Genomic DNA, 127404 nt, shown 5'->3' on the forward strand with positions numbered 1-127404 from the left:
CCTCAGCACCACATAAGCAAAAAGAAAAAAGCTGGAAGTGCTGCTGTGGCTCAAGTGGTAGAGTGCTAGCCTTGAGCTGAAGAGCTGAGGGACAGTGCCCAGGCCCAGAGTTCAGACCCACTACTGGACCCCCAAAAAATAAAATAAAATAAAATAATAATAAATAAATAAATAAGATAGCCAAATCTGGCACCTGAGCTATAGTTGGATAGCCCCTGTTCTGTAGCTACTTTTGTAAATTAAGTCAACCCTGAGCAACGGAATAACTGAATATGAGGTTATGCCACATGATGGTTACTTCTGAAGGTAAAATTGTTTGCATTGAAGTCATCATTGGGCAAATCAATAATGCAATTGCCATTGCCAAACAATCATTGCCAATTACCAAAGCCATTCACGTATATTTAAACGTGTCCGTTCTCCATGCAGTATTTCTTTTTCTTGAAACTTCATTTCAAGGTTGCTTGGTTGCTTGAAGGCCAAGTATCCTTGACACATGCAAATGTCACCTGACAAAGAGAAATATTATGATGAAACATTACTAGTGGTAGTAAAGGCAGAAGGTTGGAGTTGTAATAAGAACGATGGTTTTCTCACATTGAGTTTCACACAATCCTAAAGCCATCTTCAGAAAGAAGGCTAAGAATAGGCTCACTTGGAACGTGCTATGGAAAATGAGCTACGTGACATTGAACCACTGAACCCATTCAACTTGTGGCCTTTTATCTACTCAACGACCACAGAGGCCTCAGGATGCTGTCCATCCATACTGGGAAAGTGGACACTTCACCTCTGGACACACCATGAGTAATGCCACATGGAGGGCTGAGTGTTTAACTATGTGTGCTTGTGAGTAAGTGAATGAGTGAGAAAGTTGGGAAAAAAATACCCAGCTGAAACACTCCTCTGATTTTATTGTTTGCCCCCTGCTCACACTTCAGTGATATAAAGTGATATGTTTGTTTGATTGTTTGGAGGGAGGTTTTTTGATGCTAGTACTAGGGCTTGAACTCAAGGCCTTGTGTTCCTGGTTGGCTGCAAAGATGATATTTTGCACTTGAGTCAAACCTCCCTTCTGGCTTTTTGCTGGTTAACTAGAGATAAAAATCCCATGGCCTCTTCTACCTGAGCTGGCCTGGAACTAAGTAGCTAGGATAACAGGCATGATTCATGCGCAGCCAGCTAAAGTTTATTCTTCATTGTGCCTTTGCCATTAATATCTAAGTTAACATTTTCATTGAAAATAGTCTGCCTGTTTTAGTTTTATATTACCAAAGCTGATTCTCTTCCACAAAATGCAGGAGTCGCATCCTAAATCAGAATTTAGGATCACATTTCAAATCAGACTCTAAATGGGAATGAAATGTCCTAGAGAGAAAGATCCAGAATAGGTGTGCATGATACAATAACTCATGCTTTCCTATTTTCCCTTCTCTCCTGTGGCTATGGTCTTTTAGAGGGTTTACTCTTAATCCTTTACTGACACCTGAAGGAAAGTCAGTGAGTATAGATGCTTCTAAGCATACATACGATCAGTCAAAAGCTTAAAATAACTTTGGGAAGCCATCACTGTAAAGACTATGGTTATGCTGAAAATAACACAATACAATTTGAAGGGGTTGCATGACTGTGGTTGAGGCCAAGTTCTTGCTTTATTGCAGGCTTACAGGCAGAGGTCAGTACCCAGTCAACCTTTGTGAAGGGTTTCTCACAGGCCTGCTCCAAAGAGCTTATGGGATTTCCCATTCTAAATCTCCTCGGAAGCTCTTCTTCCTGGAGTATTTCATCTGACATCTCCATTGGAGCCAAAAAGATGGACTGTCTCAAACCCAGAAAGCATACATCACGTGAGAGTTTTTCTTAAAACGATGCCTATGTTTCTTTTCCACCTGGCTCAGCGGCTGCCCATAGAAGCTGAGGCTCCCAGCTGGTGGGATTCCAAGGTGAGCAGTTCCCATGAAGGCTGTGGTCACTGAGAAAATTTCACTCCAGCCTGTGGTGGCTGGGACATCAGCTCACAACCAAGCAGTGCTCCATAGCGCTTTAACCTAAAGTGTAACACAAAAGTATTATACCAAAAATTAAACTAAACCCTTGTAGAAGACCACCTTATTATTATTTAGAATTCTGATTGATTAGTAAAAAATCAATTATGATTGGTTACTGAGCCCTTGAGGCTGCTCTTTTATACTGAGAATTTCAAACATGAGTTGAGAAATCATTATTTAGGTAAAAGAAGACCTGATTTGAAATAGTGGTGTTGCACATACAATCCAATTCATAGAGTCAAGATACAAAAAGAAATGTGCTTGAGACGGGGGTAGAGGTAGACAGATGGTGAGAGGAAGGAGGGAGAATGCATCAGGATTCTCAGTGGACTCATGTGAACATGGAGCCTGCTCGCTTGAGGGGAGGGGTGGGTTGGGAGAGGTGGGGGAGAAAGATGGGAGGGGTGACATTGAAGAGGCATTGTACCCGCATGTGTTGAATTGTAACTTCCTTGTGCATCTACTTGACCATAATAAAAAAATGTAAATAAAAAGAAAATGTGAAGTGTATGAGAGATTAAGGGCACAGTCACTGGGTGGCTGATCATCCGGGGGCTGTGTTTTGCTTGCTATAGGAGATGCTCCTATTCAGAGCCCTTCCTCATTAATGGAGAAGTATGCACAGGCTGGTGGCGCATGCCTGTAATCCTAGCTACTCAGGAAGCTGAGATCTGAGTATTTTGGTTCAAAACCAGCCTGGGCAGGAAAGTCCATGAGACTCTTATCTCAAATAAACCACCAGAAAACTGGAAGTGGTGCTGTGGCTCAAGTGGTAGAGCGCTTGGCTTGAGCTGAAGAGCTGAGGGACAATGCCCAGGCCCAGAGTTCAAGCCCCACGACAGGCAAATTTATGGCCATAGTTACACAAAGCCATTATTAAGTCCTTTAATCAGTTTCATTGATCTATATATGTCCTGCCCTCAGCCAATATATAGTACACTGCCGTGGCTACTGTAAGACATAAATCTTAAACTAGGCATTATGATTCTTCTAATTCAAGTCTCTTTTTTTAGATATTTTAGTTTCTTTACATTTTCATATAAATTTTACATGATGCTTATAAATAGCTACAATAGCTTATTGGGTTTACTGATTATTTGAAGTGTTACTTTTTCCATTCTTTTATCTTTATTCTTTTTCAGTTTAAAATTCTCCAAAAAGAAAAGGCCTTTAATAATGTTTAGGCTGATTCCAACATTCCACCATAGAACAAAGGCAACCTCTTTAGAATTGATTCTGTGAGGCTAAATGACTAGATTGGTTATTTGAGATGTTGATTAGCATCCTTGGCCTCTAATTCTTTGTTCTATAGGACTTTTAGTTTGACATTTTGTGACACCTACTGGATTTTCCCTGTTACCAACATTCTCTCACTTATTTGCGGTGATTGTTTATGATTTTGTGGCTATGTGCTAGAGGGAGCATGGTCAAGTACAGAGTCACTTTAGAAATGTTAAATGTTGGGCTGGGAAGGTGGCTCAGTGGTAGAGCGCTTGCCTTACATGCATGAGGCCCTGGGTTCGATTCCTCAGCACCACATAAGCAAAAAGAAAAAAGCCGGAAGTGACGCTGTGACTGAAGTGGTAGAGTGCTATCCTTGAGCTGAAGAGCTGAAGGACAGTGCCCAGGCCCAGAGTTCAGGCCCCACGACCAGACCCCCCCAAAAAAGAAATGTTAAATATTAAATGTGCAGGTTTCTCTGTAGCCCTGGGCCTGCAATGCCAACTTAGTAGTTAATTTGTTTAGTATCTCTGTGCTTACTATGTGTGACTTACTATGAGAGAAAGGAATCTATACCCCCCCCAAAAAAAAACAAAGAAGTATGCATAGGCTAAATACATGCATGCATGTGCACACACACACATAAAGATGTCCATGAGACGTGACAGGGGTTGGCAGATGAAAACAAACTCCTCCCCTCCCACCCTCTCTACTCTTTTTTACTGTTTGCAGCCACTGAGACCGCTTACAGTCACAAGGAACAAACACTGAGCTGACAGAGGCCAGGACACAGGGTAACTGCCCCAGCCCTGGACTGCTCCCTCTGGATTCTTTTCTGAGAAAGTAATGTCCTAGGTAAAGTTTTGACAGTGTCATCTGACATGAGAGATGGGTGGAATCTCTGGCAGGTGGACTCACATCTACGGGTGAGGGGCTGGAGACCCTGCTCAAACTTAACTGAGCAGCATCAGAACTGACACATAGGAGCCACAATGCAAGCCTTCATAAGTTTCCAAGGAGCCAATTGTATTTACACTTTTTTTTGTCTCTGCTCATTACCACTGCTTCCTCAAAGGACACCTAGAGCATAAAATATTTTCCTGTAATTCAGAACTTCGAGAAGTTCTTAAAACGAAATCTCACTGGGCACTGGTAGCTCATGTCTATAACCTTAGCTACTCAGGAGGGAGAGCTCTGAAGAGGGCTGGTTCAAAGCCAGCCTGGGCAGACAAATCCAAGACTCATCTCCAATTAACCAGCAAAAGGCCCTAAGTATAGGTGTGCCTTAAGTGGTAAAGTGTCATATCAGAGTTGAGAAGAAAAGCTAAGGAAGAGCACGAGGCCCTTACTTCAAACCCCAGTATTAGCAACAAAAGAAAAGTGAAGAGAAGAAGAGAAGAGGAAAAGAGGGAAAAGGAAGGGAGAGGAGAAGAAAGAGGAGGGGAGGAGGAAAATGATAGGAGGGGAATGGGAGGAAGGGAAGGGAGAGGAATAGAGGAGAGAGAGGAGAAGAAAAAGACAGGAGACAGGAGGAGGAGGGAGAGAAGAAGGGAAGAGAGGGGAGGAGAGGTGTTTTATGATATTCGAGAAAACAAACATGTATGAAGAATGCAGTCAGCAGCAAAATAAGAACTTTTATCATGGTGCTATGTATGCCACGAGTGCAGAGCTGTAAGTAGGCATTGCGTCCTAGGCTTTAAGAGATCCACGTTGGCCTGCTGCGGGAAGGAGAATGTGGTCAGTTGTGTAATCACTGCCTGTGATGATCTGAGAGGATGAGAAAAGGTGCTGAGCTTGGATCCAGAAGACCAACAGAATGCTGCTGTCTGTACGATCACAGAAAAGTCCTTCAAACGGACTCTCAGCGTCCTCTGGTAGAGCATGAGACTAGCAGCATGTTTACCATTTTCAGGATTGTGATCGCCAGGAGGTAATAGTAAGAACACAAAAACAGTATAGTATTTGTAAGAATAATTACATATATATGTAATATAAATAATATAAATAATAATTTTATTTATATATATACATATATATATATATCTCTGAATGTTAAAACAAAGTACTGGAACCTGTTCCTGAATATGGCAAAGATCCCTAAATACCAGACTCAACATAGCATGACAACAATGATGATTCCTGTGTTTGTTAGCTTTTCCCTCTGTGACCGAATACAGAGGAGAACACACAAGGACGAAGGGTTAGTTTTGCTCACCATTACAGAGCTTGCTCCCTGACTCTGTGGCTGCATGGCCCCATGCCCAGGGCATGGCAGCACCAACATGAGGGAGACCCTGTTGCTCTCATGGTGGACAGGAAGCGGGGGGAGGAAGTGCTTGGAGACCAGGTATGATCTCACAAGGCCCAGTGACCATCTTCTTCCAGTTAGGCCCCAAATCCTAGAGTGCCCAGACCTCACAACATAGCCAGGGGCTGAACACTTAGCCCAAAACCCTGGAGGATGCATCCCAGTCATTCCCAAGCCTGTAACTCCAACCTACCCCTCTTCTCACTTCAGAACCTTGGCTGAAGAGTTCACAAGACCCAACTGGAAATGCCAAACACACAACTCAAAGCAATTCTACTTCTGTTTATTATTTTCCTTATGAATCATTTAACCATCCATTCCAAGAAACAACAAAAAAAACTTTCTATAGAGTTTCACAAACAGGAGACTTGGGAGGTGTTCTAAGGACACCTTCCATTAGCTCCTAAATCATGAACACAAACAGGATTTGTATCACATCATCATTGCCTCAGTTCATTTCCTTCTTCTTCTAGCTGCTCTTCTTCTAACTAATCTCTGTTGATTCTTTCTCTAGTTTTCTGTATGGCCAATCCACATGCTAACTTTCTAAACTTCAACTCCACTTGTGAAACTCTTGGAATTCTTCAGTGGTTTGTCATGGTTCTCCATACAACATCAAAATCCTTTTGCAAAGTTCATAAGCCCTTCAAGACTAGCCCCTTCTTTTCCTCAGGATGCCTCACTTATTTCTCTACCTGTGCCCCCAATTTTAGATACACTGACTCACCATTCCCCAGATGTTTAACCACCTCCCCATTTTTACCGACCCACGTGCTGTTTCTGGAATAGTATTAGTATTTTGGTTACTCTTACATATTTTCAAGGCTCAGGTTGAACACTAAGTATCCCAACAAACCAGCTCAGATCACTCCCAGGACAGACAGACACACACACACACACACACACACACACACACACACACACACACACACACACTTTATGCACACAACCTTCTACTTCCATGGCCATAGTCTTCCCTATCATTCTCCGCTTCTTCGCTATCTGCTTGCTTGGCCCGAGGAGCTCCCTGTGGGCAAGTACAGAGACTTCCCTTGTTTCCTCTCCAACAGCTCCCTCTGCCCCTGAAGAAGAGAAAGGGTTGTTTCTGAGGCTAACTGGGTATGAAGAACTGAGAAGAACCATCCACAGAAAGAATTTTCTTTTGAATTGCTGCCCGGACAGGAAAAGGATCTCTTTAATTAAGCATGACCTTGAGATTGGCCAGCAGATGGCTAAAAACAGGCTGACAGTTTACTAATAGGTCCTCTCGTTGACCAATGACATTTGAAAGGAATGTTCATGCTTCCAGCCTGAAGAGCACCGCGGCGAGCACAGGGCTCCCTCTTCCTTCAAGGCACCGGAAGTCCATCCAAGAGCTTGTTCCCCATGCCCAGAACAGATTTTGCACTTCAGGGAAGAGTGACAAGATCACCAGTCAGAAGAGTCAAAGTAAAAACAACCCCCCTGTGGTGTGTTCTTCACACCCTTCCTCTTTGGTTACAGGGGAAAGGATCAGCTCCCAGCTCTGCAGGCCAACACAACACCTGCACTCCCGGGGGTGGGGGTGGGGAGAGGACATGACACCCTGCCACTTCAGAACCTCACAAAGCAGCAGCAACAGCTGGGGACCAGGCCTTGAAGCCTTCTTTAGAAATCTATGCCTTGCTCAGCAAATAAATCTACTTGATTAGTATTTCCTCAGAAACAACGCCTGTCCTTGTTCACATTGTTGATATGTGATATCTGCAAGCACTTCAGAGAAATACCAGCCACTGTGCCGTCCTACCCCCATCAGACCTTGCTGTTGAGGAGCAAGGTCTCCATTCTGAGAGCCATTCTCTGTCCAGCCTTGACATACCTGCCATTCTCTGTCCATTGACATACTCACCATCCACCTGCTCACGGGTCTGTGCTGCAACTAACCACAGAACCAGAATCTGTCAGGAAGTCTAACCAGCGCTCTTCTTCTAGCTCTGTAGAGTGGACAGATAACCTGCTTCCATTATTCAAAAGATAGGCAGCAAGAAAAATGTTCTCAACTTTGGGGCTGCAGTGTGGGTTTTTTCCGCCTTCTTTCAACTATATTTCAGGCAAAGAATTGAGATTCTCACCTAGGTACACATGTCCTTCAGTAAGCAAGGGTAACCCTTGCCATTCTGCCAGCAACCTGTAACTTCCACCTCTTTATCGACATTTCAGAAAATCCTTCACAGCCTAAAATATATAGCACTGGAAATGTTTCTGGATTTTCTTGTTGTAGATTTGTCTGTAGACATTCTTCTTTTTTTCTTCCTTCCTACTTTCCTTCCTTCCTTTCCCATTTTATTTTGTGCTAATACCAGGGCTTGAACTCAGGACCTCCCATTCTCACTCAGCTTTCCTGCTGACAGGTGGCACTCTACCACTTGAGCCACACCTCCACTCTGACATTTTGCTGGTTTATTAGAGATGGACTTTTCTTCCCAGGCTGGATTCAAAACTCAATCCTCCATGTCTCAGACTCCTAAATAGCTAGGGTTACCGGTGTGAGCCACCTGAGACCAGTTTTTATTCATTCTTCTTCACACAGTGACTCTAGAAGAAGAAGGCAAAACTGAAGGAGGTCAATATTACTTGTCAAAAATATGTGATTTAAAAAAATTTTATTTACAATACTTTGATTGGAAAACACTCATATTTGCTCCAGTTCTATCAGGAGTTTAAGAAATAAATCAACAATGATGAGAATGTGTAACCCTCTAAGGTATTAAATTGTTTTTGCTGTTTGTTCTCACTTTTTGAAATGTTTTTGCAATGGACAACATATCTTAGGGTTGCTCTATATTATTAGGTTAAGCAAATATATTAGCAAATATATTAGGTTGAGCAAATAAAAATAGAATATCTGTAATTCAGTTAAATTGTGATTTCATTTTTTTTTTGATGTCCGAGACCAGAACTTAAACTTAGTACCTACTTCATTCACTGGCTAAGCACTCTATCATCTGAGCCACAACTTGTAATGTCAACTAAATAATGAATACTTTTTCTAATAACAAGCAATCTTTGGGATATACATGAAAGAAATATTCACTATTCATCTAAAATTCACATTTAACTATGCATCTTCCATTTTATTTGCAATACTACACATGGTGACAGTTTAAAAAAAAGAATACCATACAAATGTACAAAATACCAGTTACAGCCGGGCGCCGGTGGCTCACGCCTGTAATCTTAGCTACTAAGGAGGCTGAGATCTGAGGATCGTGGTTCAAAGCCACCCCGGGCAAAAAAGTCTGTGAGACTCTTATCTCCAATAAGCCAGCAGAAAACCGGAAGTAGCACTGTGGCTTAAGCGGTAGAGCACTTGCTGTGAGCTGAAGAGCTGAGGGATAGCGTCCAAGCCCAGAGTTCAAGACCCATGACTGACCAAAAAAATAAAAAATACCAGTTACAGTCCTCTCCACAGGTGAGATTTTATTTTCATAAAAATTTTCTGAAACCTCCAGAGTTCTTTATAGAACTTTTACATTGAAAAAATAAAACTAAAACAGTATTTCATTTTAAAAATGTGCTGCCAGGAACTGGTGCCCCATACCTGTAATCCTTGCTACACAAGAGACTGAGTCCCAGAGGATCATGGTTCAAAGTTAGCCTGGGCAGAAAAATCTACAAGGCTCTATCTCCAGTCAACCAGCAAAATACCAGCCTAGAGGCTTTGGTTCAAATGATAGAGTGGTCAGAATAGTAAAGTTCTGATTTTGTTTGTTTTTATCATCAAAGTATGCTACTTAAAAAAGCATTCATTTCAAATTTCCTAGCACATTATTCCTTTGTTGTTATGTTTGCACTTTCATCTAATAACTTTTCTCTAAATTCCTCTTCTTTATCCTATTCGTGATGAGTTAACAAAACAACTTCACATCCACATCTGCTCCCTTAATTCAGCATTACAGGCCATATAATACATTGGGGCCTTTAAATTCATGAGTATTTGAGTAAACTTTCTTTTTTATTAATGACAAAAAAATCAGTTACTTTTTTCTCCCATGACTGACGAAGTAGCATCAAAGAACTTGCATATTCTACTTAAGTCACAATTAGTCATCAAAGTTGTTAGAGTTCAATTCATTTTAAATTATGTTCACTTCTTGGAATGATTTTTTTTTTAATTTGGTGATCTCGGTGGTTTTATAAATAACCCAAAGAAATGACTCCTCAGAGTGGTTGGGATTTGCAATCAGTGTACGTGATTCATGAGGATGATTAAAGGCTACAAAGAACTTAACATGATTAATATTAAATATATGTTGTGGTAATTCTCTGTTCTTGTGCAAAGCTAATTTTGCAGAGAGCTGCAGTGAATGAAAATGACAGGCGTCATCAGGGGAGGCAGCAATGGGCTGGGGTGTGACTCAGTTGGTTGCCAATGAGCAAAAGCAGCAGATACAGGTCTGAGTTCCCATCTTGGAGAAAGAAGGAAAGGGAAGGGAGAGGAGGGGAAGTGGGGAAGGAGGGGGAAGGAAGGAAGGAAGAAAGGAAGGAAGGAAGGATGGACGGAAGGAAGGAAGGAAGGAAGGAAGGAAGGAAGGAAGGAAGGAAGGAAGGAAGGAAAGGGAGAGGAAGCTATGGGCTCCACCTTCAAACTCCCATCACAATTTCCTGTCTCCTCATCAGAGGTTCTGTGTACAGCAGAGGTCAGCAGATTTGAGGTGAGTAGGTGGATCTGATGGGCACCTGACCCACAAGAAAGAAGCTGTCCTTCAAGTCCTCAAGTAACTTGATGTAAAACAAGTTCTTTTCTCACTGCCGACTATGAGTATAAACACAGTAGAGTGTTCACAAACAAGAACCCACACTTTTCCTCCTCTACATACTTTCATAGCAGTCTTAACTTATGTTATTTTGTTAGCTAAAAACAGTCACTGAGATGCAGTAAGAACCACCTAGGAACATATAACTATCCACTTCAAAATATCATGGAATTTTTCAATCTGGTTGTTATCATGAAACTGTCCAGAAAATGGAATTTGCTATTTTATTTATTATCCAATCTACTAAGAATAAGGAAAGTCAATGGGAGGAGGAGAAGAGGAGAAGGGTGTCTATAAAGAGCACAGTTGGGAGCTAATTTGGCTGTTGAAAGTATGTACACAATCTTGGAAAAAGAATAATGCATATGGCTTACAAATATCTTAGGTGTCAAGGTTTTTTTAACTTCTCTATTATTAAATCTAGTCTTCAGAGAATCTGAATCTAGTTGTCCAATCCTCAAATTGGTGTTTTGTTTTATTTTTTAAGATAGCTGCCTCCAATCACCCCCTGTATCCCATTAAGGCATAGCTCTTTTTGGGAAAAAATAACCCTTTCTAGCATATGTGGACAAGAAATTTACTACACACACACACACACACACACACACATGCATACACACACACATACACACATATGCACACCCATATACACACTGGAAGTCTGTGTACTGAGAGAAAACATGTGACTGACCTCTTCATTTTTCTTTTCTGAACCCAGCTTATTTCCCTTAACACAATGATCTCTAGCTCTAGTCATTTTCCTACCAATGACATTACTTCAGTTCTCTTTATTCCTGGATGGTGCTCCATCATATACATGAGCCACATTTCCTTGATCTGTTTATCAGTTGGAGCATCTAGGCCAATTTCATGGTTTGGTCACTGCATGAGGAGGTGTACATCGACTGGTAAAGAGAGGTGTGGAATGAAGTCCATTGTGGCATGCAAGGATGGTATGAGAGCTCCCGGGCAGGAATGTGAATGTCATGCCAGAGAAATCATCAGCGTCATTAAGGTCAATTCCAATTAATGTTACTTGGCCAGCTAGAACCAGATACACTTCCATTGAGCGATCCAGTCCTCACCTCCATAAGAAGTCAATTTGTATTGTGAAAACCAGTCTTCTGGCTTTCGACGGAGACATTTTATTTTTGTTTTAGAAATTCCTAAAAATATTTATAGTTCAGCCAAGCTAATTTAAAACACACAGTGGAAGCATGTTGTGTCTTAGGTTCTCTGGGCTGCAGCTGCAGGTGGCTGCTGGTCTTCCAGCCAATGGGCAGGCCCGTACTGTACGAAGCCATGTACTCTGTTCACCCAGACTGGTGCACAGATTAGATTGCACCTCCTGCTCATTAGCAAATGTCTAGCTGGGAAATACAATTGTTTCCTGACACATTTTCTTCTGATGAAGCCTAAAGTTCTGAGGCATTTAGGCCTTCAGCAAGATCCTAAGCTTATCCCCAAATGAGGTAGTCTTTTTTATTTTAATCCTGACCTAGAAAAAATATTTTCCTATCTATTTCCTAATCTAGGAAAAGCTGAGTCTTATGCTTAAAAAAAAACAAACAAAAAACACCTAAAATTTGATTAAACAAAGCAATTGGAAAAAGATTTCCTTTGTTCAGCTAAGAAAATTCAAACTTTGTCTGAAAGCCACAGGCCGCCCAGCTATTAGGAGTCACCAGAAAGATATGAAAACAGACCAGATGTTCCTGCATCTTTTTCTGGCCCATCAGTAGAAGAAGTGGTTAATTATCCTCTTTAATTTCTAGGAGCAATGCCAAAAGGTCCTCAAGCTTCCAGACAAGATGAACTTTATTAATTGTAGGCATACTGGATGTGTGTGTGTGTGTGCGCACGCGCACACACACACACATGCGACAATCCTGGAGCTTGAACTCAGGGCCTGAGCACTGTCCCTGAGCCTCTTTGTGTTCAAGGCTAGCACTCTATCATTTGAGCCACAGTGCCACTTCCAGCACTTTTGGTGCTTAATAGGACACAAGAGTCTCACAACTTGTCTGCATAGGTCAGCTTCAGGCTACCATCTTCACATCTCAGTCTCCTGAAAAGCTAGGGTGACATGAGCCACAGATGCCTGGCTAAACATTTTTATTTTACTAATTTAACAATGCTTCTTGTGAAAAATCTATTTAGTCAGAAATTGGAAAGGGCATGTGTGGAGAAATATACTTTTTCCCCCTCCAAAATAACGAAAAAGAAAATGGAAGTGTCGGGGGGGGGGAGGGGACCAGAAGTCATTAGAAAACAGGAACAAATGCCAATCACATTTACTCCGAACACTTCCTTAAGCAGATGATGGGTTTAATGCTGCATTTGATACACACACGTCTCGATAAAAGCAAAGAAACAAAATTATAAAGTCATCGCTGTCATCACCATAAAGCAATATGCAAATATGGCTTAAAATAAAGTTCTTAGGATCCTGGAGTATTTCATCCACACAGAAGCAATTACTTCATTGTCTCCTCCTCTTCCTTTTTCCTCTTCCTCTTCCTTTCTCCTCCTCTTCTTCTTCCTTCTTCTCTTCTTCTTCCTCCTTCCTCCACTACCCTTTTCCACCCTCCTCCTCCTCCTCCTCCTCCTCCCCCTCCTCCTTCTTTGCTGGTGCTAGGACTTGAATTAAGGACCTGAACCCTGTCCCCGAGGTAGTTTTTTGTTGTTGCTGTTTTTTTTTTCTCAAGGCTAGTACTTTACCACTTGAGCCACAACTCCACTTTCAACTTTTTGGTGGTTAATTCAAGATCAGAGTCTCACAAACTTTGCTGCCTGGGCTGGCTTTGAACCTCAATCCTCCTGAGTGGCTAGGATCAGAGCCGCCCCTCATTGTTGGTGAAGTGAATACCTATTAAGTGCAATCTTGCGAACATGACATTTAACCAAGAGGGAAGGGCGCTCTCCAGAAAGGAGCCACTGGGCTGAGACTGGACAGCCACATTCGCCTGCCCTGAGTCACACAAGGCCCAGTGCACTGAGATGATTCATCGTGTCCTTGAGAAAATAACGAGGAGCGAGTGTCTTGGGTTCTCAGGGAAACTCAGTCCCCGGGGGGCAGAGTTCATTAGTCCTCATCGCAGTAAACGCCATCCTGCGTGAAGGGGATGAGGTGCTGGGGTGAGAAGTGCGTCCCAGGCAGAGTGAAGGCCGCAGGGCAGCTGTGTCCTCAGTTGGCAGCAGGAGAAGACATCTGCACTGAAGTCCCTCGGAGGAGGATGTGAAATGATTTCTCCAGGAGGCTGCACACAGCTGGCAGCAGATAAAACATTTGGAATCATTTTAGTTGAATGGTACCTAGAGGCAAGCGTTCCCTCGGTGAGGCTGGCTAAATCTAAACCAGGCTGGCCATCTCAGACGCTCTCATGAAACTTGCTTCTCATAGGATGTCTCCTTCTTGGAAATAGTATGTGATTCCCCTACCAAATGGAAGGGAATTTGAAGCAGGAAAGACACACACACACACACACACACACACATGGTAGGAATGTATTGAGAGGAGGTGGGGTCCAGTGGCTGCTCCCAAGAGCACTGTGAGCGCTGACTCACTCATGGAAAACCCACAGGATCTGATTCCCTCAGCTGCCCCCGGGGAGACCAGGAACAGAACATGAGATATTATAAATATTCCCACAGAATCACAGCTTCAGTGGATTCAAAGGAAACCAGGTTTGTCCTGTCCTTCGTGCCAGTGTAAGTTGATATGCCCTTCATCACCAAAACACAAAGCCAGGCACCTGTAAGCCTAGCTTCTCAGGAGACCTGAGATCTGAGGATCATGGTTTAAAGCCAGCCAGGGCACAAAAGTCCATGAGATTCTTTTCTCCAAATTAACTACCAGAAAACCAGAAGTGGAGCTGTGGTTCAAAGTGGTAGAGCACTAGCCTTGAGCAGAAAAGCTCAGACAGCGCCCAAGCCCTGAGTTCATGCCCCAGGACCAACCAAAAAATAAAAAAAAAAGACACCACACATATGCCCAATACACACATCTCAAGATGTGATCATCTCACTGAGTCCATATTATGCTGTGCTTGAATATTAATGGAAGCCTTAAAACCTCCTACTATGTTATGATGCAATTTAAAAGCTGTCAATATCATGATATTGCCATCCTTAGGACAAGCATGTATTCCAAAGCATTCAAAGACATCTAAAAGCCAAGTTTAAGCAAATGTCAGGACGTTTCAGTTTGAAGCCCAAACATAAAAGCTCTTTGCAGTTGGTAACTTGAGAGACGCACTCACAGGGATTACAGCTCACAGTGGCAAGAACACCCCATCTTTAACTTTTACCACATGCCTTGATTTTGCTGATGACAATGCTACCGCTTCCCATCGTTCTTCTTCACGCCTGGAGTTGGTTAGCCAAAGAATGGGCTGCTATTTCGAGGATACCAGGAAATATGCCCAGGATTCTGCCCAATTTGTAACAGCGCTCATCAGTGTACACATGTGCAAGAAGCACTTAGCAAGCTTTGTGCAGTCTGAGTTGCCTCCCCAGATACTGCAGGGTGGCTCGGGAGAGGCATCTCAGAGTAGGTTCCCAGATGAAGACCAGACATCAGACACTAGGCCATCCCTGAGCCCTTACCAAGAAAGCTGTGGTAAGAACTGAGAAGTCTTTGGCTGCTCCGCGTACCTTCATGGGCTATCCCATCAGATTTGGAACTCAGGGCCTTGAGTTGGCTGAGCTGGCACTCTTACTACTTAAGCCCATCTTCCTGCTCTGTGTTTTGCTGGTTATTTTCTGATCCATCTGCTCCCAGCCTCTCAAGTAGCTAGGGTTTCAGGTTGGGAGCCACAGGCCCCTGGCCCTAACAGATTTAAGTCATGTATGTTAAATTGTACAAAGAGGTTTCATTGTGACTGCACATAAGGTACTCGAATCATATTCACCCCCTCTAGGACTTTTCATTAGCTTCCTTTATTCCATCCCATCAAGTGAAGACTTAGAAATAAAGCTGTGAGCATCTGAATGTTGGAGAAAAGAGCTTCCTCAGGAAACGGTGCTGGGAGAAGGGAATGTCCACATGCAGAGACCTGGAAGTAGAGCCCACCAGTTCCCCTGTATACGTATCAACTCAACGTGTGCCTAATAACCTCATCTAAAGCCTCAACGTTTGCAACAACTACCGGAAAACGTGGAAAAGCCCTTGACAGTACAAGCATAGATATTTTTCGAGTCGGACTTCAACTGTCAGGAAGTAAGTGCAAACATTGACAAACAGGATTGTATCCAAGGTAAAAGCTTCTACCCAGCAAAGGAAGCAACTGCCAGAACAGAGACAATCCACAGAACATCTGTATAAGCACTTCAGAATATATCTACAATACAGAAAGAACTCAAAAGCTTAATCACCAAAAGAATAATCCAATTAATGGGTCAATTGATTTTTACAAGAGGAACATTCTAGTAGAACACTCATAATACAATAAACTAGTAGGTAAAACAGGCTATCTTGCATATTAGTATACAAGATCAGGCACTGATGACACTACCTATAATCCTAGCTACCCAGGAGGCTGAGATCTGAGGACTGTGGTTCAAAGCCAGCCAGAGCAGAAAAGTGAGATTCCTATCTCCAATAAATCACCAAAAAGCCAGAAGTGGAGCCATGGCTCAAGTAGTAGAGTGCCAGTCTTGAGTGAATTCAAAATCTCTTCTTCCTTCTCCAAAGGGGAAAGAAAGGACAGAGACCCTGAAACACACCACCCTTCAGTCAACCCCACCCTTGAAGAGACAGAATGGCTTTGGCCACCCTGTGTGGCTTCATTCCAGCTAACTATAGCCTTACATTTCTTAGTAAATTGGTATTTTAGTTCTATAAAAAGAAATCTAGTACTTTACAGTCATTTCTTAATGGGAAACATGTGCAGGAGATGTAATCGTCAAAGAAAGGAGGTAAGATTTAGGATTCCTTGGGGAAAGGAACGTGCTTATTTTCTCCGTGTGCCTGGACTCTTAACTGGATTTCCATTGTCTGCATTCACTGTCTTCTGTGAGCTCTGGTCTGCCCCAGTTCCAGAGATCTTTCAAGAACCTGTGCATTTTTTCTGCCTTGAACACTATAGGATTTGGTAATAAAGTCCCTCTGCCCAGCAGGTTCCTCTGCTCAGAGCCTCCCTGCTGGAGCCTCTCTTCTTCCTTAAGTCTGCCTGACCTCTGGGTTGCTCGTTCATGTCTTGTCTGTGACCTTGTTTTCAGAACTGGGGCCAAGACTTACCTGTTGTGCCCGGTAGGCTCTCTTTTAAGACCGGAATGAAGGGCCCTGTTGGAGAATGGATCCTGACGAGCAGGAGCATGCAACTTGCCTCCGATAATCCTTAGCACCTTACATTCTCTCTTGGAAAAACACTAGTGCTTTCAAGTAATCATAGCTTCACAAAAAGATGCTAAAATGGTAGAGCTCCCCTTAGCTTCCAATGTTTCCTTATTTTAATTAAAGCTTCTTTAATAGTCAACATTTACATTTTGTGTGAACTTAGGTTTTTTTTTTTTTCTCTAAGATAGATTTCCAAGAGCATGGTAAATGCATACTCAGTTTTACAAGAAACTGTACAATTTCACATTTCCACCAGCAAAGTGGAGACTCAGTTTCTCTGTGTGTGATGGTTAATCTTGTCAATGTTTGAATTACAAAATGCACAGGAGCTGGGTACTTGTGGCTCAAGCTACTCGGGAGGCTGATATCTGAGAGTCATAGTTTGAAGCCAGCCTGGGGAAGAAAGTCTGTGAGACTCTTAACTCTAATTAACACCAAAAAGCCAGTAGCGGAGCTGTGACCCAAGTAATAGAGTTTTTTAAAAAAGCTCAGGAACAATGTGCATCCCCTGAGTTCAAGCCCTAAAACCATCATGAGAAACAGACAGACAGACAGACAGACAAAGGCATAAGAGTAGTATATCACACCACACCTCTGGGTTTTTCTGGGGACAATTTCCAGAGACAATTAGATCATGAGTGCGCTTTTAATTGGCTCCGGGCTGCTGGAGGCAGTGTGTGGTAAGGGATGTGGTCTTGGGTACCAGATGCTGCCTTGGCCTTCTGTTACGGGGTCCTCCTCCTTGCTCCCTGTGCCACGTTGTCCCACCATACTCTGGGCCCAGAAGCAACAGAGCTGGTCTAGATGCACTGCCACCTCCGTAACCATGCGCTAAAATGTCTTTCCACCTTTGCAAAACGTTCTGTCAGGACGAGAAAAGCAACGCATATACCATGTCCTTGCCAACATTTGTGATTTTTTTTTTTTCATTTTAAACAGTTAGTAGATGCGTAATGCTCTGTTTTTCTCAGGCCCTCATACTTTCCCTATAGACAGTCCTTCTACTTCAGCAGCCATGTTCTCTGCCTCATTTTTTCTTTTAATTTTTGGACAGGGTCTTGCATTTTTAATTGTTTTAAAAACCATTGTCCTTTAATATATTTCAGATGCAGTCTGTGGCTTCTTTCAATAAGTCTGTAGCACATTTTCAAATCTACTTTTTAGAGAACATTATGCATGATGCTTTTGATGTACTATCTAGCTTTTCATGAGAGAAACTAAGGATGTGTATTTGTCTGTGCTTGAATCTACATGAAAGAACTGGGAGGGCATCTAGCAGAAGAGTACGGACAGCACCTGCTGGAGCAGGAGGATCTGGGCTGGGGAAAGATGAATTTTCAACTTTTTATGTTTTATTTTTTCATTTTTGAACTACAGGAATGCATTACTTTTAAAAGTAGAGCGTGGGTTTTGGAGGCAGATCAGAGTCTTAATACAAGCTTAGCATATTAGTTTTTGGACCTCAGGAAAGTTCAATTTCTCATCTGTAAAATTAAGTGTAAAAAATAGCTACCAGACTCACCCATTTCTCTATGAAAATTAAATGAAGTTGTGTGTGCAAAAGTACTCAATTTAATAGTGACTTATGAACCAAGGCAAAATGTATAACTTAGTATAAAATGTATAAATTTCGTCTATTATAACACAGCTGTCTTTGGTGACATATCACTCAGCTTTTCCAGGCTTGTTCTGCTGAAGAATTATATTTGCTGCATCTGTAGTCTGTATACCATCACTTAATACTGCGTTGATGTGTATTTTTTACTCTTACAATAAGCTATGGTCTTCATAAGAACTAGCAATATCTAGTACTCAGATTAGGAATTATGATTCCTAAGATACAAGCAAGAACCCCAAAACTTGAAGACATAAAGTGACTTTAATTCCAGAGTTTTTCTAAATCAAATGTCAGTCTGATGCAAAATAATCTCCCAGAGAATTTCATTCCATAGAGCTAGTGCTCAAAGAAAAGGTGTCATTGGTTAAATTCATTAATTATGCATTTATAAATAAAGCAGGCAGCCAAAGTCTTGCAGTGTTCATTAGCACAGTAGAGATTCCAAGGAGTCTTGTAAGGAGAAGTCTTTGTTTAGCAGCAATTAACCAGATTAATTTTACCAGTTATTTAAGCCAGTCAGCGCTCCTCTTGGCCAGTGTTCTCATTTTAGGGAGCCCTGAGCCCAGCACACATGTTGCCCAGTTGAAAACACTGCTGTTTGTTTAAACCACCCATTCCTGACATGAGTAGGACCCGGGGAGCGTTCACGGACTCGTCTGGTGCCTTTGCATGGCTTTAAGCGCATTACTAGTGAAGCTCAGAGCTCCTTAGGCAAACTTGGTGAAGCTATAACCTGCATATTCATAAACTATAAGTACAATCTTTTTTCATCTTTCCCCCTTTTTAAAACAGAGCCTCGCGCAGGCACCTATCTAACCACAATCCATTTACAACAGGTTTCCCATCCTCCGTGGGATCACAGGCCTGCCCTGCATCCATCGTGGAGATGGACTCTCAAAGGCCTGGAACCAGAGTCCTCCCAACCTCAGCCTCCCAAGTGGCTAGAAGTACAAGCATGAGTGTCTGCCTCAAACTACTTGTTATATTCCTGAGTTTCATTTTGATTCTGCTATCCTGCAAAGTTTTAAGATAACAAAATCCAAAATAAATGTGCCATATACTCCAAAGAAGACATTCTTTCCTTAAATCTCAGTCACAGGCTTTAATTCTAGCAATACTTTATCTCTAAATGGCTTTCAGAGAATTCTACACTATTCTTATACTATTTCCTACCCTTTGCAATTCAGTCCCTGAATCCTGCAGCCATTTAAACAAACTCTTGATAATGAGCGTGGTGATGGTCAACTAAACAACACAAGGTAATGCACATTTCTCTAACATGCAATCAACCTACAGGCTTTTCTTCTGCAAGTTTTCCATTGCTGATATGAGTCAAGATTTTACAGTAGCAGCATCAAGAGTAATGAGAAAACCTCAGCTGGTCACTGCTGTTATTCATAGAAGGAAAAGGAAAATTCGCCTTTTCATTCCAGCTTACTGGCATTTCCATTTCCTGGGGTTGAAAATAGAGGAGTAATACAGATATAAAACCAGAATGTTTTTCTATTGATAAATGCAATTAATAACTTGTTTTTAGACATATGTTTAAAACTCATAAATGATTTCAGTGACATATGAACTAAACAACATGTGAAAGACACAATAGCTATAAACTTCACTTTATCTAAAATGTAAACGAATTCCCATTTGAGCTAATAATGAAGACAACACTTTGGTATTTTAATAGAATCACCAGCAATAATGGCCTATGGAATACATTAAAAGGTTTCAACTAAGGCATTTAAGAGTATCAGGCATATGTTGTTAAGACTTGAACTTAAGATGCTTTAATTTCCTAATTACTTTTGCATGTTTTGTTCAAAGTTATCCATCATGCCTTTTTCTTCTATGGTTAGGGTATCAGGACCGTTTTTTTTTTTTTTAGCTTTCTAGCCATTAAAAAACAAATTGGTTATCACAAATATTCTAGTGTCTTACTGTTCTGTTTATAGATGCAGTGTCTCCATACCCGTTTAAAGACATGAATCATATATTATTTGAAGCTTTCTTCTGTTCCTTAAAATACCTTTCTAGTGAGTTTATCATTTTTTGTGTTTTAATGTTGTACTATTGGTGATTGAACTCAAAGTCCTGGTCACTCATATGGCTTTTTCACTCAAGGCAAAAAGTGGTAGACACTTCTGGCTCTTTGCTGGTTTAGTGGAAAAGGGTCTCAGACTTTCCTGCCTAGACTGGCTTTGAACCTCCTCCATCCTCAGATCTCAGCCTTCTGAGTAGCTAGGATTACAGGAGTGATCCACCAGCCCAGCTCACACTGCAGGTTTTAATGGTCCTCGGCTGTCCACTCATTCACAAGGCTCACAAGCTGAAGCACTATGGAGGAAGAGGTCAGGCTTGGAGGCTTCTTTCAGCTGGCAAACCTCCCCCTGCAGTGGATTTTTGTCAGGGACCTGAAAATGTCGGCTGTTTTCCACGGTAGGGCAGTCCCATCTCCTGTCAGAAGTCAGCTTTCTGAATGCAGGCAGGCAGAGAGGTGTGGTCCCACAGGCGGGCTCCTGGGCCTGGTGATATGAAGGCTGAAAACTCCATTTCTTCAACCTCCCTGTCTTCTGCCCGTGGGACAGAGCTCTGTGTGCCTACATGACTGAAATCCCCTTGTGTCGTATCCTACGCAATCCGATTTCAGCCCTGACTCTGGGGGGACACGGCAGCTGAATTCTGAGTCTGGGCTCCCTGAGGCCAAGTCTGCTCACTTCCTTAGATTCCTCTGGGCTCCACTGGGGTGTTTGTGGATTGTCCTCACTCTATGAAGTGATCTTCTTCCCCCACATATGATGTCTTCCACTTTAGTCCAGCCCTGGAAATACCCACCTTGATCAAAGATGAAGTGAGATTTCTTTCTTCTTGTCTTGAGGTGATTGAATCCTACTCCATTGCAAACACTGCCTCTACCATGGTGTTTTTTTCTAAGCTTATCACCTTCAAGTCTTGCTTTCATCATTTCAAAGTACAAATAAAGGCAGTGGAATTTCCTTAAATTTTTCCAGCCTAGTTTGTAAAAGGTGTTATGAATACTTGCCATCTATTTCAACTGCCATCTATTTTTAAGGGAGCGTATTTATCAAATTTTATCATTCAGTCGTTCCAAATAGTCTAAAATGAAATTCCAGTTAAAGGACATTAGAAGCATTTTGAAAAATATCTGTGTCATAAAGTCATATCCAAAACAACAATTTAAAAAATGTATCCAGTTCCTTGTTCTCTGTGCAAATGAAACTCAAAGAAAATCATACCAGGCATGAGACCTAAAACATACACACACATGTACACACGCATGCACACAATACATGCCTATGCAGTCAGTTGTATAAGATGGGCAAAGAGACTGTAAAATAAAGTACCTCATTAGGGATGTCCTAGCATTAATGGAGAGGTGAGTTTGGTCCCACAACGTCATCCCTGCCTTTAGTCTGAGCAATCTGATTTTTATTGCTTTAACCTAATTCATTGATAATTAAGACTTACTAAATTAAAGGTGCTCAAGGAAATCTCAAGTCTTTTTAAACATTACCAAGTATTTGAGATTTAAAATTAAAAGGGAAGGTGGCTCAGTGGTAGAGCGCTTGCCTTGCATGCATGAGGCCCTGGGTTCAATTCCTCAGCACCACATATGCAGAAAAAAAAAAAGCTGGAAGTGGCGCTGTGGCTCAAGTGGTAGAGCACTAGCCTTGAGCTGAAGAGCTGAGGGACAGCGCCCAGGCCCAGAGTTCAAGCCCTACAACTGGACCCCCAAAAATAAATAAAAGTATGCAATTTACAAACACCCTTTCATGATCAATTAATGAAAAATTCTCCCCATTTGGCAACAAAATCTGAGGCTGTAAAATTTGTGTAGCTAATGTTTTCCACTTTATCCCAGATCCCAACCCAATGACTACAATGCTCCTGAAAAAGATCATCTCCCCTTTCTGTGCATCTGAACTACCTGGGGGCTCACACACCACCTGGCTGCACCCCCAAGTTTCTGATGCAGAATTACTGCAAGCCCAGGAACATATTTCTCACATGGTCTCTGGGAGGCTGATGTTGCTCGTCTGGGGACTTACGTTTGGGAACCACCAGTGTATGAGACTCTTCGCAACCTCTCCTATATACTTTAAGAAAAGTAATTAGTACTTCTTTGCTTTCCAAGTTTACTCTGTACTCTGTGCCCTCTTCATGCCCATGCTGCCACCATTTCGTCTCTAGTATCTCTAGACTCTTGCTGAGCTCTTGGTCCCTCGCTTTCCCCATACGGATGCGAAGACTGCTCTCCACTCCCAAAGCCAGGAACAAAGTGCTCATCTCCCTGTGGCTCTCGCCTCAGGGTTCTTAGGCAGCCATTCCCCCACCAAATTTCAGTCTCTTCTACAAGTCAGATGTTTAAAAACAGGACCTTTTCATTTGGTCCAGGCTGGCCTCGAACTTGTGATCCTTCTGCCAAGTAAACTATCAGGCAAAGTCATCTGTGAATCAGCTAACAGTCCCAGCAGAAAACAAATAGGATTCTTGAATTGGTGTAAAAGAGTGGCCTGGATATAAGAAAACCAGATCAGAGAGCATAGGGAGCTGGAGAGGTAGAACGAGGGAGAAATCTTTGTCATTCTTCAGAGGAATAGTGAAGGGGATACAACATTCCCAGAAGCAGAGGGGCATTGAGTGAGGCCAGTCACCTGAGTTATGAGTCACAGCAGCACCATGAATGTGGGGAACAGGAACCACCACCACCAACACTAAGCAAGTAAAACCTCAGTCTCCTTCCCCACCAACATACCAGTTATATTGCTAGAGCTCCAAAATGGCTGAGACAACCAGACCCCAGAGATAAAGGAGTTGACTGGTAGTCTGAGAGTCTACACCTCTTCACGCCATTCCACAGAATGGTGGGATTTCCCGACTTGAGTGTTAGAATTGCTGAGGTCAATCTTTAAGACCTTTCCAGCCCACAGACATTGGAATGGCCTTCTATTACATTTGCTTCAATTCTATTTGTTTTTTGTTGGAAGGTCACCGGATTAGAGATGAGGAATGATACTGCTAGGAAGATACTGTGCTTTGGTGATAATGTATCAGTTGGTATCTTCGTGGACTCATTCATGAAGTAATAAAGCTTATAGCTGGGTTTATCATTCATTTCCTATTGAAAGCATTACTTTTCTCCAGATGAAATTTTAGATAATAGCCCACTATATCAAACAGACTACAAAGCAGAACTGCCTTGGCCAGGGTTTGTAAAAGACTAAAGCCTCACAGACACACTCTGTCCTTCTTCTTCCTCCCCCATATGCAACAAAGACCCCAAGGGTGCCTGGGCATCCTGGAGGACAGCAAAGAGACCGCCACTTACAGCATCCAGATGTACTAAAGGCGCCACATGCACACACCAACGAAACCAACCACATCACTGCAATACCAATCAAACAGCACACAATTCTGTCTCTAAAATCTACTCGACGAACACAGACAACTTTTTTTTGGAAAACTGTCAGTTTTTAGTATCAACTTACCTATATATTGGCTATTAATATAGCATACCAGAAGGAAATATTAGCGATACAGTACAAGATAGCAAACACACATTAGTGAGAAGTGGATCAAGATGACTTTTTATTGCACTTTTGCTTACATGCCTGCTGAAATGTTGAGCTCGTTTCAGGCATTGTTCTGGCGACTGGATTTTAGCAATGAACTGCCTCTATGTTCCCCTAGATCCATGTTCCAGAAGTACATCAACCTTCCCACTTTTTCTACATACTAGAGGACAGTTTTAACATTCATTTTTTAAAACTTTAAACACTCAGAAAAAAAACCAGACAGCACATTGTAAACAAAATAATGTTTATATGTACGGTACTCACATAATCAAGGCTCATAACCTTCTGATTATACAGAATTATAAAGCTAGCTGTAAATCAATCTTCTTTCTAACTACTGGAATCTTCTATGTATAATTAAATATTTGCTTTAGAACATTTTAACACTTTGACAAATTGATTCTTTCACAATTAGGCTTTTGTAATGCCCTCCCTACCCTAAGAAGCAATCCACGATGGCTCCAAATTTTAAAAGCAATTATTTTCTTTGATAAAACTATCCGAAATTGAGTTCTTATTTTTTTTTCTACTGTAATCGATCACCTACTACAACACAGACAATGTCTTGTCCAAAGTGAAATATGGCACTTAAGCAAGCTGAGCTTTCAACAGACCTAAGACATTAACAGCCTCACTGGAAAAAAGCAACAAGAACGGACACAGCTAGCATGGCAAACTCTGGCCATTACTGGTCAGAGGTGAGGACTGATGCTTCTACTTTAGGCTCATCAACATCAAATTGAAAAAGCAGAGTGACAAGTGTATTACTAAACCTCCTAAATTATTTAGCTCAAATAAAAGTTATTTTTAATGTATGACTCTTCAATCTTACACTTCACTTATCTTTTCCTTTTTAAGATTAGTCAGAAGAAACAATCCAATGTATCTATAATCTAGCTCTTCTTTAACACATTTCACATAAGTTACTAAAATCACAATTCTGATAAATTTATTTTTAGTCATGGAAAAACAAGCAAGCAAACAAAGAAAAACCTAGAGTACAGCAATCAGAGCCTTTCTCGTCCTGCCCTTCTATGTGGACTGCAAGCACTCCCTCCACTGTGGAGGTGCAGCAGTCACCGTGTGGGATACACACCTCCAGTCTGCAGGGAGCTAGCACCCATGTTTGTTCCACATGGGCACTGCCAGCGGCCCCTGCGGCGCCCTCTCAACGACCACAAACTCGTCAGGATTGCCAGAGGCCTCATAAAAGACCATCAGTTCTTGTATCGCACGTTCTTCCACCTGAAAAGAGGACAGGAAGAAGACATGCTTCAGTGGATGCTGAGCAGGTTATCTTAGCTCTGCAGTTTCTTTGGAGGACTCAAGAATTTGCATGGATACAAGGCAGCAGAATTGAATCCCCGTGGCAAGGGCAAACCTAACCTGAGCTAGAATAACCAGACGTCCACCTCCCCAGTTTGAATCTAAGCAGAAAGAAAAATAAAACAAAAGTAACTGAGTCCATCCACTCCAGCACTGCATGCTGTGGCGTGCTTTCCGGGTCTCGCCTGGGATCTTTACACAGGCACTCCATATTGGCTACATCCAGCTCTCTAAGACTGTGGAAATGTAACATTCCCAGGAAAAACTCTTTTCCTTAACTTATCAAAGTTGGTACTACTGGGTACATTTAAGAAAGTATTCTTCCTCATATAGAAATCAAGTATAAAGCACTGGGTACTGCCAAATTCTGTTTACAGCTAACATTAGAATAATCCAGAGCCTCAGAAAGCCAAAATATATACTTCATCACAATGTATTAGTTCAAAGTTAATTATTCTGAATACTGTCAATTAATACTTAAATTCTTGGATATGTCAGTCCAGTCTTAAGAGTTTAAATTTAATTTGGCAGATAAATGCACCTGTCAAAAGAAAACAAATATTTTTTTAAGACCGAAGAGTGACCTGCACTTAGGTATGTTGCTTACCTGGATCAGAGCTAAGGGTTTTTCTCGGCTTCTGATGAGCGCGGCTTCCTGCTGCAGCTCCTCCTCTACAATGGATGCGAAGGTGACGGGGGCCACGGTGGAGGGCGGGGTCAGCGAGGACAGCCACGGACTGCAACAACAACCACAGCCAGCTCTTTCACTTCTCTTTGTTGCCTTTTTTTTCTGTTGCTGTTCATGAGGGTTGAACTCAGGGCCTGGGTGCTGTCCCTGAGCTTTTCTGCTCAAGGCTAGCGCTCTACCACTTTGAGCCACAGTTCCACTTTTGGCTTTCTGGTGGTTAATTGGAGGTAAGAATCTCATGGACTTTCCTGCCTGGGCTCGCTTCAAATTACGAACCCCAGATCTCAGGCCTCCTGAGTAGCTAGGATGACAGGCATGAAACCCCAGTGCCCATTTTTGCAATGCGAAATTCCCCCAGAAATACTCTATAGCAATGCTGCTCTGACTGGAGTTAAGTTAGGGCTACAAAAAGCAGTGAGACAATGGAGGCATAGAATTTCATTTTTGTGTGTGTGTGTGTGTGTGTGTGTTTGTGTGTGTGTCACATTTTCTTGATCCATTCATCTACTGAGTGGCATCTGGGTTGCTTCCATATGTTAGCTATGGTGAATAATGCTGCAATAAACAGTTGTGCTGGTAGCTTTAGTATGACCTGTTTGTGATCATTTGGGTAAATGCCTGAAAGTGGGATTGCTGGGTCACAGGGGAGCTCTATGTGGAGTCTTTTGAGGAACCTCCATACTGCTTTCCAGAGTGGTTGAACAAGTTTACACTCTCACCAACAATGCAGTAGGGTTCCCTTTTAGCCACATCCCCTCCAGCATCTGTTGTTATTAGATTTCCTGATTGTAGCCATTCTAACTGGAGTGAGGTAGAATCTCAATGTTGTTTTGATTTGCCTTTCTTTTATGGCTAGAGAAGTTGAGACAAGTAGCATAGCAGTGGTGGCTACTACTTGCTACAAGAGATCTAGAGGTCCTGTGGAGATTAAAGAATGATAAGGTGGGAAATAAAAGAACTATTACTTTATTTACATGTCTTACAGAGTACATTCTAGAAAATAACAAACTGGGATGGAGCAGAAGTATTATAACTTGGAATAAAAGTAAAGCCAAACTTTGGAGATCAATACTCAAATAATACATTCTACTTAAATCATAGTATTTCTAATCTACTTAAGTCATCATCGTATTTCTGATTTCTTAATATTCTCTAAATTGGTGCTAAGCTTAAGAGGGACAATGCTATGAAATGAATCTTACTTGGGACTTTCTAGAGGTGGTAAATCTGAAATATGGCTGCCTTCTGGTCCTGGGGCAACATGAATAGAATTTCTGCAAAACAAATACCAAATTTGAAGATTAAAGCTCTAGTATTATTACTACCACCGCTAATTAACAGCTACAGGGGAGGAAATGTAAGGTCCTGGCTCAGGAGACAAGTTAATGTATGATATCAGTCCTATCTTAAATTATAACTAAACAAAATAGTCTGTGGCTAGTTATAAACAATAGTCTTTTTTTTTCAAATATTCAAAAAGGGATTTAATACGTTATCACATACATATCAAAAAGTACAGGAAACTTTCCAAAGAATGTTTTACATTAATACTTCAGGAATAAAAGAAATTTAAATGAGCACTTAAGTCTCAACATACATTGAAACCAGATACTTATTAGTCAAATTTTGTAGGTGACTAATATACTTTGAGTGACTAACATACTAGAGTTCAAATGTAACAGGAATTCAAAACATGATCTGTTAAAGTTCTTAAGCTAGATGAGGAAAAATCTTAAGTTCTACTGCTATTTAAAAAAAAAATCAAAACATGTCATTTGAGAGGGACTCAGGAAGAAGATAGAACTGGAATAATAAAGGTATATATAATGGGGGGGGGACAGGAAGAGCTATAGTAAATGGAAAACATGATTTTTGTTTTTTAAGAAAAGGAACTGGGGCTGGGAAGGTGGCTCAGTGGTAGAGCACTTGCCTTGCATGCATGAGGCCCTGGGTTTGATTCCTCAGCACCACATAAGCAAAAATAAAAAAGCCAGAAGTGGCGCTGTGGCTCAAGTGGTAAACCGCTAGCCTTGAGCTGAAGAGCTGAGGGACAGCACCCAGGCCCAGAGGCCCAGAGTTCAGGCTCCACGACTGGACCAAAAAAAAAAAAAGGAACTATAATTATTTGGACAAAGGACAAAAATTTAGAGCGACAGATTTTCTAATCAAATAATGAGCAAAGACTTAAAATATTGACTTCCTAATTTGTTTATGCATATTTCCTGGGCATGTGTCAGTACTGTGGTAGATGGTAAAAATCAAGCTAATTAAAACTCAACTCCTACCCTTCAAAAAATTCAGATAGGGAAGATTTTAAATATTCTATGCTTAAGCAAAAAATAACATTTGAGACTACTTATGTAGAAAGTGCCAGGGGTCACAAGAGACAGTAAAGAGACAGGTAAGAGGCTGCACAATCAAGAGCCTTCCCAGAGGACACTACAGTGAAGAGGAGCTCTGAAGCAGAGCTCTGATTACACAAGAACATGGGGAACTGTCAAAGATTCTGATGGCTTGTGTAAAGGCAAGCTGTTTTCAATCCAAAAGAGAGTGAGGAAGAGATTTAAAAGTGAAATGAAGATACCAACAATAAGGGCCAGACTATAAAACCGCTGAAAACAAATGTCAGATCTTGATATATGGACAAGCAAGTCTAGTGAGGGCCAAGTATATTCATGTACATTATCTCTTTCAATCCTTTGTGATACTCTGTGAAGAAAATATACTATTTTCATTATTCAAATTAGAAAACTAAGGTTAAAAGAATCTAATATAAATGTGCTTGGCTTACAAATTGAGTTAATAAGTAACAGAGAAATAATTCAAATTCAGCTTTTTCAGAGTAGAGAATGTTTTCTATAATGACACAGATGTCTTATTTCTACTATTACAAATATACAATGTATTCCCTTAACCTAGAATGTTCAACTTCAACTGTCTTCTTATTAAAAATTTTCAAAAGCTTTCAAATGAAAATAGAAATCCAGTGGCCAGTGGCTCACATTGTAATCTTTTTTACTCAGGAGGCTGAGATCTGAGAATCAAAGTTCAAAGCTAGTCTGGGCAGACAAAACAGACTCTTATCTCCAGTTAACCAGCAAAAATAAAAAAATCTGGAAGTAGAGGTGTGGCTCAAGTAGTAGAACATCAGCCTTGAGAGAAAAAATAAAGAGTGCAAGGCCCTCAATTTAAGTCTCAGTAATGGGAAGAAAGTACTTAAAACTAAACCAATTAACCAACCAAATAAGGATCGTGTGTGTGTGTGTGTGTGTGTGTGTGTGTGTGTGTGTGTGTGTGTGTCTGTGTGTGTGTGTGTGTTGAGCCCAAGGCCTTGCCCTTACTTGGCTTTTCCCCTCTGGCACTCTGTCACTTAAGCTGTCTCCAGTGTTTTTTTGCACTGGTTACTTTTGAGGAATGTCTTGCATTCAGGGCTCCAATTCTTCTCCCTGTGCTTCCTGTGATGCTGGATGTCTTAGTCCCATGCCATCATGTCCAGCAGCTGGCTGAGAAGTGGTCTCAACTACCTACCATGCCCTGGCTGGCCTTGGACCACAAGCCCCAATCAGTTGATCTCTACCTCCCAAGCAGCTACCATTACCAGCCTGCGCTACCATTTTTTTTTTTTTAAAGACTGGCTCCAAATCACCTTCTTTCCCCTCTTTAAAGAACCTAATCACTCGTAGAAAGTTGATTCACAATGTCTCATTATGGCTCATACATGGCCTTGAGATCTTTTTCATATTGTTATACTGTACTGCAACTTCCTTCTTATTCTGTCACTTAATTTACATATGTGTGCACTGGGATTTATCAGATAATTTCAAATCCAGTAGAAGTTGGGCTTTTGTGTTATATTTTTATACATACCCAACAGAGGCAAGTAAAATGTGTTATTAGGTATACCATAACTTGGTGAATAAACAGCTTACTTTGCCTACAAAGTTTTATATTTCCTTTGTTATAAAAGCTACCTTATAATTTATATACTTTCTATGATGAAATAAAAACTGGCAGGCAGGCTGTTTTTCCTTTAGTGTGAATGGCCACAACAGACATAGCTAAAACAAGGAGGGAATAGCAATGTTCGGCAAGAAATGTACTCATTACCTCATTTGTCTAACTGTAACTCCTCTGTACATAACCCTTACAATAAAATAAAATTAAAAAGAGAAAGTTTAGCAAAATAAGACATCAGGAAGTGGGCACACGAGAGGGGTGGGTCAAGGGGAAAGGGGACAGATGAATGAAGAAGAGAAGGGGGAAATGCAGACAAGAATCCAATATAATTCCTACAAAAATTAAAAAGAGTGAGAGAAGGGGTGAGTAGAAGAGAGAGGGGTGAGAACGTTGAAAGGGGAGACATTGATCAAGATATATACTGCATTCATAAAAGGCCTTGTTAAATGGTAATTTCCTTTATACAACTACTTAAAGATAATAATACATTTTAGTGCAAAATATAGACACTGGAAACAGTTATTACAAACAGTAACTCCCATAGCCATGAGCTACTGATACACAATCCATGGACTCTTTCAATTTAATCTCCAAAGCAGTACACTGGGAGTTTCCACAGACTATTGATGTTGTAGCACACTCTAGTGATCAACTATGAAACCACAGATCCTTCATATTTTGTTTCATAATACTAACTAATCCAAGGAAAAAAATAATAACTAAAAATATTAACTTAATATTTTAAACAAAAAAAATGAAAAAATGAACTTAATTTTCAGAGTTTTTAATTTATAAACCAAGGTAAGCAGTCTAACTATATTAGAAGCAAATGTTACTTGAAACTAAGCTACAGTTTTCATGCATTTATTTCATTTGGTCATTTACCAAACGTTCACTGAGTGCTCACTCCCTGGTAGGAACCAAACACTGGTGATAGACATTTTCCTTGCTCTCAGGGAATGTATGGTTAAGTGCCAGAGAATATTAGCAACGGGCAAACCTTAAACTATAAAAGAGAGCCAGGTACTAGTGGCTCAAAATGCTGCGAACTAGGATCAGTTTGAAGCCAGCCCTCGCATGTAAATTCAGGAGATTTTTATCTCCAATGAACCAGCAAAAACAAATCAAACTGGGGGTGAGCTCAAATGGTAGAGCATCAGCCCTAAGAGAAAAGGCCAAGTAAGAGTACATGGTCCTGAGTTCAAGCTCCAGTATTTCTGGTGCAGACATAAACGCTCTAAGAGGAATGAGGGTTTTCTGAGCCACTGAAGGAAGCCAGACTTCTCTAAACCATGAAGGAGTCAGAGTTAGTCAAAGGGTAAGAGAAAGAAATAAAGTATATTTGGGAACAACGAGGAGGCCAGCAGACTAGAACAGAGAGATCATATTGCAGGATAAAGCTTAGTGGTGGCAGGATTCAACAAGTTCTCAAAGGTTGAACTTAGAATTCTATGAAGGCTTCTCAAAAACTAAAAACAATTACCATGTGACCATAATAGACACCCCCCCCCCCCCGGGCAGATATCTGAAGAAATTTCAGTCAGTACACAATAGAGACACTGGCAATCTGATGTGAGTAGCGGCACTATTCACAACAGTCTATAACCATGGAAACAGTCTAGATGTCCATCAACTGATGGGGAAGTAAAGTGCACTGTACGTACAAATGGATTATTTTGTCTTAGTAAGAAGAATTCAATTGTTTGCAGGAAAATGTACGAAACTAGGGATTATTGTGCTAAGTGAAATATAGCTAGATCAAGACACTGAGAAACACAAACATTGCGTGCTGTCTCTCATATGCAGAATCTAGACTTTAAAAAAAATAGTATAAGTGTAAAACAGAGATTGTTTGGGGAGGGGAGCCACAAAGTGAGGAAGATGATCGGGGAGGGCAAAGGGGAGTGAATATGATCAAAATACTTCATATTCAGGGATGAAAATAGATTCAAGCCTGTTAAAAAAATTGCTCACAAAGCCGGGCGCTGGTGGCTCACGCCTGTAATCCTAGCTACTCAGGAGGCTGAGATCTGAGGATCGCGGTTCAAAGCCAGCCCGGGCAGGAGAGACCGTGAGACTCCTATCTCCAATAACCACCAGAAAACCGGAAGTGGCGCTATAGCTCAAGTGGTAGAGCGCTCGCCTTGAGCTGAAGAGCTGAGGGACAGCGCCCAGGCCCAGAGTTCAAGCCCCACGACCGACAAAAAAAAAAAAAAATTGCTCACAAAAGTAGAGAGGAAATAAGGAAGAGGGAGTAGTACGGGAGGTGGATTTGATCCAAGTATGTTATATGTATATGTGGAAATATCACAATAAAACTCCCTTTATAAAATATACATAAAAATGAGAAAATAGTAAAAAGAGCAGTTATCTTCCCCTGAGATGACCTGCTTTCAGTCTATCTGTTTCCTAATAAACTTCCCTACCATTTTCACTACAAAAAAAAAAGAAAGAGAAAGGAAGGGAAAGGAGGAAGGAAGTTATGATGCATAACAAAAGCCTTAAAATAGGAAAGGTTGAAGTCAGGAAGCAGAGCTGTGGCTCAAATAGTAGAGTGCTAGCCTTGAGCAAAAAAGCTCAGGACAGTGTCCAGCCCTTGAGTTCAAGCCCCAGCACAGAAAAAAAAGCTAAAACAGCCAATAAACTCACACTGGTCAGGAACACAGAGGTGACAATGACTTGCGACTGCTATCTACCAGGGGAGAAATATCAGGAAGAATGGATTGTTTTACATTTTGTCTTTGACTTTGGTTTAATGAGAGTTATGAGGAATATTATGTTTGGTTTTGGACATCTGAGTTCCTGAATATCCAAAGATGAACAGCATGGTATTAACATGACACTGGGTAGAAGAGGTAAACTCTCAAAGGCAAAGCAAGGACATACAAATAGAGGCAGGTTGGTCACCTCACAGGAGCAAAGTAAGGAAGATAGCATGTCCTTTCAACAACACAGATGTCCCTCATACACCTTATACTACTAGTAGAATATTCTTCTTATACCAGAAAGTTGTGAAGTATGTTTTAAAATCCTACCGTAATATGGAAAGTGAGGACTGGAGTCAGAGCAGAGGATTTATTGGTACTCCCTGCCATTTCATGTTCTTCTGAAATGCATTTTTAAAGCTAATAAAAATATTCAATCAATATTTTCATACAGTGCAGATTACCAGCATGTTAGCTTCTACTGGCAAATTAATCCACTTAAATGTAAATTTAGGAATAAAGCTTCTTCTACCATCTCTGTCTAAATGAAGAACGTTCTTAAAGACTTAAGAGGAGTTGGTTTTAAAACATCATTTTTAACTATTTAAAACGGATGTGAAAATAAACCAATTATCACTCTAATATACTTCTTTTCTGTAATGTTTTATAAACTATAAATTTAATGATCTGTTTAGGTTTTTCTGTTTAGGTCAGTACGAGCAATATTAATTTTGTTTACTTAACTGTTTGATATAATTTCTGATACAAAGATGACAATAAACATTTGTTTGCCAACTTTAGGATTACAAAGTTTTACAGTATTAATGCCCAGTGTACAATTTTGAGACAATCAGGAACATTAACATTTTAACTTGGAATTAATGTCTAAAAATGCTTATATCTGTTTTAGAGTTCCATTTAGGACTTTTATTTTAAAATAGCAGTCTACTACTAAAAATATTTTAAAGTATATACATAGAGCAAGACACATCCTCAGATTCTAACTTCTGATTTTCCTTTATATAAAAACAGTCCAGGGCTGGGAAGGTGGCTCAGTGGTAGAGAGCTTCCCTTGCATACATGAGACCCTGGGTTCAATTCCTCAGCCCACATAAGCAAAGAAGCTGGAAGTAGTGCTGTGGCTCAAGTGGTAGAGTGCTAGCCTTGAGCTGAAGAGCTGAGGGACAGCGCCCAGGCCCAGAGTTCAGGCCTCATGCACGGCCAAAAAAAAGTAAATAAACAACAACAAAAAGGCCCAACAAATTTGCTTCTAAGTGTACCTATTGGTAATAACAAAGCAATATAAAAAGCAAAAGTATGTATATACATCTGCCCTCAGCCAGGAGCTCCCAACAAAGTTGTAAGAAGTCCTTAGTTTTTGCTCAGCTGTGTTGGGGCAGGTCAGGTTCAGCTAAACTGTGTGGGTCCCAACCCCCTCTTCAAGCTTTAATCTGAGTCTGTCGAGGGGGGAGGATGCATTAGATAAAACAAAACATTAATCTGGTCATAACTATCATGGTTAGTTGCATTTTTGTTTTGTCTAAAATAATATTTTGGGGAGATGTCCAATCAGTAGAAATAATAAATCTTCATTTAGCCAACCAGCTTGAAGAAGTTTCTTTTCTTCTAGTATTAGTATTCAAAATGATTCAACATGTTTGATTTTGAATTATGTTTACAATGGGGAAGCTATTTTTTAATAATGCTTTAAAAATATTACACTTAATATTTACAAAATACTTTTTCATGATTCCTATAGGCACTTAAAATATCAAATATCTTTAAAAAACTACATCAGATCTTTAAAACCAAATCAAACTAGCTAAAGTTAAAAACTGAAAACACTCAAACTTTCAGATTTATGACTATGTATATTGTGGCATATCCATATAAATGCAGCAATAAAACTGAATCAACAGCATGGATGATCCTGAAAACAATTATACTGAATAGAGGAAGACAGTTTTTATGAAAGGTACATATGGTAGGGTTCCACTGAAATAAAAGGTTAAAATATAAAAGCTATGCACTGACAAAAGCAAACTGGTGATTTAAGGAGGGACATGGAGCTGAGTGTTGGTGGCTCACACCTGTAATCCTAGCGACTGAGGAGGCTGAGATCTGAGGATCAAGGTTCAAAGCTAGCCTTGGCAGTAAAGTCCTGAGATTTTTATCTTCAATTAACCACCAGAAAACCAGAAGTTGTGCTGTGGCTCAAAGTGGTAAAGCACTAGCCTTGAGCAAAAGGAGCCCAGAGATAGGACCCAGGCCCAGAATTCAAAGTCCTAGGACTGACCCCCCCCAAAAAAAAATGGGGGGGAAGGGGGAACAAAATTCTGCAAATGATGATTTGAATATGATAAAGATTTTGAGAGTATAGACAATATGACAAAGCTTTGAATTATATTTCATATGCATGCAGAGCGCTAGCTCAGTAACTGTTTTTAAAAAGAGGGAGGAAAGATGCTCATTTTAATTCTAAATGTATAAGAATGCATAATCTGCTTCATAAAAATTTTTAACTGATTTCAGATAAGATTATATGGAAGCTTTAAGTTTACTTTGTTACCTTACAACTTTTGAAGACTGAGAATTTTCAATTCCTTTAAAACAAACTTTTTTTACATGGTCTCCTGAACTATGGCCAGTAACAGACTTTTTTTCTTCTAGCACGAAATCTCGGAATGACTTGGATGAAACTGAATGTACAGAAGATGCCCTGTAAAACAAAGGAAAGATCATGTTTAAAAATCCATTTTGAGGGTGGAAGGCTTGGCTCAGTTGGTACAGTGCTAACCAATAAGACAAAATGGCAGGTCCATGGAGTTTGAGTCCTGATCTTGGACACTACAATACAAAAATACTATCATGTAGTTTTCAATGAGGTAGGTGGCCAGAGGCTAATGAATGTAATTTTAGCTGTTCAGGAGGCTGAAATCAAGAAGATCATTGTTCAAAGCCAGTTGGGGCAGAAAAGTAGCAGAAAGCCAGCCAGAGGTGTGGCTCAAGTAGTAGACCACTAGTCAAGCAAGCAGGTCCAGACAGCACAAAGCTATGATACCCCAAGTTCAAACTCCAGTACGAGAAATACAAAAGAAGGAAGAAGAAAAGAAGGAAGGAACAAAGGAAGGACAGGAAAGAGGAAGGGAGGAAAAATAAAAAGGAAATAATGAACACCAACACTGGATTATAAACCCAGATGTCAAAATTACTAATGATATTCAAGTAGCTATTTTAACTATGCCTTGAATAACAATAAAACCTATACCAAGAATGACTTAAGAACAGGCAAACTCTGCAAAAGGAACTAAAAAAAAAAAATCCAAAATGTTATTTCAAGACTTGTAATACGTTTAAAATGCAAATTTACTTGCATAAATTTAGGAGATTCAACAGTCCATAAACAAAATAAAGCAATAGAAATTTTTTTTTAAGAAATTTTTGAATCTTAAGAAATGAGTAAGAAAAACTTAGGTCAGCCTGGTGAGCTGAGCTGTGGGACCTGAAGAGGCTACTTGTGTAATTGAAAACACAGAAGAGCAGCAACGGCAGACAAAAGTATTTTAGAATTGCCCATGTAATTGTAACCCCTCTGTGTACAGTATTTTCACAATAAAAAAACATTAAAAAAAAAAAGAAAATAGGACACAGACTTAAAAAAAAAAAAGTATTTTAGAAGACAATAGCCAAAACTTTCTCACGTTTGGTGGGAGACATAAGGATTTTGGGAGAGTGGAACTTTAGTTCACACCATTTAAGAAAACTTAAAAGTCTTCTCTTTAGAAAACCTGGCATCCACTGGAAGTCTAGCAGACACACCACCAGGCCCCAAAGGACAAAAGATACTGCCAAGAGCTACAGTCACATGTGGTCCACACAGCACAGGGCACGCCAACACAAGGGTCAGAGAATAATGAATATACATTGGTGTCAATCAACAGGTACTTTAAACTTTCCATTAATGGAATAATGTAATACGATTTTTATTTTTCTGGTTGGTTTCTTTGTTCAATATTATATTGCTGAGATTCAAATACACTGTTTTATTATAATCATAATGTATTCTTTTACATCACTGTATAAAGTTCTAGTATTTTAGAAAACAGTCATATTTATTTCCTGGCAATAGACATGTAGGTTGTTTCTAGTTTTTAGCTATTACAAACGATAAGAACATTCTTATTCATTTTGCCTACATGCATGTACCTTTTTTTCCATTGAGGAGTGGTACCAGGGTGTGAAGTAAGGTACCCAGACACTCACTTGGCTTTCCTGTTAGGCTGTCTCCCAAGAAACCATGCCTCCTATCCCAACTTCTGATGGATACACATTTGAGTGAATGCTATATCATACACGATCTATGACATTACAATACTGAATAGGATACTGCCAAAAAGGCACCACTAGCCAGCATTAGTGGCTCATGCCTAGAATCTTAGCAACTCAAGAGGTTGGGATCTGAGAATCATGGTTTGAAACAGCCTGGGCAGGAAAGTCTATGAGACTCTTATCATCAATAAACTACCACAAAAAAAAAAAAAAAAAAAAGCTGGAAGTGATGTTATGGCTCAAGCAGTAGAGCACTTGCTCTGAGCAAAAACAAAAAACAACAAAAAAACACATAATCCTCAACCCGCACACACACACCAAGAATAAACAAGAAAACAAAAACATTTCCATGGATATAAAATCTCCAAAAATGTATTCTTTATCAGAAAACAACTGGTGTCATAGTACTTGGAAACAAGGAACAAACCAGAGAGAAAGTAGAATACAGGAGACGACTAAGCACTAGAGGAAAGGAAAAAAAGTTCCCAAAATGGCAGCCAGGAAATCACTTGAACAAAGGAAGCGGTAGGACAGGTACCAAGAGAAAATGACATGTACACATGAAAAGTAAATAAACATTTGAAAACTACTAAGTTCATATCAACACATCCAAATTTAGAAGAAAAACAAAAACAAAAAAGCCATTGTTTCTCAAGTTCTAATGTTTAACTAAAATCAAGTGGGGAATGAAATATTTTAAAAGACTTGAGAAACAGGAGTCACTTTATAAACCTAGAAATCAAGAACCATCTTAAAAGCTACCAGAGCTATGCCAATTTTAATAAAAGTACAATCATACCATGCAGGTTTTGGGGATTTTGAAGGCGCAGTTAAAACTGTTTCCACGCCACTGGCTCCTGAACTGTTTTCTTTGGTGGTCAATGCAATCATTTTCCGCTGCTTCTGGGAAAGCCTGACTCCATGGGAAATTACTTTTCTAAAAATTCAATTACAATAAGCAAATTAGTTCACTGGTTTCACTAATTCTGAGAAAGTATTTTATAAGAAATCATTTTGCTAAAATTAAACCAATTTGCATCCCTTTCTGCTCAATAAACATTTTTAGATAATGGTATTTCCGATTCATCTGGTGTGATTTTACTATTTGGGAATCAAACTGTTCACAATTCCAACAGTGAAAATATCAGTCTATGTTGTAAGTGATCAAGTAATAGCTAATAGATACATTGCCTATGTATCATACTTTTCAAGAGCAATCGAATCACAAGGCTTAAATTTTTAGCTTTTGTTTAGAAATAGATTACAATGACCATTTAGAGTCAAGCTTCTAGTATGTAATCTGTATTTAGCAAGAGCTGGTCTACCAATTCAATTCAATCTTTAGCACATGTTTAACAAAGGTTATAAAGGTTAAATTAAGTATAACAGGGCTTATAACTATTACAATAAATACGTTCTTTAAGGGAAAAGAAAACAGTAGCAGTATGGTCTCTTTATTTATTTTTTCTTGCCAGTCCTGAGGCTTAAACTCAGGGCCTTAGCACTGTCTCTGAGCTCCTTTTGCTCAAGGCTAGCACTCTACCACTTGAGCTACAGCATCACCTCTGGCTTTTTCTATTCATGTGGTACTGAGGAACTGAACCCAGGACTGCATACATGCTAGGCGAGAACTCTGCCACTAAGCCACATTCCCAGCCCTGGTCTCCTCTTTTTTTTTTTTGCTTTTTTTTTTTTTAATTGTGAAAATACCGTATGGAGGGGTTACAATTACATGGGCAAGATAATGAGTACTCCTTTTTTTTTCATGATGTTTAACCAACCCTAAATTTGACTTTGGTGTAGTTCCACATTTTTGTCTACTTTCTTCGATTTCCATGATGGTTCTGAGGTCCACAACAGGAGGACTGACAGGACTAAAAAATAAATAAATAAATAAATAAATACTTTACAAAGCATTTGATTACCTACTAATGTTAACTACAGTCCAACTGAAACTCAATTGATGAAGCTTAAAACTGCATTCTTTCCAATCTACTTTAACAAGTAAAATTCTTACTACTGTATTAAGCAAAAACAGATATTCATTAGAAAATTGGGGGGAAACTGAACAATACTGGAGGCTCTATCGAAGAGCTGTACCATAAAAAAAAAAAATTCTATGACCATTAGAAGCAGTTTTTCTTTTTGTTGTTTTTGTTGCTAATCCTGGGGCTTGAACTCAGGGCCTGGGCGCTGTCCCTCAGCTCTTCAGCTCAAGGCTATCGCTCTACCACTTGAGCCACAGTGCCACTTCCAGCTTTTTTCTTATGTGGTGCTGAGGAATCTAACCAGGGCCTCCCTCATGCATGCAAGGCATGCGCTCTATCTACCACTGAGCCACCTTCCCAGCCCTAGAATAAATATTTTAATATGCATCATTGAACACTGGATGGGAACTCGATGTTTTAAGAACGAAAGTACAAAACACAGTGGAAAGCCTACCTGAAAGAGCCAGAAACCCAACTAGAAGAACTTGTTGTGTCAGCCCTGTTGCTGGGAATGGACTGCGGAGCAGTTATTTGAAGTACTGACGATTTTTCCCATGGTTTTAAATCTTCCCTAGTATATGCAGGAGGTGTACCATTACTATAAGGTTTAACTTTCGCCTGTGGGAAAGAAAAACAAATAAAAAAGTAACAGCAGGCATCTATTTCAGCAAGCTTCATACTAAAATTTTATGACAATAAATTACCTAGCATTTTCAATTTATGTTCTATAGTTAATTAACCAATTCTGAAGACATATCACTGACTATAATTCTTACCTTGAAGAGCTTACTGTAGGGCAGTAAGCTTAAATTCCTATTTATAAAAATAAATAAAATGTTCATACACAAATATGGCCTATGTAAGTCATAATATGAGTAAGTTTACAATTAATGTCCATGACATTAAATAGAAAACAGAGTGAAACTTCCAGTAATTGTGAAAATAGTTAAAATATTCTGAAGAAAATTAAAGTCAAATACTATTGATTGCTCAAAAGGGTCCCTGAACCTGGTGCCGCTGGGTCAAGAGGTGCCTGCGGCTCTGTAATCCTAGCTGCCCAGGAATCTGGAGGACCGCAGCCTGAGTCAGACCAGGCAGAACTGTTTTCTAAAAGACTCCAGCTCCAAAATAACCAGATACTAAGTGGGCTGAAGGCATGGTCCAACTGGTAGAGCAAGCAAGCAAGGCGGTTAAGGGTGAGGTCCAGAAATCAAGACTCAGTACTGGCCAAGGAGAAAAAAAAGTCAAGTAAGTGACTAAATAGCCTTTGCACTGCCAGGCTTGTCCTCTAGTATTGCAGGACTAAACTTAAGAGAGCAAGCATTGCCTTCTATAATCTCTGTGTTACATTATAAAACTTAAAAGAAAATTCAAGCCTTGAGGAGGCCTCAATCAGAATTAACTGATTCTATCTCTTAGTAAGGTAGACATTTCCACCACTAGTGATTAAGGACTGTGGAACAAAGTGTTAACTGATACCTTCCCAAGAAGGTAGGAAGACCAGAATTACTGCAGCTAATGTCAATTACATTGGATTCAAAGAACTCAGTCTTCCCAAACTGTCTGTCTAGTCAACATCATGAAAGAAAAAGACTACATATTGACATTTGGCTTATTTTCAAAATCTACTTGGACTGACATTTCCCTAAACGTATTTCAATTATTTAACCATACATACATTCTTCAGTATGTCAATATTTCACATAAACATTATATTTCATTTACTGAAAGATTAGAGATAATATTAAATGAAGGACTCAAAACCATACTGGTCACATGAATGTGAGAAAATGAACCTACGTAATTTCATGCTTTCATAAATCGACCTAGAAAAGTATTGTAACTCACAGCAAACATGATGAAAAACTAAAGGTAACTTATCTACAGAAGTAAAAACTAAAGGTAAAATGGCTTTACTTACAAAGCAAACCTCCATCTTTTCTGAATGAGAGCTGGTGGTGAGATCAGGGGACTGAGACTCTCTAGGACTACCCACTCCGGCACAGCTTCCTTCAGAGTCTGAGGTCAACAGCTCGGGAAGAGATTCCACAGAATTGGTCTTACCAGTCTTCAGTAATCCTAAAACATGAATTTAAAAGAACAAAGAAATAAGCATTAATCATATACATATTTATAGTCAAGAGGCCACCAGAATTAAAGTACATTCACTGCACAAAGTCTTTATTAAGTTCAGTGAAAAAGGAAACCATTTTAAATGAAAAATGTATGATTATGTGAAAATGATTCTACTACATATGAGGAACATACAGTTTTGGGGATTGCTCTGAAGAAATGATTTCTGTTATTCCCCATAAAACACAAAAAGGAAGAAGAAATCAGTAAGCTCCACGCTCTCCCCTTCTTTTTCTCATCTGCCTTCTGGTGGAAGTCTACTCTCGAGGAAGGAGACTGCCCTGCTCTGTGGGAGGAAGCACTCTAGGGCCTGTCTGCCCCATTTTTTACCCAGCACATCAGCCAGGAACAGAGGCTGCAAGAGCCAGTTGTAGCCTGTTTCAGAACTCAGCTTTTGTTTGTTTTTTCCTGTAAAAAGAAAGTCTCTGCCAAGGGAGAGCTATTTTAATTAGCTTACTACTTGAAATACCTGAATTTTTATTATATATATATATATATATATATATATACTATTTCTTCTGTTAGTTAAGCAGCCTAAATGCCTGCCTGTCATACCTGTTATCCTGTCATATACAGATTACCAAGTAAATTGAAATTGCTTAAATTCAGGTGATTACTACTCACATTTCAATTTATTACAACCTACATGAAGTGCTAAAATAATCCTTAAAATAAAGATATTATCTAAGTTACAAAAGTTGTATAACTGATTTAAAAATAAGTAAAACATACGATTTCTTGTAACTTTAGTATTATTCTTTTAAAATAAATCACTGGTCAATCTTTATGCTTCTTTTGCTATTGTTATTATTACTAAGGTACAATTTAGTAATAACAACTTTCCCCCTACTCTTATTTAAATTCAATGTTCACAGAAGAAATTTTATTTAACTGAAACGTTTTTAAAAAAACAATCAGAATTCAGAGAAATAAGTGGATAATTACAGGGTCCAACAATTATCTTTGGTCAAAACCACAGAATCAATGGTCCAACTTCTATGTCCAAGTTATATGTTAAGCCTTCACCTGACTGATGGAATTAAGCTTAACTAAGAATTTTTGACCCCCAATTAAGTTTAATACGTTAGTCATTATTGCTTATTGTAGAAAGAAGGACACATCAAGACAAATATGAAACTAGAATAAAAATAAATTCTATTTCTTACTGTTACTACCTCATATCACTTAAGTTTCTGGATTGTGTTTCCTTATGTATAAAAATAAAGGACATAACATTATTTCTTTACTAAAATCACTCCATGCTATCATTTGGGTAAGAGGAAAATCACTCATTTCAAAAATGACTTATTCATTCTTCTACTACTCTACCTATGCCTTGTCCTACAGTCTAGGTAATTCATACAACACACAAACAATCCCAAATCACAGAATTTTACATTTGGAAATGTCCTAAGACATGTTTTTTTCCCATTTACTAGGTCTCCTGGTTCCTGTCTTCAGTACATCATGAATCAACTTAATAATATTACCTATCCTTTTTACATCTTTTAGCTTTCTAAAACAATATTTGAGGTTTACTCTTTAATTGAAGAGACAAAATAATCCTCCTTTGCCCTACATAATATCCATCTTTCTCAGAGACACAAAACAACAGTCTTCTGTTTTTCTCCAAGTCATTCTAATAGAACTATGTAAGTACTTATAATAATTAATAATTGTCCCAGGTTATACCTTACTGCATAGATGAACATACCTCTCATTCTAAGTGAATCAGTTTTAAAAAAATCTCAGCCAGGTACCAGTGGCTCACACCTGCAATCATAGCTACACAGGAGGCTGAGATCTAGGGATTACAGTTCAAAGCCTACTGGGGCAGAATAGTTCATGAGACTCCTATCTCCAATAAACTACTCAGAAAAAGCCATAAATGATGCTGTGGCTCAAGTGGTAGAGCCTTGAGCACAAAGAGGCTCAATCAAAGACAGTGCCAAGGCCAAGTTCAAGCCCTAAGAACAGCAAAAAAAGGTGTCTCTCTCTCCCTCTCTCTCTCTCTCTCACACACACACACACAAAATGTGGGCAAGAAAAAACAAATGCAGTACAAAACTAAAACTAAACTAAATCTGAATAAAGAGTACATTTTCATGGTATTTATTTTTCTTCTTTTCACTAAGTTAGATAAAATATTAGGAAGATCTGAGAACAATTATATAACCTCTACTTCCAAACTTTACTATGCTCACATAATGCCTTGATACAAAATGTGCTGTCTTCTACTACTAGAGTCTTTTTATACATATAAATGGCCTCTCTTCAGAAAACGGACATATTTTAATTGATTCAATATAATGCTATCCCTGCCATACTTTGCCCACTTCTGATCCTCTATGCCACTGGGCAGGGTGGTCATTCAAAACATAAATATTACCTAGTCATACCTTATTTTAAAAATGTACCAATTAGCTGCCTGTAGTCATTAGAATAAAATCCAAATTCCATAAAGACTCTCCAAAATCTGACCCTATCAAATCTGACCCTGTCTGCACATACACTATGTAGCTGAGCCATGCTGCACTACACATGCAAATGATGCTTGCTCATTCTAAGGTCACTCCTTTTCTTAGTATATCCATCTTCATCTTTGTCTTGGCTAACATTTCTTCATTCTTCAAGATCTACCTTGGGTATCACTTAGCTTTAAGAGGTCTTCTTTGATCTCAGATTACTGGGAATACCTCTTCTGAGCTGCCAAAGAAAATGTCATAGTACTTATCACAATATGTTAGCATTTTCTGTAGTCTTGTAAGAACTATCTTCTACTTCAGTAGCCCCAGATAATAGCATGTAGTATTTAAAAATGTTAGAGGAATTTGATAATAAATAGAAACATCAAAGATCAGAAGTGACAATACATGCTAAAACACTAACCACTGACCTGTAGGTGGCAGGCTCTGAATAATATCTGATAGGTTGTAACCTCCAGAACTATCCGAGCGTTTACGTGGCTTCTTTTTAGCTTTAGCTTTTGCTTTCTTAAACATAGTTTCCCTAGGAAAAAGCAAATGTGAAAGTGATTCTTTTCATGAATGAAGTTAAAAATGAAACAGCAGAACAACAATGCATGTTAGTCAACAGCATATAGTCTTGTGGTCAAACAAAGCTCTAATGACATCAGCAAATGGTCTGTGTGAGCTATCACTTGTTTTAACCCTAGAATTTCAAAGACAGTTTGAAAACAAGATGATATAGAGGAAAATACTTAGGAAAACAGAACACTGACTTGTGCCATAGTAGTCACTGACGAGGCACAGCCAGGATCTGCCCACCCCATGACTGTGGGAATCAATGTGGTCACAACGCAGGCAGGAGTAGAGGCAGGCCAGGCACACCAGGTTCACGGAGATGTGATCCAGGGAGTGTATGGCTTTGTCCCTCATCAAGCACTCCCTGGAGTGACATAGTGTATGTCCCTTTGCAGCAAAGAGACCTTCACGCTTACTAAGAAACAGTAGGGATGTAAAAGGAATTAAGAAGCACTGAACAACATCCTGGCTGCTAAGAGGAAAACTGTTACCACGAAGCAGCAAGCACTCTCTTCCTTCTATGAACAGTGAAACAGTTACAAACAAAAATAAAAAAATGGAACATTATTTATACAAACACTATTCTTTTTATTCTTTTTGGTAGGCTGGCACTGTACCAATTGAGCCATGAGTCCAGCACTGCTTTCTGTTGGTTATTTAGGAGATTCAAGACCAATGAACTTTCTGCCTGTGACTGCAATCCTCCAGATCTCAGCCTCTTGAGTAACTAGGATTAGAGGTGTGAGTCACATAGTATTATTATGACCTTCAACTAAATGTATTTGGTGACTGTTTTGTAAAGCATTTCAGAGAATGTTTAACTCCTTCAAGAATCAGGAAATAAAAAATTAGTATCTGTGAAAGAAAGAAAAATAAATAACTGTGCTGTTCCACCGAAATAGTGTAGATCCTATTACTGATTTATACAGTTCATCTGTAAATACTATTATTTTGTAGAGAATTGGAGTCATTTATATGCTATCAATAATTTTATTATAATTTTAATACATGTCATTAATCTAAAACAGCTATGTCTAAGTTCTGGTATCTCAAATGCTATCAAGCACTAGAAAAAGTTAAAATTATATTTAAAATAATATTTCTGGAACTCGGCGTTTTTCAGTGAGATACACAGTTAATTACAAATAAATGATCTCAGAACCCAAAGATTTTACTTTATTAGGTTACTCATCAAGCAAAATGAAAGCAAGTCTGTAATCAGTTGATAAATGAACCTAAAAGGCTGAGTCGAAATTCTCACTAGAGCCCTCTGAGCACCAATGGCTCACACCTATATATAATCCTATAATTCTAACTACTCAGGGAGCTGAGATCTGAGAATGGGCAGTTCCAGGCAAGCCCAAGCAGGAAAGTCCATGAGACTCTTATTATCTCCAATTAATTACCAAAAAGTCTGATGTAGTCTGATGTAGAGCTGTGGCTCAAGTGGTAGATTGCTTGCTTCAAGCAAAATCTCAGGAACAGTGCCCAGGCCCTGAATTCAAGCCCCAGTACAAGGACAAAAAAAGAACCCATTGTAACAATGAGATGTACAAGACACTATGTTGAAAACGAACTTTATAACTTGTTGGGGGTAGGGAGGGAGGAGTTGGGGAGGTGGGAAGGAAAGGGATGGTAGGGAAAAACAAAGGAGGAGGTAACAATGCTTAATAGGAAATGTACTCATTACCTTACTTAAGTAACTATAACCCCTCTATACACTATTTTTATAATAAAAAACGTATTTAAAAGAATTTTGAATCAGGGTTGAAATTGTAAATAATACTGCACCTGCCTAGCCAAAATGAGGCTCTGATTTCAAACCCCAGCACCACCAAAAAGAATTTTTAAAAGAAAGACATTCTAATAGGAGTCCAGGGCCAGGCCCATGTGTGGTAGAGTGCTTGCCAAGAAATCCTACGATGGGCTTTCCAAATGGTAGGTCCACCTTTGCTGTTTCTTTTGGGGGGTGCAGGGGGTGCAGTGTTCAAAGATGGGTGGTGGAGATGACTGGATCATGACAACCCTGACCTCATCCATGGCACAGTCCACCGATAATCTTATAACTCAGTGTAAGAGGTGGTGTCCTAACTGGATGGCAGCAGTATCTGGGGTACTTGAAGGTTGTATTGTGTATCTTGTCTCCTCCCTTGCTTCCCGGCCACCCTGAGGTGAGCAGCTCTGCTCAGCCACTTTCCCACCATGATGTTCTGCCCTGACACAGTAATGGAGCCAGTCAGCCACCAACTGAAATCTCTGGAACTGTGAGCCAAAATAAACCCTCCTCTTTCTATCCATTTTTCTCAGATATTTTGTTACAGTGCCAAAAAACCCTGCTATTACCCAGTCACCATTTACTGAAACAGTCATGGTCTCTAGAGAGGAATTTTTTGAAAAATAGTACCTCATCTATGACTCATCTGCATAGGGCTCAGGAACTGACCACAGATCCAATGGCCCTGAAATCCAAGGACTCACCCTGTCTTCATGAACCCCTCGGCTACAGATTTGCTTATTCTTCAACACTCATACTCCACAACTACCTTCCCACTTTCAAACCATTAACACCTTTGCACTGTCTGCTCCTTTCATAGTCTCTCTATGCTAGGACAATATGCCCTTTTAGTATCTTTTCCATAATCTCAGCAGGTTTGGGAAATGTGAGTAAGATAAATGTACTTACATAACCTGTCTAACCCGATCACTATGTGACATTCTTTTCATGTTTATAGCTTAAATTTGTCAGAGCTAAAAGTAGCAATTATACACAGTATATATTAATTACTTTGTCTTATACCACGAATAAGAAGAAACATAAATATTAATGGCATTAGAATTCTTCAGTCTATTATTTAAATGCAAATATAAGTTTCATGTGTCCCAAACAGCAATAAAAGGAGGAGAATAAGGAAGGAAAGCACTTACGAATAATTTTGTTCCATATTTATTTCTTCTTTCAAGAAGACATCTCCATCTTCTACTTCCAAATAACTAATATCTGGTCCTTCTTGATATGGTGTAATGACTCTCCTATCCATGGCTGGAATCTGCGTAATTAAAAGGGTCACATTTCAAATCATAATTTTTACAGACTTCACAAAGTTAACAGAATGTGGTCGTTCATTTCAAAATAGTGACATTAACTAGAAAGCCTCTAGAATGCATGACTTCCTAAATTCACACAGGGAAAACATTTTCTATATTCACTAAAAAGTTCATTCCATTAATATTGTCAAAAACAAAACACCCACTAGGCACTGGTGGCTCAAACCTGAAATCCTAGCTACTTAGGAGGCTGAGATCTGAGGATCAAGAGCTGAGGGTTCAAAGCCAACCCACTCAAGATAAGAAAGTTTGTGAGACTCTTATCTCCAATTAACCACCAAAAAAAGAGAAGTGAAGGTATGGCTCAAAGTGGTAGAACATTAGCTTTGAGCAAAATCAGCTCAGGGACATCATCCAGGCTGTGAATTCAAGCCCAACCAGAAAAAAAAAAAAATAGAAAAATTGTTTAAAAAGATTGATACTAACTGTATCATTAAGTAACTTCAATTTCAATTATCATGGTAGTTATGTACAAATTTAACATAATTCTATATTCTTGTTTCTTTTTTTTTAAGTTTTAGCAAGGATTATAACAGAGTAGAGTGGGCAGAAAAAACATGTCCTAATACTCACACTGCACATGGACTTACATTTCATAAATTTTTACTAAAGAATTCTCATTTCTAAAAGACTCCATGTATTTAAAAGCCACAGGAAATTCTTTTCATTATGAAACTGAATCTAATATGGTATTTTACATAGCACTATTATGGTCACTGAATTCTTCACTGGAAACACAAAAATCTTACCATTTTCCAGTAAAATACAGAAAGATCCTTCAAAACATCTTCACTTAAAACATCAAGAGATCTAAATAGGATAAGAAACAAAATTCTATTTCAAATGACTTAACTGCTGTTAAGATTTTTAAAACAGGTAAAGATAATAGAAGCAGCCTAATAAGAAACACAGTTACTTTTCAAGATTAAGTTTACTAACTGTTACAATGTACTTTTGGAAACAGGAAGATTTCAAGTAAATAGCAAGCATTACAGGAATACTTTAAATAAAACCCAACTCTTATAATAGAATCCCTTTTTTCACAGTTAAGTAGCAAGTTTGCATTTTCTAATCTTCATTGTTAACAACCACAGAAGGAGTACAATACTGAAACTCAGTACAATACTGAAAGAACCCAGATTCTATCAAGAACCATCACTGCTACCAACAACCCTATGACCTTTGTTTTTCTGGGCCCTCACGTAGAAAATGAGGTTTGAACTACAACTGTATTTCTCTCAGGTTCCAAAGAAGTACAATTCATATACATGAATACATTAATGTATGCTTTTTTAAATTGTTTCTAGCACTAGTCCAAAACAACTTGCACATTGCATCTGTGTCTCATCAATCTTCAATAGGAGGATAACTGATACATTCACTTATGAGGCTGAGTCAAATTTGGTGCTCTGTACTGATACTTGATTAGGAACAATTAAGTCTTATATAAACCTTTGCTTTAACTTGTGCATGTCTACTCATGGAAACTGTATTTGACATTGCTGAAGGTGATGCCCGTAAGTGGCTAGGCTGACATAGCTGTCTCAACATAATACTTGAGACACATCATCATACTCAAGTGCAACATTTTAAATAGACTCAGTGTTTTATTTTTTGATTGCATATTTCATCTGACAAGGACAATGATATTAATGTGGCAATACAGAGTAATGAAACTGTTACCAGTAGTATTGGTAAAACAGTATCATCATGAAATTAAATTAGTTTAAAAACCTAACTAAAATAACATTGTCTCACCCATTTCATAACATTAGTTTGTACTTAAAAGCATTTGCAAAATTACTAATAAAAACTAAAAAGCAAAAGAATTTTCTCTAAATTGAGCTCTACCTGACAATTTCGGAATTGTCATTCAGCTCCAAGAAATAGTAAAATACCTTATTTCAATCATGTCTTCAAATTAATTTAATTCAAGATGATTTTGACTTTAAAATGTGACTTACTGGCCTGGGAATGTGGCTTAATGGTAGAGTGGTTGGCTACCATTCATGAAGCTCTAGGTTCAATTCTCCAGCAGCACATACAGGAAAAAGCCAGAAGCGGCACTGTTGCTCAAGTGGTAGAGTGCTAGCCTTGAGTAAAAGCAGCTCAGGGACAGTGCGTAGGCCCTGAGTTCAGGCCCCAGGACTGGCAAGAAAAAAAAATGACTTATCTGAATACTACTGGCTCACACCTATAATCCTCACTACTCAGGAGGCTGAGAGCTGAGGATATTTCAAAGCCAGCGGGCTTTGAAAATCCCTGAGACTTATCTACAATTAACCACCAGAAAACCAGAAGTGGTGCTGTGACACAAAGAGGCTCAGAAACAGCACCCAGGCCCTGAGTTCAAGCCCCAGGACCTGCCAAAAATAAAAAATTAAAGAGTGAATTATTAAAAAGCTGTTCACTTTATAACAATAAGACAGATGAAGATTTTTCCAATTTTTGCCCAAAAGAAAGGAGTTTCTGGGTTTTTTTTCCTTATCTGCATGATAAATGTTAACAGACTCTCTTTTGCAAAGTTTCCATGAAAATTATGGGAATTAATTTACATTTGGCTTTTAGAAAAATGCCCAGTAATCATTATATTCTAATTATCATAACCACTGAAACCAAATACAAAAATAACTACATAGTAGCACTGTTTTAGTTGTTGCCATTATTATTATTGCAACAAAATACAGAAATAAACTACACAATAAAGCTTTCATATATAAACTGCGACTAAAGATTCTGATCTCAATCATCCATGTTCACTAATATTGACTCATTTTTCTTCCCACTGATGTTATAGTGAGTAAAAGCAACACTCTGATCAACATTTTAAAATGTCTTAAACCAGGCACTGGTGGCTTACACCTGTAATCCTAGCTCCTCAGGCGGGTGAGATCTAAAGATCCTGGTTTGAAGCCAGCCTGGGCAGGAAAATCCTTGAGACTTTATCACCAATTAATCACACACACACACACACACAACAGAAACAGAGCTGTGGCTTAAAGTGGTAAAACACTAGCCTTGAACAAAAGAACGCAGAGACAGCACCCAGGCCCTGAGTTCAAGCCCCATGACTGACCAAAAAACATAATTTTTAAAAAATTCTTACCCGTGGCTCATGCCTGTAATCTAGCTACTCAGGAGACTGAGATCTGAGGTTCACAGTTCAAAGCCAGCTTGGGCAGGAAAGTCCGTGAGACTCTTATCTCCAATTAACCACTAGAAAATCAGAAGTGGCACTGTGGCTCAAGTGGAAGAGCACTAGCCTTGAGCTGAAGAGCTGAGGGACAGTGCCCAGGCCCAGAGTTCAAGCCCCACGACTAACAACAACAACAACAAAATCCTTATTAACCAAGTGTAGTGACATATACCTCTGTAATGCCAGTCCTCAGGAAGCTGAGGCAGGATCATCAGTTTTAAGCTAGCAAGTCTATAAAACTCACCTTGTCTCAAAAACATAAAATAAAATAACTGATTAAAAAAAGATTTTACAAATCCCCTATTATTCACTTTCAAACAGTTAGCATATTTTCTATTAGAAATATTTATGCATCTGCTCTTCTAAAACATATAATGTATATACTCAACCAACCTTGCTTCAAGTACAGCTGCCATATTCAGTCCAATAAACTGTAAACAAGACAGTTTCAGCTGTTCAGCATTATACATTGCTGCAAATTCCAGCAGCATAGCAGCATTCTTAAGGGTAACTAAAAAGAAAGAGTTGCAAAACTTGAAGAAAGGCAAGTTACTACAACAAATAAGACAGTTATTTTGAAACTCATAAGACTAGAAAACTTAAAACAAGGAATACTTAAAAGCATTTTCTTATCAAAACCAACTTATACTGGAACAAATATAGAACTCATGTCCTATCACAATAGCTGCAGTAGTTTAAAAAGACATGCTCAGTACTGGTGTCTCACACCTGTAATCCTAGATACTCAGGAGGCTGAGATCTGAGGATTGTATTTCAAAGCCAGCCCAGGCAGGAAAATCCGAGACATCTCCAAATAACCACCAGAAAACAGGAAGTGGAGCTGTAGCCCCACGTGGTAGAGTACTAGCCTTGAGCAGGCCCTCAGTTCAAGCCCCACAACTAACCAAAAAAACCCCAAGAGACACACATAAAAATCTTGAGAAAAACAAACTGTAAAAGGAGTATTAAGTATCATCTAAAAGCAAACACTATAAGAAAAATATTCTTCCTAACGAAAGTATTCCTTTTGAATACTTTTTTTATTGTCAACTTTTCATTTATGCAGCACCAAGTAGTTATTCTCTCTTGTATGAAACTAACAGATTAAAACTATGAGAAACTGATCAAATAATTGTATAAAGTATTGTCTACTAATCTATCAGAATATATATGTATATATTTGAAAAACACATCTTAGTCTTAACATGATCTGTGCTAGTACAGCAACTAATACACACTGAAAGAATCTGAATTTAGCAACAATCTTATTAACTTATATATGAAGTGTGTATTTTGCTAAAAACCCTCCAATTACATTCTATCTATACGCCACTAACTACAGCTTCCTGAAACTATTCTTTTTCTCACTGAGTCCTCATCCACAGAGGAACACAACTACTTTCTATATATAGCTGCTTCTTTTTCCTCTGAATGTTGTCCAAAGTTGAAATTACAGACAATAATGGGTCTCGGTTTCAATCATAACTAACCTCGTTTCAAATGATGATGAAAATATCTTACATCCCACAGGGTAATAAAAGTGTATCATAGAAAGTTATTGAGTAGACCTAAGACCTGAACTTGCCCAACAGTCCATCAAACTATTTTTTTCTAGTTTTTAGGAAGACCATGGAATTCATTCATAGAGACAACTGTGCAGAAGGTGTAAAGAAAAAATATCCACAGAGGTCTGGAAAGTCAAATGGGTGAAAAACATCACCTGTATGCTTATCTTAAATCTATTATATGCTTATATTTTAATATTTCTTTTCTTGGTCATAAAAGATCAAGAGTATTGTCTTTCTGGTAACTAGGAAATTAGTCCAGTTTATAGAATTATTTCATCAATTTCTATCAGTGCTCACAGAAAAATAAGGAAGACAACAGAGCTATGCAACTCTTAGCAAGAGCACATTATAAAAACGTAGTAATAACTTCTTCATGCATCCTAAAGTAACAAAAAGCAAAACAAATATAAATTTTAAGTATCTAAACACAGAGAAGATATAATTACTCCCTGTAGAAATATTAAAGAAAGTAGAAGGATGAAAAGTATTTAAACACTACTTTGACACTACATAAAAGAACAGCGTCATCCAGGCACCAGTGGCTCATGCCTGTAATACAGGTAATTCAGGAAACTGAGATCTGAGGCTCAAAGTTCAAAGCCAACCCAGGCAGGAAAGTCCGTGAGACTCCTATCTCCAATTAACTACTCAGAAAGCCAGAAGTGGTGCTGTGGCTCAAGTAGTAGAGTGCTCGCCTTGAGGTGAAGAACTGAGGGATAATGCCCAGGCCCAGAGTTCAAGCCCCAGGACCACACAAAAAAAGACAGAAAGAAAGAGAGAGAGAAAGAGAGAGAGACAGAGAGAGACAAAGAAAGAGAGAGACAGAGAAAGAGAGAGACAGAGAAAGAGAGAGACAGAAAGAGAAAGAGAAAGCGAAAGAGAGAAAATAGCAAACCCTGCCTTCCACAGAGAGACAGTGGGAACCAGAAGGTGGGAAAATGTGAACAACACAGTTGAGACAATTTTGACAGTTAAAGAATCTTGGCACAAAAGAAAAATAACAAAAACACAAAATAATTGTGGATTTCTAAGTTGAGTGTTCAGGAGAATAGCCACAAAATTAAGCAAAATAACAGGAAAAAAAGAGAAATACATATGAATGGAACAAAGCTGTGGCTCACACCTGTCATCCTAGCTGCTCTGTAACTGAAATCTGAGAATTGAGATTTGAAGCCAGCCCTAGTAGAGAAATCTGAGAGACTTTATCTCCAATTAACCCTTAACCAGAAAAGAGCCTTAGAAGTGAAGGCGCAGCTCTGCTGGTGTAGTACCAGCTGTGAGTGGAAAAGTCCATGAAAGCAGGAATGCCGCGTCCTGATGGTAAGCCTGACTACCAAAAAAGAAAAAGGGGGAAGGAGGGAGGGAGAGGAAAGGAATGGAATTGGGGGAGGAGAGACAGAGAGAAGTGGGGGAGGGGGCACAAGAGGGAGGGAGTAAGGAAGGGAGAGAGGGGAAAGAGTGGGGGGGGGAGGAGACACTGCAAGAAAGAGAAAGGGAGAGAAAGAAAAGGAAGAAAAAAGGAAAAAGGAAAGGAAAGGAAGGAAGGAAGGAAGGAAGGAAGGAAGGGAAAAAGAGAAAGAAAGGATTACAGCAAATAATAAAAACTAAGCAGCTAAATGCAGAGGTAACAACCAAGATAAAAATAAAGATAAAAATAATCTTGCTTTCTAACATTTGAAATTCTCAGTTTGGTAACACATGGGTATTTGGGGGGAGGGGTTGTTTTTGTTTTTTTTTTTGTTGGTAGGGGGGCTTGAACTCTGGACCTGGGCGTTATCCCTCAGGCTCTTCAGTTCCTGGCTCTACCACTTGAGCCACAGTGCCACTTCCTGTTTTCTAGTTGTTTATTGGAGATAAGAGTCTCACAGACTTTTCCTGCCTGGGCTGGCTTTGAACCGTGATCCTCAGATCTCAGCCTCCTGAGTAGCTAGGATGACAGGCATGAGCCACCGGCGCCCGGCTTCAGTTTGGTAACGTTTGTAGTCATGACTTTATGACACCTTAATAAATGCTATGAGCAAGAATATGAGACCAAGTTTAAGTCCTGGGACAGGCACATAGTAATAACAACTATTATTATTATTATTGCTGCTTTACTATAATGAAAAACTAAAGTCAATAAAGTAAGCTTGGTTCAATCAGAAAATATACTGATTCTAATTTAAAATTACTCACGTTTCTCAGTTAGTGCTACTTCACAAACCTCCTTCAATCGAATTATGAGAAGCTGGTCAGCTACCACAAGAACACTACAAATAAAATCCACATTTTGAGATTCTAACAAAAAAAAAGAAAACAAGTATTACTCTCTTTACTTTCTAGACATTATATTTAGTAAAGAAAAATAAACTAAAAGAAAATTAAGACATTAGTAAAGAAAGAATTCTGATTACTTCTTTCCATATATTGAAATGACTCCAATAGAGTATGGCTAGATAATATAGATGACAGATAGATATACAGATAAATATGATATATAGATATACATAGGTATATATGGATACAAAGGAGTTCTCCAGACTTTCTTATTTAAAACATAATTTATCATCTAACACTTCAAACAACACTAAGAAATCTTTAAAGTACTACCAATTGACTTAAACCACTGCAAATCTATTATAAACAAAAAGGAAACTATAAATGTGGGGGATAGGAAAGGAGAAGGGAAGAGGAATTGCTGGCATCACACAGGTGAACCCTGAAAACATGCTCCATAAAAGAAGTGCTAGACACAAAAGGCTATGCAGTTTGATTCTATTTAGAAAAAATATCCATCACAGGCAAATCCAAAGACAAAAAAAGAACAGTGATTGCTAGAGAATTTCTAGTGATGGTTAGAAGACAAGATTATTTTGAGAGGTAATGAAAATGCTCTGAAATTACTAAGTAGTGATGGCTGCACATTTGAAATTGGTTAGCTAAATGCTCAAGTATATGAAACTTCATAAATCTTGTCCTTAGTTAAGCTCTTTTTAGTACCTTTTATCACCACAGCTTCATCAGTATAGAGGTAGTCCAAGATAACTTTCAGTATTTCAGAATGCATTGGCATTTCCAGAGATGCACAGCTGGAAGCCTAGGCAGAGTAAGATTACAAAAAAAGAAAATAACTCATAATTAATATGGAAAGTTTGGACAGGAAACTATAATCAAAAGCTCGAAACAAAAACCTTATAAAACTGAGACATATATAATTCTAAAGTATTTTATAAAATAGAAATATATACCAAAAAAATAAAATAGAAATAAAGAGCAATTCAGAAAAAAGATTGGTATTCCCAGTATAAATCATAAAAAGGAAATTCTGATTTAAATAGCTTCTAAGCAATGATTTTAACTTTCAAAGATTGCTATTTTCTAGAAGGCGTTAGCATAAATACAAGTTTAATACAAATGAAAAACCAAGTTAAAATATTAATTTCTAATTCTGAATTTCTTTGTCATATAATTTCCCAAAAGTATAAAGTACAGTTATTAGACACTTTCCATTGAAATCTTACCTCAATCCATGAGCTACTCAGCATACTATGGAAATACTCTGAAAGGAATAAAGTTCAAAACAATAAGAATGAAGCAATACTAACAAGTAAATCAGGTGCTAACACAAAGTGACCTACCCAGTCTAGCGCATAGCACACATTTGTGACAGGGAAACTCCTTCCCATCCACTGATTTCATGGTCACATCACACAGAAATGAACTGCAAACAGATGTTTAATTTAAAATCAGAGAAATTTCTTTATATATGTACATCAAATTTATTAAAGGACTTGGTTCAACTTAGCTAAAAGAAGGCAGAATTAAAACCTTGTAGATATACATACAAATACAGTACTTCATCTCCCTACACCTCAGGTAAGTTAGTAAGTTTAAAGGGGACAGAGTTAGATATACACTTAAAAATATCTTTCAGCCGGGCTCACACCTGTAATCCTAGCTAGTCAGGGGGCTGAGATCTGAGGAGTATGGTTCAAAGCCAGCCCGGGCAGGAAACTCTGTGAAACCCTTATGTCCAATAAACCACTAGAAAAACTGGAAGTGGTGCTGTGGCTCAAGCAGTAGAGCGCTCGCCTTGAGCTGAAGAGCTGAGGGACAGCACCCAAGCCCAGAGTTCAAGCCCCACAACTGACAAAAAAAAAAAAAAATTATCTTTCGGCTGGTTTTCCTTTCCTCTTCCAGACAGGGTTATTAGTGACAGTTAAGAGACATCATACTTAACTCTTATTTGTACCAGGCACTGATTAGAAGGCCCCATCTCCTAAGCTTTTCACCTCAATGTACAAATACTTTAACAAAAAACTTTTAAAAATATATGTTTAGAATACTGTTATCTATTCCTGGAAAAAATTGCACTGAAGGAAATAATCAAAATGAAAATAAATCGTTTCATTCAGTGGTCTATATCAAATCCTACTTAAAACAGAAAAATTCAAACAAAGAAAACAAAAATTAAAATTTCTTCTCTTCATTAGAAAGTAATCACAAAGAATAAGCTTCTTCCATGTCTTATTGAATAGTCAATGTTATCCATTAATGTTTTCCATTAATATTATTTCAACATTTAATAAATAAATATTAGAAAAGGTAAGAGAGGGTATCTATCTACATATTTGGCTTGTGGGTAAAAGCTCTATTCCCATGCTTATGCATTAAGATATGAAAACTGTATCCTCACTTCCCAACTTACCACTTTTTCTGATTGAGCTTCAGTTTATTACCAGTTTTCTTTGCAATAACATTAATTTTTTCATTTTCAAATCTGACACCATCTAACCTATCAAGAAAAAGGATAAGTTAACAATGGGTGGATTTATTCCCCAACCAAGACAAAGTCTCAAAAACCATGCTAACAAGGTTAGATCTAAACTCAATTATATTGCTTCCTGAAAATTCCTCAATGCAATCTCATTCCCAGATAAAATAAAACTTCAATTTTGAATAGAATTCAAAATGTTAAATAATTATTACTGACAAAACACAAAGCCAGAACACTATGTGCTTCACTGTTTGCACTAATATATATCCTTCCTGCTCACCACACAGGTTTATACTGCCACAAGCAACAGGTGCCTTGGAAATTAAAAATCAAAAACTCTGCTTTCTATGACAATACTGTTAAGACATTAACACATTTAAGGAGACTTGTATATCTATTATTGTATATACTGTGAAACTGAAGAGGCAAAGGGATTTGCCCCAGCCAGTAATAGCAGTGACAGAAAGAATATACTGTACAGGTTTAACACCAAAGATCCTCCCAGTACACTGTAACACACCTCCTATCCATCAATATTTGATCTAGAAGTTCCAGAGATGACTCCCCCAAACAAAGCAAATACACATCCATGTATCTCACCCAAAAAGAGGTAATTAGAAAGATGGGGGTTAAAAAAAAAAGAAAAAAAATGATTTAAAAGGAGAACTTAGTGAGGAAAGTATAGAATAGATATTAAGGAAAAGTCTTACCTACTACTCAAATTACTGAGGCCAAATTTCTTTGCAACATTTTGCAACAATCTTACAGGATCATCCTCCCCATGGCTTTTTCCTTTTTTAGAAGATTTCAGTTTGCTTTTCTGCCTTTCACTAATTGTATGGGCTTGATTACTTTTGTAAACTGCATACGCTGACTTCTGATTATCATCTTCATAGCACTTTATTTTGTTCACATCAGTATTCAGAGAGCCCTGATACTCTTCTGACTTTTTGGTTAAGAGAATTCTTGGTTTGAAGCCATGAGTTAAAAAGTCACAAGTATCCGTATATATAAATTGCAAAAGGTATTCAAACAAATCAGGATGAACTTTATCTACCACAAAGAGATGACACCCTGAAGAATCTTCATCTTTCCGGTAAACATCGGTCAATTCTGAAGAAGTAGTGCTATCTGAAAGAAATAATTTCTGAAAAAAGTCAGAGCGCACTGCCAGGACGTATTTATGTGCAGGGAAGATTCTATTGCCAACTTGGAAGGTCACATCATGGATGTTGTCCATTTCATCTGTTTCCCTTAACAGTTTGCCAAACTCTTCAAAAAAGGATGATGAAGACACCACTGGAACTTCATAAAGGCTAGAAATAAAAATACAGTGTTACTTTAAAGGCTATGAAGAGGAAGCATCTCTAGCTGATTCTCTTGAACATTAATTTTTTATTAAACAGAGACTTTAATTTGGCATTTCGTAAAGACAAGAATATCACATCAAGTCTTACATATCTTATCAACTTCTAACTTTTCTTATTCCTTTTCATATTCATGTATTTTCTCTCATATTAAAATGGTAAGAATTAAATTTTCCTTTGAAATCAATGTCCTCTTTTTCTAAAAGTAAATGTTAGAACAAATTCAGAAGACTTTCATTAAAAAAAATTAACCATTAAGCATATAATTAAAACTATTTGAAGACAATGAAAAGTACAGTTCCCTAACTTTTCTTCTTTTACCTATCTTTTATTTCACAAGAAGACCAAGCAAATACTTCAAGTCTCAGATCAGAGAACAGGATCACACTAATCAGTTTATAGCCCTCATTCTTTCAGTACTGTAAGAAAGCACCACAACTGCCCACCTACCTACATGTCCCCCACAAGCAGGGGGACAAGCCTGCCTGACTCACTGCAGAATGTGGGTTTTTTTATTAGATGCTTAAACCGTCTGACCTTCCCTCTTCAACAGTACCCCTGATGTTTCCATTAGTCTACCTCTCTACTTAACATGACTCAATAACATTTAAGAAAGAAAGTTATACCTTGCTTTAGGATCCGACTGCAGAATTGCAAAGTTGCATCCGCTTGGATCTGTGCTGACACTAACAGCTCTGTGGGCAAAAGTAAGTTTCTCAAGTCGAATCCTTTCATACATACTATTTGTATCAGAGACACAAGACACTTCTGATGAGGAATGATGTACATTTGATAAAATGTCTGGTAAAAGAAATAGACTATCATTAATTAAGCTTTACAGACAGTATTAAAATAATCTGAAAGTAGAATCAAAAACAATTTTTAAAATATGGAAATAATCTTTCATATATATTAAGTCTGCAGAACCTCTATCTTCAATGCATTAGGCACTACCTACAGGGGATTGTGGTGAGCAAATATTAAGCCATGACTTCATTTCGGTGAACAAACACATCTCTATTCTACAATCAAAGTTAGCCTTTTGAAAGGTAAATCTATTCACATCTCTTAAACTTGGCAATGTGCATTAAAAATATATAAATGTACTATCTTTATAATCTGCCTGTTTTTTCCTTTCTTCTCTCCCTTTCTTGCATTTATCCAGCAAATACCTGATAAACATACCATAGTTCTGTGATACAGTGATTGTCCATCTACCTACAGAGAAATAGCAGTGACAGAACACATCCCTACCTCCATCAAACCCACAACCTAGCAGGGAAAATAGCATTAAACAAATGATTGCATTACAAGTCAAACCCAGGCTATAAAGCAGAACATACAGGGTTCCACATAGACATGAAATTTGTAAAGAATGGATTCTGGCTGTAATGAACACAAGGAATCTACATTATTTTAGGTCCAGAAAAGAATAACTATGATACTATTGAGGTAGCAACAATCATTAACTGGAGGAAAATGTAAAGATTTTAAACATTCGCAATACAAACAAAAACCCTGATGACTGATAAGATCAACAGAGGAGGAATAGGGATGATCAGCAGCAGCCCTTTACAGACAGGAAACTCTAAAAAAGCAGATGTGGGATCATGACATCATGACCTCAGTTTCAGAGCATTTAAATATGACTAAAACAAAATCCTAAGGGCTACCAAAATCTGTAAAACTATTCTGATACGCTCTCATATTTACTATCATTTCAGCATTACGGGGCTTTACTACCCTTGCTAGAGCACCCAGTTACTCAAGTTTCTATGATTCTAAGAAACTTATTATGTGCATATTAGTCTTTGTCTCAGTGAACTGTAAGGTTTATATACATGTAGATTATCACTATATAGATTATCTCTATAAACTTAGGAGTAGGTAAGAAAAGGGGTTCATCATATATTTCTGTATTATTAAAACTTTGTCCTTATCTAAACATAGCAAATATACTTTAAATATTTTCAAACTTGAGTATCTTTAAAGAAATACTGGTATATGCAAAAATTGGAATTTTATGCAGCCACTAGGAAGAACAAAATCATGTCATCTTCAGGGAAATGGACAGATCTGGAAAATTCCACACAAAGCAAAGTAAGCCAAGACCAGAAACAGTAAGGATGCATGTTTCTCTCACATGTATATGCAGGAGTGACTCTTCACTCAAAATTTAATGAAATTGTAATGGAGAAGGGGGACGGACAGACATAGTGAGAGGGTAAATGAATGGAAAAAGGAAGGGGGACAAATATAGCAAAGACTACTCAATGTACATATGTGATAAGAGAAGTTGTAAATGTGAAATGAGTCTGGAGAAATGGAGGAAAATGATGAAAGGGGTAAATGATTAAGAACCAATGAACACTTAGATGGGTGCATTAAATTGTAATCCCCTTGTACAATCTTTTGAAATTCAGAAAATAATAAAAATGAAATTTAAAGAATTTTAAAAATGAATAAACTATACAAAACTAATTCTTTTTTATTTATGATTTAAAAATATAATTTTTTATTAATCATAAATGGTTTTTTTTGTGTTTTTTTTTTAGGTCCGGTTGTGGGGCCTGAACTCTAGATCTGGGCACTGTCCCTCAGCAGCTCAAGGCTAGTGCTCTACCACTTGAGCTACAGTGCCACTTCCAGCTTTTTTCTTTTTTGCTTATGTGGTGCTGAGGAATGGAACCCAGGGCCTCATTCATGCAAGGCAAGCGCTCTACCACTGAGCCACCTTTCCAGCCCTCATAAATGTTTTTAATATGTACTTTCAGCATATAACTATTTTATTCTTTCAAGAGATGATTCAGTGAGGAAATACAATGTGCTAGAAAATATACCAAATGCTAGAGACCAGTAAGATATTCATGGTCCTTGCCATTGATCAGTGTACAAACAGTCTAACAGGAGACAGGAAATAAACTCATCAAAAAAAGTACATAAATGCACAAAAGTAAACCTAATAATACTTGTAAAATTAAAGGTAAACTGAAGGGTACTTTTGTGTACTGTCCATCTACATAAACTGACCTTTCTTTTCAGAATTCTTTCTTTTTTCTTCAAACCATTTCCCTTTAAATCCTTCCCCATCTTGTGTGACAAACAGAAGTTCATTTCTATTTAAGGCAATATCAGAAATTAAGACTTGGCGCGGATATGCCCATCGACATTGCTTAAGAGAACTGGTAGCTGATCTCCAGCAGAACACCTAAAAAAAAAAAATCATACCACAATAAAATATATATATATAGCTTCCAAACCAAGAAATAACAGTCAAAAAACTCTATTAGTGTAATTTCAATGATCATTCTTTCACAGAAAAGATAATACACAGGTCAAAATTCTTTTAAAGAGTACTTTCAGGAAAGTACACTTAGCAAACATGAAACATTAAAATGTATGTCAATACATTCTTCTTAAAGGGATGAAATTTTCTGCTGAGTGCCAATGGCTCACACCTATAATCCTAGCTACTCAAGAGGCTGATCTGAGGATTGCGGTTCAAAGCCAGCCTGGGCTGGAAAGGCCATAAGACTCTTATCTCCAATAAACTACTTGGAAAAAGCCAGAAGTACACTGTGGCTCAAAGTGGTAGAGTGCTAGCTGTAAGCAAAAGAAGCTCAGGGACAGCACCCAGATGCTAAGTTCAAGCCCCAGGACTGGCAAAAGAGAGAGAAATATATAATTACTTCTTTGGAGCAAACAATTTTGTTACAATGCTATAGAAAACCAAAATTTCAAACTAAAACAGATGGCCGTCAAGGCCATGAAATGTCACAAAATGCACTTACACACTACTATCCATACCTAAGTGTTAACCAAAGGTTTCATTTCCGCTTTAGGTGAGTCAAGGAATAGATAAGTTTAACTTACCCACCCAGGTCACTAACCCATGATAAGACAATGTAATAATCCATCAAATCTCCCCACTCTTGGGACAGGGTCAGTGTCCCTGGTTCTGGGGACTGGCTTCTGGGGAGGGGCTTAATGATAAAATAAAAACGTACAATAAAACTCTTACTGGGGGGCTGGGACGGTGGCTCAGTGGTAGAGCATTTGCCTTGCATGGCTGAGGCCCTAGGTTCGATTCCTCAGCACCACATAATTAAAAAGGAAAAAAAGCTGGAAGTGGCGCTGTGGCTCAAGTGGTAGAGCACTAGCCTTGAGCTTAAGAGCTGAGGGACAGCGCCCAGTCCCAGAGCTCAGGCCCCACAACCGGACCAAAAAAAAAAAACTCTTACTGGAGGGGCTGGGAAGTTGGCTCAGTGGTAGAGTGCTTGCCTTGCATGCATGAGGCCCTGGGTTCCATTCCTCAGCACCACATGAGCAGGAAAACCCAGAAGTAGCACTGTGGCTCAAGTGGTAGGGCGCTAGCCTTGAGCTGAAGAGCTGAGGGACAGCGCCCAGGCCCAGAGTTCAGCCCCCAAAACCAAAAAAAAAACAAAAAAAAACCTCTTACTGGAGTAAAATAATTCATTCTTACCCTGGAGATTATTCACTTTCAGTCTGCTGAAAGTGTGTACTTTTCCTAATAAACTTTCATATCATAAGAAAGAAACAAACATATGCATAACTCAGTCACATAAGTACAACAAAATCTTAACAGGTAGAAAAATTGTCCTGAGAGTTCAACGGCTGTAAACTTTCATATCATAAGAAAGAAACAAACATATGCATAACTCAGTCACATAAGTACAACAAAATCTTAACAGGTAGAAAAATTGTCCTGAGAGTTCAACAGCTGCACATGGTTGCAGAGACCTTAGTACTCAGAGACAACTGCTGAGATGCAGAGTGGTGTGAGAGGGCTGCCAGGCCTCCCATCCAGTCTCATGCACCTCATCCAGAGCAAGCTTGCAATCACCCATTCATTAGCATTGCATGCCTGACTTTTTTACAAACTGAAAGTGCTCTATCTGTTCTTTGTTTTGATAGGGTCTTCCCAGGCAGCCCAGGCTGGCCACACACAAGCAATCCTCCCGCCTTCTGTATCCTAAGAGCTAAGCCACCTGTCTACAGCTACCAGAAAAAATGAGGGATTTTTAAAACTAAAATGCCCCCATAAACCAATCTATAAGAATGAAAGCACAAAATGGTATCTGCCAAGGTTAAACTAAAGTTATACATACATACATACATACACAAAAAAAAATTTAAATGGTAATAAAATTTGCCTATAATAAACAAGTATTATGGAGCTTTAAGATTTATTCTTTTTTTTTTTTTTTTTTGCTTGTCCTGGGGCTTGTACTCAGGGTCTGGGCAATGTCCCTGAGTTTCTTTATGTGCAAGACTAGCACTCTACCACTTGAGCCACAACTTCACTTTCAGCTTTTTCTGTAGTTAAATGGATATAAGAATCTCACAGACTTTCCTGCCTGGGCTGGCTTCAAATCACAATTCTCAGATCTCAGCCTCCTGAGAAGCTAGAATGATAGGCATGAACCACCAGTTCCCAGCTTTAATTCTTCAATTTCTTTTTTTTTTTTTTTTTTTGGTCAGTCATGGGGCCTGAACTCTGGGTCTGGGCGCTGTCCCTCTGCTCTTCAGCGCAAGGCTACTGCTCTACCACTTAAGCCACAGTGCCACTTCTGGCTTTTTCTGCTTATGTGGTGCTGAGGAATCGAACTGAAGGCCTCATGTATGCAAGGCAAGCACTCTACCACTGAGCAACCTTCCCAGCCTAATTCTTCAATTTCTAAGATGACAAATTTCATAGTACTTTTAAGAATCTCATAAAAGGTTCTTTGTTTATAAGCAAAAGACAAAAAAGGTGTTTTTTAGCCTGTGTCTAAATAGTTCAATTATTAATATAAACCAATTTTAAAATATAACTTCAAATGTAAATATTTAAACTTTACTAAACTGTTTAAAAACACATTTATAGTTTAGCAACGTATCAATTTAAGCATGCATTTAAATATAAAAATTTTTAATTTTCAACTTTAATAGAGAAATGTAATGATGTTATTTTCACAGGGAACTAAAATTGGAACTCTAATGAAAGAGCTAAGAGATTAGCATTTATACATAGAATGTCAGTATTTATAAACATTGAACATATATATCCTAAGTCTGAAAGAAAATTTTTCCAAGTATGCATCAAATTTGTAATATTGATGTTTCCTAATTTGTTTTTTGGTTCTGTTTTGGTTTGGGTATTGCAGCCTGGGGTTGAGCTCAGGGCCTTCACACTACTAGAGAAATACCTTCAGCTCCTTTCTGTGCTTAGGGTTACTTTCTAGACAGGGTATCACTGTCTGCCCAAGCCAGTCAGAACATCAGTCCTTCAGCTCTTGACTCACTGTGCATCAGGGTTGATGGGAATGAACCACACACCCAGCTGGGTAGGAAGACACCTTGTCTCTTGCTTGGACTGCCTCAAATGAGATCTCTGCCACCCTGAGTAGCCAGTATCACACGTGTGAGCCACTATACCCAGCTCGCCTGTTTACTTTACAAGTAGTTACAAACCTCTTATCGATATAATTTAACATCATTTATCAATATTGAATGTACATACCAAATAATTTATTCAAGTTCTTCATGTAGTTGCATAATTCTAAATTTTACTTTAATAGAGAAACCCTATGCAACATTAAACCATTGTCATATTTTCCCTGAAATACGAACTCCATAATAATTAGTATTGGATAGCAAAAATAAGCAGCAAAACAAAGTCAACAGAAAACATCACTGACATGATAATACTCTTTTCTATGATTGGTTTCCTACAGCTGTCACCTGAGATGGGATCATAACACTTGCACATAAATATACACACCCTTCCAGCTCCATCCATCGCGAGAATGCAGATCTTCTGACCCCCATTTTCTTTCAAATGTTCAGGATCAACTTTGTACTCCATACGACCCCCAGACACAAGAATCTTTTTCAAGTTCAACTGTCTGGATTAAAACAGAAACAAAATCCCTAAATTACTGTTTTCTAATGCACACACCTACACTTAATTTTTAAGAAATGGCTATTCAAATAACCATCAATAGGTAATTAGGACAATTAAAGGAAAGTGGTACTGTTTCTGGGACCCCAACCCCTCCTTTCCTCTTCAAGCAGCTGTTTCGTCCACATAGGCCAAGTCCTATTCTCTCAGCCTTTTATTTGCATACACAGACCATTCAATAACTAAATCCCTTTACTACCATACATTTGGAGGCCAGATGGTGGGTAAGGTTATAAACCCCAAGTGTGCCTATTTTAACAACAACAATTTAAACTTCAAAATGAAACTGAAATGCTATCTTCAAACATGGCCAACCCTAAGTACAAGTAGCCACACCTACCATGAAAGTCATCACTATTGCTAATTAATAACTCATCCATTAGGCCACATTTCAGCATATCTATGTATCTGACGTGCACAAAAGTGAGCCCTGCCTGCTGCTAGTCCCGTGATTGTCCTCCCTTTCAGATAGTTTACCTGCATTAAAGAAAAACATTCCTTTCAAATTCTTATACCATAATCTACCCATAAGAAAAGAATTTTTAAAGCAAACTTGAATATAATTTGTATCTATGTAATTTAATGCTAGAAGGGAAAGTTTTATAAATAACAAAAATACAATTAATATCCCACAAAGCAATTCAGACCCAGAAAAAAAAATCTATTGAATTCAATTCTAAAGTCAATTCTAAGAAATGTTCACATTTCCATACATTCAGTTGTTTTTATAACTAAAATGGGTTCTACAATTAATACAAGTAACTTTGTTAAGCAAAAGATAATTATGAGCAAATGAAGTTTGATACTTTCTGCTTAAAAGTTAACTTCATGAGTAACCTGTTTATGAAGTTACTACCCCTTTTGCACACACAAAACATAATTGCATTTAATTTTTGTGTGTGTGTGTGTCAATTGTGGGGCTTGAACTCTGGGCCTGGGTACTGTCCCTGAGCTCTTTTGCTCAAGGCTAGACTAGCACTCTACCACTTTAAGCCACAGTGCCACTTCCAGTTTTCAGGTGGTTAATTGGCGATAAAATTCTCATGGACTTTCCTGCCTGGGCTGGCTTTGAACTGCATTCCTCAGATCTCAGTTTCCTGAGTAGCTAGGATTGCAGGAATAAGCCACTGGCGCTCACCTCAAATTTACATCACTAATTGCTTTAAAAGTTAGATGCTGCTCCCTAGAATTCTTTCCGACAACCATTCTCTTTCAATAATGAGTTCTATTTGTACGAAGGTTTATTTCTGTTCTTTTATTATGGTAACTGAGTAATATAATCAAATATTGGTCTGAAAAAGGAAACTTTTTTCTATAAAAATCAAACTTTAGAATGATATATTTACAATACAATAGCAAAACACTGCAGTAAATGAAATGTGGATCAATCCACTACAGAAGACTGAAATCCATTAAAAATACAGGATTCATCACAAATTACCTTTAAGTACTTGTTCCTTACATTATTTGTCTGTCAAGCACAGGTGAAACATTTTGAGTATGGCTTATAAGCTAAAGACAGTGAACTAAAAATTGGCAGACCTATACATACCTACAATTTCATGATTTCTTTTTCAAACTTTTTGACTACCCAATCAACTATGAGTTTACTGCATACCACAGTAAGATGCTTTCAGGTAACAACAGCCTACACAAGTATATAGATAAAACATGCACCAGTTAGATATAAACACTGGATCTGAGCAGGGTCTTATGATACACAACTGTGACCATATACAATTACTTCTTTAAAATAGTGGATAGTACGTAAAAGGCTACAGATGAACCAATGAGAACTGTCACAAACCAAGAATTATGATTATTCTAGTACAGTGTGCCAGATACTTAAAAAAAAAAAGGTCTGGTGAGCCAGATACTTAAAAAAAAAAGACATTTAACTATGTTTTAGGTACTATTTAACCAAAAGTTAACTATATCTCAGGAATACTGTTTTATAACTTACAAAGAAATCTTATATTCACTGGATCCTTGCCAAAAGACAAAAATCATCTGAGACAAAGATTCCTGACTTTCTTCCTTTTCAATTTTTTTCACTTATCATTTACAAAGCACAGCCTAGCTGGCACTCAGATGCCTGCTGGAAGAGTAGACACATACTTGGACGCCATCTTCTTGCACTGGTAGTCCGCAAGTAAGTAAATGTCTCCCCTGGTGGTGACACATACTGTTGCCCCGTCACCTGCTGCCACCAAAGACAGGCTGATGTCCTTATGGTGAAGGGCAGAGACTTGGCGGGGGGCGGTCACACACTTTTCTCCATTAGGATCTAGAAGATAACCTAAAACATTACACAAAGAAGTAAGTCAGAAAATAACTGTTTTCAGGCCAATTTATTTTGTAGACACTGGCCTGAAAGATTCTTACCCAGCTGTCCACCATTGAGTCCCATGGTATAAACTGCCTCTCTGGTCCACAGTACCGTATGAAACCGGCCGGCTGCGACACCAACAATTGTCCTTCCTTTCAGATATTTTGCCTGCATCTATTTAAATAGACAAATAAGACTGCAATTGATTATATGTGTGTCACCAAGTACCATTTTTTCAAAGATACAATATCAAGGGTAACAAGAATTTGGTAAAGATGCTACCTCCACCTTCCCGAGTACTAATGCAGTCACTGCTACCAGTTGCCCACACTCACCCTGACACCCGAACCCCTTTCACAACACAACATATCCTGGGGCAGCCACTTTCAGTCAGCAGTTTTAACACAGACCATTAAACTGGCCTGCTATAAAAACCAAAGCCTTGTACCCTGGGTTATTTTGTTTCTTTTGCAACACATGAAACAGATGTTTTCAGGAAATACAGTACATTTTAATTTGACATATTCTGGATTTAACAAGTCACATCAGTGACATTTCAAGACAGCTTCTTTAGTATGATGGAATACCTTCAGTGCTATAGGATGCTAAGCAGCATACCTGGACTCTACCTGGCCACTGGCCACAGCCCTATCATTCCACTCTGTTTTCACAACTAAAACGATCTCCAGACACTGTCTAGTGGCCCCGGGAATCTAAACTGCCTCAAGTAAACAACACTAGACAGGACTCCAAGGTAGCTATATAATGAGAATAAAAATGCGACTAACACCTATTTGCCATTCCTAAAGAAGTCTACAAAATGATTAAATATCCTCAAATTACAGATTCTTGGAGAATGTGTATCTTCTAAAGGAATTATCAGAACCACAAGTAGAGCATGGCTCAAGTGGGTCCATCCTTGAGCAAAAAAGCCAAGCAAGAGTGCCAGGCCCTGAGTTCAAGCCCCATTACTGGTACAAAATTAGTTAATCAAGGGCTGAGAAGGTGGTTCAGTGGTAGAGCGCTTGCCTTGCATGCTCAAGGCCCTGGGTTCGATTCCTCAGCACCATATAAGCAAAAAAAAGAAAGAAAAGCCGGAAGTGGCGCTGTGGCTCAAGTGGTAGAGCGCTAGCCTTGAGCTGAAGAGCTGAGGGACAGCGCCCAGGCCCAGAGTTCAGGCCCCACAACCGGACCCAAAAAAAAAAAAATTAGTTAATCAATTAATTAATTTTAAGAAAGTACGAGATTGGAGAGATTCCAAAATAATCCCACTGACTCCAAAGTAAGTGGGTTAAACATCTAATATAAATGTTTATCTAATAATAGGAGGACTATCTAAGTTGAAGAGCTTTGTGAACTAAAAACACTTTTCTCATGTGTGGTAATTTTTAAAATTAAGCTCTAATATACTATTAATTCTATGTATAAGACCTCTGGAAGCTGAGACACCTTGTGTGGCCAGCAGAGGGAAAGCAGAACCAAGAATGGTGAAACCAAGTCTCTTCATATCAACTTACCTGGTATGACATTTATACAGAGGCAAATTTAATGAAGCAAATAAAATTGGTTTCCCTGTGCCTCACCTGCACAGGCACAGGTAATACTGGTTAAGTTTCTTCTTTCTAAGTTTTAAATAGTTGCACACAGGTCCTTTGTTTTCTCAGCTGTGGGCCTTCAACTCAGGGCCTGGGAGCTGGCCCTGGGATCTTCTTGCATAAGGCTAGTCCTCTACCAGTTTGAGCCACCAATCCACTTCCTTATTTCTTTTTTAAGGAAGATCAAAAAATTGTTGGTAGTATTTCCTCGCATTTGGGAAGCACTGGGTTTACTCTCCAATACCAGTAATAAAGAAAAAAGGTGAAATCAGGTTTTCCCTCGGTTTATGAATGCTTTAAAGTTGAATCCTGGGTAGGCTGGTACCTAATTTCCCACCTGCTCTCCTTCTTACTCCAAACAAATGCCAGTTTATACTATATTTTATTTCTCCTACCAAAAAATATGAAAAGTATATATCACTGAAATTTAGCTAAGTAAAACAGTTCCTCAGTCAGTCACTTGTTTTGTCCACATAAGGTTTAGAGTAAATAATCCCCTGATGATAAAAGAGGGTTTACCTGTCTGGGCACATTACAACTGGAAGGTGGAGGAATAATTCCTAGTTGATGAAAAATATTTAGGCCAAATGTATAAACACAGCCGTCTTCAGTTAATACAACAGTATGATCCTTGGCAGCCGCCACCTGGGCACAATTATGCCCACTCAGTCCTTCCACAAGCCTGGGAACCTGAAAAATAAAATTGACTTTACTACCATGTGTTTGCATTACACACTTTCATAAAATGTAGATAGGATATGTTACATGCAAAAAGGTATGGAGATATATGGCTGTATTATAAATAAACTACAGTTCAGCAAAGGGCAGATAACTTTAAAGTGATATGGACATTTGATTTATGAACAAAACAGATATAAGGCCTGTAGGAAATGCAATGGATTAATTAAAATGCTATCCAAGCCCTTACCATATAGTAACTATATGCTGTGACTACTGAGAGTGTCATGCTGACAGAGGGAGAAGGGGGAAAAGTGATGAGAATACACGCATGTCCTTCAGTGAGTAACTGAAAAATGTAATATCACATTTCTTTAATCATCTGCCTCAGGTTCAATATTTATTTCAGCTACTTAGGTAAGCTATTTGATCCCAGTCAAATTTTTAACTTCTCTGTACATTTTCCTTATCTGAAAACAGTCAGCATCCTCACCATGTGTAAAATGAAGATAATGCTTACACACTTATACTTCACCAGACTACTGACAGACAGAAGGCAATAATACATAATAAGCATAAACAATGTGTGTAACTAATCTATTATTGTAACTTTGTCCCCTTTTAAAACAGCCTTTGATAGATGATAAATATACTAGGTGTCCACCCCCCAAAATAACCTAGTGTTTGGATTTTCTGATACATAATTAATTAGGCTTCTTCTAATTACCATTAACAAAGTTTCAGTATAATAAAAATTAGTTTTATAAGTATGTAATAAAAATACTGTGTCAAGGGCTGGGAAGGTGGCTCAGTGGTAGAGTGCTTGCCTTGCATGCATGAGGCCCTGGGTTCAATTCCTCAGCACCACATAAGCAGAAAAAGCTCGAAGTGGCACTGTGGCTCAAGTAGTACAGCACTAGCCTTGAGCTGAAGAGCTGAGGGACAGCACCCAGGCCCAGAGTTCAGGCCCCACGACCAACAAAAAACAAACAAAAAGAAAAACTAAAAATACTGTCACAATTTTTAGACCATAGATACTTTAGTGAAAAATTAACCTGAATTGGATGCAGGTGACTCATGCTTGTAAATGCTCTTAGCTACTCAGGATGAGCTCTGAGGACTGCAGTTTGAAGCCAGCCCAGGCAGGAAAGGCCATGAGACTTCTACCTCTAATAAACTACTTGGAAAAAGCCAGAAATGGCACACTGTGGCTCAGAGTAGCAGAGCACTAACCGTAAGCAAAAGAAGCTCAGAGAAAGCACCCAGGCCCTAAGCTCAAGCCCTAGGACCTGCAAAAAGAAAAAAACAAAAAGCAAAAAACTGCAAAGCTCGTTTATATACTTTTCTGACTCAGTATTCACTACACATGAAATGTATTCCTTTGACACTAGCTTTATAGCTAAATCCTTAAACATTACATACCAGGAAATTGATGTGTTTAATATACTACCAATTGGTGCATTATTCTCCTGTTAGTTGGGGAAAACTTTCTAATTAACTGAAGCTCTCAGATTGTGAAAGCTTTGCTGAAGCTACCTGACCCATGAATGGCATTTCAATTACCAGGCATGTTTGCTCATCTCCATGGCCCAACCGTCCTCCAGGACCATGGCCGCAGGTGTACACTTGGCCTTTCTGAGACAGAAACACCGAATGAAATTTACAGAGCACCACCTATGGGTAAACGAGAATGCGATTAAGCTTCTAGGAACAAAACTTCTTTGTTTTATAAAAATGAATATCACTAATTGTCTAAGCGAAACAATGGGTATAAGACAATTCACTGTACTATTATTACAACTTTCCTGTAGTAAGAATTACATATACACACATATGTATCTTTTAAGTTATGCCTACAAACACTGATATTGACACAGAATGAAGTACTTTACCTTCGGAACACATTAAGTTTAAATCTTTAAAGTGTCCCTCATTTTCCAATTTAATGAAATACCAAGGAGCAAAAACAGAGCAGAGTGCAAAAAGAATAAGATTACCAAATAGTAATATGTTATTAACAAAGTAGAAAGACCTACAGTATCTTTTTTAAATAATAATTCTGCTGGGCACCAGTGGCTGACACCTATAATCCTAGCTACTTAGGAGGCTGAGATCTGAGGACTGAGGTTCAAAGCCCTAGGACCAGCAAATCATCATCATCATCATGTCACTGATAACACAGTGAAAGGATAGTATGTGCTTTTTTGCTTTTTTTGGTTGGCCATGGAGGTTGAATTTAGGGCCTGCGTGCTGTCCCTAACCTCTTTCACTTAAACCTAGGGCTTTGCTACTTTGAGCCACAGCGCCACTTCCAGTTTTTCTCATGGTTAATTGGAAATAAGAGTCTCAAGGGGACTTTCCTACCTGGGCTGGCTTTGAACCACAATCCTCAGATCTTAGCCTCCTGAGTAGTTAGGATTACAGGCGTGAGCCACCTGTGTCTGGCAGTATATGCTTTCTATATATCTAGTTTTAGCGACTATATCTCCAATACCATATTTTGACTTTAAGCAATTTTCAATTTATTTTCAAGCTTTTCTCTTTCTCACTTCCTTTTCTCTTATCTGCCTCATTTCCCGGGCTCTGCCTGCCTTCTCATATAACCACAGGACAAAGACACAAAAAATGGTAGAAGCCAGTGACAAGAAACCATACCACTTATGATTGTGCTTCTACTTACAAACCTAACCCCAGCCACAGATTCCTATTAATGCTTCTGGTAATTCATTGTCTCACACTACTTTGATACAGTTTAAAATCCTTCTCATTTTAAAAATTATTTCCACTATACTTCGGATATTAGAATATGAGTAAGACTGGGCACTGGTGGCTCATGACTGTAATCCTAGCTACTCAGGAGCTGAGGTCTGAGGATTAGGGTTCAAAGCCAGCTGGGACACAGAAGTCCATGACACTCCTATCTCCAATCAACCACTAAAAAAAACTGAGAAATAGAACTATGGTTCCAAGTGGTAGAGCGATAGCCTTAAGCACAAAAGCTCAGGGACAGCACCTAGGTGCGAAGTTCAAGCTCTAAGATTGACCAAAAGAAAGAAAAAAGAAAAAGAAAAAATATATATACATATTAAAATACTTTCCATAGTCAAGATTCTTTGGAAAAGAAAATTATAAGAATTATAAGCTCTAAATATTTAAACATATCCTTAGACCTTTTAGAGAGTTCGATAAATGTTTATCAAAAAATAAAAATAGGGGCTGGGAAGGTGGCCCAGTGGTAGAGCACTTGCCTTGCATGCATGAGGCCCTGGGTTGGATTCTTCAGCACCACATAAGCAAAAAGAAAAAAGCCAGAGTGGCGCTGTGGCTCAAGTGGTAGGGCGCTAGGCTTGAGCTGAAAAGCTGAAGGACAGCGCGTAGGCCCAGAGTTCAGGCCCCGCGACTGGACCCAAAAATAAATAAATAAATAAATAAAAGCAAAGGCCATTAGCTCATTTAGCAAGTATCTTGAAAGAAAATATAAAACACCTCCATTTACAACTACAACATAAATTTCCTAGGTAGTCACTTTATGAATCGAAAAGAATATATTTTGCTCAATTTTGTTCATTATTAGAATGAATTGTATTTAAAACAAGCAGTGAGTGCTTCCAGAGTTTAAGTCTTCCAAACTTAAAACCTCTGACTTTCTGAAGACCATCTCTGTACCAAGGCAACTGGTTACTGTACCAAGCCCAGCTTCTGCTAAGGCTCTCTATCTACCTGGTGCTCAGCAAATATTCTCACCTTGCTTCTAGTCTTCTGGCTACAATGTATGGTTTTCCTTCTCTCAAACCTATCAAACCTGCTTCACTCTCATTCTGAGGTAAATAAAGCCCCTCTGGTTTGTCACTTCATAAAATAATACAACTTGGCAGTACTGGCCAGGGCATGCACTACTCCACCCCTCACACCATCACGTTGCCACGTGGGCTATGAAGTTCTTAACACACACCTTAGATCATCAGACTCGGCTTTCCTAACCGTGCCATTATTCCTTCACCCTTGGACAAAAATCCTTGCTCCTTACAAGTTCAGGAAATCTGGTTCTAACCTTCTCATGACCTAACTCTTGTCACTCCTTAATGGTTGCTAATAATCATTTAAGAAGAATCCTGAGAGGAGCTCAGACTCATGTCTGTACACATAAGTGAAATGCAACACTGGTACATATAGTAATACACATGTAACTATACATTCCATGAGCAACACCTGCCCGCTGCACTGTAGCACAGGGCATTTGCCTCCCGGCTCTCATCACTCCTGCCCTCACATCCACTTCAGACTGACTCCTGTCCATCACAAGTCTTCCCTCACCCTGAGTGTCATGTAGGTCTGCTGAGATGGCTTACAGATCACAGATCCCTAGTTTTTATGCCAATACTGTAATTCTCCAGTCCATTTTTGTTCCTAACCTCCTGCTCCTAACCTCTCAAATGTAATATTCTCTAGAATTTAATTGTTCTTTTTCATGTTTTTAAAATTACTGATTATCATTGTATCATGGATTTTTAAAAACTAAAATTGTGTAGTATTCTACAGCAATATAGTCATATAATTTATCAATATTTCCTATAATTATTGAATTATACAAGGAAATCTAGATAAACCAGAACTGTCCTAGGTAAATCAGACATGGAGAGTTAAAAGTAGTTGTAAGACCTGACCATTTAATCTCAAAACCTGAGCTAACTGTTATTTGGACATAATATGTGAAACATTAGGTGAGAGCTGGTACATTTCAGTCCTACACTGATTCAAAAAGCGAAGAGAGAAAAAGCTCTAAGATCCCATTCTGGTTCAAGAGCAGCTAAGGGGCAGCTATGTCAACAGCAGAAGAATCAGGAGTAAAATACATCACCCAGCAGCAGACTGCAAAGACCAACATACCAGTTAAAACTATCCACTTACTTACATTGAAGAACCTGGTTTACTTATCACAAGTAACATTAGCTTCCACAAGCATGCTTAAGAAAATAGGAGAAATACTATTTTTTTAATGTAAAGGAATTTTAATTACACAAATGCACAAAAATCTACAGAATATCTGAGAAAAGAAAACCAAGAAACGGGTTACAGATAATCAGAAATACTAGTTTTTCTCAAACAGAAATAAAATTATTTGCCCACTTAAAATATGTACATTTTTTTTCATTTCTATTATTCCTTGCACAAATTCTTCATTGTATAGAGTATTGTGAACAGTCTAATATAAGGCTAACAACATTTTTTAAAAACTACAATTACTAAGTTTCTGAGAGATTTCTACATTGAAATATGTTATTGGACTTTCAGAACAGTTCAGTTCACAAAGCCCAAATACACCGCTGCAGTGTCAACAGGCAGCACTTCCTGTGGTCTGGCACATAGGGCGGCGGCGGTACCTGCTTGATGGGGACCCCGGTCCTGGAGAAGAAATCCACCAGCTCTGGGTGATGCTTGCTATTCTGACTTCCATGACCCAGCGTGAAATTCGTGTTATCACCCCAAGTGTACACATCTGTAGGATCTAACATGAAAATGTATTTTTAGATTTCTCTATTTTCAAAACATACCAGTTTAATTCTAGACATACACTGCCTATCAGTTTATCTAAAACTTGCCTCCTGACAAGAATATAACTACAGTACTCAGAAACATGCCAACAGCTTTTAAAGTATTCATTTATCAATATATTACAGAATTCTAGGAAATTCTAGAAATCAGAAAGCCCAAATAATTTTTTCAAAAAAAGCCTGTCTACAATGTAAACAATCAAGGATTTTTACTTGTTTAGCCATTGAACCTTAACTGCTAAGTGAATACACGACCACCAGCTATATTAACTTCATTTCCATATAAATATGCATAATATATTTTCAATAACTTGTTCTTGATGAGCAAAAATCACAGCAATGATTTGGGTAAGATCTTATTATACTGAGATCAAACTTAAGCTATATAAATTTTCATTTTCATCTTGAATGCTGATAAAGACCTAAAATGGAATATGGCTGTTACCTGCAATATAGCATTCCACACACAAATAAAAATGACTGCATCCTTACTTAACTTAGATGCAAACAATGCAGTACCCCACGTAAATCTCTTCTTTTCTGCCGACTCCCATTTCTAAAACCCAAGGGAAGAAACAATTTGGAGATAAGTGGAATTAAAATATGTGGGTAGATCCAGGTGGCTGGCCAGGCCTATAATCCTAGCTAGCTGGAAGGCTGAGATGGAGAAGATTATGTCTTCTAAGACAAAAAGTTAATGAGACCCCTGCTCTCGACTGAAAAAAGCTGGGTGTACTACACCAAACCTGTAATCACCTAGGCTAGGAAACATGAACAGGCAGATTGCTGGCTATGTGAAACCCAAGGGATTAAGTGCAACCCTATCTCAAAAAATAACCAGCCCAAAGGGCTAAAGGCATGGCCCAAGTGGTAAAGTACCTACCTAAACTCTAGTACTACAAAAGAAAAATCAGGGGGAGGAAGGAAGGTCTGGGTAATACCACACATCTGGAAGAGTGAGGTAAAGGAATATAGGGGAGTGTATGAACTTGTTCAAAATATGCTATATGCATCTACAGAATTTTCACCATGCCACTCCCTGTGCTATCAATATATACTAAACAAATAAGTACTTTTTTTAATATGTGGGCATAATTATTTCTCTTTTTCTCCATCTACCTCAAATGCTGATACTATTTTCTGGGTGTTCATTAATTATAATAGCTACAATTCTAACTACCTGTTTTTTACTGTTGTAGACAAACAAATAGAAATTGAAAAACAAAAAATAAACTTTTCTGAATATAATACCAAAATAAACATATATCAAAATAGAAGTTCTTTCAACATAAAGATAAGTCTCTCCTACTATTTCAAATAGAATAAAATTTCATTAAAATTCTTTAAGCTGAACATAATATATTGGTGGACTTTTCTTACCAGTATTCTTGAATACTACATGAGCTGGTCTATCCTTCATTAGAAGATCCAAAGGTGACAGGCCTTCTTTATCTTGCATATACAAACTAACACCATGCTTTAAAAAAAAAAAAGAGGGTAGGGGAGAAAAGTGTATTTTATCAATTTAACTATAATTAATATCTTATTCTTAAATATCAAAGTCATGTGGCCAATAAAACCACTGAAATAAGAAAAAGACTCGCATAGGCTTTTCTGGCCAGGCCGGCTTTGAACCATGATGCTCACTCAGATATCATCCTCCTGAATAGCCAGGATTATAGACTATGGGCTCCCAGCAGGAATTTATCACTATAATTCAAATAAGAAACAAAAATATTTTGTCTTGAGCTGGGAAGGTGGCTCAGTGGTAGAGCACTTGCCTTGCATGCATGAGGCCCTGGGTTCGATTCCTCAGCACCACATAAGCAAAAAGGAAAAAAAGCCGGAAGTGGTGCTATGGCTCAAGTGGTAGAGCGCTAGCCTTGAGCTGAAGAGCTGAGGTACAGCGCCCAGGCCCAGAGTTTAGGCCCCACGACTGGTCCCCCCCCCAAAAAAGAAAATATTTTGCCTTGCTTGTTCCTGTATTCCATTCATCCCATCATGGAATAAAGGAGCCAGAGAAAATTACATAAAATATGCATCATTAGTACAGCTTTTCATAAGCAACAAATTTCTTCTAAGATTTCATGTCAGGAGCGTCTAACCTTCTAAGGTTTAGTAATCAGTACCTGACAGTATATATTTATTGTACTGTACTTTGGCACTTAAAGATTTTATAGCTTTGAAATTTTATCAAATCTAAGTTCACTTAAATTTTCTACGAGTATATGGGCTGATTCACAATACCTGAAACACCGTATAGATAACAGGTGTCATCTATAACATGAAAGCCCTCAATGAAGAACTAGCACTGTGCTCCTTCCCATGACAGGTGAGTTGGAAGACCAAAGAAAGATGTACTGAACAAATCAGACAGCCTCCTTCCAACATGAGAATACTAAGCGGGTAGAAGAGGCTTTTGTGGGAATACTTCAACAATAGAAGTCACCCACTGCTGGGGTATCTATCTAGCTAAGATGCTGAGAATGACTTAAGAATCTATTAAAAGGACATGAAATTCCAAAGGAAGGGAAGGACTAAAATTCAGGCCAGATCACAATCATTTCAAACTGAAGCTCTGACACATGAAAGGCAACCCCTTCAGCAGAAATATTCAGAGATAAACGAGGTAGGGGGTAATAATATATGACAAGAAATGTACTCACTACCTTACATATAACCACTCTGTACATCACCTTGACAATAAGATTAAATTTAAAAAGGAATCATTCACTAGATACTATACACTTGGACATTACATTTCTAGAAGCTTAAATAAAAAGGATGTACAGAATTTCAGTTCCAAAGATGAGTTACAATACTAGGATAGATGAAGCATGGTAAAAGCAAATACAACTCGTGCTTAGAAAGTGGGATATACGAAAAAGACTGAGAAAAAGATACACTGCACTAAACATGCTTCCAGTTTTAAAAATGACATTACCTTCAACAGAGACCAAGCACAATCAATATGTCCATAAAAAATGCTTCGGTGCAGTGCGGTCCAGCCGGACTCCTTGTCCCTCACCAGTGGGTCTGCTCCTTTCTCCATAAGCCAATCCAACACACCCTTCTTGCCACAGGAGGAAGCAAGGTGGAGGGCATTTCTGCCAAAGGCATCCTTGGTAGTCGCAGCATTGTAACAGTGACTGGAGAGAAAGGCCTTGATCTGGTTTTCACTCCCTTTTGTTATAGCAGAAAGGATGTCCAAAGCATGCTCCAAGGACCGGCATCGAGCAGTGCAGTCAGGGACGGGAGAATTCATCCTAACTGTCTGTACACTGACTACTTCTTCAGAACAGTCACGGAAGACTGATTTTTTTTTAATGCAAAAGAGGGCACAAAGGTGCTATTTAGGAAGAATTCTAGAGAATAAATGACTTCTCTCTTTGGATTATAATTTAAGTTCTTACAATAGTATAAAACTATATATCTCTGTATGATCCTTTTGGCACATAAATCAAAACCTATAAATAGTTGTATAAAGTTTATATCAAATACAAGTTCTTTATTAAAAAAAAACCAATTCCACAGTTTGTAAGTTATTCCTGCAGTGGAGCACCAAGGGGGAGTGAGGAGGGGAACTCCCCCTCCACACCCTCTGAGCCTTTTAAATCTCCATAATTGCAAGGGTGACCTAGAAGAGGAAGAAAGACAAAGTGAAAATACAAATCTCTCGTTCTCCTCAAGTACTGTAGACTCTAGGTATCTATGGGTGCGTGGCTCCACACAGCCCAGAACTGAAACATCATGAATGCTCAGGAGGCAGCACTGGTCTGTGGTGGCTGTATATGCATCTTCCCCATACCACCTCCCAACTAACTTCCACTACAAACAGGCTGCCTTTCAACAAATCCTAAGATGTTCACTCCATCTCTTAGAGTACATGATGTGCTTTAGGGGTCTTGTGGTGGGAGGGGGGAGCAGTACTAGGATTTCAACTCGGGGCCTTGTGCTTACCAGCACTGAACTCCACTCCCAGCGCTGTGTTTCCTTTAAGAGGACCTGAAAAATCTTTATTTCTGAAATTTCTTTATTATCTTTTGATCACTTCATCAAAACTTTCCATAATAAATCTACAGAGAAGGTAGGCTTACTTGACAATAAAAGTACCTCTAGATTTAAATGCCCTGAATTCTTACCTTGAAAAAAGCTATCAACTTTTCACCTTTGTGTACAGTATCTGCAGTAACATCAGTCACCCTCACCCTGCCTTATACCCTTTGTGGTTAAGGTTAACCTCCACATCTGTATCTCTCTTGCTTCTAGAACCTTCGTTCTCTGTATTTTTATGCTCTACAAGCTATCCCCCTAGAAGCTATTAACACGTAAGTCTACCCCTCAAGCTCATAATTCCCATATCTGCGTCCTGCCCTAGATGTATCCTCACTCCTGGCTCCACATTTATAGTGCCTATTGTAAGTCTTCTTTGAGGGTCAGGTGCTGTGGCTCACATCCGTAACCCTATCTACTAAAGAGGCAGAGATGATGTTCAAGGCCAGCCTGTGCAAAACAGCTCACAGGACTCCAGTCTCAACCAAACCATGTTAGGAGCAGAGGCGTGAGTGCCTGTCATCTGGGATCCTCAGGAAGGATAATTAGGGAGGTTGAATTCCAGACCCACTAGACACAAACCCAAGTTCTATCTGAAAAGCAAAAAGGGCTAGGAAGTGGCCCAAATGGTAGAGCACCTGCCTAGCAAGTACAAGCCCCCAGTACCTTTAAAGTGGAAGAAAACAACGAAAATAAGCATTAATCTATAATATGCCTAGGTATTATACATCACAGCTATTAAATAAGCCATCTAAGAAAGACACTAGAAAAGAGGTCAGAACCAAGCAGCCTATCCAAAAATCACACAGGTGGAGTTCTGTAGGCCCTGCCTACTCTGCATTATCTCACTGCTCTCTCAAAATGCAGTTAGGAAATTTCCAGTAAGTAATATACTGTAGCAGAGAAAAATTTTGGTTATAAGAACTGGAATGCAGCCTGGCCACGGGTGGCTTGTGCCTGTAATCCTACCTACTCAGCAGGCTGAGATCTGAGGATCAGTCAGAAGCCAGCCTGGGCATGGAAGTCCATGAGACTCTTATCTCTAATTAACCACCAAAAAGTCAGACATGGAGCTGTAGCTCAAATGGGAGAGCCACCAGCCCTGAACAAAAAAAGCTCAGGGACTGCACTTGGGTCCTGAGTTCAAGCCCTAGGGCCAGCATACACAAAAAAAGAACTGGGATGCAAAAGCTATAAACCATGACAATCTAAAACTAATCCCCTTAAATCCTTGATTTGTGAAATGACAGTAATGCCTTAGAAGTGTGTATCTTGCCTACCTCCTTGAGGGGAGGTACAAATTACCCCAGACTTCTCACAAAATATAGTAGGTAGTTAATTGTTCTTTAAAAATGGATTTTAAAATGCAAACACAATTTTAGGCAATTAGTAATTTAGGTTTATTGATGTATTTTCTTCAAATGCTTTCTCAAATAGTCTGTATATGAGAGTCACAAGCTTCAGTGCAATGCTTTACCAGTTCTGTACCTAGTTTTACAAGAGAAAACTGCTCCAAATCATAGGGACTAAGCATACCTAAATATGGTTTTAAAAAAAAAGATCGCACTAAGAAAGAAAACTGGTTTTATACCCTTTGTAATAACAAGTAGTACTGTGCTTTTTTATTATCTACTGAATTTTATAGCCCTAGATTTGGGGAATATGCAGTAAGTCAACACAGAATTTCACGTTAGATCTTCATAATTTCTTCATACAACTTAAAATTTTTAAAATTTGTCTTCAACGGTGCAACTCAATTTTTGTAAATATCTGCAATATAATCCTATAGTTTCTATCTTCACCTACCTACCACACTTCAGTTTGTAAGACAAAAATTCAAGGAAATCAAAATAGAAAAAGGGAAATGATCGAGAAAGCCTGTAAATTATGGGCAGATACACTAATCACTTGTACACTCTTTCAGTGTACTTTGTTTCTTGAAAAAGTAATCTTACTAAATAACCTAGTCTGGCCTTGAACTCTTGACCCTCCTTTCTGAAACTGAAATTACAGATGTGGGCCACCCCATGTACCACCTAGTAAATTTCTAATTCGAAGCATAAGATATATTGCTCAGTCTCTGCTTCCTGAAAAATATCCTAATATCTGGCTAACACATACTTGTGTGTGTGTGTGTGTGTGCGCGCGCGCGCGTGCAAGCGAGTACAATCCAGGTGGTTGAACTCGGGGCCTGTGCCCTGTGTACTGTCCCTTAGTTTTTTGTTTTCCTCTCAAGGATGGTGTTCTACCACTTGAGCCACACTTCAGTTCCGGATTTGCTAGTAGCTGACTGAAGCTAAGAGCCTCGGGAGACTTTCCTTCCCGGGCTGGCTTCCAACTGCGATCCTCAGATCTCAGCCTGCCTCTTGAGTAGGTAGGATGACAGACGGGCAGGACGCTGGGCACCCGGCTCCACCGCTCAAGTTTTACGGACTTTGGAAAGCAGGAATTGCTGGGGTTATCTAGTGTCGCTCCCATCTGGATGAAAACCATTTCGACCTGCCGGCTGACCACCACCGAACGGCCCCTCTCCGGTCTCCCGACCTCCTCCCCGCAGAACCCCGAGTGCGCTCAAAGTTTGAAAAACTAAGGGCTAGGTTAAGGGTGGGGGGACAGGGGTACCGAGCCCCAGGCCCGTGGGAGGGAGGGCGGACGGCCTCCGAGGAGGGCGTGTCGGGCCGCCGCCACGTCACCCGGCCCCGGGCCCCGCCATTCATCAGCGCAGGGGAGGCCGGGACACCCGGAGGGGACGCGGGAGGCCGGGCAGGGAGGTCCGGAGGAGAGGCCAGCGGGCGGCCCGCGTGGAGGGGCGCGATGCCCTGGGCCCCGCCGGACGCTGCCCCCTCCGGGCCCGCGCCCTCGGGGAGCCCGCAGCCCGCCCGCACCAGGGGCTGGCGGGAGGCCGCCGCCTGCGCGCGCTGGCCGCGGTAGCCCCCTCACCAGTCGCTAGATGAGGCGGCGTCGCTGGTCCCCGCGGAGTGGGCACGCGGCCGTCCGGGAGCTCATCGTCAGTGGTAGCCGACCGCGAAGCCGAAGGGCGCCAGGCCGTCCGAAGCCGTCAACGTGGAGCCGCCGACTCCGCGAGCGCCGGGACAGGGGAGCCGGGAGAGAGAGGGGGAGGCCGGGGGCGGTACTCCGGAATAACACACGCGTTGATTGGCAGACGCTCTTGTATACGTCTCGGTGATTGGCTGAGGTTCGTGTGTGCCTCTCGGTGATTGGTTGGCGCCTGCCCACAATGCCTAGCGTGGCAGCACCAGCCATTCTCCGGCGCTCCAGAGGAACTTGACCCGCCGGGCCTGAGCGGGGGTGGGGGACGGACGGGGTCGAGGGTAGGGCAGGGGTCAGGATGTCGGGGGGTCGGAGGGTTCAGAGATGACTGGGGCCTTAGGGCGGGCGAAGGGCGCGTGGGGTCGTGGGCCCGGGGTCGGGCGCGGTGTCCGGGGTCCGGGCCGCGTTCCTGCCCGGCTCCCCCGCGCGCGTCTTTCCCCCCCACCCCCGGCTCGGCTGTGGGGTCCCCGGAGAAGCACGGGTCGGGTGTTTCTCAGCGCGTGCGGACCCCACGCCCCGGGCTCGCGCGTGCGCCCGGCCTCCCCCTCGGTGGCCTCGGTGCCCGCCACCAGCCGCTGCCCGGGTCACGGCGCGCGGTGCCAGGCGCCAGGCTGGCACACTGGGTTCGCTCCGTCTCCCCGGGAATCAAAGGGCCATTTTTAAGCTGCTGGGGGCAGAGGGGGAAGGGAACCGAGCGGGGACGCCGCCCCGGGTGGCACTCGGTAAACACCGGCCCGGGGCAGGGCGGTGCCGCGCTCGGGAGCCACCCCCGGGAGACTGGAGTGGGCTGCGGCGCCTCCGCCGATCCCGCGTCCTCCCGGCGCTCCGAGGGCCGGTCCCGCGGCGTCCCTCGTTTTGTAGCCTTCGCGGCTGACCCCGAGCTGCTGCACGGCTGCCTGGCCTGGGAGGAAAGGAGATGATGGGAGGTGACCAGGCCGGCGCCCCTCTTCTGTCCAGCACGGGGGCGGGGGGTCTCTGCTTTCCTACTCCTTCCTGGACACAAGGAAACCCCATCCATGCCAGGCACCTGTAATCCTAGCCACTCAGGAAGCTGAGCATCTGAGGAACTCGATTCAGAGCCAGCCTGGGCAGGAAAGTCTGTGAGAGACTTTTATCTCCAGTTAACCAGCAAAAAGCTGGAAGTGTAGTTGGGGTTCAAGTGGTAGAGCACCAGCCTTGAGCTAAAAAGCTCAGGGATAGTTCCCCTGGCCATGAATTCAAATCCCATAACCAACACGCACACACATACACTAGTATAAAACTGAACAAACAAGTTGAAAAGAGGCATGCATGAAGCCAGTAATGACAATAAGAATATAAATGAATTGTGTCCAGATGTTTTTTTACTGGTCTCTTGAATCAGGGCAAGTTAATTCGCTTTTCTGGGGCCTCAATTTCCTCATTTGGGAAGTGGGAACAATAATATATGGGGGGGGGCGTTTAAAATGTACTGTAATAAGAAAGATATAGCACTTAGCGAAGTGCCTAGCACACAGTAACACTGACCAAACATTTGTTTGAAGTTATTAACAGCCCAGTTATTCTGAGTTGTCATTTATTCATCTAAAACTTGCCAGTTGTCAGGCCCTGAAAAGAATGTATAGCCATAATGCAAAAGAAATAAATTGCAAGCTTCACAAGTATGCCAGAGCCAGGCACAGGTGGCTCACCTGTAACCCTAGCTACTCTGGCTGAAATATGAGGATTGCGGTTCAAAGCCAGTCCAGGCAATCACATCCAAGAGACTCTTATTTCCAGTTCACCAGCAAAAAAAAAAAAAACCAACACTGGAAGTGTGGCTCAGCAATAGAGTATCAACCTTGAGTGGGAAATAAATGGGGGCAGGAGGAGAGAGGAGGGAAGCCCTGAGTTAAAACCCCAGGGCTCAAATGGTAGAGTGCCAGCCATGTGCAAAAAAAAAAAAAAAAGGCTGAGAGCTGAGGCCGAATTGAAGCCCCAGCCCAGACATGCACATGAACTAGTACAGCTTGGAATACACCTATAACAAGGTTTATTCTGTGCTGTGAGATTATGAGCAAATCTTTTATTTTCTGTCATTTTGGAACATTACAATAAATATTATTTGCTTAAAGTTTGGAAAAATACCTGGGATTTATAAAGTATACTTGAAGAAATAAAACTAGGGATGGCTTAGAAAGTTGGGATGATTTTTGTAAGAGTTGGTGGGAGTGGGGTCTGGGAAGGTGGCTCAGTGGTAGAGCGCTTGCCTTGCATGCATGAGGCCTTCCATTCAATTCCTCAGCACCACATAAGCAGAAAAAGCCGGAAGTGGCGCTGTGGCTCAAGTGATAGAACGCTAGCCTTGAGCTGAAGAGCTGAGGGACAGTGCTCAGGCCCAGAGTTCAGGCCCCATGACCGACCAAAAAAAAAAAAAAGTTGGTGGAAGGAAATCAGTCATTAAATAGGGAGCACAGCAGAAATGATAAGCCACACCACATCTGTAATAAACTCCCAAGATGCCATTTTCCCAGGTAAATGAAGTACTTCCATTTTGAAAATGCAAACTCATATACAGTATTGTACCTCAGGTTCTGTAGGGGAGCAGAGTAATGGTGCCCTACCTACTTCAGCTAAGCTGCAGAAGAGAGAACATAAGAACATGCAGAGAAATCCAGACCTCATTAGGAAAGTCAGTAACTGGCCTAGAAATGACGAGAACTTTCTTATTAGTTTTAAGCCTTATTTTCTTCTCCATCTCCCATGGGAGAGCACTGGGCAAGCTATGGCTTTTCTGGTGCACACTTGAGCTTTGCCATTAGCAAAGGTAATGCTCACTACCACATGCACAAAATCTGATTGTGATTGGCTGGGATTTGAAGAGGAGTTCAGGCAGTCCTCATTGAGAGTCTCTATTAGAGTTATACAAATGAATCAGTGAGTACTCAATTCCCCTTAAGAAGGCAAAATAGTAGGTGAATCATAGATGGTACTTATCTATATAATAAGCACCCTTCAAATTCTGTCTTTTAAGGAACCACCTCCTATCAAGTCTAAATGAAGCCATCTCCAACGGCACTCCATACTATTGTAACTGTGGTGACACCGTTTTGATTTTAGATGTGAAACAAATGTTTTACACGTAAATGTGGTTAAAAACAAACAAACAAACTAAGGACCCCAGAGACAAGCTATCAGATTATTAAGTGCTAGTCCTATTCTTGTAGCTATAAGACCTCAAAACAAGTTACATAAGCCTCCTCACCTTTAAAACAGGCTTAAGAAGTACGTCTTTCATAAAATTAGTGTGAAGCTTAAATGACACGGTAAACACTTGTCATATAGCTTTTAGTGTTCTATTGACATAAATTCTTCTGACTGGATTAAACATTTGGATTCAGTGCAACGTTGTTTGAAAGGATGGGGAGACACAACAGCCACAAGATGGCAGTGTTGTAATACAACATTCAAACTACTCAGAAAGCGTGAATACGTCTTAGGAAACGAAGGCAACAAATACTGGGGAAAACAAGCAAAATTGAACAAAATCAATTCAATCAACTAGGGAGGCAAAATATTCAATTGTAATCAGAACACTCTGAACTCCCAAAACTCTTGTTGACTAGTTGAGTTGTGTTCTTTTCTCAGCTCATCAAATACAAAATTGCTTCTATTTCTTCTCTACTTAATTAAATGTTGGAATGTGAAAACATGGGAATGAAAAGGAGAAGGGAAGGAAGAAGAGAGGGAGGGAGGAAAGGGAAGAGAGAAAAGAGAAGACAGGAGGAAAGAAAAGGATCTGAAATACACAGATAAGCACAAAACCAAGAATCACCAGGTAAACCTTGGGATAAATGCAAAGTTGACTGTGTCTGGAAAAATCAAAATCAGATTGCTGGAATGCAATCAAAGGGAAATGGAAACCATTCAGATAAAAGTATTACAGAGAAAAGGAAGAGTGATTTGAATCACCAAATTTCATGAAGACAAATGACATTTTCAGAGAAGCAAAAACTAAGAGAATGTGTCACTCCCAGAACTGCCCCACCAGGAGTGCTCAGGGAAGGCCTTTCATCTGAAGGTGTCCTTTCGCTTCTAGATGGAAACTGGAAATTTCAGGCTGGAAGGAAGAGAATAGTAATGGAAATGTTTGGTTCTCTTTATTCACAGATACCTGCTTTCCAGTTCTCCCAGTTGCCACATTTTTATTTGTAACCCCCAAATGAATATGCAACTGGAACTTTTAGATGCCCCAAACCCAAACTCCAGGAGTTCTACATGTCATGTTTGACCATTCTCCCCCACATGACAGAGAGGCATGGGAAAGGGCAAAGAAAGATTTTATTACGTGGCACCACAGTTCAGCCCATCTTCTTCAGCCATCTTCAGGGTACAGACACGAGCTATACAAAATTAGACAAGGAAGGGGGCAGGCAACAAAGAGAAGCAGAGTTAAACAGTCCAAGTTGGGCCTGGGTGATGATCATTATCTCAGTCTTTGTCTCTGGTCAGGTTGTGGAAAATTTGTCAGCACTTCATTACTCCAGGGGAATCGAATCCGTCAGTCACCCTTGCCTGGTGAATGGTCTGCCCTGAGCTTTCTAACTCTCCTCTTCATTAGGCACAGTTTTGCCTTTTTTCACCAGCTTACCCTAGGAACACATTGCCTTTCTAAGAGTCAGTCAGCTACCTCAGGAGAGAATGGCTCGAGTCACAATGGACATCCCAAAGCAGGGGCTGAGTGTCCCACTAAAAGCAACACAGGCTTTCTGTGAATTCCTAGGCCCAGCCAAGCAGTTTTTGAGCACCTCTTACAAATTCAGCCTTGCACAACAGCAAAATAATTGTCCAAGTGCACCTTGCCAAGGAGAGGGAACAAGGTGAGGCTCTCTGCGTCTCCTTTGTCTCACACACTGTATACTCACACATCTTCTCGTGGGCTGTGAAGTGCCACCACATTTGCTTTCCTGTGTGTGCCTTTTCTTGGTGATTTCACTTTTTAAAGTAGTCCTCAGCCTGCTCTTCCACTTCTGAGAATGAGGAGCGATGCTTACAAAATGGACCCGAGCAGGTGTCTGGAGACACGTGACAGCTAAAAAGCAATACATGGAAGGCAAATAAAGGGAAAAGGATATGCATAGCATACTAAAAGTTCAGGAAGTCATTACAGAAGAAATGTAAGCTTTGAGACCAAAACTAACACAGGAAAAAAAAGATATGATCTATCAGAACAAAAGTGTTCATCCTTCAGGAATAGTTGGTATATGCCTGGTAACCAAATGTCAAAACACATGGAGCAAAATAAAATCAACTGTACCATAAATGCATAAATAGACAATCTAGCGTGAGGAGCCTTTAGTCTCACTGTCTCACACTTCCAGTTATAATACTTCTGTCTAACCCCAGATAGACAGCAATAAAGCCAACCAACTACCAATCGAAGCCTCGGAACCCCTGAGCCAAATAAATCCTTCCTCCTGAAAGTTGTCTTTTGTTTTTTCACACTGACTTAAAGTAATGAACACAGTACCCTATTTGCAAACCTACCAGGTTCCCCAGCACGGGCTCTTGTGGATGCTGAGCTGACCCTAGACAGATTAGTTAATGGGAACAGAAGCGTTTGCAATAGAATGCAGGCAAGCCTGCTCGACAACCCCCCCCCCCCCCTCTTCTCCCCCCTCCAATTCCCCCCCCCCCGCCCCCCCCCCCGCCCCAACCCAATCTTATCTTCATAAAGCCAGAAAAGCAATGAGCCTGCCCTCTGCTCCACAGAGAGCCCCTGTCTCCACATCCCAGTGCCCTGGGGTATGGTCTGGATTTGGAGCCACGCCCCCTCCCCTCCCGCCCCCAGTACTGTAGGGTAGGATCTCCCAGAATGGCTCATATATTGGAGAGAACATCTGACTGGAAGCAGCAGAGAGGGCCAAGAGTATGTGGTTGGAGGCATACCTCATCCCAAGCCCTTCTCTGTCTCTCTTTCTGCCTCCTGCCCACCTACAAACCGTGAGGTGAGCCATTCCTCTTTAACACATGCCTAGCTCACCATTGCCCACCAACAACAGAGCCAGCCCTGAAAATGAGCAAAGGAACAGTCTCCTCCTAAAGTTGTCAGGTTTTTTTTTTTATTACAGTAATGAAAAAAAGTCTAACACTATTTGATATACAAACCCATCTTCAAAAGAAAAATCCTCTAAAAATGTCCATTAATGTCTCTGATCAAAAGATATGCATTGGGGTGCCAGTGGCTCATGCCTATAATACTAGCTACTCAGGAAGCAGAGATATGAACTGGTGGTTCAAAGCTCGTCCAAGCAGGAAAGAGTGTGAGACTCTCATCTCCAATTAGCCATTGAAAAGTAGATTAGTGGCTCAAGTGTAGATCAAAAAAGTAGATCAGTGGGTTTAAGCAAAAAAGTAAAACGCTAGTGTCTAGGCCACAAATTCAAGCCCTAGTACCAGTACACACACATTCATGTACACAAATATACACACAGACACACACAGGTACACACCTACACACACAAAAAAGATACAGAAATTTGGAGGCCCATAGATAGTTGTCTCCCAATAAAGCACCAGCTAGCAATATCATAATTAAAAGTAATTATTACTGTAGATCTTATGGACATTAAGATTAAAAAGAAAAAAGCCAGGCATCTGTGGCTCACACCTATTATCCTAGCTAAATTGGAAACTGTGATTTGAGGATCTCGGTTCAAAGCCATCCCAGGAAGACAAATTGATGAGCCTCTTTTCTCCAACGAACCAGCAAAACAATCATAAGTGGAGCTGTGGATCAAGTGGTAGAATGTCGGACGTGAATGAAAAACCCAAGAAAGAGTTTGAGCCCTGAGTTCAAGTTCCAGTATTGGCACAAAAAGAACAAAAAAAGGGAGTGGATCCTTTGGAGTCATGGGAGACAGAGCCTGACAGGAAAGAGGTTTGAGCAGTTTCTGAGGCGTGGAAGATGTACAGTATAGGTATAGAATATGTAGATAAGTGAATTTGCCAAGACAATAAATCTACAATTAAAATTTGTGTATTATATGATATGTAAGTTTTATTTCAAAAGGAAGAAAATGTAAACAATAAGAACCTTAGTGTTATTTTTATGTCAAACTGTTTAAGACAAGTTGAAATTCACAACATTACGAAATGCACTTAGAAATATAAGATGAATAAAGGGTAATATATACTCAGGTAGATATTTGGGGGAAATATATTTACAATAATGGTGGTTGGTATATTGTTGGCAGATTATGGAGCTGTGTATAATAAAATTCTTCCAGAATTTTTTTTTTTTTTTGGTTGTGGGACTTGAACTCTGGGCTTGGGTACTGTTCCTCAGCTCTGCTTGAGCCACAGCGCCACTTCTGGTTTTCTAGTGGTTTAATGGAGATAAGAGTCTCTCGGACTTTCCTGCCTGGGCTGACTTTGAACCACGATCCTCAGATCTCAGCCTCCTGAATAGCTAAGATTACAGGCGTGAGCCACAGGTGCCCGGCCCAGAATTCTTATACACTTAAAAATCTCAAACTAAAAGATTGGAAAATAACCACTTTAAAATAGGTAAATCAATGCCGGGCGCTGGTGGCTCACGCCTGTAATCCTAGCTACTCAGGAGGCTGAGATCTGAGGATCGCGGTTCAAAGCCAGCCCGGGCAGGAGAGACCGTGAAACTCCTATCTCCAATAAACCACCAGAAAACCGGAAGTGGTGCTGTAGCTCAAGTGGTAGAGCGCTCGCCTTGAGCTGAAGAGCTGAGGGACAGCGCCCAGGCCCAGAGTTCAAGCCCCACGACCAACAAAATAAATAAATAAAATAAAATAGGTAAATCAGTTACAATGTATGGCCCTTTGGATTGTGATTTAGTCATATCAAATGTAAAAAAAATAATTATGGAATACTAGGGAAAATCTGAACACTGTCTATTTACTAGCTTATCACTTTTACGCTTATGTGGATGCTTTTGGCCCAGCTGTCCCATAATCCTTCACTTTATACTTCAGTAAATACTATCCAGAATTCAGCCACACCAAGACTTGTATTTATTGATTAACTGTGCCCACCCTGGGGCTTAAACTCAGGGCCTGGGCATTGTCTCTGAGCTTTTGTGCTCAAGGCTAGTACTTTACAACCTGACCCACTTCTGGGTTTTCTGGTGGTTCATTGGAGATAAGAGCCTCATGGACTTTCCTACCCAGGCTGGCTTCATACAACAGTCCTCAGATCTCAGCCCCCTGAGTCGCTAGATTACAGGCATGAGCTGCCGGCACCAGGCTCTTTTTTCTTTTCTCTCTCTTTTTTTTTTTCTTTTTTAGGAATTGTTAATGTTTGGCAAGAAATCCTGAACTATTTACAGATAAAATTACACAATCTGGGACTTGTTTCAAAATACAAGTGATGTTGGGAGACTGACTGGAGTTTCACTGAAAACAATAGCACATGATGAGAATCACTGGAGCTCGTGACAGACGTGGGGTTCGTGTGCTGCTGTGTTCCCTCTGGGTCGAAAATGACCTGTAGGAACTCATATGATAAAGGAAGATCGGATAATAACCTCTATGACAGTGCAAACAGTGTAATTCTTTAGAAAGACTATGTCAAAGCCCAGCAAAATAAGTACCAGGAAATAGGTACTTGCAAGAGGACGGTGAGGCCAAGGAGAGAGAGGTAGACGCATGAAGCGGGGGGGGGAAGGAATAGAATGCAGGCAAGAATACAATGTATATACCACAGAATTTAGAAAATAAAGGAAGGGGTGGGGTGGTTGGGATGGGTGAAAATGTTGAAAGGGGAAACATTGATGAAGATGCCCTGTATACTCATAAACTGCTCTGTTGAATGGCAACTCCTTTACAACTCCATAAAGATAACAACAAATATTCCAAAATAAGTGATCATAAAAAGAAAAGAAGATCTGTTAGGAGATGAGCACTAATTGTTGCCTGGAATCAACCAAGCTCACTCATTTAAGTAAGACAATGATTTAAAAGGTGAACAAAAACAAAGCTAGGTGTGGTGGCACATGCCTGTAATCCCAGTTCTTGGGAGGCTGAGGCAGAGAGAATCTAAGTTCGAGGCCAGCTTGGGCTCTATTGAAAAATCCTGTCTCAAAATTCAAATGCTACATCTCCTCTCTCGTAAGTGCAACTCCAAAAGGTCAATTTCACAGAAGCAAAGAATAGACTAGCCATCTCTAGAGGAATGGAAGGGAAGGAGGAGATCAGATGAGGATGGGTAACAGATGCCAAGATACAGATAGTCAGTGGAATAGTTCAAGGGGTCTGTAGCATAGCAGGCTGGCTGTAGTTCGCAGTTCATTGTATTTCTTAAAGAATTAGATTACAAAAAATATATAAAGTACTCTAAAACTGGGAAATAAGATTGGATGCTGGTGGCTCATGCCTTAATCCTAGCCATTCAGGAGGCTGAGATCTGAGGATTGAGATTCGAAGCCAATCCAGGCAGGAAAGTCTGTGAGACCCTATTTCCAATTAACCAGCAAAAAAACAAAGGTAGAGCTGAGTGACAGAGCACCAACCTGAGTGCAAAAGCTGAAGGACAGTATCCAGGTCCTAAGTTCAAGTCTCAGTACTGACACAAGTGTGGGAAATATTCATTTGCTTGGTTTGATCATTGTACATTGTACACATGCATTCAATATATCACACTCTGTCCCCTAAATGTGCAATTACGATGTGCCAATGTTGTCAGTTAAACTACTTTAAATGTAAAACATGAAGCTCGGAGGGGGCTCAAGGTCATGGAGGTGGTAAAACGATTTCTCACCTCCCATATCAGACACAGCATAAGGCAACTTTCCTCTTTAATACTAACACAGTAGCACAGAAAAAAGAGCCCTGAGACTTTTCTCTAAGCGTCTTGTATTAGCTGACTAGCACAAATTGCCTTTTACTTCTCAAATCCCTCCGTACTTGCCATCCACAAAGTGTACTTGACATTTTCTTCCTATTTTGCTCTAAGTGTTCAATAAGTGAATGGGTGAATGGGGTGTGTGTGTGTGTGTGTGTGTGTGTGTGTGTGTGTGTGTGTGTAATTTTCCAATTAAATGGCATGAGTGTTAGTTATATAGCAAGTATCATGCTTATAAAATTGTTTTGGAATTTAATTAGATTAGATGATAGTATGATAGCAAGGGAAGTATAGAGTTTGGCTCTAAGCAGATTAAAAAAAAGGAAAAACTTAGTAGAAGTAGGCCCCATACTTTCTTGTCTATCAACTCTACTGCCCTGGTTTTAACCATTCTTTTGCCAACACAGTTACTCCCCTCATCTCTCTGCTGTACATAACACATGTAACCAGAGTTCTACACCAGCCAGAATTCACGCGGATGAAGAAGAGTCAAACATACAAACACCGAAAGAGTTAATCTAGAGTTGTCCAATAATAATGTGTCCTTGAATGGAAAAGTTTACAGGTAAAACAGACTCTGAATGAGGCTTGATCTTGTAGCTCAAATGATCTGAGCAAAGTCTAAGTTTTTTGTTTTGTTTTATCTCTCTATTCTGCCTTCTTTCCCAGGCTTGCCTCATTCTCAGACTAGTCTGTTAACAAATCTTTCTGCATTTACAGTCAGCAAGCAAAAGCAAAAGTGTGTGCCTGTATTCAAGGGAAAGGTGTGGTTCATCTGCTCACCACTGAAACCATCGCTCTAGCCAGGAAGATGGGATAACAAGCTAACATTCCATCATATGTTCCCCACCGGAGCTGGGAAAGGAATCAGTTCTCCTAAGATCATATAGATTCCCCCAATGGAAATTAACAGCTACTGGAGAGAGAGGAAAGATGCTGTAGAAATAACTTGCACACATCCTCTGCTTTCCTGTAGCGTAGCTGGTAGCTGTTAATAGAGGAAATCTAATTGGAGTTCTCCAATTAAAATTCATGATCTCCACTGTCTACTGGATTCCTTCTGACATTGGTTGTTCTCTCTCCACTTCCTCTAGTGGACACTTCTCCTCAGGTTACTAGCTTGGCCAAGTATGTCTCTTCATAAAAATGAAAAGAACAATAAAGCCTCCAGAAACCTGTACCCTTCCACTATAGCCTCGCTCCTCCACCCTCAATAGCTACAACTTGAAGTCCATGTACAATGCAAGCCATGATAAGTGAGTTCAAAGGGGAGGTCATTACACACTTCACCAAGCAGTGAGGGTTGTTTAGGACTTGACTACAATCCAGAAAAATATACGAGTGACTGCTGTTTCATCACTAATCTTTAAATCTGTTCTTCCTGTAGATGAGCTGTAAGGAGATGTGAGTCAGAGCCCTGCCCTTGCTTGTTGATAGTAAGCCCCCAAACAACTCAGCAAGCTCACATCTAATAAGTAGATTCTTTGTAACATGTTCTTTTTTTAAAAAAATTGTAAAGATGCTGTGCAGAGGGGTTACAGTTAACATGAGTAAGGTAATGAGTACATTTCCTATGGAGCATTGTTACCTCCTCCTTTGTTTTCCCCTACCATCCCTTCCCTCCCCATCTCTCCAACTCTTCCCTCACCCCCTCCCAATCCCACCCTACCAAAGTTGTAAAGTTCGTTTTCAACATAGTGTCTTGTACATCTCATTGTTACAATGGGTCAACCTGTATCCCTATTTCAGTATTTTGTTATTCCCTTCCCCACCTCAAATTAGAAAAATGTATATACAAGATGCAGGGCACTGGAATCAAATACAGTGAAAACAGGGGTTATACCATGTAATAGGTTCTTGATAAATCACCCCTCGCTTCTTCACAATGAATATTCTCTCTTCCTGCAATGAACAATGAACCCACCTGGTTCAACTAAAAAATGGATTCCTACTGGTCTCTGACTGGAGAATGTGAGCAGTCCTTACCAAATCCACTGAAGGATGCATGGGAATCTACTGGAATAGTCTTCAGTTCTTTTGTGGATGATTCAATTATCCTCTAAATGGTTTTCTCTATACACAGCCTTACTCCTTTCAGCTAATGTCCCATAGTCGTTTCCACCTCATTTTTCTAAAGCTGAGATGTGATTGCATCACCTCATGCCCTTATCTTCTTAAGATGAAAGGCCAACTGTGTCAGCCCTGGCTATGATGCCTTAAGATTGGGGGTCTCCCCACCTCCAAATTAAGGTTATGACTCCCCTAATCACCTCCACCCACAAGCTTTGACTCACAACTCTTCCAAATCAATTTCAGAACAATGGCTTTGGACCTCGTGGAAGACTGGAACTCCTCATCTGGCCGAATCCTACTTGATCTTGAAGACTTGACTCCTGCATTTCACACTCCTGTGCTTCCTCCTCTGAGAAGCCATCTTGATGATCTCTGGGAAACACTAGTTTGTGTTTGTCTGGCAGCAACTGCATCACACTTCACTGTATTTACTTCTGTCCACTCCTTATGAACTCCTGAGGTTCAAAAGCTTTTCTTCATCTTCCAGGTGTCCTTTGGCAGTGGCTTTCGGGCAGACGTCCTCTGCAGTGCTTAAACGGAAAGGTGAAGTCAGTTCTTCTGCCACCACTGGAAAGTGGAGCACGTGAGGACCAGTGGAATAAAACTGAAGAGCCGAACATAATCCCACAGACCTACGGCCACCTAATCTTTGATATGGGAGCCCAAATATCAGATGGAAGAAAGACAGCCTCTTCAGTAAATGGTGCTGGCAGAATTGAATGTAGAAAAGTGTAGAAAAGTGAAATTAGATCCTTATATATCACCCTGCACCAGAATCAACTCCAAATGGATCAATGGCCTCAAGATAAGAGCAGATACCCTCAAAATATTACAGGAAGGGATAGGGGATACACTAGGGCTCCTTGGCACGGGTTGAAACTTCCTAAATAAAGAGCCAGAAACACAATAAATCAAAGAAAGGCTGGATACGTGGGACTGCATTAAACTGCAGAGCTTCTTTTTGGCAAAGAACATAGCTAATAGGATAAATAGAAAGCCCACACATTTACAGAAGATCTTCACTAGCTATACAACAGACAAGGGCCTCATATCAAAAATATACTTAGAGCTCCAAACATTAAACCCTCCAACAACAAATCCTCAAAGAAACAACCACCTCATTAATAAGTAGACTAGAGACTTAAAAATAGACTTCCCTGGAGAGGAAATAAGAATGGCTAATAGACACATCGAGAAATACTCAACATCGCTGGCCATAAAAGAAAGGCAAATCAAAACAACATTGAGATTCCACCTTACTCCTGTTAGAATTAGATTCCACCTTACTCCTGTTAGAATTATCAAGAAAACAAATAATAACAAATGCTGGTAGGGATGTAGCCAAAGAGAGTGCTACTACACCATTGGTGGGAATGTAAGCTGGTTCAACCACTCTGGAAAGCAGTATGGAAGTTCCCCAAAGGACTAAACATAGAGTTCCCCTATGACCCAGCAATCTCACTCCTGGGCATTTACCCAAACAAACAGGAAATTAAAGCTACCAGCACAACTATGTTCATTGCAGTATTATTTACCATAGCTAAGATATGGAGCCATCCCAGATGCTCCTCAGTAGATGAATGGATCAAGAAAATGTACTATACATACACAATGGAATTCTATGCTTCCATCAGAAAGAATGACATTGACCCATTTATGAGGAAATAGAAAGACCTGAAAAAATTATATTAAGTAAAGTAAGCCATGAACAGGCTCATGAGCCTGCTAGGATAATCCTAGCAGAGGATCACAATAATTCAATAACTATGTATATATGACAATATAAAATGAACTCCAAGATATGGAAGCAAGAGGTTTTGTTGTTGTTGCTGTTGTTGTTGTACTGTGTGAAGTTATTTCTTTTTTCTTTTCTTTTTCTCCCCCTTTGGGTTATCCCCTGTTGTTACTGTTTTCGATGTTGGCACCCTGTGTTTTGCATGTACGTTTATCTGATTTGGGGAAGGGAAAGGGAATAGCCAAATGTTGAAACAAAGGACAAAGGGACAACGGCGATACTCACAAGACACTGTCAGAAATGAACTTTACAACTTGGGGCAGGGGACTCAGGGGGAAGGAAAGTGGGAGAAAAATGAGAGAGGGGGGTGACAATATTCGATAAGAAATATACTCATTAGCTTACTTACGTAACTGTACAACACCTTTACAATAAAATTAAATTAAAACAAAAGCAAAAACAAAAAACGAAGTTGGGTAGGGAGGTTAGACTGCTCAGGGATGGAGACACATCTTTGTAGGTGGGACCCAACACAATATATGTCTTAAAATACAACAGACAGCCCTATACAAAGCACTAACTCACCCAAAATACCAATCGCATGTCCATTAGGAGTCACCATAGGTTGTTTCTGCTTTGTTTTGTGTGTGTGTGTGTGTGTGTGTGTGTGTGTGTGTTTCAGTGCCAGTCCTCTGGCTTGAATTCAGGGCCTGAACTCTGTACATTAGCTTTTTCACTCAAGGCTGAAACTCTATCCATTGAGTCACGGCTATACATTGGGATTGGGAGGGAGGGTTAATTGTACCTAAGAGGCTCATGGACTCTCTAACCTAGGTTAGCTTCAAACCTTGATACTCAGATTTGAAGCCCCCGAGTAGGTGGGAATCCAGACATGAACCACCAATGCCTGGCTCACCATAGGTTCCTACAGGTGATCACTTAAGAATAAATGAAGGAATGTAAATGGTATGTCAAATAAGGGAAAAAATGAAAAGACTCAATTAATGAATTAATAAATGGCAGAAAACATCATGAACTGAATTTGGAGATAAAAATATACCTAAAAGGAAGGTGCCAATTGGAAATTCAGGATGCTTTCTTTTGTTTGTTTGTTTGTTTCTTTTGGGCAATGTTATGTTGAACTCAGGCCCTTGAGCTAGGTAGACAAAGTAGACATATGCAGTTTTGGACAATGGGAAATTTTTGTCCTGTTTGTTTCTATTCTTTTCCCTTTCCCCCTGTAGCTGGAAGTGCAAAGCCAAAGTTGAAAGAACTGATTAAAATGTTAAGACGCCGATGAACACCTCTAGGATGTAGGGTAGCAGCCCGATTGTGGACATGGGGAGGGGAGACATCTCCGTAAGGCTTCTCAGACCATTTAACCCATGACTTTTGCTTCACCTCTTTTCAAGGCACCTTGGCTCCTAATTCTGCCTTGAACTTGATGTTCATCCATTTAACCTAAGGCCCATTACTTGCAGTTTATTGTTGCTGCAAATTAAAATCCGCAGGGAGCAGACATGCCCTGTGGTTTTATTTGCCAGTGTAAGTACAGTGTGACTCACTTTCTCCCTTTAGGGGAATCTTTAAGAGGTAAAACTTTTCCAGGGCTCAACTTCTCTTGGAGTCATTTTATCATTAGAGATATAATCATTGGATCAAAAGGTAATTGCATCAACACTGCTGGTAATTGAATCTGGAATTCAACACCCATTTATGGCAAAAACAATTGATACTGTTTTTTGTTTGTTTGTGTGTTTTTTCCCTGCAAGGACTCAACTGTTTCCAATTCTAGATACAATCATTTCTAGTTTTGAAGGCAATATTTTAAATTTCTCCAATCTGTTCACATACCCAAATAATGCTAAGATTTCAATGTAATACCAGCCTGTAAGTAATAGGTGGACGTAATCTTGTGTTTTGAAAACTAAAAGCCATTATTAAAATCAGGTTTAATATTTTCTAGCCTTCTAATTTCACCGGAGAAAATATCACTAAAGCCATCTCATTCTAAGAATGACTGTCACCGAGGGCAATAGCTCAAGCCTGTAATCTCAGCCATTTGGAGGCAGAGTTTGGGGAATTGTGGTTCAAGGCCAGCCCAGGCCAAAAAAAAACAAAAAACTATTTGGGAGACTTCATGTTAACCAATGACTGAGCACAGTGGTGTGTACCTTATTCTCAGCCACTTAGAGAAGTGCAACCCAGGCCAGGGTGGGCTTGATCCCAAGACCTTCCCTTTAAAATATCCAATATATTGGAGCTGGGAAGGTGGCTCAGTGGTAGAGTGCTTGCCTTGCATGCCTAAAGCCCTGGGTTCGATTCCTCAGCACCACATAAGCAAAAAGAAAAAAGCCAGAAGTGGCACTGTGACTCAAGTGGTAGAGCGCTAGCCTTGAGCTGAAGAGCTGAGGGACAGCGCCCAGGCCCAGAGTTCAGGCCCATGACCAGACCCCCCCCCCTCAAAAAAAATATCCAATATAAAGAGTCTGAAGGAATGTCTTAAGTGGAATTGCACCTGCCTAAGCCAAGGGCCTGAGTTGAATTCCCATTAATGCCCAAAGAAAAAAGGGTGACTACAAAGGACTTCAGTATATCTTTACTGACTACCAGCTCAGCACAGTCCCAACTCTATTTTGGTTTAAAAGAAGAAAAAAGACCAGACAGTGGTAGATCACACCTGTAATCCCAGCTACTCAGGAGGCTGAGATCTGAAAATCATGGTTCAAAGTCAGCTCCAGCAGACAGATCTCAGGGCTTTGCTCTTATCTTCAATGTAAAAAACCAAAAGTGGAGGTGAGGTGGTAGAGCAAAGGCTTCAAGTGGTGATCCTCAGATCTTAGACTTCTCTGTAGGTAAACTCATAGGGATGAGCCATCAGCATCCTGTTTCATTATTCTACTTTTATGAGCAGCACAAAATTGTGCCTTACAGGCTACTAGAAAGCTCAAGAACTAAAGAGAAACCAGAATAACATAGAAGAAATGCTTTAAAAAACCATGAACTTAATCTCCAGGAAATCTGTGAGTAAATGCCCATTCATGAAGAAAGGAGAAAGAGATGCATGCCAGCACACATTCCTCACTACTTTAATTAAATCTCTGTATAGGACTTGATTAAGTTTGATTTGGGTCTTTTTTCTTGCCATACTTCTGTTTCTAAGATGGTATACTCATCATGACCTTGAATCATATCAGGTTCTGGTTATGGAACTACAAAATAATTAAATTACCTTTGTACAATTATAGAAAAAAAAAGATCAAATGATTATATTTTAGAAACAGGATGCTTACTCCAATGATTTCTGGCCTATGATAAATCTGGCACCAACTAGAGAAGGTTGGAAGTGAGATGTAAAATGAACATTGCTTAGCATTCTTCCACAGAAATCCCTGCTGAGAAAGATTGCCCTTTCAATACCATCGAGTACTGAACTGGTATTTAATTTAAAAATCTTTAGTCAACAAGGATCCCAATAACCATTTAGCCCTTAGTGCATGTCGATTCTAACTACCAATTATGAAATCAGGGCTAATGCCACCAACAAAATGGGAACCTTGGAACTGGGAGTTGGGCGAGGGCACAGCAACCCTGTTGATCAAGGAATCACCACAAGTGGTTGTTCTGTTGAGATTAAGAATGCACAGCTTACATCCTTTCTCACTGACATTGCTCTAGGGAGATGTGCCCCATTCGCTAACTAATACAGTGGAGAGATAATTGGTTCTAAACTCTGCCCTTCTGAAAAACTATGTTCATTTTGCATCTCAACAATGAAAAGATGAAGACAAAACAAAAGCTTTTTTCTTAAGTGTAAGCACCCCCCCACACACACACACAAAAGAAGATGAAATTTTCTGAAGGAGATATTTCCTTCACAGCTTATACTGACAACTTAGGAGTTTGACTCTATGAGTCTGTGTGTGTGTGTGTGTGTGTGTGTGTATAATGCTACAATATATAATATTACAACATATAATATATTAATTACATTTTATAACATCACAGACGATATCATCTGAGGCCTGGGATAATAAAACATGAAGCATGTATTATTTTCCAGTTGACTTTCATACCTGTTAGTTTAGCCACAAGATCACAGCAGAATGAAAGAACGCACACCAAGAAGAAAGGGGCTATGAGAAGCTTGAGGTCTCCAGGCCAGCAAGGTCAGAACAGCATTTGGAGGCCCCTGTGGGACGGATGGTGAGGGACACATGCTCACAGGATGCAGATGGGGCAGGAGGAGGGTGTGATGGGAAAGGGGTGAGAGTTCTGAAACAGAGCAGCTGTGGTAAGTCGAGTCAGGTCAGGAGAGAGACTTGATCTTGGGAAATAGCTCACAGCCAAAGCAAAACCAGCTTCAAAGACAAGTTAGAAATCAACTTTTTCAGGGCATTTAAATAATACAAGTCATTTAAATAAAGTTTCTGGTTTGTCTATTACTTTTTTTTCTTATTGTACTTATATAGGGAAAGTTGAGTACTAATTTTGAACTTTGCTACTTGTGAACCAACTTTAGTGGTTGTTGTTGGTTGTGGGGGCTTGAACTCAGGGCCTGGGCACTGTCGAAAGCTCTTTTTGCTCAAGGCTAGGACTCTATCACTTTGAGCCACCACTCCACTTTTGGTTTTCTGGTGGTTAATTGGAGATAAATCTCACAGACATTCCTGCCTGGGCTGGCTTTGAACTGTAATCCTCAGATCTCAGCTTCCTGAGTAGGTAGGATTACAGGCATGAGCCACCAGTACCCTGCCAAACCAACTTTTACAAACTCTGGTCAATGCTGATTAAGGAACAACTAATTAAGGAAAAACATAAATAAATAAAGCTTTTGTTGTGGTCCTTATAGATGTGTATCTCTTTAGTAAGTATAATTGAAGAAAACCTTGGTTTTTTTTTCACATTCATATATGGAAATTTTCAGAATGATAGCTTTAAGGCAGAAGAATTTAAAGAGTGAGCAGTGATACAGCTTAAGCGAGTGTGATCATTTTTATTTTCCAAGATTATTGGCTCTGTCCTAATCTAAGCAGAGCAGGGTTCACTTTATTGGAGACATACAAGCAATCCAGTGCTCCAATACCCAGGCAGAAATTCCTCAAGACATAGAGTTTTCACTTCTCTTTTGTCTCTCTGCCAGGAAAATTCAACTCCCATCTTCTCACCAATAATCTCAGAGTTGGATTAGCCCAATAGAGAGGGGGAGAAAAATCAACCCAAATTCCACTTGAAGATCCCCAAGCCAAACCTCACAGAACCATTGTTGTCTGCTATTTTTGAGCAATCCTAGCTGACAGTTTTACAATGTATTGGTCACTAGGTGGCACTATAGAGGTGCCTTTATTCCCCTCTTTTTACATCTTCCCAAAGAAAGACCCAGTAAGAAGGCAAAATATTAAGTAAGGAAATCCATTTAGTCTTTTTTTAATGGATAGTTTATTAATGTAACTAAACCTTTAATTATAAGCCTAAACATTTTATCACCAATTTGTCAATATGCATGCAATTCCTCTACCAAAAAGTACAGAATGACTTTGAGAACAGCTCAAAAACAGCTTTAAGTTTCTTATCAGCCCAACAGAATAGGAAGGCAAGAAAATTGATAATATAAGAGAGAGAAGACAAGAAAAAAAAGAATACATTTACAAGAAAATGTATAGTCTTGAATTTTCTTTGGTTTCTATTAAAACTGCAGCCGGTGTTCAGAAGATTGTCAGTTTAATGTTCTATCAGCAGTACCACGATTTATTCTTTTGTTATATCGTGAGGCTTAGAGATGAAAAGACCCATACTAGCAGAAGGCACAGGAAGAGATTACATATGCAAATAGTTCTGTAACTCTTGTAATATTTCTTTTAAGTTGTACATAGAAATCTTTGGTGGGTCATCAAAAAAGAAATCAAAATTGCAAAGGTTGAAAAGAACAAGGAGAAAGGAAGAGAATATTTAAAAGGAACACGTAAAGTTATGATTTTTAAAAGAAGCCCAAAGATGGATGATAACTTTAGCGTGTCTGTCTATAATTCTTTTTTAAAGAGTCAGGAGTAGAGGGGAGGAAGGGGTAGGCAAGAAATGCAAATCAGTTTGGAGGATTGGAAGATAAAGAGCAGTCAAGCCTAGGGAACTGGCTAGACACCAGTGGCTCACACGTATAATCCTAGCTGCTCGGAAGGCTGAGAGCTGACGAGACCAGTTCAAAGACAGCTCGGGTAGGAAAGTCTGTGACACTCATATCTCCAATGAAACCACTGGAAAAACGGAAGTGGAGCTGTGGCTCAAAGTGGTAGAGAGCTAGCCTTGAGCATAAAGACTCAGGGACAGTGCCCAGTCCCTGAATTCAAGCCCACAACCAACAAAAAGAAGAGGAAAAAAGCCTAGGGAGCTGAAGACATCTGGTTATACCCAGATGAAGTATGGTCTGTGCTTGGGAGTGGTTAGCCCAGGTCATCTACCTTCCTGAGGAAGGTATGCTGCTTCTAGTCTCCCTGACCCAGGAGCAATGGGCTGTGTTCCACTTGCTGACACCCAGGAAGAATTGTAAAGAATTCTAAGAGCTTGGCTACATAGCATTTCTGTAGCTCCCTGTCCCACCCATCCATTGCTAAGGTCAGGGATGAGGATCAACTTGGAGGAGGGGGTAGAAGAGGGTTGCTTTAATGAGAGCATTCTTCTTCCAGTATACACGTAGTCAATAAACTTCCTTTTCCTCCCTTTGTGTTTTAGCTCACAAACATTGGCTGCTCTCTGAAAAGGTCACCCTGCTATTCAGACAGAATTTGTGACACTCAGCATTTGGGAATACCTTGGAACCAAAAAGAACCTATTAGGACAAGAGGATTAAAAAAGAGAAAAGAACAAAGAAGGAAAGAAAGGAATCATTGCTAAGCCAAAAACATTAGGAAAAGATGAGAACCTCTAAATGTTTTTTGAAGGACAAAAAAAAATAACATTTTTCCTTGACTTATCACCTTAACAAACTCAACTTATCATTTGCCATAACTCCAAGATATTCCAAAAACACATTACATTAGAAAAGAGTCTCATTCGTTAGAATTACTTTAGCAAAGCAATGGCCTCCTCTACTCATAAAAGTTAGAGAAAAATCCATAGCGGAGTCTTTTATTTCCTCCTTCTCCCTAATGAAGAAAGAACGTCATGAGGATTGTTGAATTTGGGGAGATTAGTGAATTGTGTTTATACCCTCCAATAAAACCTTAGGCTAGTACTTCACAACTACTTTGGTTCATTTCTTTTGACATAAGTAGTTGAAATAATTTAGTTCCCTGGGTAAATGGTGTGTCGACTCTTCAAAGAGTTGTTAGTTAAAATATTATTAATGTGAATTCACTCAACACGTCTCGTAATTTTGCAGGGAAATGAGATGTGAACACTGAATTTTATGACATGGAGAGCTGGCAGAGGCCTGCTGAGAGGCAAAAGGGTGCAGCGTATGGATGAATTTATGAGGGTTCTAAGATAGACTAGGAGGCACCAGCCGCTGGAAAAATAAATTGAGTTTTTACTATCAATTATCACTCAGTTTGCCCTTGGAAAATAAACGCTGTAGTGACTAAACATACTGAAGAGAGTTACTAAAGTGTCTACAATCTGTTCAACTAACCGCTAACATCGGGATGACTTTGGGTGATGAAACATTGATATATTAGACTAATTAGAAACAAAAGTAATCATAGTTGAACTTCTAAATGAGCATGTTTTTCTCTTTTATTGTACTGGTACTGGGACTTGAACTTAGGGCCTGGGCGATATCCCTGAGCTTTTACCACTCAAGGCTGGGGCTCTACCACTTGAGCCACACCTCCACTTTCAGTTTGTCACTGGTTAATTGTAGATTGGGTTTTCTGTCTGGGCTGGCTTCAAAGCTTGATCCTCAGATCTTAGCCTCCTGAGTAGCTAAGATGACAAGCACGAGCTACCCAGTACCTGTCATGTCTTTCCTTTTAAAAAATTGGTTTGTTATTGTGAAGGTGCTGTACACAGCAGGGTTACAGTTACATAAGTCAGGTAATGAGTACATTTCTTTTTGGACAATGTCACCTCTTCCTTTGCTCTCTCCTTCCCAGGCTTTCCCTCTCATCCACACCCACATATATAGTTTATTTTCAACATAGTATCTAGTGAGCATCACTGCTTCATTTGTTCATTTTTGTCTCTCCATTTCTGTGCCCCTCCCAGAGACATATAGACAAACAAGACAAAAAGAACACAAAAACAATAATAAAGAAAAATCCTCTTGTTTCTCTTTCCTGAAGCTCATTTTGGTATTATTTTATATGAAAAGATGCACATGGTCTTTCCTTTTCTAGTTTGTTTCTCTGCATCCTGAGCATCAAGCACAGTGCTTGGCCTTTAATTAATTCTCTATAAATGTAGGTTGCTACATAAGGGATAGAGAGAAATATGCGTGCTGAAGTAGGGAGAAGCAGCAATCCTCCATTGTTTTCCCACAAGGAGAATGTTATCCTTGCTAAGACTAAGTCATTCCATCCTACTGGGTTTTCAGAGAAAGGAGGGGTCGTCTGAGGAAAATGGGGGTATTAGCTAGAGCTTGGAATTTCATGGAAGACTTTAGTGCTCTTTTTTTTTTAATAAGGAGATTTGTAGGGACAAGAGGCTAGTGTCTCATTTTCTTATTGCATTCATCAATGAGATGTGAGTAGATACGGATAAGCCACCTTTGGAGACTCCTAAGAAATCCTTCCAGCCTCATGTCACATCTACAAGCTAAAACCACTTTGTGGGAAGAACAACTCTTAAAGGAAAGGAAAGTTGGGAAAGAATCCTAGGGCAAAAGCCTTAGAAATAAATCACTTTCAATCGGTCCTCGCCACTTGCCAGATGATTAGACATAATCTGTCCTGGAAAATCCCCACATTCTTCTCCGGTTGTCTCCTTCCAGAGCTGTAGTCCAAGAGTCGTGTGTCCAACTACTATCTTCCTCCTGAACAAGAGAGACTGTCCACAGCTTCTAATCAGAAAGTACGTCCTTGATGTCATATTCCTCTTCCCTGCCACATTGAGCATGACGGGTCTACTCGAAAGAGATGCACTCACCAGGAATTGTATTCAGAAAATAAAGGGAGCCCCCAAAGGGAATCATGACTCTGTGAACACACTCCTGTGAGCACATGCATGGGTTGCCTCCCCCAACTTGATTTCAATTAGCATGTGATTCCCCAATGGGAACTTACAACTAAGCTCATAGGCTTTAATTTGGTAACATAGACTACACATTCATTATCTTCACAAGGAAAGCTTTGGAAAAGATGAAGGAAATATTTTGCCTCCCTCATCTCCAAAATTAATTTTCATTTTGCTTGCTGCAAAAGCAATATTGAGAGCTGGGTGCCGGTGGCTCATGCCTATCATCCTAGCTACTCAGGAGGCTGAGATCTGAGGATCTTGGTTCAAAGCCAGCCTGGGCAGGAAAAGTCCCCATGAGACTCTCTTATATCCAATTAATTATTCAAAAACCATAAGCTGAGCTGTGGCTTAAAGTGGTAGAACACTTGAGCAAAAGAGCTAAGGGATAGTACCCAGACCCTGAGTTCAAGCTCCATGACTAAAAAAGCAATGGATGAATACACAAATATATGACAAAAAAGAGAGCAATATTCAAATACACTTAGATTTTTTTGCCTTTAAAATTTTCCATGATAGTTTGACAACAAAATTATTACTCCAAGATTGGAATTTGGGAAGTATATGCTGCAATAACAATATTAATGATATTAATACTAACTTAAATATTTTAAGAATAAAAAATTTCTTAACATTTAATATGCAGTTTTGATCATTTTTTCTTGTCTGAAATGAAATATTGTGAACTAAAGATTCTTATCAATCTAATTAAAATTATAAGATGGCTGAGTGTTTGTACTGAGAGTCATTGGACATTCATTTCTCAGGCAAACCTTTTTAATTTTCTTGAAAGTCAGGAAAAGAAACATTTCCATCAACAACATTTCGATTTCTAGCTTTACGAAAGCCTAATTGGGAGGAGATTCCAAGTTCTCATAGACATAATGTGTCGGAAAAGTCCAGCAAATCCACAGATGGGCAGGCTCCAGCGATACCACAGCACATGCGATGTGGGAATCTACGCCTCAGCCTCTGCTTGTTCATACAGCCTTCTTAGTTGCTCTGATTTTATAGGTTCATGTGTACTGAACATAACTTTGTTCTGTCTTCCTTCAAGCAACAGTATCGGTCTGCTGAGAAACTGGGCAGATTACCTTTCTCAGAACCAGGCAGGTTTTTGTAGTAGCTGCCTGTCAATTGCACGCTAACTTGGAACCAAAAGCTTTAATTTTCCTGGATCCCTTCATTCTTTGTTCTTCATCGTAGCCCCCTCAAAAATGGGCCGAAGAAAGGAGGAGTCAAGTCTGTCATCTGTTCCATACATATTGAAGACTTGCACATCAACACAGGCTGACCAGCTATGTTGAAATATGTTTCCAAATATTGATCTTCCTGCATTTCCTACACTGAAGGAAAGTGGACAAGAGTGAAAAGCAGCAAAGAAGAGGTTTAATGGGATTAAAATAAAATGAAAACTAAACTTCCAGTGTTGGGCCATGAATACAAAGCATACAGAGGGCCTGAATATAATCAGCATGGAGAACGGAAAAAATAGCCTTTGAAGCCAATCATTCTCCTGGATGTATCTTAGTAACTGCATGAAAGAAGAAAATTGAGGCAATGATTGGAAATAGCTGAAGTTTATTTAGTATTTTCTGTATATTAGAATGGATTTTCTAACAAGTCTCCTTTAGTCTTCACAATCCCCTCTGGAGGGAGGTACCGCCATTATTCCTCCATTACAGGTAAGGATGAATTGTTAAAAATCACACAGCTAGTAAGTGGAATACTTACACTCGCTGAAGTGATAGCCAGTTCTTCACTTCATATATGTATGCGAAGCATACTTACACGTCCATATTCATAGGCACGTAGATCTGAAGGAAACATTTTAAACTAAGATGAAGGTAATGTCTTCTTGAAGGAGATGTCTTGTTGGGAGGTAGACAGGAAGGGAGGGATCTTTCACTCTACCCTGCAATTGCTGAGCAGCAACTCAGTTAATGAAAAATACCAGGCAAGTGAAACAATATGAAAGGAAAGAAAATACTACTTGGGGGTTCAAAGAAACTATCAAAGATAATAACCTTTCCAGAAAAGCTAGAACAGAGTTCAGTGTTAATTGTTTTATTTATGTTTCATTGATATTCAACACTAAACAAGTTTTCCTTCCTTCCTTCCTTCCTTCCATCCTTCCTTCCTTCTTACCTTTCCTTCCCTTCCCATCTTTCCTTCCTTCCTTACTTATTTTCTGCCTGCCTGCCTGCCTGTCTGCTTTCCTTCCTTCCTTCCCCCCTCCCTTCCTTTTTTCCTTCCCTTTCTTTTCCCTTCCTTCCTTGTTTTTTGGTGTCAGTACTGGGGCAGAACTCAGGGCCTCACATTCTTACCTAGCTTTATCTTTCAAGGCTGGTACTCTACCACTCTAGCCACATCTCCACTGCTGGCTTTTTGCTGGTTAATTGGAGATGAGAGATGACTGATTTGCCTGCCTAAACTGGCTGCGAAATGTGATCCTCAGACCTCAGCTTCCTGACTAGCTAGGATTATAGGCATGAGCCACTAGCCCTGGGCCTATACCATTCTCTAACCTGATATCAGGTTATTATTGGAGTTGAAGTTTTATTCCCCATTTGTGCATGCCTCGGTGTATTTCCCAAAATGAGACTGCTATGCAGGAGTGTACTTTAAAGCAGTATTGGAAGGAGAACTGAAGGAAGGTCATTGGAAGACCCATCCAGGAGGGGACACAGCTCTGCTTAAGATATGAATATTTTAAGACCATCATCATTAGCAAAAATGTATACATTTTCTTCCCCTGAATAGTAGCAGAGAGAGTTCTCATGACTCCTAGAGTTCATTTTTTTTCCTTTTTTTTTTGGGTCCAGTCGTGGGGCCTGAACTCTGGGCCTGGGCGCTGTCCCTCAGCTCTTCAGCTCAAGGCTAGCGCTCTACCACTTGAGCCACAGTGTCACTTCCGGCTTTTTTCTTTTTGCTTATATGGTGCTGAGGAATCGAACCCAGGGCCTCATGCATGCAAGGCAAGTGCTCTACCACTGAGCCACCTTCCCAGCCCGACTCCTAGAGTTCTATGAGCAACTATTACTCTTGGTCAAGAACTTGGGAAGGTGCTAAGTGGGTAGATAATGGAGCCAGGGCATCACAGGATGAAAAATATTACTCCATCCAGCAAGGGCTAAGAGGAGGTTCTTGGTCACATACATTAAGGCAAGTTTCAGAAAGCCTTGGGAAGTTGAAGATAAAAGCAATTACAAAGCAAGGTTTACCACTGCATTTAGGAAGACAGTGTGTCAGCATCTATACTGGAAGGAAGAGCACTATAGATAGAGGTTGCTCAAGGATCCCAGGGGAACCGTGCAGAATAATCTCTGTACCAGACAGTTATGCTCCATTGAGTGTATCCATTCATTAAACCTTTTTATTTCATTCCATGCCCAGAGTTTTAGTGCTGAATTCCAATACCTCTTGGCTCTGGGAAAAGAGATCAGAGATGAAATGACAATGCTAGATAGGATTACACTAAATTACTTATCTACAGGAATTTGTAAAATAAATATAAGGATGAGTGCTCCCATCAGTGTTAGTTTTCCACTCTTTTATATTTGTGTTTCTAGCTAGTGAAGTGGTGTGATATTTTAGCTCTTGTTCTGGTAATCTTTTACTTAAAGTTCTTGTTTTCATGTTAAATGAAGATCTTTTCATCAGTCTCTCTTCTAGCATGTATTTTTGGAGAAATAGAAAGTCTCATTATTCAATAACAGCTGCTTTTTTTCTCGCGAACTTTTTTTCTTTTATTCTTTGGACCAACAGTGATGTTGTATATAATTATAGTTAGTAATAGTTATACATACCCATCTATGGAGACTAGCTTTCTGTTAAAATCCCTTGAATTTGGTCTTATATGTTCACATTTGGGGCAGTTGATGGGAATTGGGCATGATTATACCTAAAATATTGTTAGATTCCAATTTTTTAGTTTCTTTTCAGGGAGGGGCTTATTTGGCAATGCTGGGATTGAATTCAGGGCCTTGCACTTGCTGGTGAAGTGCTCTACCACTAGGGCCATATCTCCAGACCTAGAATCAAATGTTTTCAATAATCAACTATCATGGAGGAATGGTGTACCACAAGAAATTCTTATAGAAAAGTGAAAGAGAGCAATGCTTTTTTTTTATTCTAGATTGTATAGTTTATACATGCCGTTTTCTTGGTTCTAAGCATTTCTATCATGTATTTTCTCTCAACAATAGAAAAGAATCTAAAACATTATTGCAGGCTAAACACATCTATTATTTCATCTAATCCTTCGATGATCACATTTTCTAGATAGAAAAATTCAAATGAATAACTTCCCCTGGCTACTCACACAGTAGGTAGCAGAACTGGGTGTCGAGCTGAAATCATTTTTCTTACCTTTGACACTCCCCTGGCCTTGGTGATTCACTTGTAACTCCAGGAAGCTAAGGGATGTGATGGTATGACACTTTCCCATTCATTTTCCTGAGAGTGTCCATTTTTATTAGTATACATTAGTAACATAAGAGCAGTGTTCATTGAGCCATTTACACCCACATGTATATAACACATTCCAACTGGTTGATCAATTTCCCTCACCCCCTTCCTCAAACAATCCCCATAGATTTCATTGTTTTGTTGTCATACATGCAAACAGTCTGCTTTCACCAAATTCATCTTTATTCACTCTCCTAGTAAATAAATAGCCTAACCTCCTCCCCACCCCCAAACACACAGTTTCTCTTTCTTTGCCCACACTATGTGACTACTGAAGTTCCATTAGAAACAATCATGGCATTTCCACCAGCTCACTTGTATTTTTTTCTACTAGAAACCAATGAGTAGAAAGCTGATCCTCTGGAGACCATGCAAAGCAGGATACACGTAGGTAGTGGGGTCAACTGCCCAGCACCTGTCAGTCATGAGGTGAGCCAATGAAATACCCAGCAGGATAGAGCCTGCAGAGCCAAGTTGCATGAGAGATTCAAGTACGTGTCCTTCGAATTCCGTTTTACATCTCCAAGTGTGGAGCCATCCCTTAGGTACTAGTGATAACCAGAACAGTTAGTCATAGAATCTGGGTTGTTGGACTCTGAAATGAATTTAAAGTTATGAATTTTATTGCCTTCCTAAACCTTTGAGAATACTGCTGCTTTTCCACAATAAAATCTAATGTGAGGCCTTAGGGTGTATTTAGCTGCTTAATTTCAAAATCCATAGTTCACTGTTTTGCAGACATGTTTCTGAGTTCTAGTCTCTTGTCTCTTAAAAAAGAGAATCACAGTTCTACAAAGGATGCTCAAGTTCTCTTTCATTCATTCCAAATTTATCATGTATCTATTATATGTTAGACAAGCAAAAGCTCCCATGAAACACAGACATGAATGAATCAAGCATCATTATCTTTTTTTTTCTTTTTTGCTGGCCAAAGGGCCTGAACACTGGGCCTGAGTGCTGTCCTTCAACTCTTCAGCTCAAGGCTACAGAGCTCTACCACTTGAGCCACAGCACCACTTCCAGCTTTTTCTGCTTATGTGGTGTTGAACCCAGGGCCTCATACATGCAAGGCAAACACTCTACCAATGAGCCACCTTCCCAGCTCAAGCATCATTATCTTGTCAATTAGGGAGGACAGAAAAAATGGGGAAAGATAACACATAGCAAAAAATAGAACAAGATAGGAAAAGTTCTTCCGCTGAGGGTACACAGAAGGATGCTGGATGAGCACTGTAGAGTGTGGTTGCCCAGGTAGTTGAGGGAAGAAGGGGAGGAGAATAAAGACGGATGGAAGGCCCTGGTTTATCCAAAGCTCTTATGTCTTCATACAAACCTCCTGGGCATAAGTAGTCAGGAGGAGGTGTGGAGAAGGATCCACGGGATAAAAATGGAGACACCCTCCACCAGTTGTGAAATCTGCCATGAGAGGTTCCAAGGTAAAGAAAGCCTGGTTTTAGTCTAGCTGACTTTGACGTGAGAGAAAGTTTCTCTCTTTTCCTTGTATGAAAATGATCACAGTTGTTCTTAAAGCATTTTTTTTGTTTGCAAAGTAGTGAAGGAGGAAATGTCGGTACAGATTAATAATTTTCTTGTGGAAAAGGAGAAAACGCTTTAGAGAAAGAAGTTATCATAACTCCAGCACCATTGTTCTACAGATTAAAAATAATAATTTAGCCATACACCCTTGAAACCTTTCCTATTTAGTTAGTGAATTAGTAAGGTGGACTTTTGGTTTGTTTGTTTTATGCATGTATGTAAGGATGCATGTATGTCTTATTTCCTTTGGTGGTATTGGAGCTGTCGATCACATGGCCTCATCATTTGTGCTAGAGGTGATTCTCGGGCTAGCCAACAAGGAGATTACACATCCCCTAAAATAGTCATTAGTTCAAGGATGAGCGTATTATCCACACGGAGCCAGGGTGACATCCAAGGACTTGTATGGATGGTTTGGGAGAGATGGTTATTTACTCGTCTGAGATCCTGAACTCTAAAGGCTATGTAAGCCCAGTGCTGTCAGAAATCATCTTCAGGCAATCTGCAAAATAAAAACCCCAAGAATAGTAGTAACCCAGCAGTGATAAATGGAGATAGGAGGAGAACGTTTCCTTGGAACCTCACTTAACTTCCTGGTTCTATGTTGAAAGCCATCTCACTTTGCACTCTAGATGAAATAGACCATTAAGTTCTTCCTTTTATTTTCTTGCTGGCTTGCTTACAACTATTTTTTTTTTATTGTAAAGATACTATACAGAGGGTTACAGTTACATGAGTGAGGTAATGAGTACACTTCCTCTTGAACATTGTTACCCCCTCCATTGTTTTCCCCCTACCATCCCTTCCCTCCCTACTTTCCCCCAGGTTCTTTTTTTTTTTTTTATGCTTACAACTACTTTGAATGGGGTTTTTGTCACTTCCAAGCGAAATTCCCATCTAGTTAAATTAATTCTTGTATCTGGATAATTCTGGAAACAACTTTTACAATCTTTCTTCCAGCCCTACCCTCTACCCCTTCCTATTTTAGGATTAAAGAAGATTCAGATGTTAGAGAGGGCTGACTTGCAACATGGGCTCTGCCCAGTACAAGATGTGTGATTTTTGAGCTCATCTGTGACTTCATCTGTGTTTTCTCTGAAAAAAAATATTTTAGCATTTATTTATTTATTTATTTATTTTTGTTGTTGTTGTTGGTCATGGAGCTTGAACTCGGCCTGGGCACTATCCCTCAGCTCTTCAGCTCAAGGCAAGCACTCTACCATTTGAGCCACAGCGCCACTTCAGGTTTTTTGAGTGGTTAATTGGAGATAAGAGTCTCATGGACTTTTCTGCCTGGGCTGGCGTTGAACTATGATCCTCAGATCTGAGCCTCCTCAGTAGCTAGGATTACAGATATGAGCCATCGGCTCCCATCTTATTTGGGTTTATTTTGTGGGAATTCATGCAAGGTGTTCAGCTCCATCTTTAATCGATTTTAGCATGTAGATCAATGATTATTCAGACGATCATTTTACCACTGCTTTTCTAGGCTGTCCTAGACAATAAAAATGTGAAGGAAAGATGGGCAACAATTACATCAAAGGGTTTTAATTATTTTATTTTCATTTAATTAAAATGTTTGAATTTTATGCCTCAAATCATATCATAAGGACATGATAAAAAGCACAAAAAGTCTCTTAAGTAGTTGAATACCAGCCTTGAGTGAAAAGGCTAAGGACACCACACCCAGGCTTTGAGCAAAAGCCCTGGTAAGGCACAAAAAATATTTAGGGCTTTAGAGTAATGACAAGAATCAAGCGGTTAAAGTTGGTTAAAGCAATTGCTCCACACAAAGACGGGAACCTGCTATTGCTTTTGTTTTAAAGCAATGTATGATTTTTATGAAGCCCTCCATCCACAGTCTATGGCCTCCTGACTGTACAAGGTTATTTATCTGTCTCTCCTGTATTTGTGTTTTACATTTTTAGTAATGTCTTGCTATCTTCTTCCTTCTATTTACCCACCACCACAGTATGGTGTTTTCTATGAATGATTCTACCTGACTAGCACATGTTCATTCATCGCTGTTGTAAGCCAAATTTCTCATCAATGAGAATTCTTTGTTTCCTGAAGGAGGCCTGAAGGTTTTTCTACCTTGCTGTAGTACCATTTCTATGAACCAATTCCTTCTGCTTTCTTCTTTGCTCAGGGAAGACCCATGTTGGGGATATATATATATATATATATTTGTCAGTTAGTCTTTTCAAATCCATTGAATATATATATATATATAGAGAGAGAGAGAGAGAGAGAGCGTGTGTGTGTGTGTGTGTATATATATATATATATATATATATGGATTTGAAAAGACTAGCTGACAATTATTATCCATGATAAAGGGTATCTAAAGGAAGGAGGTAATTTTATCTTGCTTTTTAAGTTTGTGAAGACTTTTCTTTCAAAGGCAGAGTTTAGGATTGGGACTGTAGTCACGTGGTTATTATTCTTGGTATTCTCAGCCTCCTAGCCTGCCAAGAATTGTCAGAGCTGAGGGTAGGCTGTTGTTTATATGATATAATTGGTGAAGTGTTAGGAAGAGTTCTAAGTCTTCACACATCTCTCTCACAGCATTCCAAGGTACTTAAAATTCCTAGCTTCAGAGGCAAAGCTTTTGTGAATTTTCAACCTCAAATGTAAATAGCCTGAAGGCATAGCATAATAAACCATTATCAGTCATCTGCAACTCCCAGTGAATTGCCCTATTACGTGCTCTTCTGGCTGACCATGGATGGCCAAGGGGACAACTCCACAGAGAAGCTTTCACTGAAGTAACTGGGCTGTGCCTCAAGGCAAGGAACTTTCTTCCAGCCTCTTCCTCCCTCTCCCACCTGAAGCCTCTGAGCTCCCTTTAGAAGAAGCAAGTTCTAGGACTGCAGAGACGTGGGGAATGCAGCTAAAGGTCTTTCTTCCCTTTGCCTGCAGGGTCAACTCTGGCTGAAGTGGAGAAGTGTGAAGTTTTTCTAAACGATCAATTTGACCAGTAGGGAGGCTGATTTGGCAAAGGCCATAGGTGGCAGTCAAAATGTCGCATCACACTTAATTAAAACACAGGGTTGGGAGGCAGGGAGCATGGCTCAGTGGTAGAGTGCTTGCCTTGCATGCATGAGGCCCTGGGTTCGATTCTTCAGCACCACATAAGCAGAAAAAGCTGGAAATGAAGCTGTGGCTCAAGTGGTAGAGCGCTAGCCTTGAACTGAAAAGCTGAGGGACAGCGCCCAGGCCCAGAGTTCAGGCCCCATGACCAACAACAAAAACCCAAAACAAACAAACAAAAACAAAGCTCGGGGTTGGGTATGAGTAGGTTTTGATCCAAGCCTAGATGAGAATATTCTGTGCTCTCTCTCTCTTCCCATCTCCATGACCATATGGGACCTATTCTCTTGGCCCATTTTGTTTTGTTGTTGTTGTTTTTGCCAGTCTTTGAGCTTGAACTCATTGCCTGAGCACCATCCCTGAGCTTCTTTTTGCTCAAGTCATAACATCACTTCCAGCTTTTTCTGTTTATGTGGTGCTAAGGAATCGAACCCAGGGCTTTGTGCATGCTAGGCAAGCACCTTTGCACTAAACCACATTCCCAGCCTTCTTTGCCTATTTTGGAAGAGGATTTTTGACTGTTGAATATTTTATGGACACAAGGCAGTTTGTATTCTCCAGTGCATCCAACTACAGCCTGAAATCCCGAGACTTGACCATCTTTCTCTGTCTGTCTCTCTCTGCTCCCCCCCCCACCCCCAACACTTGAAAAGCTGTTGGAAAGAGGTACACCTGCTGAAATTCTTTAGCCACATTGTCCATGAATTCATATTCATTTCAGAAGCGGTGAAGAAATGTAAATTGAAAATACCTAAGGAAGTAACACTCACTTTCCAACAAATTGTAGGTGGTTTCATAAATGAGATTCAGCCCGAGATGTTTCAAATCCATGCATTACCATCTAATATTGATTTATTGAACTTGTCACATTGTCCTCTGTGAAAGTTAGCCCTTATGAGAAAATTTTCTCCAAATAAAGAACTTTCCACTTCTTATAATAGTATTATTTTTATTCAATTACTGGCTCTTTCTCTTCTGCCTAACAACACATTCAAGCCTTTCTCTACTCTAGGGGGGAAAAATGACAATCTCCGTGGACAGTGTTTTCTATCAAAGTGGAGGAAATATTTTTGTTATTCCTCTATGCCTTGAAAATTCCTTGAGAAATGTTTGTTTCCTAACATCCCATTTTCCCTCAGCCAATTGTGATAATTTCATTAATAGTAATTAGTGATACATATTGTATATATTAAATAGTATATATGTATATTATGTGTATATGTTACACACACACACATACACACACACACACACACACACACACACACACACATATATATATATATATAATATATTTAGAGCTTTCCTAACTGAATTTGTGAGAAGGTGCTGACTTAGAATTCTGAAATACCATGGAACAACACCAAAACAAGCAAACCTACAAAACTTCACACAGGCTGCTCTGTTAGACCCAGAGAGGAATTAGGACTAAAGAACTTCCTTTCTGTAAAAACCCCAAAGAATTCTCCCAAATACAGACCATCAGTGTGAAAGACTGATCAGATCTCATTGGAAGGAAGAGAGACATGATTTTCAGATCAAAGCAATTTGGATGTCAAGGAGATCAATGGTGCAAAAGCATTGATTGGCCTGCGGCCTTGAGGTTCAAACAGCAGGGAGATGTAACTAAACTCCATTTGGTGGGAGAGGAGTGCAAAAGGCCAGGACTGGACCCTTTGGTGCTGGCAGCATCCTGATGAGGTATGTAGACAACCTCAAGATCTATGTAAATACCAATACATTTAGGATTCTAAACCATTCTTTCACTTGGTTTAATCCTCTCCGATGGGTTGTTTGTCCGTTACTTCCCACCATCTTCCAACAGTCTCGTGTCTCTCTAAGCAGTTGTTTCTCCATCTGAAGTTGAGCAAATTAAAATCTAAATATCCTTCTCTCTCCCTCAATAGTAACAGCTAGCAGTTGTTGAGGGCCTGGCATGGAGTAATTGGCACGGATCACTCCATTTCTATCTTCCAAGAGTCCAGGGAGGCAGGCCTCCTTGAGATGCCTCCTTTGAACAGACAAGACTGCGCAATGGGGCTTGAGTAGGATCCATATGTTCCACCAGCTGAGAGAGGCAGCTGGTAAGTTGGGAAAGCTCCAGTTCTGTTTTATAGGCAATGCCAGGCCATTGCTGTCATTTTCAGTGTGTACAGCTCCCACCAACACACTGGAACCCATTATCTCCTAATTACACAAGGCTCGGTTCACAGTCTTCATCTTACTCATCTGCCAGCACCAGCTGCCCGGCTACGGCATGTGGATCTATTCCTTTTTAGAGGATGGGGAGGCTGAGTTTTGAACTCAGAGTCTTGAGCTCTCCCTTGTCTGTTTATTTTGCTTAGGAATGAAGGTACCACTTGAGCCACACCTTCACTTTGCTGGTTATTTGGAGATCACATCTTATGGACTTTCCTGCCCAGGCTGGCTTTGAATGTTGATCCTCAGATCTCAGCCTCCTGAGTAGCTAGGATGACAGGTGTGAGTCATCTGCTGCGGCCTTTTCTAGCCTTCTTTTTCCACACTACATACCCTGTTGCTCCATTCTTGTCTCTGCTGGTGTTAGCTCTCCCTCACTTTCAGAGAAAGCTCCTGCAGTGATGAAGAGAGAGGCTGTTTCGAGAGGAGGGAAGCTTGACCGTCAGTCACAGGTGCGGGGAATTCAGATGGGCCTAGCAGGCATGCGACAGAGCACTCTTGGTGATGGTTATGGTTAAGTCAAGTTTAGTAACCAATCAACTCAGCTTGGGTCAGGACTGGTAACTGATTGTTTGAAGCAAGCAAAGAAAAGAATTGCTCAAGCACCCATTGCTCCTGTTCCTTCTTTCCTCAGGATATATGGAATAGCATATTTTTGGCAGCCTCTGTATTAAACATCCCCAAAGTGTTATTTCCTTCATATTTTTATAGATGGTATGTGGGTAAAACCCTGAAGGTTTTGTTTCTACACATGGCAGGTCATTCCATAGGTCTCAGGGCGCCTCTGAGGACCAATCAGCTCTGAGAGTGGGAGCCAGTGGGCTGGTCTTTAGTGGGCTGAGCTCTTTGCTCTGCCAAAGCCTGCCTTGGGCCTGGGAAAACATGCCATGCGTTGCAAGTCTCGGCATCTTCTTTGCCTCTGATGCAAAACTGGGCTCAGGAGTGTACCTGCAAATGCTCCAAGCATCCCCATCTGCTGAAGACCTTGAGGCCACACCACCAAGGACCTGTGGGCTACAGACTCCTCAAGCCAGGAAGCTAGCGGAGGCAAGCACGTCCCTCTGCAGAGTAGCGCCTTCTACCTGTGATGTATGTATAGTGTTGAGGAATAATTTTCTACCCAAATGTAGGTAAATTAACTCACCAGTTGACATTCAGTCAATGTGGAATATTGCTGGACCTTTGTAAAAAGCACTATGAGATTTTGCTTTTTTTTTTTTCTTAAACACTTGAAGCTGGGCACTGGTAGCACACACCTCTAATCCTAGCTACATAGGAGGCTGAGGTCTGAGGATTGCAGGTTGAAGCCAGTCTGGGAAGGAAAGTCTGTGAGACCTTCAGTAGTGGAGCTGTGCCTCAAATGGTGGAGTGCTGGCCTTGAGCAAAAAAGCTCAGGGACAGTGCCCAGGCTCTGAATTCAAGCCCTAGGACTGGCACAAAAGACCCCCCCAAAAAAAAATTAAAAAGAAAGCACGTTAGTAAAATTGATCTCTTATGCACCATCTAGTAGGAATCATAAGTGCTGCATCTGAGTAACCATAAGACCAGGTGGAAAGAGATAAAAGCATTTGAAGACTATCAGGGCTACACACATTTTAAGACTGAGAGATTATTTATTATATTTATTCTATGCAATAATATGCACTTTTAATAATAATAAAAAACTTACTATATCTTAGGATAATAATGAAACCTAGCCATAATCCATACTCTGCACTTCTCCTTTCCTTCCTTCTCTTTTTCAGTGCTGAGGGTCAGAGCCTTGGCCTCACATACTAAGCAAAGCTACACCCCAGCCTGGGAAAAAACTGAACCTAGCTCACCCAGCTCAACTTTAGTAATAAACAAATTATGCCTTAGAAAAGACAGAAGGGTTTCAGGCAAGTTGTTATTCCTTTGGTGACAACTCCATTGGGTTCTTAAAAAATACCTTCAACAAACAAAAGAATACTTAAGGCGTTGTGACCTAGTTTTAAACAATATACCGTTTAAAATTTAAAAGCAAACACTGGTAACAAAAATACTGAAATGATTTGGTCAACAACATATGGTTTTCTTGTACTAAAGATGGTTTATCAACAAGCATTTTATCATGAAATGGAACATTACACATGGTATACTTGGTCTTTTAATTGATAATCAAGTTATAATAAGGTTATACACATGGGAGAATTTACAATAAAAATATAATAGAAAATCAAGTTCAGCAAAGCTACTGGAAATGATAATAAATCATTTTTCCTGTTCAAATCACAAAGTCCTCTGTCTTTTTCATATTAGATACAACCTGTAATCAAATGAGTATACTTTTTCATTCTGTCAAAGATAAAAACATGTATAATGAACTGCTGATGATTAAAAGGACTTATATTTAGAGCCATCTTATATATTTGAACAAAATATAATCTAAAGGATAGGCTTCAAACAACGGTTCTCAGATTTCAGCCTTCTGAGTAGCTGAGTAGAGACGAACTACCACCAATACCCAGTTCCATATTTTTCATTGTGAGCTGTGATAGGCTTTGATAAGCCTCATTTTGATTTTGGAGCTACTGAACAAGAGAATGCTGGAGCCCTTTGCTAACATCCATTGCTTGACACTGACTGCCCCACGGAGAATCTGTGTCATGAACAATGTGTTATTGCCAGGCACTAGTAGCTCACTCTTTCAAGCCTAACTCCTCAGGAGACAGAGATCTGTGGATCATGGTTCAAAGAAAGCCTGGGCAAAAAAATCTGTGAGACTTTTTTTTCCCCCTGATTAACCAGCAAAAGCTGAAAGTGGAGCTGTGTGCTAGATCACAAGCTTTGAGCAAAAAAAGCCAAGCAAGTGTGTAAGGCCCCGAATTCAAACCCCAGTACTGGCACACACACACACACACACACACACACACACACACACATACACACACACAAAGAAAAGAAAAGAAAAAAGACAAGAAAGGTATCTTTAATAGCATTGTGGGAGATGAATGAGAAAGGAGAAAAACTGGGTTTTGTGCCAATATTCTTTTTCTCCCACATAGAATGTCTTCTGTCCTGTTTTTCTTGTTTTGGATTTAAAGTTGAACAGTTTCATGCAGAAATCCCAGGATGAAATGATTATGGTCATTAGTATATAGCAAGGTTTTAGTTTTTTTGTTTATTTGTTTGTTTGGGTTTTTTGTTTGTTTGTTTTGGTTCCGGTCATGGGGTCTGAACTCTGGGCCTGGGCGCTGTCCTTCAGCTCTTCAGCTCAAGGCTAGCACTCTACCACTTGAGCCACAGCGCCACTTCCAGCTTTTTTTTCTGCTTATGTGGTGCTGAGGAATCAAACCCAGGGCCTCAGGCATGCAAGGCAAGCACTCTACCACTGAGCCACCTTCCCAGCCCAAGGTTTTAGTTTTTAACAACTCACTTGTACAATGGTTTCTTTCTAATTCAATTTTTGTTATTTTTATCATTCACCCAACAATAACAACACCAAAAAAACCCCCACAGCTAATAAGAGATTTAACACAGAGTGAAGACAACAGGAATTCCAACTAAGAAATACAATGACCTCTATTCTCTGATCACAGGATCTTTGCTCTACTTGTGCCACAGCTATACTTCCAGCGTCCTTTTCTTTTCCTTTTTCTTCCTTCCTTCCTTCCTTTTTCTTTTTTCCTTCCTTCCTTTCTTCCTTCCTTTCTTTCTCTTTCTCATAGTTAATAAGAAATAAATACCTCACACACTTTCCTGCCTGAGTTGGCTTCAAACCATGATACTCAAATCCCAGCTTCCTGAACAGCTAGGATTGTAGATATGAGCCACCAATTTTTTTGTAGAAAATCAATAAAAAAAAATCTTCCAGTTCAAACAAGAGTTCAGGAAGGTTGTAAGACGCAAGAGTCAATGTTAGGTCTCTATATACAAGAAATGAATGACTCAGTTGTAATTTCAGTGTTAAATGCCATGTTAGCTGGTTTTTGTCTTGGATTTTGCTTTTTTGTTTGGTATTTGGTGCCTTCTATTTTTAAGAGGCAGAGTATTTTCTAGTAGGAAGTTGAATACTGTTAAATATTTGCACATAGTTATGCTTTGTTTTGTTTCTTTTCTTCTTTTTTTGTGTGCCAGTTCTGAGACTTGAACTCAGGGCCTGGGTGTTGTCCCCGAGCTTTCCTTGTTAGGTAGCACTCTACACTTAGCCATAGTACCACTTCTGGCTTTTTTGGGTGCTTAATTGGAGATAAGAGTCTCATGGTCTTTCCTACCTGGATGTGGCTTTGAACCATAATCTTCAAATCTCAGCCTTCTAAGTAGCTAGGATTCCAGGCATGAATCCTCAATACCACACTTCTTTCTTTCTTTCTTTCTCTCTCTATTGATAGAGAAGCTCCTGGTTTTGGACTGGTCATAGTGGAAGGTCTCTTTTCTGAAAAGCCAGGAAAAATACACTATCTGTTCGATAGTTTCATGCTCTTCCTTCCGAACTCCCTACTCAACCCTCCTCCCCTAGATACAGAGGGAGAAAACTGGCCCCTTTGATCTAGAAAAGAAGAGTTTAGGCCTTTGAGGTTCTAGTCATTGGTTTTGATTCTTGTCCAGTCATTCCTTTGTAGGTGAATTTGGACACTCTCATCTCATCTTAAATGAAGCTTCAGTAAAGTGCTAATTTCTTTAATATGTACAAATAAATTGAGAAACACTAAAAAAAGTCCACTGGAACAAAATAGGCAAAAGCTGAATTAGATGGATTCAAGAAAATTGTATAAATGATGTATTTCTCAATGAATAAGAATAAATGATATAAGAACAATAAAATATATTACATAAATGACCTTTTACAATTTTTCGATCAGTCGTGGGACTTGAACTCTGGGCCTGGGCACTGTCCTTGAGCTCATCAGCTCTAGGCTTGAGCTCTACCACTTTGAGCCACAGCATTATTTCCAGTTTTCTGGTGGTTAATTGGAGATAAGAATCTCACAAACTTTCCTGCCTTCCTGCCTGGGCTGGCTTTGAACAGTAACCTCAGAGTTCAGCCTCCTGAGTAGCTAGGATTACAGGTGTGAGCCACTGATGCCAGACATAAATGGCTTTTTAGTATGTAAAGGATCATCAAACTTATAATGAGGAAATACAACTTAGAGTCATGAAACAATAACAGTTCCATGTGTTGTAAGGACTTTTATAAAACATGATAACCTAGTCCCCAAATGCTGGTGAGAATATGAATTACTACAGTGACTCATCTCTGAACAGTGCTGTGGCAAGCAATTTCAAATTTCAAGAACCCATATCCTATTCTTTAATAATGAATTCTATCTATCTACCTACCTACCTACCTACCTATCTATCTGTTTATTTATTTTAAATCTAAGACCAGGACTCAAATTCAATATCTTTTGCTCATTGGCTGGAGATCTACCACTCGAGCCATGCTTCCAACTCAATGAATATTACTTCCAATGATCTGTAGTATGGTGAGTCTGGCACATGAGGAAGATGACACAGGACTCAGTGGTTGTTGCACCGCTTGTGACTGCAGGCAGCCCAACAGAGGAGGGCTTGAGGAAATGATGGTGTACCTATCTTATCAATATCTCCATTTCCTGAGACCTCCCTTTAATGCCTGCTTCTTCTCCTGCCACTTCTCGACAGGATTCTCTGCTCCTTCACTTCAACATGTGATTTACTCTGCTTTATTGGAATTTCACAGATGCCAAGTAAGCTGAGTATACTTATCAGTCAAACACAATCTAGTACTAGAGTCTACCAGACAGTCTTCTAGAGCATGAGGAAGCCCAGAGTAGCAGATCTCCCAGCCAAGTCCAACCCTGATCAAGTCCAACTCAGCCAAACTGTACTGCAATGAATGATGTCTTCTAAAACTGTTAACAGTAAGTCTGATGAAGGTCCCAATGATTCTGCCTTTTGGTATTTATCCCAAGAGAAAGGAAAGCCTATGTCCATGCAATAATTCAAATTTAAATGCTCGTCACGGCCCAGACTTCTATGTGAGAGCCCCAAACTGAAAATGGCCTAAAAGTCCACCAACAAGGAAAAATGAACAAAATGTCCTACATCAATATGATGAAAGACTGTGCAGAAAAAAAGAAAAAGGGAATGAATGATTGCTACGTGTAAGAACATGCATGAATCTTCAATTACACTGAGTGAAAGAACTCAGGGCTTCACGCTTTACTTGGCTTTTTCACTCACAGTTTGGGTATTGTCTCCATTTCCAGCTTTATTCCTGGTTAGTTGGAATTAGAGTCTCTTGGGTTTATCTACCCGGGCTGTCTTCAAACCTCGATCATAAGATCTCAGCCTCCTGAGTAGTTTAGGGTTAGAGGGGTGTGCCAGGTAAATGACAAGGTTTCTACTATCCCTGGTTTCTACCTACTGAATTATTACTGGCAACCAGAAATACGTCAAATGCCCACTGGGGGCAGTGACACTCCGCTGAGAACCACAGGTCTCTGCAATCTCTCCCTGATCTGCGGGCCTTGAGCCTCTGCTTTAGTTTTGGAAAGCAAGTGCTCATCCTTAGTCTTCTGTTTTCAAGAACAGAAAAAAAAATTGGTGGGGGGGCGCTCTTTTTGCCAAAAATCTGCGCAGACCCCCCCCCCCCCATTCTTTTGGTCAGGTAAGTTCTTACTAATACTCTTAAGACGTGGGTTTTAGCACCCAGTGAAACCTTCTAACAATCTCACCACCCCATGCACATGATGGCCTGCTCTCCCATTAGACTGAATTCTTTGAGGGAGGTTATCAGAGGGTTCATGGCCAGGTCTTAAAGCACGTACTGACTTTCAGATAGTGATAATAGCCACTTGGAGACTTTTGCATATGACTATGCAATTATTGTCACTTGCCTTTCAATATTTTCTCATACTTGAAGAATCACATATTTCCAATGAGTTTATTCTTTCCAGTCTATCACAGCCTTTCTATTTCATCTTTCTTTAATATTACTTTTAAATCTCCATCGTGTTTTTTTCTCTTTTACTGACAAGTTTGTCCCTTTTATTTTGTGCTAGTACTGGGACTTGAACCAAGGGCTTTTTCACTCAAGGTGTACTTGAGTGGAGTTACAGGTCCATTTCTGGATTTGGGGGATGGTTAATTGGAAATAAGAGTTTCATGAGTTGGGTTTGAACCATGATCCTCAGCTCTCAGCCTCCTGATGAGCTAGAATTATGTGCATGAGCCACTGGCACGCAGTCCAAGTATATTCTTTTGGTCCATTCCTTCGAGATATTTTACTTAATTTAGATTGCATATCTCAAAGAAGGGCAGTTTTCTTTCTTTCTAACATGACTTGAGAATAGTTTTCATATGTTTGCTGATATTGACATTTGCACTTGAACTCAGAACCTCATGTTTTCTTGGCTAGCCTAGCACTCTTAACAATTAAACTACACTCCCAGTGCAAGCATTCTGCTTGTAATTTTGAAGACAGAATCTCAAAGACTTTTCTTCCTTAGGCTGGCTTTGAACTGACAACTTCTGTTGCTGCTAGGATCATAAGAGTGAGACCCCTGAGTTCTCTTTTTTAATCATAAGCATAAAAAATGTCCACCTACAATCTTCTTTCCTTCCCTCATTCCATTCTTCTTCTCTTTTTTCTCCTAAAATTGATCACTCTGGTTCATGCTTGAGCCTCACTGTCATTTGGCTTTGTAGTGTATTATTTGTATACTTTAGTCATTCATTTCAGGCACAGAGACCAAAATTAGTTTTAAAGACTCTTCATATTTTTGTGTGCTGGACCTTCTGTCTTCTCTTAACTAGTTATATTAAAAGAGTGGACGTGATCATCTTCTTATTATTGTATTGTTATTGTTATATAAGTCTGGTAATAAGTACATTTCTTTTTAGATAATGTCATCCCCTTCACACTCTCCCAGTTTTTCTCTCTTCTCCCCCCACAAGATGTACAGTTCATTTTCAACTTGGTGTCCAGTGAGTACCACTGATGTACTGGCTTACCTTTGTCCCTCCATTTCTGTGTACCCTTTTACCCTCCCAGACAGATAAGTGAACAAAAAAAAGACAAAAGAAAAGAAAACAAAAACAGCAACAAAGAAAATAACCCTCTTCTTTCCATTTCCTGGAGTTCATTTGGATAAATATAATTTTATAAGATCATATGCACATAGGTAATTTATCATCTTTAAAAAAAACCCTAAATCTCCCATACTCATTGCTTCCCCAGGAGTTAGCATAAATATTTCCAATAATTTACAAATGGTTTTCTTTTGGGTCATTAAAAGAAAAATGGTTTTGCAGAAATTATCTTCCAAACAGTGTAGAAATGTCCTTTTGCTAGGGCCTACAAAGTGACCTACTGAAATGCAGTAAATTGCTTCTGCTTTGTTAAGATAGTCAGAGCTTTATTTCATTTTGTAATGGAAGAACAAATGGGGGAAAGCGTTCTGAAACCCTCTGTCCTGCTTTAGAGCATGTAAATAGCATCACGCACAAAAAATTTCAAGCTGTCAGGAGTATAGAATGTATGATAATTTAGTATAATTAAATGCCTAAGACAATTAAAATAGAACTTATCCTAGTAAGATTTTCTCACTTGAAGGGAACTTCTTTAAAAGTAGTTACCCATCTACATGTCTTTCGATATGGCTGTTAAAAATAAAATGGTGGTATAGCCCACTACCATGGCTCACTCCTGTAATCCTAGCTACTCAGAAGGCTGAGATCTGAGGATCATAGTTCAAAGTCAGCCTGGACAGAATTAACTAGCAAAATTAACCAGGTCTAATTAACCAGCAAAAGGCTGGAAGTGAAGCTGTGGCTCAAGTGGTAGAGTGCCAGTCTTGAACAAAAATGCTAAGGGACATCAGCACCAAGGCCTTGAGTTCGAGCCTCAGTACTGGAACTAAAAAAAATGGTGGCATAACATACAACATGGAAGAAAACATATCTACATGTGTAGACATAGAAATACAATTACCTTAAAAATTGTAAGCAATATGCACATTCTGATCACCTTTGTATTAAAACAGGAGAGGCTAAATTATAACATATAGAGAGATGGGACTAAAAACATATCTAGGCCAGACTGCTCTCAATTCTGCTACTTTGTTGCCAGTTCAGAGATTGGCCAAGTAAACTGAAATTCAACTCTAAACAACATTTTTAGCATAAGTATATTCCAAATATTGCACAGAACATATGTATACTTAAAAAAGGGATCTATTATTTATCTGAAATGCAAGTTTAACTGGGTGTTGCATTTATTTATTTAGTGGGTACTGAGTCTTAGGGCTTTTTTCCCCTGCTAAAGGCTAGCTAGTGTTCTATCACTTGAGCCACAGCTCCACTTGTGGCTTTTTTGTTTGTTTGTTTTTACTGGTTAACTAAACACAGAATTACCTCCCTGGGGTTGGCTTCAAACTACCATCCTCAGATTTCAGCTTTCTGAGGAGCTATTAGGATTACAGGGGGAGCCCGGGGCTCTGGTCTTGGCTGTCCTTCTATGTCAAAAATGAAAAAGCATTATGATACAAAAGGCACCCCAGAAGTGTTGGCTTTAGGAATGCTTCCCAAGTGTCTACAGCTCGACTCAGGAGCTCTAGCTAGTCAGCCACAGGAAGATGGAGGGAGACAGATCAAAAGAGGAGCCAGGGATGAGGCTTTGCCTACATTGGAAGCAACAGGAATTTTGCAGGAGCCCTTTTATCTTACCTAGAGGTGGAATGTGGGAAATAAATGAGAAGCATGCAGATCCGGGCCTGCTTCCCACCTCCTTGTCCTATTCCAGCAAGTTATATAATTTATTTCTCTGCCAATGTTCTCGTCTGTAAAGCGCGAGTGAGGGGACCTGCCAGAGCACCGACACGCAGAGGAGAGGAGACAGTATCTGTGCAGAGAGGAGTGCACTCAGTCAGAGCAAGCCTTTCCTAGTTCCTTCACTTGTCAGACACAATCACCACCTCACCAGGACAGAACTACGGACCATCCATCTTGCCTGAACTATTTGGAGAATCAAATGAGAGTATGTGCGCTCTTCTAAAGAGCGTGACAGAGCACGCCCACAGCTTTGCTCCCTGTAATTAATTTTATTTAAAAACATTATACAGCGAAACGGACTCCCTTATTTACGGGCCAAAGTCCTCTGAGTTTTAACACGTACAGATTTACATATCCATCTCCACACAGAGGATACACAGAGCGCCACTGCGGCTTTGGAGAGCCCGTATCCCCCAAGTGTTTTACAGTTCGGTTGCAACACACGTTTGAAATAGATAAATGTGTTTATTTAAACTATTCTAAAGCGAATGTAGATGCAAATAATCGAAGCTGGCTTGGGGCGGGGCTGTCTGTGGCGTTCGTCTGGGCGGTTTCTGCGGTGGTGTCTGCAGGCCGTGTCCCTCCAGAAGTCACGGGCGATGGGTTTGGCACTGGAGCCTCTGCACCATCATCGGCCACCAGAGCCACCTTCACCCTCTCCTATTTTATTTAATATAGAACCAGATCTTAATCTTCCCAACCGCGTTTCCGCTCGCTGTCATTTTCCATCTAAAAGGAGAAGGCTGACACCCACCACCCGCTTCTTCCAGGCATCTGGAGGCTGGAGCTGGAAGGATCGGGTCTCTCCGGCCGGCCGTCGGTCCTCCTGGCCGTCTGTCCTCCCCGCCGTCTCCTCCTCCAGCCCTTCCGCGGCCGCCGCTCCACTTCGGGAGAAACTTGTGCGTGCAGGCCGCGTCCCGCGGCGCGGAGGACACGCCCAGCCCGGGGAGGGGCGGTGCGCGCTTGTGACTCACGGCCGCGCGATCCGCCTTTTGTCTCCAGGATGCCGGGGCTGCGGGGTTCGGGCCTCCGCGGGTCATTTGAGGAGGAGAGAAGGTGAACAGATCCGGAATGAGGCTTCTCTCCGCGCGCCCTCCTCCCCCCCGGTGAAGTTGGTGCTCTCCACCCGCCCTCCCCCCACGCCCCGGCTCCTCACTTCCCGGGTCCGCACAGGTGGGGCGTCCGCTCCGGATCGGAACTTGACGGGCGGGCG

The 127404-nt window shown here is 40.0% G+C and overlaps 2 protein-coding genes across 3 annotated transcripts in view; one reads left to right on the forward strand and one right to left on the reverse strand.

The window, feature by feature from the left end:
• Window positions 1–23914: 23914 nt before the first annotated feature.
• On the reverse strand, window positions 23915–82355 carry Ibtk (inhibitor of Bruton agammaglobulinemia tyrosine kinase). Of its 2 annotated transcripts, XM_013032279.1 has the most exons (29): window positions 82199–82355; window positions 78150–78842; window positions 76586–76682; window positions 75035–75159; window positions 71217–71327; window positions 69495–69665; window positions 67437–67554; window positions 67170–67350; window positions 64872–64995; window positions 61118–61295; window positions 58714–58888; window positions 57431–58036; window positions 56652–56738; window positions 55582–55664; window positions 55465–55502; window positions 54944–55040; window positions 54140–54241; window positions 50790–50907; window positions 47950–48010; window positions 47021–47142; window positions 43948–44060; window positions 40840–40997; window positions 39373–39536; window positions 38712–38804; window positions 37730–37867; window positions 35171–35320; window positions 27142–27213; window positions 25859–25988; window positions 23915–25170 (listed from the first exon to the last, which is right to left on the reverse strand). In XM_013032279.1, the coding sequence occupies exons 2-29, from the start codon at window positions 78468–78470 to the stop codon at window positions 25039–25041; spliced, it is 4065 nt and encodes a 1354-aa protein (XP_012887733.1). In that variant the 5' UTR covers window positions 78471–78842; window positions 82199–82355; the 3' UTR covers window positions 23915–25038. The 2 variants fall into 2 exon arrangements, with proteins under 2 accessions (XP_012887733.1, XP_012887734.1); XM_013032280.1 differs by lacking the exon at window positions 27142–27213.
• A 44435-nt stretch (window positions 82356–126790) lies between these two features.
• Window positions 126791–127404, forward strand: part of Tpbg (trophoblast glycoprotein) — a 4283-nt gene continuing 3669 nt past the window's right edge. The window contains exon 1 of the mRNA XM_013032258.1: window positions 126791–127297. Coding sequence (XP_012887712.1) covers window positions 126791–127297 — 507 coding nt within the window. The remainder of the gene's footprint in view (window positions 127298–127404) is intronic.

Source organism: Dipodomys ordii, unplaced genomic scaffold (assembly GCF_000151885.1).
Source record: "Dipodomys ordii isolate 6190 unplaced genomic scaffold, Dord_2.0 Scaffold152, whole genome shotgun sequence".
NCBI classification, from domain to species: Eukaryota; Metazoa; Chordata; class Mammalia; order Rodentia; family Heteromyidae; genus Dipodomys; species Dipodomys ordii.

Bases quoted from the DNA above. Each gene is read 5' to 3' on its own strand.
- Ibtk (XM_013032279.1), bottom strand. From the start codon at position 78,470: ATGAATTCTCCCGTCCCTGACTGCACTGCTCGATGCCGGTCCTTGGAG. The intron at 56,739-57,430 runs GTAAGACTTTTC...TTTTCTTGATAG, and splicing joins CTCAGTAATTTGAGTAGTAG to GTTAGATGGTGTCAGATTTG. The intron at 55,503-55,581 runs GTAGGTCACTTT...TATTCCTTTCAG, and splicing joins TGTGCTATGCGCTAGACTGG to AGTATTTCCATAGTATGCTG.